The sequence below is a fragment of the Struthio camelus genome, chromosome 15 (genome assembly GCF_040807025.1).
Source record: "Struthio camelus isolate bStrCam1 chromosome 15, bStrCam1.hap1, whole genome shotgun sequence".
Taxonomy (NCBI): Eukaryota; Metazoa; Chordata; class Aves; order Struthioniformes; family Struthionidae; genus Struthio; species Struthio camelus.
The window spans coordinates 21113849-21255578 of NC_090956.1; the positions used below are offsets into that span (position 1 = coordinate 21113849).

The 141730-nt window shown below is 46.9% G+C and overlaps 4 protein-coding genes and 1 non-coding gene across 15 annotated transcripts; 2 read left to right on the forward strand and 3 right to left on the reverse strand.

The window, feature by feature from the left end:
- Positions 1–2719: 2719 nt before the first annotated feature.
- TRNAG-CCC (transfer RNA glycine (anticodon CCC)) lies at positions 2720–2790 on the forward strand. The gene has a single exon. It is a non-coding gene; the product is annotated as a tRNA-Gly (tRNA).
- A 352-nt stretch (positions 2791–3142) lies between these two features.
- On the forward strand, positions 3143–10416 carry METTL26 (methyltransferase like 26). 4 transcript variants are annotated; one of them, XM_068907766.1, is made up of 6 exons: positions 3143–3375; positions 6950–7112; positions 7782–7841; positions 8447–8514; positions 8852–8930; positions 9024–10416. In XM_068907766.1, exons 1-6 carry the CDS (start codon positions 3185–3187, stop codon positions 9069–9071), a joined length of 609 nt encoding a protein of 202 aa, XP_068763867.1. In that variant the 5' UTR covers positions 3143–3184; the 3' UTR covers positions 9072–10416. The 4 variants fall into 4 exon arrangements, with proteins under 4 accessions (XP_068763867.1, XP_068763869.1, XP_068763870.1 ...); XM_068907768.1 differs by having other exon boundaries at positions 3144–3375; positions 8431–8514; XM_068907769.1 differs by having other exon boundaries at positions 3144–3375; positions 7782–7821.
- Positions 10243–14750, reverse strand: WFIKKN1 (WAP, follistatin/kazal, immunoglobulin, kunitz and netrin domain containing 1). Its single transcript, XM_009672088.2, has 2 exons — positions 13818–14750; positions 10243–12025 (listed from the first exon to the last, which is right to left on the reverse strand). The coding sequence occupies exons 1-2, from the start codon at positions 14052–14054 to the stop codon at positions 10532–10534; spliced, it is 1731 nt and encodes a 576-aa protein (XP_009670383.1). The 5' UTR covers positions 14055–14750; the 3' UTR covers positions 10243–10531.
- A 5604-nt stretch (positions 14751–20354) lies between these two features.
- On the reverse strand, positions 20355–65237 carry RAB40C (RAB40C, member RAS oncogene family). 3 transcript variants are annotated; one of them, XM_068908522.1, is made up of 8 exons: positions 65017–65235; positions 64148–64523; positions 61445–61474; positions 42008–42068; positions 39717–39777; positions 26058–26135; positions 25356–25578; positions 20355–23575 (listed from the first exon to the last, which is right to left on the reverse strand). In XM_068908522.1, the coding sequence occupies exons 2-8, from the start codon at positions 64299–64301 to the stop codon at positions 23295–23297; spliced, it is 888 nt and encodes a 295-aa protein (XP_068764623.1). In that variant the 5' UTR covers positions 64302–64523; positions 65017–65235; the 3' UTR covers positions 20355–23294. The 3 variants fall into 3 exon arrangements, with proteins under 3 accessions (XP_068764623.1, XP_009670380.1, XP_068764624.1); XM_009672085.2 differs by lacking the exon at positions 65017–65235 and adding an exon at positions 64645–64710; XM_068908523.1 differs by lacking the exon at positions 61445–61474 and having other exon boundaries at positions 65017–65237.
- Positions 65238–81749: 16512 nt separating this feature from the next.
- Positions 81750–118610, reverse strand: PIGQ (phosphatidylinositol glycan anchor biosynthesis class Q). Of its 6 annotated transcripts, none has more exons than XM_068908340.1 (12): positions 118196–118588; positions 113526–114819; positions 107248–107379; positions 105558–105678; positions 99796–99922; positions 98603–98756; positions 95610–95721; positions 93864–93965; positions 93500–93580; positions 92399–92513; positions 88438–88499; positions 81750–84117 (listed from the first exon to the last, which is right to left on the reverse strand). In XM_068908340.1, the coding sequence occupies exons 2-12, from the start codon at positions 114200–114202 to the stop codon at positions 83965–83967; spliced, it is 1836 nt and encodes a 611-aa protein (XP_068764441.1). In that variant the 5' UTR covers positions 114203–114819; positions 118196–118588; the 3' UTR covers positions 81750–83964. The 6 variants fall into 6 exon arrangements, with proteins under 6 accessions (XP_068764441.1, XP_068764442.1, XP_068764443.1 ...); XM_068908341.1 differs by having other exon boundaries at positions 118201–118334; XM_068908342.1 differs by lacking the exon at positions 93864–93965 and having other exon boundaries at positions 118196–118610.
- Between the last annotated feature and the right edge of the window lie 23120 nt (positions 118611–141730).

Sequence of the window (141730 nt, forward strand, 5' to 3'; positions counted from 1 at the left end):
GGAGCTCTTCCCCTCAAAGGCCAAAGATGAGACCCCAGAAAGGAGACCGCGTGAGCCAGTAGCCCAGCTCCCCAGGCTGGCTGCACCTGGTGGGTTAGCCCTGGGGCACGGCCTCAGGGATGTTCACTTTGGCATGCAGACAGGGTGAAGATGACAGGAGGCTCGGTGGGACGATAGACTTTAGGAGAGAAGCTGGGCGATGTAGTGAGACAAGTTTTTGCGGGATGCTGAAGAGGTGCGCTCAAGCATTCCTCCAGGACTGGAAAGCTACCTCACACCTTTGTGAGCCATAGACAAAACGTGTATAAAGGCATTTTAGGGTTTTGAGCTTTAGAAAAAGTAGAAGCGCGAGGGAAGTTGGAAGGAAAATGTGCTCCTTAGGAGGGTTAGCCTGTAAGTTTTCCACCTGAAGACTTTTTTGTGAGTCTGGCTGTGGTCAGAGGAAGGACCAGGAGGATTTGGGCTGATTGAACCCAGCCACTGTTGGGTTCAAAACTGCTCCCCATTTCTGCCAGAGGGGCCATCTCCTGCTTCTGTCCGTCTGTGGGGACCTGCTCCCGGCACAGGTATGGAGAGGGCCATGGCAGCACCTGGAGATGTCCCCATGGACACAGGGCACTACCCACTGCCATGTAGACTAAAACAGTCCAAGGAGGACTTTGCTGCCTCCTATGACAGCCCTTTCAGTGTGTGAGAGCTGCTGGCCTTGGGCAGATGCTGCTGGCCCTGGCTTTAGCTGGCGCCAAATTGATATGCCCCAGCACAGCAAACGTGGAGAAGCGTGCCACAAAGTGAAAGGGCACTTCTCCACTCCCCATCCATTTCTAGGAAGCAGCTTCAATGCTCATCTTTTCCTTTCCTGGTGGTGGAGAAGGGATGAAGACATGGAAGGGTCAAAGGATTTGCCTGAGGTTGAACAAAGAATCTGTAGCAGATCTGTGCCTCATCCACCTGGAGCCATGGCTCTAACCACTAGGGAAGGCTGCTGGGACTCATCATCGCCTCCATCCCTGGAGTCATGTAGTCCAAATCTTCATATGGCAGCTGGCATTTCTCAGGCCTGGGCATGATTTGGCTTCCACCCGGCAAGGTCCCAGCATTGAGAAGGTGCTTAGTCACTGCCCTTTGGTCAGGAATCGCCCAGGCTCAGGGTGACCTTGGAAATTTCCGCTTCACCAGCCAGGCCGCTGTGAAGGTGCAGCCCTGCCGAACTGGGAGGGTTTTCCAGGGGAAGGCATGCTGCACCCTGCTCACGGCTGCCCTCTCGCAGAGCCAACGCACAGGCAGTGTGGCCAGGACCCCGTCACCCTGTCCATGCCCTTTGGTCCAACCCCACTCCAGAGCTCCCTCCAGAAGGACATCCTCCAAAGCAGATGGAGGTTGTCGCCTGGGGAGCAATGCCCAGTCCTGTGGCGTCCTGGGCACCCTTGGCTCAGCTCACAAGGGAGCAGCGAGCAGCCCTCAGCCCCCACATGGTTGACCCCAGCCCCTACAGGATCAAGCCCTTGTATGGCACATGTTAATGTACTTAAATATGACTGTGACCCTGCAGGCCAAGGGACCTCTGAGTTCTCATGCTGTCACCAACTGCTTGTCTGGCCTAGTGGGTTTGTGCCTCAGTTTCCCCATCTGAGGTGAATGCAGATTTTATAGGGCACCTATGTACACATTGGACCACTCCCAATGCAGGGCCTTCCCATGCTTTACTGTACAAAAGCTCTAAAAACCCCAGAATATTGGGCTTGGAACTGGAATGCTACAAACATCTGTTGTTATTGGGAGTCCTTGCAAAAGGGGTTCCAAGGGTCATTCTGCAGAACCACCACATGTGCGCAAGGAGCATCTGCAGGGGATTAGCTGTGTCTCGCCGGAGCTGAGCGGTGTTTGCTGAGGAATTACCCCCATCTTGCTGGTCTGGCAAATTGCTGGGGCTTCCCAATCCTGTTGCCAGTTTCCCAAAGCCAGGGCCATATTATATTGTAGTAACTTTGTCAAGGCATGTCAGAGAGAAAGTTAACCTGATCACGTGATAGCAGGGTGGGAAATCCTTCAGGGGCCAGGCCTACCCTGTGCATAGCAGGAGAGTTGCTGTGTAGCAGGCAATGGGGCTGGCGGGGCTCAACTTTCTGCACCCAGCAAACACAATCCCACAAGTCAGCGTGCCGAGCATGTGTGCAGGCTGGCCACTGTTGCAGTGCCACCAGCACCAAGTGCTGCCCTTGCCAAGCTGCTCCCCGCAGCCAGCTGCCCCATTCGGTGAGCGGAACCTGTCTGCAGGACTCCTCTCCCCTCCAGCCTCTGCTCTCCCTGCTTAGCTCTGTGTTTCTTGCACCCTGCACTGCAAAAACAGCTTTTGAGCCTCTCCTGCGAGTGCTGGTGGAAAAGCAGGGTTTGCCTCTCTCCATATTTCCACCTGGAGCATGTGGCCACCAGCTCCTGAAACTCCAAGCACCGTTGACACCTGGGGGATCCAGCCTCCCTGCACCCGTACAACTAGGGTGTGGTTCGGCCGCCAGTTGCCCCCAGCACCATGGGGTGAAGGGGGGATGGCCAGGCCCCGCTGCCTTCTTGGGCACTCGTGCCCTGGCCATGTGCCCTGTGCAGGGAGTCAGGCAGGTCCTACAGTCCCCCCGCAATACAGCCCACCCCACCGCAGGCAGCAGTGGGCAGGGTGCAAGCCGCCTCCCTCACCCACTGTGCCGCAGGTATTCGCGCAGCAGCGCCGCTGGTGTAGTGGTATCATGCAAGATTCCCATTCTTGCGACCCGGGTTCGATTCCCGGGCGGCGCACAAGCCCCATGCTTTTTTTTTTTTTAAAATTTCAATCGTTGCCGTCCCTCCCTCCTCGGCAGGGGCGGCCGAAGTTGCGGGGCAGGGGGTAGAGCAAGCCACGCCGCTGCTCCCGGGAAGCGGAGGTGCCGGGGCCGCTGGTGCCCGCCCCACGGCCGCGCACCGCGGCGACCCGCACGGCCGCGCTGCGCTCTCCCGAGTGGGGCGGGGATCCCGTTGGTCCATCCCATTGGACGGAGGGGGGGAGGTGCGTGCGGCTCTCCCCTGGTGCATGCTGGGAGCTGTAGTCCCTGGCTCGGACGTGTCGCGGCTGCCGGGCGGGCAGGACTACAGCCCCCGGTGTGCCGCGCGCGTGGCGGGGAGGGCGGGGCGGCCCGGCCAGGCCCGGTGCGCCATGCTGCGGGCGGCGGCGGCGGAGCGGAACAAGGGCCCTATCCTGGCGGTGCTGCGGGAATACGTGGGGCCTGGTGCCGTGCGAGTGCTGGAGGTGGGCGCCGGCTCGGGGCTGCACGCCGTGCACTGCGCCCGCGCCCTGCCTCATGTTCTCTGGCAGCCCTCCGACGTGGACCCGCGGGCCCTGCAGAGGTAAGTGGCTGCGGCCCGGCCCGGCCCGGCTTGACTCGCTGCCGCGGTTCCTGTGCCTTCGCCGCCGGTCCCGAAGCCGGGGCAGCGGCTGGAGCGCGGCGGACGAGGCGGGAGGGCCGGACAGCGGGGGGCCCCGCGGGGGCAGGTCGCGGCACAGCCCGGGTCAGGCCTACTGCAGCCCCGAGCTGCGGGGCTCCGCCCGGCTGCGGAGATCCGTGCAGGGGAGGCACTGCCAGCGGCCCCGGGACCTGGGACCGCGGGTGGAAATACCCAGAGGAGCGTGGAGGCGGGGTGCGGCTGCGGAGGCCGAGCCCCAGACTGAAGGGGACGATTAAGGCAGGCAGAGTCCCTCTTGGCGGGTGCACAGGGGTTGCTTCATGCCTGCTTTTGCCACTTCAAGGTGGCATCTCTTTATCTTGATCGATCCTGCCAGCTGCAGAGTGCAGATGGGAGAGCAGAGGTGCTGCCCTGGGCAGGTCAGCTGCGGTGAGTCTCCAACACGTCCTTTTTCAGGCTGTCTTGCCTAAGAGTGTCCAGGCTTGTGTACGGCCGTCATTTCAGGAGTACAAAATACGTGTTCACAGTTCACTCTAACTGCATTCACTTGCCCTCTTTCCAGTCTGGGCTCTGCTGAGATTATGGAACAGCTGAACTGCCTGGGCTTCCCACCTAATTGCTTTTTTTTTTCCAGAAAAGTCCTAATACTTAACTTGCAGCTAGTTGCTCAACTCACTGGTGAGTGATTCACTCTTGGCAGTTCTGAGACAAAACATCGGCTGCCCGGTGTCCAAAGCTGAACTGCAAAATGTAGGTTGCCCTCACTTGTTAACTGCATGAGTTAGAAAGGTTATAATGCCACCACAGAGAGGTTGCAGGACCTAATGGGTAATGTACAGTTGTGATCAAATGCCCATTCCAGGAATTGCAGTGCTGAGCTGACAAGAATAAGTTTCCATTGATGACGCAAAAATAAACACAGGCTCTTAAGGGGAGGAGAATTCCCAGACGAAAAACGAACCCCACTTGCAGTAGCCTGGCATGCAGCTGCAGAAATAGATGCATATCCAGGGGGGTCGGCAGCCTGCCTCCTTCCCAAGTAGAATTGCCTCTCCTGGAGATGCCAACAGGAAATGTCACCAAACAGAAACTTCCCTGTTTAAAAAATAATCTCTTGGGCTGTGACACAGGTTCAGACCTGGGAGCAATGGCTTAGGGAGGCTGTGTTTCTCTGCTCCCTACTTCCCTTTTTGGCCAGTTTGGGAACTGAAAAGCCAGTGGTAAATCACACTGTTGCCACTGGTTGGTTTCTTTCTCTGCAGGAGAGCTTTCTCACACCCCAGGAAAGAAACTGTCTTTGCAAATACTTCCTGTGGTGACATCTTGGCAGATCTGCTTGGAAGTCCTCAGCCAGGACTAGTGTCATGCCTGTGCCAAGGACAGGTGTCAGCTTCAAAGCCTGGCCAAGCCCAGAGACTGTCTGTCTCAAAACATCTTAGGGCTATTTGAAATGCATGCCCAGATTCCCCAAGTGCTCTATTGAAATGCAGAACCTGTCACAAGCAGAGTTACGAGTTGCCCCTTCCCTGGCTTGGGCATTTGCTGCAGAAGATCTCTCCACTGTGCCTGCCACTGAGTGCCTGCCAGCACTTCCTCCGCTGTGTGTTCCCCTTGGTTTCTAGACGCTGCAGTGGGATTTGGCAATTCCCAGCCTGTGCTGGAACAGCTAGAGAGACAGGGTGTGCATGTACGTGTGCTGTGTCCATTATCCCAGCAGGACACAAAGGCTCTGCACAGCTTCTGTCTCTCACTTTGTGGTGTGTTTCTGCCTCGTTCAGGCAGAGGTGGCTGAGCTGTGAGCAGAGAATTGGTTTATGGGATTTGCAGGCAGAAGGTGAGTGGGGAAACGTACTGACTGACTCCCCTGCAGCCTGGATCTGTGGGTGCTTGGCAGAACGGAGCACAGTTAACTCTCCCTCAGTCCTAGCTTTGCCCTCATGCTCCATCCTCCTTGTCGAAGTGCAATGATGAACTGGGATTTTTTTAGGTTCTGAGGTCTCTCAGTTCATTGAATATCAGTGTCTCAGCCAGGGCAGAGTAGAGCAGGACAACCCTATTCTTTTCACTAAGGCCTGATGAATGCAGTCATTCCCTCATTTTGATGTGAAACCTTCAAGGGTGCTTTGGCCTGCCCAAAGCCCTCCCCTGGCGTAGACAGTCTCTAGGCTGACGTGCTTGCTCAGTAGAGGGATTGGGCCCGATATGCCCCCATGTGATTGCAAGCAGAACCTTGAACCTTAAAGATCCCTTGTGCTGCTTTTTTTCTGTTCGGTGTCTGAACATCCAGTGCATCTCTATCTTGGCACCATATGGGACAACTAACTTTGATTGCATGCATGGCTCTTCTTGTGTGTACCACACCTAGCACAGCCAGTCCAGCTGCAGACCGAGGCTCCAGCTGCCCTCACAGGAGAGCTTAACTCCCATCCTCAGCAGCAGTGTTGGGACTTATTTCCCTTTTAAAGGGGTCTGTGCTCAAACCCCCATGGGATAAAGTTGGCTGAACATAGCAAGCTGAGGACCCATCTCTAGCTATGCGTTTAGGACTTTCAGACTTGACTTGACTTGACTTTCAGAGCCAGTACAAAAGGGTATGTGTTGCCAACCCTAAGCCCTTCTAGGGATAGGATGTTGGGGTGGAGAAAGGCGGTCCTAAGACCTGGGAGGGCTGTCTCTGGGGTGGGCTGTCATTTGGACTTCTAGCAGAAACTGTTTGCGCTGGCTGTGTATTGCATGTCCTTGAGGACCCGTAACACTTACCTGCTGTAAGCCAAATGCTGAGATTTTTCTGATCATGGCAGAAACGTGTCTCTACTGTGCCAGGATGTGGGAGAGGAGGTGGAAAGGTGATTCTGTTCAGCATCAGAAATGCTAAAAGTGCCAGTGAGGGCAGCCTACCACTCTCACTAGCAGGGTGAAAAGGGCTTCTTCAGTTCTGAATGGGGGGTTTAGGGTGCTGTTTTTAGAGCTGCTTTTCTCTGAGATTTCTAGAGCAATGTATTCTTAGTAACTTTTGGAAAATAACTTTTCGCTGAGGCTTTGGGAGGTCAACTGCCCCTGTGTTTGGGAGCCCTGTTGCACTTGGTGCTGCACAAACGGCCAGAGTGTGCCAGGTGCTGCTCCAAACTGAGGTGGGGTGGGAAACTCCCATGTTTTCCAAAACACCTCTCTGCTTTTAAGTTTGAAAGCAAGGCTTGTTTGACTGACCAGTCAATCTCCCCCTCAGTAACCCGTGAGCTCTTTGGCCTGTTGGAAGGCAAAGATCTCAAAGATACAAGATTCCTCATGGTTATGTGAAATACCCTGTGCAGAGACCCAAAAGCTAATGCCACTGCAAACATCTGTGTTGTAAGCACAGCCCTATTAGACATCTGAGGCTCCACCTGGGAGAAGCTGCTGGCAGGCAGGTTTGGGCTTTCCCTGCATTGGGGTGTCGCTGTGCAGTTACTAGAGCGGCAGGGACTTGTCAGGGCAGGCAGTGCCCAGGCTTGGGCTTATGCTTGGGTTCTGCCCACAGCATCACTGCCTTCACAGAAGCCTTGCAGGTGCACAATGTGCTGCCACCCATCTACCTGGATGCCTCGCAGAGCTGGGAGACATGGGGTGGCACCCAGCCTGGCACCCTGGACCTCGTCATCAACATCAACATGATGCACATCTCAGAGCTGCCGTGCACGGAGGTAAGCAGAACCCTGGGGCTGCCCAGTCTCTCCCTGCCTTGCCAGCCCTGGCTGCTGTGCCACTGAGCCTGTGGCTTGTGCCCAGCTGCCCCTTGGAGCTCTGAGGCCCTCCCAAGAGGGTTTTTCAGGCCAGCCTGGCTGGAGGGACTCTGATACTTCCCCATGCCTGGGCTGCATGTTTAGGAGGGCTCAAGGTGATGACTGCAGTGTTCTGGGTTGGGAACTCCGTTCAAAACCAGATCCCACCATGTCCCGTGTCCAAAGAGTCTCTGTCCTCATTGGGGCACATCAGTCCCAGGATGCTGGCTGGGCTGACAAGGGAAACTGAGGCTGGAAGACTGGTGTGGCCTGCCTTTGGTCTTGGCTCCCTGCCCCAGGCCTTACCTCAAACCTGTGTAAAACCATGGGCCATGGTGGATGGTGAGCCCTTGGGCTGGTTCCCTGCCAGCTGTGCTTCCATTCAGGCAGAGAAGGGAATTCCAGTCCAGGGCTGAGAACTGGGAGGGTTGGAGGGGAGATACTAGTTGCAGAGATGGATCCACTTTCATCCTCCACTCAATTTCTTGAGAAGTCCCTGTCTCCTGGTCTGGATTACCCAGGGCTGAGGAGAGGGGACCCTGATGGGATATCTCTGGCTGGCTGACCTGACCCATGCCTCTCTTTCCCCAGGGCCTGTTCAAGGGAGCAGGAGTGTTGCTGAAGCCCAGAGGTGTGCTGTTCACCTACGGGGTAATTGCCGGTCCTGCTGGTCAGCGGAGGCCCTCTTATTAGCACTCCGTGGCCATTGCTGGGAGCACCCAGCTGGGATGAGGAGCTGGCCCTGAGGGCATCAGAACTTGGCACTGCCTCTGCTCACGTGGCAGAGAAGGGAGGGCAGCACTGGGCACTGCTTGTGCCAGGGAAGGGGGTGTTGGGGGTGTGAGGGCAGGGAATAGAGCTTTGTGGGCATGCAGTCATCCGGGGATGGGGCTGGCTTGGCCGTTAGCCCGCCTGAGACACCCTGCCTGAAAGGGATGGCCCAAAATGCTGATCCTGGCCCCTCAGGACCATCGATCCCATCTCTCCCAAATGCTCTGCTGAGGCGTAGGCCAACTTTGTCTGCCAGGGGTGGCTGATGTTTTCAGGGTCTTGTATCCTGTCCCAGGCCCTGTCCTATCCTGCTTGACCACTGTGTGTCTGGAGGGCAGAGTGCCAGCACCCTGGTGGTTTGGGCTCTCCCTCACCCTCTTGTCTGGTGCATGAAGGACAGGCTGTGGTTTGCGGGAAGCATGGGTTGGAGGGACTGGCAGAGAGCTGTTGCTTGAACCCACTGCTCCAGCTTTGTGTCTCCTCAGCCATATGCCATTGGTGGGCGGATCAGCCCTCAGAGCAACGTGGACTTCGACTGCAGTCTGAGGCAGAGGTAGGAGAGGGGAGCAGGGCCCTGCATGGGAGGCTGTGGGCCCAAACAGTCTGCCCTGGGGCCTGCAGTGGGCATCGCCTGGCCCATCTTGCCCAGGCTGACCATTGGGCACAGGACGCCCCGTGCCCCTTGCTCTTGATGCCCAGCTTCAGAGAGCAACCAAGCATGTTCTTCTAAGAAGAGGCCTAAACTGGAGGCTGGGGGCAGCTCCACAACATCGGGGGGGCATCCAGTCCCATGGATGAGAGGGATGATTCGGAGAGAGCCTGAGGGTGAGGTCTGCTCCCTGGCAAGATGTTATATCTGTCTGTCTGACACATGGCTCTCTTTTTGATAGGAATCCGGCCTGGGGCCTTCGGGATACAGATCTGTTGCAGCAGCTGGCTGAAGCCAATGGGATGTGTCTGGAGAGGATGGTAAGTGTCCCTTATGGTCTGGAGAGGATGGGAGGGACGATATTTCTATTTGTGTGGTCCCCTATGACCTGACTCTGAGCTTTGTGCTTCCAGGTGGACATGCCTGCAAACAACAAATGTCTTATTTTCCGCAAGCAGTAACCTGCTGACCCTCTGCCTTTTGCTTCGCTGTGGCTCTAGCATCCCGCAGTCTCCAGGTGGAAGCTTTCCTACCTTTGTGGCACCCTCCGGGCAAGGCCAATCCTGCATTTCCATCTTTGATGCCTTCTTGATGGTTCAAACCGCCCACACCCTGTTCTTTTGGTGCCAGGCTGGAGCTTCCCTGGCAGCCCGGAGTTGGGCAGAAGCAGCAAAGGGACAGTGCCACAGTCACCCTGGGACCACGCTGGACTTGGTTGATATTCTCAGGGTCCATCTCCTGTTCCTCCCCGCAGAGCGGAGGAGACCAGCTCTGGAAGGGCAGGAGGTTGGCGAGGGGTTCAGCCAAAATGGGCTTGTGGACAAGGTAGGGTCTTCTCCCAGGGGCTTTAGGTGTGTATGGGGCTGATGGCCAGCTGATGGACTTGGAGCCCTCTCTTCCTTCCCATCTCAGAGTGTTCCCTCCTGCCAGCCATGATTCCAGGCTGGAGGGGGGGGGGGGACTTGAAAAGAAAAATAGAGCTCCCCTGGCCCTATCATTTTCTGGAGAAAGACAGATTTGTTCACTCCAGCCTGTGCCATTCCGCCTTTCCATCTCCAGCTATAGGTTCTCTTTTGCATCCCCTTTGCAAGGGAGATGCCCTTTTATGGGCCACAAAAGCCACCACCACTGCCACTGTGGCCTCTTAACATGGGCAGCACAGGCTAGGGGGGTAGAGCATAGCCTGTGCAAGGGAAACCTGTGGTGTTTGTGCCTCAGTTTCCCTCTCTGTACAACAGAGAGAAGCCGTGTGTGTCTGGGAAAGTGCTTTACCAAAGGTGCAAGGAATCTCTTCCCCTTTCTAACACTATGGAAGTTCACCAGATTCTGGCTTGAAGTCTAGCTGCAGCCCAGCTTCCCCAGGCCAGGCTACTGCAAGCTACCCCCTTCCACCTGGAGCCAGTTACTAGAAGGGCATCTCCCTCCATCTCCCCCTTTCCCAGCACTGAGGTTTGGGGGGCCCTTCAGCACCCTTGCCCTAATTACCCCCATCTGGTGCATTGCGTGGCCATGTTACAACATCGAGGGGAGGCAGAAGACTTGCTCCAGGAGAGCCTGGGTTGTATTACACTGGGCTTGGAAGCTTTAGTGCTGTGGGAAGGTTGTGGGGGGCTGGAAGACCTCCCACCCCTCTACAGCCTACCCCAATCTTTTATTGGTAGTGTCTGGGCTGGAAGGGTACGCGAGGAAGGCACGCAGACAGATAAATTACAAGGGAGTTGGGCTGGACCAGAGCTCAGCATAGGAGAGGGAATTACAAAATGATAATAATTACTAAATAAAAACATTGATCTGTGGGATCTGCCAGACTGCTTCCCCCCTCTTGAGGTCAAGTCTATAGCAGTGCATGTGGCTGGCCAGAGAGGGTGCCTGGGGTGACACCTGCCTTCATGTCTGTGTCCCTGCTGCCCCCTGCCCTCCCCTAGTCCTGGAACCTGTTCAGCAGATCACAGGTTTTCTTCTCAATCAACTCATAGATTTTTTTCACACGTTTGTCATTGGCTGCTCGGACATAGCTGCTGGGGTCCAGCATGGCCATACCATCGTGTACCTCGCCCATGATGATGAGTGGGCCATCATCCGTGGTCATGTTGGGGCAAGGGCAGTTCCAATCCATGTCAGTCAAGGTCACTTCCAGGTATTTGATGTTGAAGAACTTGAGGCCCATCTTCTCATCCTTGAGGACATCTTCGAGGGCAAAGCGGGCGATGCCAGAGTCCTGATCCTCGATGATCTCCATGAGCCGTCCTACGATGGCAAAGTCACTACGGCACAAACTCAGCACCATCTTGTTCTTCAGGCGGCAGGTCTTGCACTGCAGGTTCTTGGGGAAGGGGCAGACATCCTCACAGGTCTCCTTGCTGTCAAAGTTGTTGTTGTTGCCTTCGCAACCACCATAGACAAAGGAATGGCACTGCTTCATGAGATGGTTATAGGCCCAGCGGGCTTCCCAGTTCTTACAGGGGCCTTGCACCATAGGCAGAAGGCAGGTGTGGACAGCATTGCTCACGCAGGCTGATCGGCACTCCTCGTATGTCTCAAAGTGGTTCTGGTTGGCTCCACAGCCACCATAGCGAAAGGTGAGGCAGGAGCCTTTCTTGGCATCAAAATGCCAGCGCACCTCCTGGGCTTCGCAGTCACGCTTGTCGGGTTCCTTGAGGCACTCAGTGTTGGGGAAGGGCTGGGTGCTGCCCAGCCGTGGCTCCCCACTGCTGGGCTCCCGTTTGATGACAGAGAGAGGGAAGTCGGCTCGGAGGAGCCCAGCAGAGTTCCTTGCAGTGCAGGTGTAGATGCCAGAGTCCTCATACTGAGCATTGTAGATGACCAGCTGTCCGATGTTTGTCACCACCACGTTCCCATACATCTGATCCGGTCTCATGATGAAGTTCTCCGCGTGGTCACTCTGCTTCTCCCATGTGATGTCAGGCTGAGGCCGTCCGCTGACGTCACAGTGGAAGCTGACTGTGCCGCCCATGTAGACAGACTGGTGGAAGGGGTTGTTGTAGAGGGCAGGGGGAATGGGCACCTCAGGGCCAGCCCCTGGCGTGGGGCGAGCTGTGGTCTCCTGGGGCACGGGGCTGGTGTTGGGCCAGGTGAAAATGTATTTGCATGGCACCATGGTGAGGCTGATTCCCCGGATGCAGGCCTCGGCGTCCATGTAGCACTTGTTATAGTAGGTGAGGCCATCTGAGGCGCAGGTGAAATTGGGCTCCTTCTCGCACCGGTCCTTGCACTTGCAGATGGGCTGCCCATCCCAGATGTCACAGTCTGAGCCCTGCTGTGTGCACACAAAGCTCTCACAGGAGGCTTCTTGAGATAGCTCCAGCGGCGAGAGACTTCCATCAGCAAAGCGAGCTGCCACACAGCTCTGCAGCCCACAGACATTGGTGCAGCACTTCTCAAACCCCTCACAATCCTAGGGCAGGGAGAAAGGGGCACACAGCAGCAGGGTTACATCTGCTGCACCAGAACTATTAGCAACTGCTCCTACCTATTACCAGAGTACAGCTGCTTCGGGGTGGAATGTGGAAGCACAGCTTGCAGCTATGCTTCACTACAGCTTTAGAACAGGAAGCTGCTCCACACACTGCAGAGAGGATAGTGTTTGATTTTTGCCCCGGGTTAAGAGCTCGGCATTTGGGCAGAAGCTGCATGAAGCTTAGGAGACCCCCCCCTCCCCCCCCATACACACACACTTTTTACATTTCCTACGTACCCCACAACGTATGACTGGGAGGGAAAAGTGCCCCTGGTCAAATCCAGCACAGTGGCTCTCAGCACAAACAAGTTCTTTTGCCCCCTTGCCAGTCCTTGGCCTCACTTAGCTCTAGGTAAGAGCTGGACTATCCCAAAGAGGCTGTGCTAGTGCCAGTTTGAAGTTGGCCAGGTTTGGGCATTGACCACAAGCCTTTACTGACCATCACCGTTCCAGGATGGGTATGAGTGAATTGTAAGAGCTTGGGGCAAGGCTGTCCCATTTGCCTGCTGCAGACAGCCTTTTAGATTTCCCGAGATACAGTGCAAGCACAGCTGAGACCAGACTGCTGGACACATGAATCACCTCAGGAAGGACTTGGGGTGGGGGAGGGAGGGGAGTCATTCCAGTGACCGTGGTAGTGTTGGGCGGAAAAGCAGCACTGTCCACTGCTTCACCATATGTATGCTGACCTTCAAGGCAGGCTTGACTCAGGGAGTCAGCATATTCCCCACTGGCTCAGGGGGCAGCAGAGCTTATTGCAGAGATGAACAGCCAAGGAGCAGCTTTCTGGCTTTCATAATGGCTATCAGGGCAGAGAGGGGGCGCCCTACCCCTGCCTGTGGCTGTAGGTGGCCCAGAGCCTGGGCCACAGCGTGGTTCTGTGCCACTTCTCAGGCTCTTGCCTGCAGGGACAGCTGGAGCTATCCAAGTGGCGAAATTACTGCTCTGATTGGAGGAGCGTGTCCTAGCACACTCCTTCCTCTGGGGGAGGGGAGGGGAGGGCCCCCTCCACAGAAAGGCTTGGCCAGCTGGGTGGGAGCACCCGGGGTGGGGCTGGGGGGGGGGGTGCAGAGCTGGGGTGCCCTGGCCATACCTGGGCTTTACTCTCCATGTGGTGGTTGGTTGGGGGAGGGGGGGAATTGGAAATAAACTATTTATTTGCTTGCTGCAGGGAGTGCTAGCAGCCCCAGGGCACAGATCATGCATGCTAAGAGCACAGGCAAAGAAGGAAACCACAGCCCTAAAGCCATATGTGGTCTTAGACATCCCTCCCCTTACACCCCCCACCCCCGGCAAAGGTCCCAGCCATCCTGGGGTGGAGGGGGGAGGAGGGCTGAGCACTAGGTCCCACTGAGCTACCCTGGGACATGCCAGTGTGGCAGGGTCATACTGCACTCTCAGTGTACTCCAGCTCACTTGCTGAGCAGGCAACGCTTGGTCGTCTCTGCAAGCCTCAGCTGCTCTATTGCCCCATGTTGTTAAAGCAGTTCATCTGTGGGGCAGGGTTGGGGGAGGGGGGAATCAGGGAGAAGAGAGCATCTTTGGGCATCTCTGTAACCACCTCTGCATGCTGTGGGCACTCCTAAGTGCACTGCTTGCTGGACACACCCACCCCAGGGCAGTAGGTGACTGTCCTGCAGCACCCAAAATTGCAAGTAGCACCCAGGTCCTTGCTGGGTGCCCAGTGCCCTCCTGGGTCTGTGTGCAGCACCCGCAGCGCCCCACTCACCTGGTCAGTGTGGCACTCCCGCTCACAGGTGCTCTGGGCGTCCACCCACAGGTTGGGGTTGAGCTGGTTGGGGCACACTCCCAGGTGCCGCATCCTGAGTGGCTGCAGGCTCAGCCCTTCTGCCACGGTGGCCAGCAAAGGCAAGAAGAGCATGACTAGCATCAGGTCTGCCCTGTCCAGCTGTTGCCTGCTTGTTTGCTTTTTTAATCTCTGGCCGCTGAAACTCCTGAAAGACATCTGGCTGCCCTGGTGCCCTGTGGCACTGGCTGCCCACTCCCTGCTTGGCAGATCCTTGCCTGGCTTGGGTAGCTCACAAATCAAATCACATGCAGGATGGAAGCTGGGGTGGGGGGAGGAGGGAAAAAAAAAAAAAGGCAAGTGAGGGGACAAAGAGGAGGAGGAGACGAGGTCCAAACCTCTGTGGTCTAGCACATCCAGCGCATGCTATATCTCCAGAGATGATGCCCGGCGCCTCCATCCATTGCTGATGCTGAGCTTGGCCAGCAGAAACTCTCAAAGTACTTGAAACACCATTGTGGAGCAGTGATGTCCTCAGAGAGGTCCCCAGGCATGTGCCTCCAGGTTGGTGTGTGACAAGAGCAGTTCATCCACCCCCCCCCACACCCCGAGTTCCTCCAGGCGCTTGTGGAAAGACTCAGTCCACCCCAAGCACCTCAAACTTCAGCCAGCTGGTTTCCCAAACACCCAGCTCAGCGGTGAGGCTGGGCGAAGCAGGAAGGCAGGGTGCAACCATGCACGGCGCAGGGCACCAAGTGGGGGGTCACACAGCACTCCTTGGCTTGCGTCAGGCACCACCATGCGCCTGGTGGAGCAAGCAGGCAGTGGCGCAGAGCCGGGCTGGTGCGTGTCTGGGGCAGGGGGGTGGAAGAGGAGGACGGGAAGGTTGTAATCTGAATCCCCTCCCTTCTCACTGATGTTTCTGGGTATTTGGAATGGAAAAGGCGCTGACCTCAGACTCTAACCCTGTCTGAGCTGATCGACTGGGCAAACACAGGGGGAAGATCAAAGGCAGAATGCAGAAAGTCTCCAAAGGGGGGGGGGAGGGGGGGAGCCTGGCCCATGGAGCTGAATTCCTTCAGGATGAGAAAACAGCCAGAGGCTGTTGTCCCCTTGGAGCAGGCTTGGCTAGCCAGGCCTGGTGGCAGTGAGACAGGCTCTGCGCTCGTGCTTGCCCATCACAGCTTCTTTTGGGTTTGAAAAGCATTTTGGTTTAACTGCCAGTCCGTAGGGCTGGGCTGGAGGCAGCAAGCTCTGCAGGGAGCGATGCCAGAGTTCCTGGGGACAAGGCTGGCCTGGGAGGTGTTCCGCCCTACAACTCCGCCTTCTCCCCTTGGTACCAGGCTTGCAAAGCTCCCACTGCCTTCATGACCCTACAGCAAAGGCAGCCCCAGGGCTTGGAGCAAGCCACCTAGGAGCTTTCCCACCCTCCAGCTGAGGGAAGTTCACAGAAGCTGCTTGCCAGCTGTTCAGGAAGGGCACACTGGGAAGCAAAGCATCCATGGGAACGCTCTGCAGTCCCACTGCAGTTCAGCTGGATGCCTGAGCCCATGCCCGTCAGCCCACAGTGGTATCTCCTAGGTGCTTCAGCACAGGGCCTTGCCTCCTGGCAGCTTGCTGGCTCCAGCAACACAGCACAGTGGATATCCAGCACCCATGGAAGGTGCTAACTCAGCCTTGCACCAGCACCCAGGCCTCCCTCCCATGCTGGTGATACATGATGATAATTTACAGCCAAGCTTTTTAAACTCTCTGTTGTTCTGAGCTGCAGAGCTTCTGGAAAGCAGTGCCTGGCTGTGCCAGGCCCAAGCTGGGCTGCTCCGGCACGCCAGGGCCTGGGTTTCAATCACCCCTCTGCCTTGCAGCATACCTCCTGGAGCCAGCCCTAAGCTGGCAGGACCCAGCCCACACTCCCTGGGCAGATTTTCCTAATCCCCAGCAGAGACTGACCTGCAGCAGGCACTTTTTACAGCACTTCTGAGCAGCCTGGAGAGCATTAACTCTTCCAGCCCTGGTGTGACCCAAGTAGTTTCATCTTTGTATTGGCCTCAGCTCAAAGGTGGGCTTTGCAGCTCTTGAGAAACATCAAACCACCAAAAGGCAGTTCTGTTTGGATCAGAAGCAAACCCAGCTGTACCCCCCCCCCCCTCCACCCCCAACAGTTTCCCAGCACTTCTAAGGAGGCAGTGAGCCTGACGGCTGATACCTGCCAGCTGGGGCTCTGGTCCCATGGGAGCAGAGGGGCTGGAAACCTCCAAGGACATCTTAGCACTTTCAAGCTCCCTTCTGCAGCTCAGGGTTCAGGGGCCTTGGGTGGGGGGGCAGGGGGAAGAAACTGGGGAAGCCTTTTCTCGCCCTTGCAGGCATAGATGCTACAGCGAAATGTTGAGATGCAGCATGCCAAATGCGCAGTAGTTGGTGTCTTGTTGCAAGGGGTTTAGCATATGCTGCTGACCAGCTTTTGCTGGTAATGCCCCTGTCTGCAGGGTGCAAGCACTGCCAGCACAGCTGCCCATGCAGTGTTCAGGTGTGCAATGGAAGCCCCGCTCTGCCTTGGTTGTGTGTTTTCAGCAGGGGGAGACTTGGCATGGTCCTCTGCACCTGCCTCGCTGACATCAGCAGGGCATGGCCCACTGTGCCCTGGCACACTGACCTCCAAGCTGATGCCCCACTGACACAGCACCATGACCTCGACTCAGTTGCAGTGTGTGATTGCTGCCCTTTCTCTGCCCAAACAACCGGCTGGGCTGGAAAACTGCTGCTGCGCACTGAAACTTCATGCCACAGAGTTCACTAGCAGCACTCGCCACCAATGGAAGCATTATCCCAGGGACTTACCATGAGGTTTTTTTTTTTAAATCCTGCTGCAATGTCAGGCCTGACATCAGTCATACACTAGTCTCCTCCAAGCAGTTGCCCTGCACGCAGCTGTGGTTGCCCCAGCTGGCCACCCTGAATGGAAGCCACAAACACCGGTCTGTCACATTGAGGCAAAGTCAAATCAGAGTCAGTTACTGCTATATGCTTCTTGTTTTAGCAAGAAAGGCTGAGCTGTGTTGGGAGCAAGCTTGTGTTGGCCACGCCAAGTCTCCCTGTTCAGGGAGCTGCTGCACTGAGCTTGCTGGTTCAGCAGCTAAGTAGCCATCCGAGGGTTGAGTCAAGGTAACAAAGAGCAAAGCTCCCCATTTCCCCACTGCTTGCATGCCTCGCCCTTTGAGCAGCTTCCAGGTCCCATAGGACACATGCGGCTGTGACAGGGCACAAGAAGCCATTCAGGGCGAGCGAAGCAGCATGCAGAGAGCAGATGCCTCCTGCTGTCCTGGCATCTCCTTGTATCAGCCATGCTGCTTTGCCCAGGCTGCTCCCAGCGCTGCCAAAATGTGCTGAATATGGGTGAGGAAGGCAAATGAGGTTTGATGGGGAGGTTTGTTCAACCTCATCTTTACCCAGCCCGGGCAGACTCGGGGCTTGTGCTCTTTCAGGGTTGCACAGCAGCTCAGCGCTGGCTCCAGACCTCCTCAGCTGACCTGATATGCTGTCTGTCAGCTGGTCCCTGCCAGCACCAGGCTCCTTGCAGCAGAGTCACACATGGTTAAGCCGTGGTCCCCAACTCAACCTCACTCCTGAAAAGATGCAGCATCACAGGATGCATGGGCCTTGCTCACTGAGGACCCTGATGACTCAGAGTCTTTTAGAGCGTGCTGCTGCAGGACTGAAGAGAAGGTTACACCTCCTCACGAGCAGAGGGGGAGGCAAAATCTGCCTCTCAGCTTTTACCAGCATGCCCCATCCCCGTTCTGGCCAAAGGCCTTCACGCGCTTTTCCCTTGCCACCCAGCATCTGAGCCTTGCAGTGCTCTCAATTCATTTGCAGGCACCTTGGCGTGAGGTGCAGCCACTCCTGCAGGCAACACCACCACCCTTCTCACTGATAAGAGCGAGTCCCACTGGGGATGGCTGGACCTGTGACAGGAAGGCCACAGCAACACCAGTCCAGCTGCCAGTGGCTCTGGGGGACTCCATGAGCCTCATGGTTACTCTGCTCTCCCATGACACCACTGCGCCCATGGGACATCCTGCCTAGACAGTGGAGCAAGGAGGCCAACATTCCTGCAGCTACAGGCATATTTATGGAAATGTCTAGCTGCTGCCTTAGCCACTGACCCATACAGCCTCTCCTCAAGCTCCCTGTGGGCATCTTCCGTCCAGACTAAACTCCTATGCCTGAGTGTCTTCACAAGATAAATAAGCACCCCACCAGGGAGAGGAGATGGCTTCTGCCTCATCAAGAAGGAGGCATGTAGGGTCTAGACATACGGGTACAGCATCACAGTAATCTCAGATCCCTGGAGCTCAAGTTTGGATCAGATCCCACCCCAGTGGCCCCTTTCCTGAGTCAGGGATCTGACAGGAGAGTCACATCTCTTTCTGTGAGAGATGGCCTATGTTCCACAAGTGAGCCTGAGGTATCTCATCTCCATGCCCCCAACATCAAAAGTGGCGAGGCCTGGATAAAGGTCTGCTAGGGACCTTTGTTTTTGCACACATGAGGCTAGCTCAGGAGGGGCCTCCCGGATGCCATGCAGTTATTTCCTCTCATTTTTGATGGGAATGAGCTTGCTGACCTCTGCTGGGATCTTTTCACCCAGGAGACAGAAGCTCTCCCCGCTGCCATGGGCTTGCCTTGGCAGCCTCATCTGCTGTCTTTCTGCACAAATCGAAGCTGCTGAGGTTAACTGGCTTGGGCAAGAGGTTGAGGCTCCGAAGCAGCTGTGCAAGTCCAAGGAAGCTACCTTCGTTTCAGCAAAATAATTAAACCTCCTCAAAGCAAAGGGCTTGGCTCAGGGCTCTGCACGCATTCTCAAGTGGCAAGGCCAAGTCAGCACCTCTGGGATGGTGAATCATTAAACGCAGAACCTGCGTGAAGGGGAGAGCACCCCTTGGCCACTGGACGGACAGGCTGAAACTGCCCCACAGTGAAAAGCAGCCTCTCCAAATTCCCCACCTTACGTCTCCTGAAGCTTAGCAAATTTGCTAGCATCTTATTCTTACTTGTACCCATATTTCTAAGCCAGGATAGAAATCCTGTTCCCATCTCTTCACTGCCTCTGTGGTACAAAACTTCAGGAGATAGTAGGACTAAATGAGAAAACTCTTTGCTGGAAGTTGGGGTTCAAAGAAACTCACCCAACTATCAAAGACTCAGCAGCGTTGGTAAAACCAGCTCAGAACTACCTGCTTCCTCTTTCTCAAAGGAATAGTGAATTTTAAAGCTCTGCCAAGCTCTTCCCTCCTCCCCCCATTCACTGAAGCTGTGTGTTGCATTTTCTTGCCTTGCTCTTCCTGAGCAAAGACATCTGCAATGAAAGCAGATCATGCTGCTTCAGTGTAATCAGCTCCTGCTGTTGATTCTCCACCTGAAATCACACAGCGCCTTTGTTTAGGCTCCACTGGCAAGAAGGAACAGATACTTCCAGACTCTGCCTGAAAAACAAAAAAGCATTTGTGACTCTTCCCTGACCAGGGTTTTACCTTTGTTACAGGGTTTTTCCAGGCTGCAGACACTATCTGATTTCCCCCCACTCCTCCCTCCCATCCTCAGCAATTACTACTTAAGCTGTTAAAACAAGCGTGGCCAGTCTGGTACGAAGTGGAAAATATGATCCTAGGGAAATGAGCAGGCAGGGGAAAAGGGAGGTCAAGGGGAGGTGGGCTAGGAGCAAGAGAGAAAAGGATTAGGCAAGGAGAAGTTTCACTCTCCCATGAAAGCAAAGGCTCCCAGCCTGCTCAGGCCAATGCCTCTAACCTCCAACACCACCTACAGCTGTCCAGGCTCCTCTCTGACTGCCACTGCCACTGTTGCTCTGAGTTCCCTTCCTTCAACCTGGAAGATACAAAGTCTTTGCAAGCCAAATGAAGGATGAACAAGCTTGAGCTCACTGCAACATCCTCTCCATTTCAAATACATCTCCACATCAGGCTTTCAGCTTGTTCCAGTGTGGGAAGATTGGTTAAACAGTGCCATCATTTAGGCCACGATGAAGCCATGGTACTTGGCCCACTCCAAATTCAGCCAGATGCAGACCCTGAAGGCGGCACCTCTCCAGCCATTTAAGGCCTTAGCTGTACTTGCAAAATCCATTCCTGCACATCAGGGATCACTACACAACTGCACACAAGCTGATGTGAATGGTAGTTTCCCAGAACCATCTATCTTAAATGTGTTTCAGGATGTTTTGTTTTCTTAAAGCTTCATTACCCAAAGTAAGCGATTCTTTAAGAATCAAGCTTTTAATAAGAAAGGTTTAACTTCCGCATGGGAAGAAGGGGAAACCCCCTAAAGCCAGCAATTATGACTAAGACCTAAAATCCCCAAGTCTGAGATTAGTTATTTTGTTGCTGAATGATCTGGAAGTGTCAGCATGCATCTAAGCAGTCCCAAATCCACAATTCTGCTTTGAGCAGAACATTTCCATTTCAAACTTCCCAGTCCACATGACATTGATGTAACATTTCCGGCTTTTGAGTTCAAAACAAAAAAGGCTTTAATTTATATAAAACAAAATCATGTATAATCAGTTGAACAACATTGACTGTACAAAGGAATAAAAAGAAAATAAAAGGACAGTTTAAAAAAAAAACCCCACAATCCCATAGGAATGGTACAAGTGTTGGAGAGCAGCTAAAGACTAGTGTTGATATCAGACACAAGAACCTTTTTCTTTTAAATTACTAAAAAAAAGAAAAAAAAAAAACACCGAGCATGGGTCTTTCATTTCAATCCAGAGAGGATCTATTGAGATTTTATAGGGCAAAATCCACTGTGGGCAAAAGACATAGGAGGTGTCATTTGCTTCAGAGCAAAATCAAGCACAGGTAAATAAAGTTTTTTTTCCTAGACATGGAGTCTGGCTACTGTGGAGGCAGGTGGCCATGTGTGGCCCTGTGTTGCCCAGAAGTTTTTCAGGAGAAGTCGCCTTTTGCAGTGCTTGAGGGCATCACCTGTTGGCCATATATCCCTGGATTCCCGGGCTGCTGAGCCAGTGATTGTCTTCTGCTCCATGTTAAGTGATGGGAAACAGGTGCCAGTCAGCCCAGACAGGTTCTAGAAATCCCCCGGCCTCCACACCACCAAGCCAAAATTGGCTACAGCTTTGCTCTTAAGCCAAATCACTACTACAAAGGATTCCTCTCCTCCTTGCCTGCCCCCTCCCTTTGGGTTTAATTCCCTCCTCGCTCATTTGAGCTGAGCAATAAAGCACACTAGAGACAAGCTAAGAAGTCCACCCTTGGAATGCATTTTGTTTTAAAGAGCAGGGAAGGGAAAGGCTCCTTCATTTCCTAGGCTAGTTTAGAAGAAAGAGGAAGTGCCCTGCAGAGGGGATGTATCAGCCTAGGATGTGCCCCCTCCTGCCTGCTTGAACAAAACGGGTTGTCAGCCACGCAAGAACTGCTGCAGCTTCATTCTGCCCATGCCATGTAACAAGCTGTTTTTGAGGGGGGCAGAAAAGCAAGTCAAGGCCTTGAGGAATTGTTAGTAATGGGAGGAAGATGGCAGCACTGTACAGGTTGGTCTCCTCGGTAAAGAGGAGACTGGCCCAGCATAATGAAAAGCAGTTCACTGAGATCTGAAGGCCATGAAAGCTACTCACAAACTAACTGTCCTGACTGCCTACAAGAATCTGCCAACATAACTAGAGCCTGGCAGTGGGACCAAGCTATCTTCTGTAAAAAGGTCTAGATTTTTTTTTCCCCCTCAAGTTTCCAGGAGAATTTCCAGCACAAATCAACACCTTACTATGGGACTAAAGCGAGGGAAGCACATGCCCTTACATGACAGATCTTCCCCCACAACATGCATATATCTCAAGATCTTGTCACTGAGCATGCTTTGCTCTCTCAAATCCAGGAGCAGTACTACAGACAAAAGCAGTTTGCCCTTCCTGATTTCCTACCAGAGCCACATGAGAGCAGAATGCATTTGTCACTTAATGCAAGCCCACGGTTTGTGCAACTGCTCTTTTCCACACCAACTGTTTTCAGTTTTCTTATTCCAATAGGGGCTAGCTTTCCAGTCCCAATCACTGCCTGCTCCTTCACACTCCAGTAGGAAAAGCTGGTTCTCTGCTTTCCTCACTTTCATCTAAGAACAGGAGCCACAGCAACAATAGCTTAGGCATAAGGAAGAAGAAATAAGCCAGGATTCAGGGGCCTCTGTCTCCTGGGCTGGTGACCTTACGATCTGGAGAGCAGGGGGTGCACCCAGACAGCTGTATGGAGATGCAGGACTGCAGAAGCTGTGCAGCCATAGGGGATAGATTCCACACTTTTTCTCTGCTTTAGACTTGATGCTTCCACTCTGCTTCTCAATCCTTGATCAGCTGCACATCAGAAAATGTGAACACTGCATCAGTTGACTGTGTGAGTTCTAACCTCAGAGTTGCATCTCTCTCCTGCCTTACCATCCTCCCCCCAAATTCACATCCTTGGTCTCCACTCTGTCCTTCAATTGATTTAAACACCACCCCTGCCTACTTGCAATCTTTAGGGAACAATAACAATAAAGTAGCTTGGATTATTTAACACAAATTATTCTTTCCTTCTGCATATGTATTATTAAAAAAGTGGGACAACTGAAAGCATCTTAAAGCATTTGTATGTTTTCACCCTAAAATTCCTCACTTCTCCCCTTTTGCTAACACTGGAAAAGTTAATCCAATGCTTTTATTTACATGGCTTCATAAAATTTTCCCTGACTGCTTTTTAAAAAAAAAAAAACACCTTTAAAAAAAACAAGTTATATGTGTGTGTGTATGTGTGTATATATATATATATATATAAAAATATTTACATAAATAGTTGAAGGTGACAAGCAAACTGCTTCTTTCAGCTTTCCAATTGGCCAACTCTTGCTTTTTTTTTTTTTTTTTTTTTTTTTTTTTTGGCAACAGCATGTTGACATCCTGGTTGAAACTGTCATAAGTCCCCTGCCCCCATTTCTTTTTTTCCTACATCCAACAATCACTATTGCACCAGCTATCTGTTCAGGAGTCCAAGAGTTAAAGTTGCAGCACAGACTCTCTTTGCCTACTCCCTTAAGCCTCTCAATCTTCCATTAAATCCATTTCTCTACTGAGACTGGATGAGCTTTTTCCCTTTCCCTCCCACCCCAACCCAGCAGCTGTTGAATTTTCCACCCCAGGCTGAGAGGTAAAGCCTAAAGCATTCTTGGAGGGGCACTTGGCAGACTCCTCTCCCTGCCAGTCCAATGAGATCCAGCCGGCACCACACTTCATATAGAAAACCAAACATGAGCACGTTCCCAGTCTTGTGTGCACCGTTGGAAAAGCAACCAAGGCCTATCCGAAAGGATCCAGTTGAAAAGGGTTGTGTGTGCAAACATCTGTACATCGGTGGGTAGGTGTGGACATATTAAGAAGCTCATGGTGCATCCATCCTGCTAAGAAATCTTGCAGTTGTTGCGTGAGCAGTTCTGTGGGGGGCTCTGGGGTGGACGAATGGATTTGGATCTCTTCAAGCTGTTACCTTTGCTGCTGCTCCCACCCCCACTGCTGGCCAGAGAATATGACCGGCCATGCATCATCACTGCATTCATCCCATTTGCCATAGAGAAGGATTTCAGATGACTCTTGATGGTGACAGGCAATGGCAGCTTGTCAATGAGGTGAACTGGGGTGCAGGACACAATGGCTCGGCAGCACAGGTCCTGTAAGCTGAACACTGGTGAGAGAAAAGACAAGACGGTCAAGATTGCAAGGACAGGCTTCTTCCTACAACAATTCTTTATGCTGTGTAGTTCTTGTTTCTTAGAGAAGAAAAGCTAAGAGAAAAGCTAGGAGCCTTGAAGAGAGAACAGATTAGTTGGGAACCCTTTATTCCCAACTTTTTGTCCTAAATTCCAGGCAAGCTCAGCCTTTACAGCTTAGTGTTATTTGAGACTTCAGCTTTGGTGGCAGCACTGGGGTAGACACTACTGCCACTCCTCCTAGCACAGTGGACAGGATAGGTAGAGGCCTTGCTCACATTCCTGCCAGACACACTTTCTCAGGCTACCATTTGGCAACACTTTCTCAGGCTACCATTTGGCAACCCGAAGGAAAGGCCCACAGGAAGCAGGCAACAGGTTCTGTAAGCCCTGAGGCTGGACATATTCCCATTTTGGATTGGTTTGGCAAGAAGCAGCCAAGGAGCAGGCTCTATGCTGAGTGATTGCAGCAGCAAAGATCCCACAAAGCTAGAACAAGGCTCAGCCACTTGAGGCTTCCCAACGTCTTCTTAGCTCAGTACAAGACATGTGAATCTGCTCTGGGAAGTCTACTTGGATGGGATTTCCCAGCAACCGGCCACAGGAGGGCATGCTTTCACCTCCAGCCTGCAGAAGGCTGCAATCTGTAAAAGTCACTCTGCTATTCTAGAGCAGGCAGCGCAGGAAGCCATCAGTTAGAAATCCTGCCTCTGGAAAAGATTCAGGAGACATCTACAGCAAAGAGAATTTCACTTTCAAACCACATTGCTAGCTACCCACCTACACTAGCTCAACATAAGGCAAGCCTTCAGTGCAAAGCACGGTGTCACACAGCACCAAGGAACTTGCTGTCAGGATGCAACCCTCTACCTCTCGCATGAATGAGTGTCTGAATTGCAAATTCAGCCCAGATTGCTTCTCTCCTGCTCACCAGCCTTCCACAAGGAAGGAACAGTAGCATACCAACAAGGTCACGTGCAGTGATTTGGTGATGCAGGCTAGCTAATAGGATCTTCCCTTCCCCAATGAGCAGGAACTCAGGACCCATATGAAGGTAGACAACCCCACAGGTGGGCATATAAAACTCCTGCTGCTCAGTCTGTCAGTGGGGCACACTGCCACCTCCAGTCAGGAATGTGGGACCTAAAATTGTTTTACTTCAAATGGAACATGCTAAGAAACAGTATGGACTCAGCTCAATCCACCACACTGTGTGCATGACATGCTGGAACATTCCCCTGCACTGCTCCATGTCTGGAATAGGGATGCAATTTAGTCCCTTTCAACATCTTGTGCTGCCTTGGATTTGCTCAGCCTTCCTGTCTCTCTGAAGCAGGAAATACCAGCTCCAGCAAGGATGAGGACAGAGGTCCTTATGCTTGGATTCATCCCGCATAAACATTTGACTGAAGTACTTTTAAATTGTGAGCTTAATTACCCTCAGCCTCCACTAGAACAGAGAGAAGTGTAGGATGCTCCAGAGCAATTCAGAACCTAGATGTGCCACAATGCCCCCTGGAGCTGCCCATCCCTCACTGCTAGCTGCAGGGTTCCTGCAGTAATACAGGTAACATGGTGAAATGCCTCAAGCTAGACAAGCTGCACATGAGCCATAACATGTCAGGTGCTTTCAGATCCCACAGTTACTAGTAAACAAGCCTCCCACCTGGGGGGAGGCAGACAGCCATATCCCTCCATTTCAGCTCAGTCAGCTGTCATGCCTTCCCCACTCAGAGCATCTTCCCCACTACTGACCTCTGTTGGGTCTCCAGATCTTCTCCATGCCATGCCGCATGAGCACAATACGAGACAATTCTGTGAAGGATTCTATGACGTTGAAGTTGCACAGTGGGCTGACCTCAAAAAATGTCATGCAGTTCTTCTCCGCATAGGCCCGGGCCTGCTCTGTTGGTACTTGCCGCTTGAAGGCGAGGTGAAGCCTGTTTCCCACCAGGATCCGAGGGACACCCGGGGCATGCTTTAAACAAAAAAAACACAAAACACTTGCATCCAAGTATTCTGCTTATCTTCAAAAGCAGTGCAGGCGTAAGACATACAAGCTATTCTGTAATGATGAGTGACTGCCACACAAGCAGTACTAGATGAGAAAGTCTAAGTTATCCTCTCCAAAATCCATTTTAGAAGTAATTACCCTATGTTTCTTGGCTATTCCCAAGCTCTTTCATGCTACTCTGGATTTACATAGAAGTGGAGGGCAGGCACTTTTCCCCTTGCTTTGCTGATTAGTAGATTGCAGTGATTCTCCACTGCAGAGCCACTCCTATCCCCATCTCAAAGGTGCAACCTCCCAGGATTTTTAATCACAAACCACTGCACTCATGCATCAAGTTTATCTTCCCACACTACCATACACATTTACTCTTCACAGCCATAAGGGCCAGCAGCCCTAGCGAGTGAATGGTGCATTACCTACATATGTTCTTTCACTCAACTTACCTCATCTATTTCCTTTATCCATCGATCTATCCCATCAAACGACCAGCGATTAGTGATATCATACACCAAGAGAATTCCCTAGTAAAAGAAAACATGCAGTTAGGAAGTTGCATACTATGCAAACTAAAAGGGAGATGCATCTGAAAAGACAATTTCTATATTTAGAAACCAAAAGGCTAAGACACAGAAAGAACAATTCTCAATTTGCTCTATTAGCCCTAGCAAGAACACAAATATGCAGCAAGTCTGTACTAACTCGGATCCATTAGAGAGGGATTTACCCCCATTTCTAACAAATTAGCAGCTCTGGTAAAGGCAGCAATTCTGATTTGGGAGATGCTCAAGCAAAAACATTTCCAAAGCAGCAGAGTCTTTGCAAAGGAGGACCTGCCGCAGTGATTTTGTTTCAGATTTGTGACTAGACGAGTATATGTTTCGCACAACCTTGTTTCCTGCATCTGCATGCTAGTCCCATGTTGTTATTCCAAGCAGACGCAGGAAGCAAGGCTGTGCAAAATATACTCGTCCAGTCACAAATCCGAAACAAACTTACTGAGGCAGAAACAGGCTTTTTCCTTTCCCCTTATGCAGAACAGCTACCTTAAATAGCAGGATGGTAGCAGAATCTGACAAAGTTAATAAAGCACACCCATCTTCAGCACATTTTTCCTCTCCTCCACAACCTCTTTCATTTGGTGTTCCTTTTACTGTCAGGGAAGGAGTTGAGTGATTTCAGTACTCAAGGTTAACAAGAGTCTAAAGGATTAAGAACTCAGGACCAGGGTCTAAGCTAGACTGCTGAAGGCTGGCAATGCTGCTAATTGTCAGTGTTGCACTGGCAGAAAACAAACATAGCTACAGTGACTCTAGCAAATCAGGCAACGTAAGAGCCATAGCAGATCAGATCAAAGCTCTTCCAAGTGTACAGTCCTGTCACTGATGGAAACCAACTGCTGGTAGCTGCAGTGTTACCTGAACAGACCAGGTACAGGTCTGCTCCCCAGAACACTCTCCCAGCCCTCAGTTTGTGTGTCCATGTGCACGTGTGTGTGTGCACGCACATGAGAAAGAGGAGGAAGCCTGCCCTGTAGGAGACACAGCTCAAGATGATAGTCAGAACATGAATTGTAAAACTTTAAATGGTTAAAGATCATCCAGAAGAAAGATGCAGTGGTAAGCCACAGGCAGCCGAGCTGTAAAGGCCCCCTTGCCACCACCCACTGCCAAAGAAATCTGCCAGGTCCTCAGGAAAGGAAGCCGCTCAGGCATGCGGCTTACCCGTGGCCAGCCTGCCGCTAGTGGCTGCTTGACAGCCAACACAGCAACTCTGCTTTTAACTCCTATCAACTACCGGGAAGGGGCTAAAGCCTCCTTCTACCCTGTGTTGCAAGGTGGAATTTCCTCTTTCATTCTACTTAGCCAACGGTATAGTATTTTCCAATGTCTTTTTCCTTTTTTCTTTCTTCTAAGAAGAGATGTACCTACTGCACACTCAGGCCCACATTTATCTTCCCTAGGCACTAAGCATCTCTCTCAAGGTATAGCACAACAGTGTTGATGCCTGGGACAGGCACAAGTCAACACAGGGAAGTTTGAGTTTGCACCAGTGATAACACGCAGCAGCACCTCCGAGGGTGCTCCAAGTCTAGCTAACAGGCCACTCAGGCTCACAGCAACACCTACTGGGTAAGCTTTTTTTGATTCAAAGTATTTCTGAGGACAGCCACATGGAAACTAGGCTATGTCCGGCCTTACAGGTACACAAGTTGATGCATCAGGAGTTACCTCTTAGTATCAATGGTAAGGCACATAAAGGACTTGAATCAATTGTCTCAAGGAGCAGCTAGTGCTCCCATTGTTTTTCCAACCTGTCATTTCTCTTTTCTTTTATGATCAAGAACATTGCAAAATCATAATTGAAGATACCCAGAAATAGGAACTAGAGAAGAGATGAACTCACATTGCTGAGAACTCATATTGCAGCACAGCCAGGCACAACATAGAGCATCATATGGAAAATAACCCAGTAGCAACAAGACTGAGCTAAGGGCAAAACAAACCAGTTCAAGTTACAAGACTCCAGGGTGACAGATCATTTAGCAGCAAGTTTGGCAGAACCAGTCTTTTATTAATCTGAGGTGTCCTCCAGGAACAGTCATTCCTACAGCAAACCCCCAGTTCAATCAAAGTATATCTTAAGTTGGCAAAGGAATGTCTCATTTGACAGCCTAGTCTTCTCCAGCTGAGATACCTAGAAGTAGCTCAGTGAAGGAGGGAGGTGGTAACCTGCCTAACATTCATCCTGGTAGAAGTCAATGTCCCATCAAGTATCCTAATGTTCCAGTAAAGTTACTGCTTTATTCATTTAAGCAGAAGATCTACTACCCAGAAAAGAAACTCAATCCACTCAGTCCTCCTGTAACACAGCTTTAAATTATTTGCTGCTGCCAAAGCCCATGATGCACTGGGAAAACTGAGAAACTGTGTACAGAGATGTGATATAAGTTTATAAAAAATGATCATAAAAATGAGATTTGGAGTACACTGGAAAGAAATATCAGGGCATTTGAGCCCTCATAATAGTGTCATGTCTTAGGTTGGCACTTAACACTTTCCCACTGTTTAGGAAAACAGTCTTTCTTCAAGCTATACTGGCACACCCAGCATACATTATTTTGTTTCCTGTTTTTTCAGAACTTCTCTCAGAGCAAGTAGCTCTTACAAAGCCTGTCCACTTTCTATAGTTTCTTTTAATCTTTGTCAAAAAGAGTTCTGATTCTAGAGTGTTAGCTTCTTCCTTCTTGTACATCACTCCCCTCTATGCAGTTGCTTTCTAAGTGAAGCTTGGCCGTTTTGTCCTCATTTACCTTTCTAATATCTACTCATCTGCATTTTTGCCATTTGCAGAAAGGATAAAACATACTAAAAGAAGGGGAAAAGGTAAGAAAGGCAAGTCTTCCATGGTGGGTTGTTTTTCATTTTTGATAGCTCAACATAAAAAACAAGCACAAAGTTTTGGTTAAGGCTGTTTTGAGTGACCTGACAGTAAGTTTTCATACAAACAGTAAGCAAGTAGATTATGCATATGTGTATGTGGTGGGGGGAACAGACTGATCTTAAGCTTCTTCCAGGGAAAGCTTTGAGTTCATTCCTGTCCCATAATTTTTTTGGGCTGTCATTTCTAAAACAGTTAAAACAAGACTTCATACTCGAAAAGAATCAGAGGGCAAGGTTTTTTTTTTTTTTTTTTGCTTTTTGGAGGAAAGAGTTTTGGTTTCTTCTAGGTCTAGGTAGAGGAAAAAAGTAGAAAATAATTATCTTTTGTTAACAAAAAAAACTGCAAAACTAAAAACAGTACTTTTCAAGAACCCAATCATGAACTACCCACTACTAGGTTAGGGATGTTTTGAAAAAAATTGAGATTCTGAGCTTTATTTTTATTTTTGCTATATGAGTTTTGACCCCTAGCTTCCAGGGCTGCACATGTGCATGAAAAGCTTCAGTCTACTTGATGTTACTGAAAGAGTGCATGACAGCCAGGGAATGATAAAGTAGAAAGAGTTTGATGACCCTTTCCAAGGCATAAACAAATTGTGAACAAGTTAAATTAAATCTACTTTATTTCTGGACTGAGGTTCCTTTGGCCAACAGAAACACACCCAAGACCTAGTTTGTCAAGATCGCTTCTGCCAGAAATATGCTCTAGGAGAAGAGCGTCTTTAAGCATGCTGGCAGCTGCAGTCTAAGATCTCCTTAAAGAGGAATAAGGATAAAATACCAGAAAAATGCAACACTGAGTTCTCAGTAGCAAGGTGGAAATGAAGACGATACTTTCTAAGTGCATGAAAAGACACACCATTTCCCCAAGTTTATCCTCCAAAGTCAGAACACAGCTCCATGCACACACTTTAGAATCAAGAATCTCAAGTCAAACTTTCCAAAGATCAGGAAACATCAAGGCCAAGCTGTCTAAAATACTGATTCTGCCTCATCTTTCCCAGCAAGAGGGTATTAAGATCAGCTTTATATTTACTCAGCATGAGATGGATGAGGCAGCCTTAAAACCCCTCTCCAATGTGTGGCATTGCCAGATACCTTGTACTTCTTCCAAACAGTGCGGGTATGCTCCAGACACCACATTTCTTCTATATGACACATCCCAAATACACTCTGCCTTTACTACTTTCTCCTCTAGAGAGGAAAGTACACAGACAGGGGTGCAGACAGGGAATTGGCTCCATCTCTCCTGACAATTCCAACTAAGATCTTTTTTCCAGTTTAAAAAAAAAAAAGCGCTTGAAATTTTAATTAACCAGAAAAAAGAGCAGACTTCCATTTGCAACATAAATAGTTCTCTTTACAAAAGCCTAGATCACTGTGAACATCATAATTATCTCCATACCTCTCAAATAACATTTGATTTCACAAAACAACTTTGAAGCGTTACGCACCTCAACCTCCCCTAGTTTCCATAGCATAGGGAAGTGAAAAGCTCCAGCCAAACTCCACATGCAAGTTCTCAAATCTAGGTTATTCTAGAGCCCTCACCAATTCAACTCATCAACTACTCAAGCATCCTTTCCTCCTCTTCTCCTCAACCTGTTTACAAGCTTTGTGTTAGGAGACTGGACTCATCTCTAGACCTTTCTCAAGTCTTTTGACACCTCATTTTCAAAGTTTATTCTCACTCTGAATTGAATGCTAAATTTGTTCAATTTCATACCACTGCCTGTACATTAATACAAGCCTAAGCATACCAGCAACGGAAGTTTCCATATACTTGCTGCCTCACACAGCAAACAAAGAATACAAGAGATCATCTGTTATTGTGTGAAGCAGCACACGTGGACACTTACTTTGACAAAAGTTAAATTTGTATTCATCAGTAGCTTACAGAGAGATCTGTCTGCATAGCCAAAGGGGAAGTTGAATAATGTCTCTGAGACTGCTGTTAGCTTGCTGCAGGTGCCTAAATTGGACTTACAAGTAACAAGCTTTTGGAGGTGACAGAGCAGCAGCATGCTCACTCACCAATGAGAATTAGACTTCTCACAGAATCACAGAATGGTTGAGGTTAGAAGGGATCTCTGGAGATCAGCTAGTCCAACCCCCTCTGCTCAAGCAGGGTCCTCTAGAGCTAGGGTCACCTAGGACCTGTCCAGACAGCTTCTGAGCATCTTCAAGGATGGAGGCTCCACCAACCTCTCCGGGGAACCTGTTCCAGTGCTCCATCACCTTCACAGTCAAGAAGTTTCTCCTCAGGTTCAGATGGAACTTCCTGTGCTTCAGTTGGTGCCTGTTGCTTCTCATCCTTTCCCTGGACACCACGGAGAAGAGGCTGGCCTCATCCTCTTGACATCCCCCCTCACATATTTATACACAAAATAAGATTGATTAGATCCCCCCTCAGTCTTCTCTTCCCCAGGCTGAACAGGCCCAGCTCTCGCAGCCTTTCCTCAGAGGAGACATGCTTCAGTCCCCTCATCCTCTTTGTAGCCCTCCAACCAGACTCTCTCCAGCAGTGCCATGTCTCTCTTGTACTGGGGAGCCCAGAATTGCACACAGTACTCCAGATGTGGCCTCCCCAGGGCTGAGGAGAGGGGCAGGATCACCTCCCTCCACCTGCTGGCAACGCTCCGCCTAACGCGGCCCAGGAGACCCTTGGCCTTCTTGGCCACAAGGGCACATTGCTGCCTCATGCTCAACCTTGTTGTCCACCAGCACTCCCGGGAGTCCTCCTCTGCAGAGCTGCTTTCCAGCAGGTCAAGCCCCTAGCCTGTACTGTGGCATGGGGTTCTTCCTCCCCAGGTGCAGGACCTTGCACTTGCCTCTGTGGAATTTCATGAGGTTCCTCTCTGCCTAACTCTCCAGCCTGTCCAGGTCCCTCTGAATGGCAGCACAGTCCATTTCTCTCTGAAAAAGGCTTCTCAGATGCTTTATAAGAAACCATGAGCACTGGCTCTCCAGCCACTCAGACACAAGAATACAGAGAGAAAGAACAAAGCAAGGGCTCACACAATTGCCAAAGAGCTCAGCTTAGTGCACAGGGCTTAGAGTCATTCATTGAGGCATTCTTCATCAATGGAAAAAGCTGCTGCTGAAGAAGTCTGAAAGAGCAATCTAGATTTCTCTGGGCCACAGGACAAAAACAACCAAATACACACACCCACACACCCATAAACAGAAAACTCCAGCACTGAAGGTAACTGGAACACACTTGTCTCTCCTGCCTGCTCTTTCAGATCTACATTTAAGTCACAGCTGTCCAAGTGGCACACTGGACCTTGCTCATGGGGCATTTGCATCCTGCTGCCAGATAACTTCCTAACAGTATAACACATTGGGATGTTTGTTTATCATTAAGCTTTCAGTGAACAGCTTGACAGGCTGAGGCTGACTCTTCCAGCAGCTGGAAAAACCTCCATGGAAGTGACATGACACAGCTAAAGTGTTTGCAGCAACTGAAGAAGCTGTAAGGGGTACAGCAAAGACTACATCCCAGAGCTTCCTGAGTTGCCAAAAATGCCATTACCTTCCTGCACACTATGAAGCTTTGAACAGGATAAACAGCAACTTTTCATATCAGCTGCCTAAACAGAACTCAACAATATCTGTTACTCTGTTAGGGCGGCAGCTCTGGTATAAAACGGAAGAATTTTTGAATGCTGGTTATGACTCTCTGTAGATGGCCTGAAACAGTTCATGAAGGATTTAAGTTTCTGTATCCCACATTGACTGTGAAATGATGGCAGGCCATGTTTCAAGAAATGGTTTAAGTAACCAGCATGTGAGGACACCAGCAATGATTACCTCCAGAGTAGAGAGCACAGTCATGATCTTCCTCCTCCTCCTCTCCATAATGACTGCTGGAATAACTAGCATTTGTTCTTAGCAGCTGTAAAAGTCACAATTGCATGCAACAGTCGAGAGATCAGTGTACCAGCCCTGCTTGTAGGTATGACTGAGAAGTCATAACCAAGTAGAAAAGGCAAAAGAACAACAGTAAGAGAGCAAAACGAAAGATTTTTGAAGCACCTTTCAGCTCAACTAAATGAGCTTTCACCATATGCTACACTGCAACAATTAAGATCAACTCTTTCACAATATGGCAAGCCCCTGAAGTTTCAGCTATTTCTTTACTCTTGTAAAGATCAAGGACAAATGGCACTTCCCAACTAACATTTGAATTTCTAAGGGGTTGCTGATGTAGCATCCTGCCGTTCCTGCACACTAATGAAAGGGGATTAAAGCTTCCCAACTGTCTCAAGGCCCAGCATGTATTTCACAAAAGGGATATTGCAATGAGCTGCAGAGATGCAAATTCCAGTTCCTCAGTTTACAATAGCAAGAGACATTTGTTGCATGCTACCCATCAGAACCCTAAAAAGGAAGCCAGGTTAGCTTGCTCTTTATGCTGAAGAAAGCATTACTTTGAAAATGCTCTCCTGCCTCCCATTTGTATGGCAAATAAGCTGTCTGTGCTCTCTGGAAAGATATCAGCGTACTGAAGAAGTACTACCACTACTGCAAATTTAGAAATACAGAAGCTATGAGATGCTAAAACAGTTTGAAGTCTGCAGGACTACAGACTCCCCTAGTTTGTTTTGCAGGTAGCAATACTGCTGGATTTCCGTCTCTACCCTCTTCTGCCCCTAGAGTCAGGTTGATTTGGCCTCCATATTCTTCCTCCCACCCTCAGTGCCTAGAGGTCAGTGCTACTATCCCAGAACGCATTCCTCCTCCTCTGCCCTCCTGAAGCAACGATGCCAGGACCTACTGGCCCAACCCATTCCTAAAAGGGAGGGGATGACAGAAGCTGGTGTGCTAGAAGGGGGGAAACCTCAAACTCCAGGGAAGTGAGGGGAGTAAAGGAGGGAGGTCCCATTCGCATCAGTATGCGGCAAGCCTCCTCTTTCAGCCAAAGAGCTCACTGAATCCCTGAAGAAATCAAATCATTTCGGCATGGCAGGGAGGGAGAGCATAACAGATCTGTGATCCAAGTGACAGGCCCCTGAAACCCAAATGATACCCTGAAGTTCTACAAACCTGCTGAACTGCCTTATCTATAGCATAAAAGAGGCCCATACCCCGTACTAGCCCCTTACTAGAAGTATGCACTCACATAAGCAAGGCTTTTGACACTGTCTCCCATCACACCCTCCTAGGTAAGCTCAGGAAGCGTGGGCTAGACGAGTGGACAGTGAGGTGGATTGAGGACTGGCTGGATGGCCGAGCTCAGAGGGTTGTGGTCAGTGGCGCAGGGTCAAGTTGGAGGCCTGTGGTTTGCGGTGTCCCCCAGGGGTCAGTCCTGGGTCCAGTCTTGTTCAATATATTCATCGATGACCTGGAGGAAGGGACAGAGTGCACCCTCAGCAAGTTTGCTGAGGATACTAAACTGGGGGGAGTGGCTGACACACCAGAAGACTGTGCTTCCATTCAGAGGGACCTGGATAGGCTGGAGAGCTGGGCCGAGAGGAACCTCATCAAATTCCACAGAGGCAAGTGCAAGGTCCTGCACCTGGGGAGGAAGAACCCCATGCCACAGTACAGGCTGGGGGCTGACCTGCTGGAAAGCAGCTCTGCAGAGGAGGACTCCCGGGAGTGCTGGTGGACAACAAGGTTGAGCATGAGGCAGCAATGTGCCCTTGTGGCCAAGAAGGCCAAGGGTCTCCTGGGCCGCGTTAGGCGGAGCGTTGCCAGCAGGTCGAGGGGGGTGATCCTGCCCCTCTCCTCAGCCCTGGGGAGGCCTCACCTGGAGTACTGTGTGCAGTTCTGGGCTCTCCAGTCCAAGAGAGACATGGCACTACTGGAGAGAGTCTGGTTGGAGGGCTACAAAGAGGATGAGGGGACTGAAGCATGTCTCCTCTGAGGAAAGGCTGCGAGAGCTGGACCTGTTCAGCCTGGGGAAGAGAAGACTGAGAGGCGATTTCATCCCTGTGTACCAGTATCTGAAGGGGGGGAGTGTCAAGAGGATAGAGCTAGTCTCTTCTCTGTGGTGCCCAGCAACAGGACAAGAGGCAGCGGGCACCAACTGAACCACAGGAAGTGCCACCTAAACCTGAGAAAAAACTTCTTCACTGTGAGGGTGACTGAGCATTGGAACAGGTTGCCCAGAGAGGCGGTGGAGTCTCCTTCGCTGGAGATATTCAAAACCCGCCTGGATGTGATCCTGGGAAATATGCTCTAGAGGACCCTGCTGGAGCAGGGAGGTTGGACTAGATGATCTCCAGAGGTCCCTTCCAACCTAAACGATTCTGTGATTTTGGAAAATCTTTCCGTTAGTACTACAACATCAGTACTAACAAGGCAAGAATTGCACACTGCCAAGCAGAAAGTCACTCAAGGCCACATGAGATCACTACACACTTGCAAACTGTCCCCTTGCAGCTTTTGTCTGAAGAGCCTACAGACAAGATTATCTAAAGGACCTTACACTCTGATGGGATTCCTGGTCCTGCACCTCAAGTTCAAGATTTTGGTTTTGTCCTCAGTGTTTGCTAACAGTTCTGCGCTGTGCTCTCCAGTTACACATTTTAAAGTGAATCTTACTCTCCTCACTGAGGATCAAAAATACTAAGGCATTGTGATGCATAGCAAATATCTAAAAAGATAAATAGTTCTCAAGTGTTGAAATTTCAGAAGCAATGTCAAGTCATATTAGTATAGTCTGAAATCACACCCTAATTCAGTCAGGGAGTCAAATTTGCAGTTAATGCCTTCAGCAGCAGAAACAACTCAGTAGGAAGGAAACCCCAACTGACAAGACTCCATCAGCAACGTTTCCATGTGGGGAAGGTTTTGCTACCTTCCTCCTGTCCAAAGGAGGTGGGGCAGAAGCTGGTGGGGCTGGTTAGTAGGGCAGAGCTGCATAGCACAAAGGCTTGCAAGTTCTTCCTGAAGAGAGCAGAGTTTGCAGATGAGAAAAAAAGATGGTATCAAGGAGACAAGAAAGAGGAGACTACGAGGTGGGCACAGCCAGGGAATCTGGGACATCTTCCAGTTCGGTCAGGAAAAGCTTTGCTGCACAGCCAGAGTGTGGACTACGGGAAGGAAGACCTAGAAGGCAGGTATCAGGTTGTCTTTCCAGGTGTCCTAGTCCTCCATCAGAAGTGCTCTGCACAAGTGACAGCAAGTAATTTAGCTGTCAAATGCAGTTTTTCTGGAGCATTTCCCCCTCTTGATTTCCTGAAGCTTAAGCTGCACTGACAGTATCTGCTGGGAAGCTCTTTGCACAGCCTTCAAGAACACCCACCTACCACACAGCCTTCATTCAGCAGGACTATGTGTAAAGCAGGCTCTAGTCAGAGTACAGGCAAAGGCACTGAACAGGTACTTTCACTTGGACCTTTTCAGAGGGGCAAGACAAGCAAAAAGTCAAGTCAGGGCAGGGGGCTGACTTGCTGCTACCATGGTCTGTTTCTCTGAGAGATAATTCTTGGCAGAGTTAATACCAAACCTTAAGCATAAGCCCAGACTGAAATTTGTGTGCATTAGAGAGCTACACAAGGTCTGCACTTGTGAAAACACATAGCTATTTTCCCAGGGAAGCAATATGGAATTTGTTTAAAAAAAATTTGGGAAAGAATCAAGGTGCTCAAGGAAAGTCCTTTAACTTGGGAGGGAGTAGCCACAGACTGGGCAAAATATAAGACTGTGCTGTGGCGGAAAAGGAAAACTCCGGAGAAAGTCTGGTCCCTACTACAAGATAGTTTCTTCACTTGGCAATCTCTCCCATGTTTCCTTTACAGGATTCAATTCTTACCATTACACTTGAGAAACAATAAAGTGGGGAGGGGAGTCAGGCGTGCTTCCCTCAATTCAAGAGGCTCATCACACCATGCAGTTGCTTTTGTTATTTTCTTAAGCATCATATTCCTTACCCTATTCTCAACTCAACCCCTGTAAGGGCCCATCAGGTTACTGAGGCTGGGCCCTGGCTCTTGCAAGCAAGGCTGTGAAAGTCCTCTTTAGAAACTCAAAATTTTAATTCATTCTTAAAGCTCCTCCTTGTATTCCTTATGGGCAGTCCAGTTCACACAGTCTCAGTCCTCTACTTGGTAGGACACTTTTGCTAGTTTTCAGCTTAAAAGGTGTTCATGGCTAGTTTATACCAAGTTATTCTGGTACAAATATCACCCTGTACTTTAAATAGAGCTTTTCCCCTCCCTGGCACCTCTCTCTGCTCTATTTATTCTTCCTTACCCTTTGGCTTATTAGGGTTAAACAAACTGTTTCTCTTGTCTTCACCTGGATTTGTATCAGGCTTCCTACAGCAAAAGTCTTGAAGTCAGATGCTAACAAGATGGGAGAGAGGAAAGTTAACAGCCGAGACAAACAACAGTGGAACAGAGCATCAAAAATACCTTGAAGAAACAAACAAATCAGTAGCATTTAACCCCTTTTCTCCTGAGGCCACACTGGGCTTTACACTACTGATAAAAAAGGCTGTATCACAGACCTAGTAATTGGCAGCTTTCAATCAGAGGAAGGGCAGTATTGCCAAGCTAATGTTATGCCAGAAGTAGTTATTTTCAGCATCCAGAAAATAACTAAAGGCACTGACTGAAGTCCATCCAGTGCACATAGACAGTCCTCTTGCTTTGGTTAACCATTAGAGTTTTAATTAAGATACTTTCCTCTTTCATGAAAAGATGTGGAGAGAAAGTTAGATACAATATCTGTATTCCCACTAATATAGGAATATGAGTGTATTGCCACGTGGGAGCCAGATCATCTGATACCAAAACCAATCTAAGCTTTACTTCAAGTCACCTGGAGAAGACTGTACCTGTAACTAGCCTTCAAAAAGCACCTACTTTTCACTGTGCAATACTCATCTCAAGAATACTGAGTAGTGATTTTTCACTTGGGAACTCTCCACTCCTTCTACTGAGCAGGCTCACTGTTTAGGGCTATTTTATTGTTTTTGAGGATGAAGGTTAACTATTTTAGCAGACTGGGATTGAGGAATCACAAAACTTGTTTGGAGAAGGGATTTTTGACACAAGCAGAATGCTGGGACCTGGCAGGCTTGAGGAAAAGCTATACTTTACTGCAAAAGCGAACAACAGGTCTCTGGAAGGTCTTTGCATACCTTGGCATTCCATATTAAATTGTTCACCTCAGATCAAGTTGCCTGATTAGGTTTACTGTTAACATCTGTCTCTTACACAAATTCCTTGGGGGAGATAGGATGAACAAAGCAAGCTTTTCAGAGACTTTACAGTCAGACTTCCTAAAGCAACACTGATGAGTAGAATGGAAGGGCAAGATGTTGCCATCCCAAGTAAAGAAACTATCCAGAACCTCATCTCGAGGAAGAAAGATACAAGCAGTCCATTTCAAACTTTAGATCAGCCAGATGCGTGACACCTTCTGGCATCCAGCATCAATGTAGTATCAAGAGAGACAAGCTGTAGGAACCCAACGGAGGCCCTGTACGCAGTATAAAGGCCTTACAGCTCCATTTCAATTTCTAGACAGTTTGGATATATTGGATATATTTCAATATATCGGATATATTTCAACATATCCAATTTAAGTATTTTCATCACTATTCCTTTCACCTCTCATACCTGCCCTAATTCTTTGTATGGCGGCAGCAGCAGCTAGGAATTCTGGTATGTGGGTGTAGGTTCCACTGGGTTAAGTCTTACCAAGACACAGCACTTGCTCTGAGGCGCTCACAGTCTATATAAAGGGGAGAAAATCTTTTGTACAGCAATCCGGAAGAGCAGGTCATGCTGGAGACTGAAGTAAAAGGGGTCAGATGATATTACTAGACACGCTGCAGCTGGGAAGCCTCCCCTCTCTTCAGTTTCTATTCCCAGTTTGATTTGGGCATCTAACCACAGTGATTTCTCACTGACCAAAGCTAAAATATGAGGCCACCAGAAAAACACATTGACCAACTCTGTTCACTTAAAATCGATAAAAGATAGGGCATGGTCTCAAGTAAAGGGTTATATTAGGATTGAAGCTCTAGATTTTTCTGAAATATAGTATGGGCAGAGGGAAGTTTGTCTTTAAACTCATGCATTGAACTGAACACATAAGTTGGAGGCCCGTGTACCCACAGCGCACACGAACATTCCTGTGCCTTGCTCGGTTAAAAAGTTAAAATTTAATGCTTTATGCATGTTTTAAAGAATGCATTTTAAGATTCAACTCAGCTGCTCTAGTTTCAAATCTGCATCAAACATGCAGGTAGGAGGAGCCCTATTTTTGGAACTCACTTGAAGGCAACACAGACTGCAAGAATTCCATTGGGAAAGCTGCTGTCATATTTAAACAAATTTGACAAACCTCAGAAAGCATGAGTCCCCACATCCAAGCAAAGACAGAAAGGCAAAGGCAGAAAGGCAGATCTAGAGTGAGAATTGCCTTATCCTCTATAATCTCCATCTCCTCAGGCCCTAGCCTAGAAACTAACACTGAATTCAGTCTGTAATACACCTTTTCTGCAGCAGTTACTCTCCCTCCCTTCTCTATTTCATAAAAACAGAGTACTACGCAGCAAAGAAATACAGTGTTAACATAGTTCCCATCCTTCTGATGCTTGATGTGTTCTTCTTCAGAGCTCTTAACTACAGAGTGAAAGATTTCTACAGTCAGAAGAAAAAGCAAATATACCCATCAAAACACTGACAGCAAGCTTACCTGGGCTCCTCTAGAGTAGGATCTGAAAATGGTGCAAAATCTTCCTTGCCCTGATGTGTCCCTGTAAAAAAGAAAATTTAAGTTACAGCTATGAACTCCAAATACCATACCACATACCTCCTGTTGGAATAAAAACCAAACAATGCTGACCTCGATAGACCTTGGGAACATGCATGATACCAGAACTGCTCTGCAAGGTATATTCCTTGCAGAAGGAATCCCTGAAGATATTCCTTGGGTGCATTGCCACTTTTGGTTTAATCTGTTGCACCCCAGAGTTCCTCCCTGTCATCATATTTCCTGTGGAGCAGGCACAAAACAAGATCGCTCAGCCTCAGCACTACCTTAGGATGTACTAAGATGCAAGTTATTTTATTTCCTTGGACAAAGGATCTTCTCTAGTTCTCTATAGTCCACTGGCAGTTCAAAAAAATCAGTTCAAAAAAAAAAAAATTACAAGTCTTTCCTAGTCATAGTTAAATGCTAACCTATCATAAAGTGAACATAATAATTGAAGACGGGAAACAATTTTCTTGCGTTAGCTAGTTTCACTTGCTTTTCCAAACAAGTTTTAACTAAATACGAAGTGTCTTTATACCTAAACCTCCTTGGCAGACCTAGTCTAGCATACCCTACAGAGCTCAGGAGCAGTACTAGGGAAGTACTGCACACTGGGACAACAAGGAACTTTACAAAAACTAACCTTTGTCCTAACTGCCACTCTTGACACAGTATAAGTAAGCTTGATTACTTTACCAGCATTTCTCAGTGCCTGTGGGAACATCTGGGGCAGTAAGTCAGAGCACAGCGTACTGATCTGAGCAGTATACTGATATGTAATCCAAAGTCAGGTTAATCTGCGAAAGTGTTATGATGTTTGCTGTGTCCATTTGATTCTGGCCCAGTAAAGACGCGTTAATAGCCACTGAGAAGGTTGGTCAATCCTACAGACAGATTTGCATCAGCTATATGAAAAACACAGTGATCACAAGTTTCAGAATAGCCCTGCTTTCAGATCTAAAGTTTTCAATGGCCATATTATTTATTGGTCCTAAATTTCAATCTAACAGTCTGTGCTCATATCCTCTCTTCCCCCTAACAAAAAAGTAAAGCAACGTTAACAGAGTAATCATTAAGTAAAATGCAATCATTAAGGCACCGTAAAATGATGTCGTAAGCATTTCAGGGAAGGTTATGTGCAGGTTCTGCAACTTAAGTAATACAGTACAAAAAGAACAGGGCTTCAAGAGGGAAGCAAGAAGTGACTACCCACAGAGTTGAACCATTAAAATGGGCATCTTACAAGAGAAACAAAAGAATATGATAAGAACTACATAGAAAGATACAAGCTAGAAGAGGTAGATTAGCCATTTCTGTTATTTCATAATAAAAATGAGGACATTCAACTGAAAAAGTAGGGGTATAATTAAACCACGAGTCTGTACACTGCCGACATCAGTCACAGAGGCCAAGAACATGGTGTTCATTCACTGTTTAACAACTCATACAAATATTCCAGTTGATACTAGGGTTGAAGAGGAAATTTAACTTCATGTTCAAGGGCCTGTGTCACCCCCTACTAGATCAGGGTTAAATTTAGAATAGGATCCAGCTATCTCTCCTCTCTCATCTACAGGATTCTTGTGATAGGTTCTCAGCAGTTTAAACCACAGACAGAAAGCTGGACCAGAAGGACACTGGGTCTCCTGCATCTGCCAGCATGGGGAGGAGGAGTCAGCATTCACCTGAAGCATCTCCATCCCAGCATCAGGTCACTCCAGTAAATCCTGCTCTCCAGAGATTTACTGCAGTCTGTGACACTGTGAGGTCAATTCATTGCGCTGCTCATGTTAGATTTTTCTACTCAAGTCATTGAGAAATATCCAGGCTTCTGTAGGGACAAACAAATGGCTTCACACGCTTTTCTCCTCCTTTCCTATTCTCTGTTATATATTTCTCTTCCTAGGTGATAAGAGGAGTCCAGTACTACTGCCAGAACAGTACAGCTTCCCTAGTGATTGAGAGGTGTATGAGAATACAATCAGTTATAAGGGAGAAAGACTGAAATAGTACCATTTTGGCAAAGAGGGCAGCATGCCACTTGTGCTATTCATTAATAGAAGGTCTGATTTGCTAGAATAACTCACTGAGGGAAAAAAAGCTAATAAGCCTCACCACATGACCAGGGGATGCTCTGCGTTCTCCACAGTTCAGTACAGTATCACACTAGCAATACTCCTCTGATCACTGATGCTGGTCCTACATTGAATACAATTTAAAAACAAACTCACCAGAGTTCCAGCTTGACCCTTCTGCCATCCAGCAAGATGGTAGTGGTCTTGTAGTCAATTCCTGAAAGGAAACCAACAAAAAGCTGAGCAAACACTGAGAAGGTCTTCAGAGACTGACAAGAAATCGGCTTTGCCCACCTAGACCCACCATTAACGTTTACAGAAAACATGTTTTTCTCCCTCTTGCTCTACTGCAAGTTTCTAGAGAACTGATACAGAGTCTTGATAAAAGAGAAATAGAACTCTGCTTCGAAATAAAGACCACTCTTGTGGAGCTCTTTCCCTCTTCCATGAAAACATAATTAATCCCTAGATTGCCTCCTACTTTTCCAGTCTTGGATAAAGCCTGTTAAGACCCTATGTCTAGAAGGGTCACTGGTTTGTAGCACTATCCAAAGCGACAGCATTAAGTTACAGACTTTTGAGGGATTAGCTAGAGAGATGAAAAATGTAGAAATTTCTCTGATAAGTTAGTCTGCAAACCAAGCATCTTTGAATGAATATCACCTCCCGAAACATTCAAAGGACATTTTGAGAGGTGGTGACACTGAAAGCCTGCAGAGTATATGATTTCTTCTTTCCAACTATGGGACAGGAAAGAAAAGGAGAACTCTTACAAGGAATGCTCAACTGCTATACTTGTTAAGAGAAAACAAAAAACCACACACACCAAAAAAAAAAAAAAAAAAAAAATCAGGTTTACTTCACTAAAGAGATCCCAGACTTGGTGGTAAAGCAGCACAGATTCAAATTTCACTAAGTTTTAGAAGAACAATAGCTTCCTATATATCACATGCGCTAATTCTCTAGGATTCTGCAACACGTGACAACACGTACTGCAGAACTACACAGCCCGCTGTCAGCATGAGAATGAAGTTCCAAACAGCAGAGAGGAGTGAGCCCAGAAACTCCCTTTGCTATGTGCTCTATCAAGTCAGGGGCATGGTCCATTACCTCCCAGGTCATTTCTTTCCCTACAGAGGAAATTGTTTGAGGAATTTCACATCAGGGTCACAAACGTCTGAACAGTCAGGAAGCAAAGGCTGATGCAACTCAGCACTATGTTTTTACTTTTACAGCTGCAGATTAAAACTAGTGAAAGGTTCAAGCCTGTTAGAAGCCTCTTCTGTTTGGAGGTATGGGAAGGAAGGGCTGGGCAAAGGAGGAAGAAGAGTGGTATCCACACAGACCTTCAAGAAAAGTACATGCAAAAAAGTAAATATATGTATATTAGCTTGGTTTAAAAGATGGCATCATTCAGACTGCAACATGATTTCACTAGTTCTCTTTGTGCTTAAAGATCAGGGAAAGATTTGTTGTACTCAGTATACAACGGAGCCAGACACAGCCATGTAAACCATCAAGAACTTTCAAGTGACTCAATTATTAGTCCAAGATAAACCATCAGATGCATATCATACAGGAGTCAAACAAGGCAGTAAGCACTCCTCCTTTACCAGGAGCCGAGAAAGAAGCTTAGAACGCTGTTTTCTGTAGAGCCATAACAAGATAACAGCACAACCCTCCCCCTGCCCCAAACTGCAATATTAGGCTGTGTTGACAAGTGACTCATTTGCACAAAAGGTGTCCAATACCTTCAGATAAACAAGAAGTTTGTTAGATCCTGTCAACACGCTCACTTTCATATTCAGGGAGAGAAGAGTGAACATGCTGCTCACCCTCAGCCAAGGCACAGATATGAAAGAGCACAACTGCACCTCCAATACCCTTCCCCCCAAGCCTGGCTTAGAGAATAAGACAAGGAGCAGGCAGGTGGCCAGGTAAATCGTTCTCAGGGAGCTCGATTTAATAAGCGTACTGAAGTTGGTTAAACAAAGAAAAAACACCATTACTAGGCAGCCACTGGAAAGTATAAACTAATTTTTCAGTCTTTAATAAAGCAGAATGCCTTTCCTCCAATCAGATCAACTTTATTTTCTCCTCTCACCACTAGCTATCAAACCTTGAATTTATTTCAAAACCCCACCATTGCGTTACCAACCGTATTTCCCTTCTCTGACAAGGACAACATTGCCTCAGTAACCTAACAGACAAGTTTGTCAATAAAGCAAATGGATTTTTCTGAGTCATCAGCAGGAGCTTCCTGTTGGTGAAAAACAAATTGGATTTTAGCCTACACAGGGTGCTGTAAAAAGCAATAAAGATAATTATCTTGAATTCCAACCATTTCCAGTGCTTTATCACAGAAAATAGATAGTTTACGTTTTATCTTCCTCCAGAGACAATTGAATGATCTGTATTCATTTTCATACAGCTATAAATCTCCACTGTCCCGAGGGACAGCAAGCAGCACCACTGCATCAGTGGAAGCAAGCCTACTCCGCAACCAAGGGATGGACGCTCTGGGATGAAGAATTAAAAAAACAAAACAGAACACCCCACAAACAAATAAAAACAACCCTGAAACACCCACCAACTGCCCACTCCCCCCCCCAATTACTGCACAGCATGGGCTTTTAAGGAAAGGGCTAATTAAGCGCACTGTCTTATTCCAGATGAGAAGTCCCCAGAGACTCCGCTCTCTGCAGAACCATCCCATTATTATTATTATTATTATTATTTTTTTTTTTTTTTTTTTTTACACACAAGAGCTCTCTGCAGGCTGAAAGCACTCAGTGTTCTCTGCACTAGCAGCCCAAATGCACCAATGGAGCACTTGTGTGAAAGCACTAAGTCAAGCCAACTAAGAGGAGTAGCAACATAGTTTTCCGGGCACAAAGGCCACATGCTTCCAGAATGCAATTGTCAGGGTGAAACTAATCACTCATCCATTTTCTCTTAAAAAGGAGAGAAAAAGTTTAGCTGGACTAGGAAGACAAGAAAACTCCAGTTATTGCAAACAACAAAAATACAAACCCAGAAAGGCAGCTGTTAGCTTCCATATTCACAAACTGCCTACTCTATATGTTAGACACTCACAACATGTCCTCAACCTAGAGCTGTTGGTCTTTTGCAAATATACGCATGTTAGTCCCAAGGGTAATACTTTAAATACTGATTCTCTCCATTCTCACCTACAACTGCACCAAGTATCTGTGTTAATTTGAGTTAAGGTCTTTTGGGCAGAACAAATACCAACAATGGCTACAAGCAGGCAAACATGGGAATACCCCTTTCTGAACTCCCACTATAGTTGATCCCACCTCTGAAGATGCTTCAGGAAAAATAGTAGGCAAAGTCCTTCATCCCCATGTCTACGCTGAGAAGAGAAAATACGCAAGGTGGAGGGAGGGAAGCACAAGGTGCATTGTCACATTTGCCCCCACAGATATCCCTCTCCATGTGGGGCAGTCAGACAAGGATGGAAGCCAGGGCATTGCTTATATAAGAAATTAAAAGAGCTCAACATAATGGAGATACTCTGGCAGACTCTCCAAGCACCTGCTCCCCACTATACTTGACAGGCTTCTCTTTGGCATGTTTAAACACTCTATATTCTTAGATCCAAGCACAACACAGATCTAAACCTGTGCTCTGTGGAAGTACTGGCTTAAGCTGCCTCAGTATTTGCTGATGCACTGCCACTAGGGCAGTGCTAGCTGTTTACCCAAAATAGCAAACATCCTTGGCAACAATAAAGTAGCATTAGCCCAGCTTGTTCCACTTCGGACAAGTGATGGAACCCCACTTTGGGGCAACAGACACGTAATACTTAGAGTAGACAAGCAGATTGTGCAAAGAGCTAAAAGTTAAATTTCCAATGCCCTATCACAAGGGCAAAGAAAGCAAAGAACTAAATCTGTTTCTTCACATTTGCAGACAGCTATCAGTCAATTGTTGTTATTGTCTGGCCTCAAGGTAGCCCACATCTTCACACAGCATTTCTCTCCTTACTAAAGTGCTGGAAATAACGGGTAAATGTCTCTTTCCTGAGGATCATACCCTTGCAGCACTGGAATGAAAGTTAGCCTGAGGAATTCACATATACTCAAGTTAAAAGCAAAGATGTTCTGATTTTTTATTTTAAGCTACATTCCACATTTAAACACTATCTGGTAACATGACTTGGGAGAAAGTGAAACCCTTTGTAACTTGCATGCACCCAGATTTGGACTAGGGGTTAAATTTACAAAAAAACTTAAGCAAAGACTCCGTTTACAAGCTCATTGATAAGGACAAGTAAACTATGCAATGGCAACACTTTGGAGAAAGTATCAGCTACCCCCTGCTTCCATACTCATATAGCACATCAGGACAGCTCAAAGCAATTTACTTTAAAGCCTATCTGAAACATCTTTTGGTGTCTGTTTTGCAGTTGGTAAGGTACTCTGAGCAGGATGCAGATGACAATGCAATTCCAACATCCAGGCAGGAAAGAGGCACTTAGATAGCTGTGGAGGAACAGCAGTTGCCACAGGCAAATCCACAGCATCTCTAGTACTACCACATAAATCAATCACAGATGCACTTAAAATCATGAGATTCAACACAGCTGTTAGTAGCCCTCATTAGCAAGCGTACGACTAGATGCAGGTTATTCCTCTACCCCAGCTGCCATTTTGGAAAGGCTAGAGGACATAATTACTGCTTGACAGTGCTCCTGGGAACAGGGGAAGTTGCTAGTCTGCTAGTGGCAGCCTTATAGCAGATACCTTATTCTTCACAACTGCATAAAGGAGCAGAACAGTTCCAGGCTGCACACACCAAGGCCCTGCTCAACACACTTACTTGGATTTTTTCTGTTTTTTCCTTTCTGAAACCAACTGCAAGCAGAGAGCTCACACAATTGTGACCAGTGGCCATTCAAATCTAAGAGATATTACTTCTCTTCTCATCACATTAACAGATTCTTTAGCTGTAGCCCAGTATGTACTGCCTACCAGCTATTTAACACCCCCGCCCCCAACCTGTTTAGAGCATCAGTCTGTAGCAGACAGATAAGCCAAGTGGCCAAGCTCTCTTTACTGGACCTACCTTTAACAGTTCCACAGTTTAGCCCTGGCTGTTCTTTCGCCCCAGGGATTTCAGAGCAGAGTCAAAGCCCACCCATTTCATGTTCAGCAGCCACTAGATGCCACTATTGTACAGAAGCTTTTGGCAGTGTGACAGCCTCTCACCACTGCACTGCTTTTCCATCCTGCAAGGGCTGCTCTTTTGTCTTTTCATTTAAGGTCGTTCAGAAGTTGATGATTTCAGGGAAGTTTAAATTTAATTTCTGTAGCTGACAAGGGTTTTCCTCCCACCTGAATATTATCTCTGCTTGCAGCCAAGTATAGCTCATTTTAAAACGGATATTTCATCTCAGTCAGAATAAACTTTGATCCCCCAGAAAAGATGCACCGCTACACATCCTATGCTTGATACTCCTACAGCATCAGCAACATCAGCAAGCCAGGCAATTCACTGCCAGCAGCTGCTTTGGGAACCCTGCCTGGCCTGCAGGGCATGCAGTACTAAGAGGAAAAAGAAAACAGCCTTGTTTAAAGCTTATTTTATTTTATCAACTGATCTCTCTCTCTTGACCAATATCTAGCTTGATGAAACAAAATGAATGAAGCTTGGAAAACACGTCTGGGCTGTTCTCTCTAATTTAGCATTCAGTCCAACTCCTCTGCTATTTTTTCCAGTTCTGCTTTAGACTCCTACTTACACTGACACCTTCTCAACTTATTTTTTGAATAGTAAATCTACCTGGTATAGAGTACTATGTAAAGTGATCTGTTGTCACCATCCCTGAGGTCAGGCACTCAATTCCCCTTTGCACAGTTGGGTTCCACGTGAACTAGTACCATAATCATTCCCATCCCTAGAAAAATTCAAAAAATTTATTTCTTTTGACAATTGGTATAAGGAAAAAATCTAAGGAATCAAGCCATTTTTCCATGGGAATATGTAGCGTGTATTACAAGAATCTTTTATCTATTCCAAATTACTAATTTACAGCACCGGATACTTCATATCAATAGTTATATGAACTGAAAAAACCTTAAGATTATTTAAAATTTGGACTTCCACCTGAAAGACTCTACCTATGTTAACTGGGAAATAAAACTCCTTCAAGGATAACATCAATTTGGATCTCAAAAGGTGACAATTTTGCAGTTCCAAGACTCTCAAGCCTGACTCTGACCTAATGCCTGTAGAGGAGACAAGACGGACCTCCTTTTCTTAAGGAGGCAGTTTTTGAACAAAATTGTTTCAGCTCGTCTACACAACAGTAAGAAGAGCATGTGCACTTTTCCTCCTTAGGATTTCAAACAAGATTCTCAGTTAGTGATGGGACCAGAATAATAGCAGCTTTCAGAGAAGATGGACAGCAGCACTGCATTTGAGTTTTTAGTTTTAGTCCAAATCAACTGTCCTCCTCCAGAGAGCCTCTAATAAGCCAATCCCCCCAAATTAATGGCTCCACTGTACTTGTGTGTGTGTGTGTGTATGTATATATATATATATATATATATATATATATATATTTCTCAATATCAAAAGGTTGGATAGGAGGAGGAGGAGGAGCCCTATTACAGAGAGATGAAGTGGCTTGCCTAATGTTAGAATAAGCCATCAACAGGTTTTTCTGGAAGCTTTCTCAAAGTCTATGCTCAACCATGCTGGCAACAGTATCTCAAGTTTGCGTCTGCAGCGTCTTTGAGAAGAACACAATTTATCAACAAATCTGGGGTAGAAGACATTCTAGGTGACATTCAGAAACCTCTACAAAAAGAAAAGGCACTCCAGTGAGACACTGATGTATTTTTAAGGCAAGCTTGCTTTCCTTCCTAGAGATACTCTAGTTATCACTTCAAGTCATATACAATTTGTGTGAATCATAGGTTGACCAAAGTTGCTTTTGTCACTTCATTTCTTAAATGGATTGCTTTCTGTTCTTGGGAGCCCTGAAATCATTGCATTGCCTTCTTTTCTGTTAGTCTACCCACAAAAAAAACCCACTGATACACATCACGTGAACTTCATTAAAAATACAGTCAGCTTCCTCCAGCTTACAGATGTGCTCTGCATAATGCCAGCTCAGTTTTTTTTTTTTTTTTTAAATTAGACAGGGCTGAATTCATTTATACTTCAAGAGAGAGAAGTCATCCAACCCATTAAGTGTGATATTATATATGGTGAATAGCCAAAACTTCTGAGGTGTACAATAATGAACCAAGGCCAATCCTTTGCTCGATGCATTATATAAATAAGAAAATAAGGCAAGTTAAGTAACCCTATCCTCCTCATTCAGCCCTAGACTAGACGCTATCTTTTACTTTTTGGCTTTTTAAAAGCCTCCTAAGCACCAATTGAATTTAAGTACCTTTAGTGGGACAAAGCAGAGCTTGAGTGACTTAGCTTGGACATTCAAGAGAGCAACATTCACTTGTGCATGTTTGAGAGATGTAATCCACATCTTTGGTAGGAATGTTTGTTTGCATGCACTGCTGAAAATCCTATTTTTCCTCCACAAAGGACTTACACAAGCCTTTTAGCTGGATTAAAAATAAGTAAATAAGAAACAGAAATCCCAAACAAACTATGAATTTATGCGAAATAAGTACGATTACACCTCTGCTTATATAAACAGTCTACATAGCTGAAGTGTTCCTTTGCTCTGATAAGTTCAGCCTAAAGTAGTTAGTGCAGAACTTAATTCATCTGAAATGCCAGTTATTAGCTGAGAAGCATCCAAAGATAACTCTTCATTCCAACATCTGTAATGTCCAAGCTCTTGTTAACTAAAATATTCTTAGCCATGAGTGACACAGCTTACTTTTAAAATTCAAAACTCAGCCCCTTTGAGCAGCAGGTGATGAAGCAGGGAGACAAGGTAAGCTACCCTGCGAGGCTGAACGTGCCTCCTTCAGAAAGGAAGGGACCCCACAGCATGCCACTCACACAGGAGAGAGCTGCTAAAACAGCAGGCATCACGTTTACGCTACTCAACTACAGTTTTCCTTTAGGCAACTTTATGACCAAAAGCAATAACCATTTCCAACTGGACTACAGTACCTCGCCACACCTGACAGCTGCGCCAAAAGGCTGGTATACCAGCTGGCTTGCCACAAACAAGTTATTCAAATTACCCCCCCCACACACACCTCTCCCTACCGAAGGGGAAGGAAATAGAAGAAACAACAATCCAGCCAGGCCCATTCTCAATGAAAAACAAAAAAGAACAAGGTAAAGAAGCAACAGGAGATCACTGTAAGCCCAAAATTTGAGCCAAGAGGTAGGTACGGTAGCTCCATATCTGCAGTGTGACATGACAGCAGACCAGCTATAGAATAAAAGCACCATTTCCATTTCGAGGCATCTACGTGGGGTGGGGTGGGGGGACAGACAAGGACAAGACCACCAAAATAACAAACCACTTAAACCTCCCAAAACAACTATCAAAACATACTTACTAGCATAATTGATAGCAGCAATTTGGACAGCAACGAATCCAGGCACTTGACACATTGTCTAGTAACGCAATATAAACTGAGGTTTCTTTACTGGCACAAACCCTCCCAATCACTTTATTTCTGGGTAGAGCTGCCCCTATCTCCCCCCTCCCCCCCCCCCAAAAAAAAAACAAACAAAAAACCCCACCACACTCAACCACTTTGCATTATCAACAAGTTTTTCTAGTGCCTGGATGTACCAATAAATACATACAAGGTAAGGAAAAGAGGAACAGAGCTACGCAAGAAAAATATTTTCTTCTCAAGAACATGTCATTACCTTTTTTTTTGATACAGACAGCATCCATACAAAGTGATTGTCTTCTCCACAAAGTCTTTAGTCTGTTTTAGTTTGACTATCTGGGACTCATTTTCCTGCAGAATAGTTATTCCATAAAAGTTTTATATGCTTTCAAAAACATCCTGCACCTTTTCATTTAAGAAAGTTTATGGCCAATAAATAATCCATCTACAGTTACTGAATCCAGCAGCCAAGTTACTCCAAAAGCCATGGAACAGACAGAATATGAAATCAGGAGGCATGAAGAGCGTAGTTCAAAATGTCATACTTTTAGGCTTCTTCTAACTTGTGCTTTTGTGCCTTCTCTAAACTGAAGAAAGGGCAGTCAGTGCTGAAGACAGAATTGTCTGCTTGTGGATAAACAGCAATACTGAAATAGGTTGTCATTTCATTTCTAGTCAAATGAAGCAGGTAAGCACAAAAACGCAGCAGGTCAAAAGGCCTTTTTAAGCTGTTGAATATACATTCAAATAAATAGGTTAATAGTTTAAAGGTTTTACACTGTGGTATGAAACAACCAAATGAATTAGTCCAGCATCAACATTCTCTCCTTGCTAGAGAGGACAGCTGCTGAGGCCAGTAATGAGATAATGTGTTCAGCAGAGATGCAGATATTTACACTCTCTTCACTCAGGTAACTTAATGAACAGGCAGTAGTATCAGTATTAGAAGACAAAATTAGTGCATTAACTTCTACTACAATTCCTACTATTAACTTGGAGAATTAGCTGCTTTCTCCATTATCAGTAAGTGGGACTCAAGGTACAAGTACATAAACGTTAGCACTTAAAAAAAGCAAATTTGATCTATTTGAATAGATTAATAACTGATGAAGTTATCTGACCTTAAAGAGTGTGTACAACAATTCAGCTACTCAGCTCAAAGCTGTAAGACACAGAAAAAGCCTTCCAAACAACATATAAGCTCATTGATTAGTCATGCATTCAACTACCTAGTCTTTAGATAGACAGACAAGAAATTATCTTCATCAGCAGAGATCAACAGAACGTAGGTTTTCAAATAAAAATGGATTCACCTCAGCTCTGTGCTTTTCAGTGTTACCATTTACCTCAACAGTACTATTTCTATTTTAAGCATGATGACAGAGTTCCTAAATAGGATCACAATGAAACTACCCCAGTTAGTGCATAGAAAGCCCTAGCTGAGGAAAGAAAGAAGGGTGGGGGGGGAAGAGGAGGGAAGTGCACTCATTTTTACTAACCACTACACTACTATACTGCAACCTACTCAAGAAGCAACTTGGAGAACACCACCACAAAGGTCTCAGTTCTTACTTACTATCCAAGTGATCAACAATGCTCCCTCCTGGCACATCATACTAGCGTCTATCTTCTACCCAGTCTCTCCTGTGACCATCTGTCCTGATGGTCATCATTTCCTGCTCAGAGCAGCAAATACAAAATCCATTCTTGCTGCACATCTCAATGGGAAATAACAAGGAGCTTCAAATCATTTAACTGTTAAAAGAGTTCCACTAATGACCTGCACAGTGGTGAAGTTTGAACTCTTTCTTTTGAGTCTAAGAACACAGCCCTAGGTGCACACAGCCAGGCATGAATCCATGCTCCAAAAGGAAGCCCAGTGCCTCACACTGGCTCCTTCCAACAAAAGTTGTCTCAGTACTTGTTAGCTATGCAGGACTGAACAAGTTGCCAAGCACCTAGTACAAGGAGACATATTGAAACACAGTAAGAACAAGTACACATAATGACTTGAAATTACCCAAACTTGTGGATTTCTTTTGAAGAAATGTACTTTGTCTTCCATTCATAACCACCTCATTTCAGCTGTTTGTTTTAGACTAAAACTCTTGTATACAAAAGCTGTTTATTTTAGTATTAGTAGTAGATAATGCCTGGAACAAATGGCTGGGGGAGGGGGCCATTATACAAATAATTGCTTGTTTGGTTCTGTAAATAGCATAAATATATATATATTCAGAACCCTCCAAGAAGTTCAGATTTGCAGAATACTTCGTTTGTCAGCTGCCTGCTCCACAATTCAGCAGAGAGAACTTAAGCAGCCGTGGTCCTCACACACAGGGGAACTTTGTTCTCTGCTCAGTTAAGGATGACAACCGCATCTGAAAACAGTGTTTGGAGCCAGGAGCAAATCTGTTCCTAAAGCTCAAACAATTTCAGCAAACACCCAAGAAGCCACAGAAACAGTCAAGAGTCAGTCCAGAACTGGGAATGTTAAGTGGATTTATTCTTTAGAAGAAAATCAAGATTGATTTTATGTACAGTAGCTACTACAAACAAAAGAGTTTCTTCATGCTTTGCAGTTCAGATCTCCATAAAAAACTATACAGCTGCACTCAAAAACAAAGGCAGCCTATGGCGGGGGGAAACCATGGGGGGACCATAACAATCTTCACTGTTGCTGGATTACCATACAAACACAAAGCTCTACTTACACACTAAAAAAAAAAAAAATTCAGAAAGGTCTAAATAATTGTATAAAATACCTTCAGAATCCTAGCATTTCAGAATTTAACATTCCACATTTACATCTCTAAACACTCTACACTGGAAAACACTGGGTTTACAGAGTCAGAGCTTCACAGCATCAACATCAGCCTGATGTACATATCAGAATTTAACATCCTGCCTTGCTTTAGAAGCTTGCATCAGATGCATTTCAAATTCACAGATAAGGCTGCAGGCCTATTTTTGAATGCTGCAGTGGCTCAACACTTTCGGAACATGGAGGCAGTCTCCAATTACCTGACACATACGCAAGTTCACAGAGGTACTCCTACTGACCAAAAATCAGCTGCTGAAAGCCAGTCTGCATTTCCAAATTTTGACATTTAAATGGTCACATTCCAGCACCACACCACATATGCAAATAGCAAAAAAAGAGCCACCCTGAGTCCGACACGCTACACAAAACTCCCAGGAAAAGAGGCTGCAGTATTTTAGCTGGACTTAGAAGGGTTAAACGTTACGTGTCTAGTACACATACTCACAGCGCTCTTTGAACAGATACAGGGAGACTAGTCACCATGACAACTTCCCGAATACTGGAACCCCAAGTCTTCAATTCTATTCTCACAGCACCTATCGCGAGTCTCACAGTTGGAAAGGAATTACTCCAAGTTAGAAGCATGACGACTGATGCTAATTTCACATTTTGTGGAACTATTTTCACTGATGACAGCAGAGCTCAAGGGACTTAATCATCTACAATATACAGCTGCCTGCACTCAAATGAACAATTGCTGTTAGCAAAGCAAGTATCTTTCTATTCCCCCTTATGAAATACAAAGCTTTGCAGAAGCATCACAACAGTTCTTAATAGCCTTGATTCAAACTTCTAAACATTTTGTTCTCCATGAGAACTAAAGTCTCCTGAGGTCCTCCTTTTGACCTACAGTTGTTGCAGGACAGAGGATTCATTCCAGCTACCTTTGCTGGAAGGAAAATGAAACATACACAGCCTTGTTAGAAGAGCAGCACCGATAAACTAGAGAAGACTGTCTGAAGGGCAGAGGGTAAAGAAAAAAAAAAAAAAGGTAGTTTGCAGTGGTGAGAGTTCCAGCTTGAGACAATGGATATCTTATTACTAAACTGCAATTCTTAAACACTCCTGTTGCTGTTACCCGGAGAAAGCTAGCATTCTGTATTTTAAGAACAGACATAAAAAAATATAGTGGATTTTAACCCTGTACTACAGATCTATGAGAACATAAGTATGACTCAACCTAAGGAGGCACTTTACAGCAAAAGTACATTTGCTAGCATTTACAGAGAGCAAAGATGAGGCTTTCTGGTTAGGCACGATCAGCCCTCCATAATTTCATCTCCTTGTGTCTCAGCACAGAGACTACCTTCTAATTGTTTCCTGTAGGGATTTTAACAACAGGTTACTCAGCAGTTTCTCACTGTATAGAAAATAAGAACAGTTCTTGGGACTACAAAGAAATAATTTAAGATTAAGCAAACAGGACAGGCAAAATAGTTATTTCACATATTATATCTAGTTAAGTTTTCCTGTCCACACTACCTCCAAAACCACAGACAAAACAGACTACATCATTCTCCAGTTGAAAACCTGTAAAAAGCAAATACAAGACGGATTTCTCTGAACATTCCTGGGGAGCAGGGCGTGAGGGGCAAAAAGCAACCATTTGCAAAGACAAGCAAGTGGTACGATAAAAACCACAAAAATCAGCCAAGAAAATCAGAAGCTGGTGTAGAAAATAAGTCAAAATGATATCCCTTTAAAGCAAAGGCATTTTTTAAGATGAGTAAAGCATTATTCCAAAGATGCACAGCACCTTTCATTAAATTGTCAGTTAAATACAGCCTTTCAATATTTTCTTCTATCTGCCATTCTCCTTGCCATTGATGGCTTAAGAGCATATTTTGTTAGAATGACATGAGGATTTTTGTCTAAATTCAGTGCCTTATATTGAAATGGCTATAGCACTGCACAGCACATACAGGACATTAATCACTTTATTGGCTAAGTTTATAAGAGAACAGCTGCCCAAGTTTTAACGATAAAATACTATCCGATTTTCTAATGGGGTAATAGAGAAGAGGCAAAGAGAAAGTAGAATTGAGGGACAAAACCCAAGAAGTTAGGACTGTAAAAGTGTTCTCAATAAACAGAAACATCATATGAGCAGACTGAATTTCAGAATTCATTTATAACCTTATTACTACTAGAATTTTTGCAGGAATAAACAAACCTCTCAAGGGGAAGGGGCGGGCAGCAGAACAGAGGCTCAGTCCTCTGCGCCCCAAGGAAACTTTCTTTCACAATCTTAGCTTCAGATGAGTCCCAACTCACACCAAAATATTTAGCAAAATGGAACAGAAGGCTTGAAGGTTTTCACATCAGAGCTTCTTTCTTCTTCCTCAGCCTGAAATCAAATTAAAACCTGTATGACAGGATGCTTTTGTACCGCTGCTTATTTAGCGACAAGTCTAGGACGTCAGAGGAAGATGAGTGGTAGAGGTAAAGTTATCAGGGAAATAAAAAATGAGAAATGAGCAAGGTTATAGGATCTCAGCATTACATTCAAACCTAAGCTTTTATCACAGCTATTTGCCATTGCAACAGAAAGAGGCTCTGCACTTCACAGAGGAAGGAGACAGCTTGAGGAAAACATGCCAGGGAGCAGCTGGTAACAAAAGCTGATGGAGGGGGGGGGAGGAGGAGGAGGAGGAGACATTTTACATGGGCTTTCATACGCAGTTTATATACCGAAATCAACAGAAGTGGACAACATCATCTCAGGAGCTGGATAAAGCTAAACCTACTTGCTTTAAAACAAACAAACAAACAAACAAACAAACTTGAAAAATAAAGAGATGCTTTTAATTCCAGTTATTAGGAAAATATTTTACCCACTTCAGATTTATGGCACTCAGTCCACATTGCCTTCACGGACTTATGGCTCAGCTACATGTAAACAGTCATATAAAGGCAAAGTTACACTGGATTATTGCACTAGGCAAATCTTACCACCTCTACATAACATTAAAAATAACTCCCCAGCTTAAAAAACAAGAAACAACAAAACAAACTACAGTCACTTCTCCTGAAGTATTATACATGTGCAATAACCTAAGTTGCTGTCCAACCTTACAACTCACTGACTTGAGGGAGAGCTGAAGACATCAAGAACTGCTAGGTGCTCAGAATCCAGAAGGATTTAACCCCTAAATAAAACACCTTTAAGTATAAGCTGCAACTAGTAAGCCTCACATCAAGCACTGAAAAAGTTTCAATGTGGTATGTTAGGAACTATTTTTCATAGGAAGGAATAAGAAATAAACAAGGGAGAAATAAGAGATGCTGGAGTTATTTCCATCCCAAAACTTGCTCTGATTAGGTGAGAATTTTGTCTCCCTGATGACACAGAAGTAAACATCCCTGAAGTACCTGAAGCACACTGATGGGAGTGCTGGTAGACACAGGGAATTACTGTAACAACCATTCTCCTCTTTTCAAGCTATTGAAAGAGGAGATTTCTAGTAGCATGCTCAGCGTCACTTGGCTGAAGCATTCCCTGTAGATTAATTCTGCAACCACTAAGGGAGCCTGCTGGCAAGGCTTCATTTGGAACATTTTGCCTCAATGCACCCTGCATTAGAATACTAAAACCTTAAAATAAAACATTTTTCCAAATACTGCAGAGCCATGCCAGAAAACAAATAGCAGTTTCCAGGGCAGGCAGCATCTGAAAAAGGAGGCCTGCCCAATGAGACAGCTCACAACTGCAATCAATAGGGAAAATAATCACAGAGTGGCCGAGGTTGGAAGGGACCTCTGGAAATCATCTAGTCCAACCCCCCCTGTTCAAGCAGGGTCCTCTAGAGCATATTTCCCAGGATCACATCCAGGCGGGTTTTGAATATCTCCAGCAAAGGAGACTCCACTACCTCTCTGGGCAACCTGTTCCAGTGCTCCATCACCTTCACAGTCAAGAAGTTTCTCCTCAGGTTCAGATGGAACTTCCTGTGCTTCAGTTTGCGCCCGCTGCCTCCTGTCCTGTCGCTGGGCACCACGGAGAAGAGGCTGGCCTCATCCTCTCGACACCCTCTCCTTCAGATACTGGTACACATGGATGAAATCGCCTCTCAGTCTTCTCTTCTCCAGGCTGAACAGGCCCAGCTCTCGCAGCCTTTCCTCAGAGGAGACATGCTCCAGTCCCCTCATCCTCTTTGTAGCCCTCCACCGGACTCTCTCCAGTAGCGCCATGTCTCTCTTGGACTGGGGAGCCCAGAATTGCACACAGTACTCCAGATGTGGCCTCCCCAGGGCTGAGGAGAGGGGCAGGATCACCTCCCTCCACCTGCTGGCAACGCTCCGCCTAACGCGGCCCAGGAGACCCTTGGCCTTCTTGGCCACAAGGGCACATTGCTGCCTCATGCTCAACCTTGTTGTCCACCAGCACTCCCGGGTGTCCTCCTCTGCAGAGCTACTTTCCAGCAGGTCAGCCCCCAGCCTGTACTGCTGCATGGGATTATTCCTCCCCAGGTGCAGGACCTTGCACTTGCCTCTGTGGAATTTCATGAGGTTCCTCTCGGCCCAGCTCTCCAGCCTGTCCAGAAGTCTTCTGGTGTGTCAACCACTCCCCCCAGTTTAGTAGCAAGTTTGCTGATGATGAGCGTGCACTCTGTGCCTTCCTCCAGGTCATCGAGGAATACATTGAACAAGACTGGAGCCAGTACTGACCCTTGGGGAACAATGTTAGCTACAGGAAAAAAATAATCCTCTGTCAAGAAACCCTGAACACACCCAACAGCACACAGCCAGGCAAAGATGAGGAAGAAAGAGAGAGGCAGCATCAGGATCAATTTTCCCTCCCCTCTAATGCCAGAAAAAGCCTTGGTGTAGCACAGCAACAGAAGGGCGCGCTGTCATTAGGAGTCCAAAGGCTGTGCCGCAGTACTGCTGGACATTCACAGCTGTGCCTTGTCTGCCTAAACGGTGCCTCTACATCAGTTCTGCCCCAGAAGACCAGACTGAATACAGGTACACCCAGCAACTTTTTATTACATGCTTGAGAAGGGAAGGTTAGATGCTGTTGGGTATTTCCAAAGAAGACAGAAGTCCTTTCCTCACAAAATCAGCAGGTTTAAAATAAAACTGCTTGTTGACTTTTTTTTTTTTGAAAAATAAATTCATAAAAAAGGGAAGGCTTGGAGAAAGCAAATCAGTGATGGCAAAAACTGCAGCAGTGGCACCTCTAAAGTACAGCAGGAACTCTAGCCAAACACAGCAGCAAATTCAGAGCCAGTAGGTGAGGTGTCAAGAGGAGAAATTAGAGACTGCATCTCCCTGGTAGATCTTGGAAACGTGAGAGGCAAAGAACAGAAGTGCAGAAGATCAAGAGACTTCCCTCTCTTACTCCTTCCTTGTTAGTGAGGAAAAGGAAGGCAAGACAACAATCCCCCTTTTCTCTATCCTTGTGTGCAGCGGTTGTGGTAAAAGTAAGTCTCTTGGTTAGTGAGCGACTCACTAACTTGAAGACTACTACAAAGCAAAGCTAAACAGTTTCCCAGCTAACACCTCTGCATGCACACTGGTGACTGAGGGGTTAGACTGCACTCTAGAGAAGGAGGTGTAAGAGGACATGTGGAAACAGCCAGTAAAGGGAACTTCACATTTAAGGAAACTGCACAAAAACAGTCAGAGGAAAATACATCAGTCACTTGAGAGAACAATCTTATAATTAAAACAGCAGCTGCGAGGTCCCTAGGCAAACAGCACTGGCTGGGAGGGTCTGAGCAGTGTCTTCAACTGTTCTTTTAATGCTCTTTCTCACAGGCCTCTGACCAGGGAAAGGACACCAAGTTACATGGACCTAGATCTTGATTCTGGGAGCCAAGAGTTCTAGCTAAGCACAAACACCGAGGAGCACCGTTGTGCTAGAGAAGTGACAGAAATATGGGTCTGCAGAGAAGTATGTACAGCTCCTGCCCAAAAGCTGAATTCCTTGCATACTGGGAAGAGTATGCAGATATACTTGGGAAAGACTCAAACAGTTTTTATCTGAACAATAAAAACTGTGAGTAGCTATAATAAGTAAGCATTTAAGTTGTCTTTTACTCTATTATTAACTGATCCAAGGAAATGTTTAGAGAACTGAGAAACTGAGATTTTCTTCAGTGAGTGAATATAGTGTACCTAGCAGGGTAACAGAGCACCTAGGAATGATGCTTTAATAAAGATACTAAACCCCAGCTAAGGGATGATGTTGAAAATAGTTTTGAGAAGGTCACTGCAGAAGGGACAGTCAGCACACTATGCTGCAGCAGGACAACAACTTTCAGTTCAGCTTTCATATGCTCCTTGAGAAGCTAAAAGGAAGAGATCAGAGTGCAGATCTAAAACTTCCTCCTCATGATTCTCTTAACATAAGGTGAGGGTAGGAAAAAAAAAAAAGCTTTTATAAACTAATAAAACACCCTTCCAAACAAAGCTATTTGTTCAGAAACACTTTATATTTTTTCCTCAACACACGTTCCTCCTTTCTTATGGGAGCAGCAGTAGGTGAAGACCATTCCAGAAAAGAAAGCATTTAATCACGTGATAATCAGAACGAGAACATTACATTCACGTCCTCATAGTGAAAGCAGCCCAGACCCTATTTCTGGTGCATGCTGAGCACCTTATCATATGGCAGTAATGGCATTTGTGCCCGTCAAGCATTCTTATATAAGGAGGCCTCCACATGACTCATTCAGTAGTGATGCAGTACAGAACAAGACAGGTTTCTCAAGCAAGCCAAAAAAACAAGCTAAACAAGATTGTTTCAGGTGTAAGCATATGAATAATTAGATATTCAGAAGAGGATCTATGACACAGTATTGACAAAATGATAGATCCTTCTGTGGAGGACACAAGGTCGTTCCTCATGTGAGCACATACACAGCCCGTTTTCATGCGTAGCTCCACCATATCTACTTGTCCAAAAACCTGCAGAGCTTTTCAAGCAGAAGAATTTCTGTCCTGCTTCAGTATTTGGGAAAGGATAAGGACAAAATACAAGTGGGTAATTTAAGCAATTAAGTGGCAAGTGATCTGTGTAGTTGACTTGCAGCCATGAGTAAGGTGCACAGTTTTGCTTTGAGTCAGCTATTCCATCACAGCTCAAATTACAGGGGCTAGGATAACCTTCCACTGTACCTTGGGAGAAAGAGTGCATGCAGAGAAGAAAAAGCATTCTGGGGCCTCAAGGGAAAGGCAGGCTTTTTCATTCTCAGTGAAGCCCTCTAGTTGTAAAGAGTAATGGTGGTGCTCTGAAAGGAAATGGCAACCGGCCTCCTCAATAGCAGTTTTCAAGAGTGGGGAAGAAGGATGAAAGTTGGGAAGAAGGATGACACTGGAAGCCCTGAGGAAAAATGTTATAAAGCTGTTCCCAAACTCTGCACTTTTCCCAGAACATTAGTAAGAAGGTTTATTTGAGGGTCTTTCGAACCTGGCCAAAACAAAGCAAAACGCAAGTCAAACTTGGTTACAAACCCCTCTGGGGGCTGAGTTCTATGTGCTAACAACAGCTTCCATTACATCTCATGTAAAACTGGGGGTAGGAGAGCCAATGTCCAGTATCATGGCACAAACAACATTCCCAGGGAGTAGCTCTTGCTCTTCATAGGTAGCACACTTGGGGAGACTGATGCATTCATTAACTTGAATATGAACCTTATAAAAAAACACACAGGTGACAACTGGACCTCAAATGCTGAATCAAGCAGACATTTTAAAGTCACTAAGAAGGTCTGTATCCAAAGCTTTTGCAGTTCTCAATTTCTCTGCTTGCTTGGTCAAGTGTATCACTCCAAGCCACACACAGACCAACAATAGAGAGCTATCCAGAGCTGGCATTAAACATATTGACTCACATTGCAAAGGCCAATGGCATCCAGCGAGTAAAAACTCTCTCTGCTTATATAAACCAGATTTATCTTCTATAGTGATTTAAAAAAAAGGGACATTGCTAAGGTCTTACTATACCCAATAGGAACTGCCCTTTTAAGAAGCATTTAATTTACTATGATAGGCCAGAAAAGTGATGTTTCAGCTCAAGGATCCCAAATAATAATGGAAATAAACTACTATGATGCTTTGATAAAAGGAGAATAGAATATATTGCATCCAAAGCTTTCAGAAACTGGACATGTGCAAGCAGAGGCTGCCTTCTCTTTAGAGCTCACAAACAAGATGCTGATAGAGACAGGGTTTCCTTACCTCTCAGTTGTCCACTTTTCCCTGACAGATCTGCAGAAAAGAAAGAACCCCTCAAACTCTTTACTAGATGTCAGGTGTACAACAGCAGCAATAATACAGAGCTTACTTTATAAAGAGTTTCACTTCTAAAGTTAAGTCTTTCAGAAAAAAATAAGTTAGAGCTGAAAGGAGAATCTGTTTCATACTACATTTCAAAAACTTGTGTTAAAAGTTATCCTTGGCCAACACAGTAAAAACACTTTACCTCCAAAGAGGCAAAGTACTTGGGCACAATTACTCTATCCCTTCCCCTCCAGGAATTATGGACTAGGGAAACTGCTTGAAATGAGAGATGTCCCAACCACAAAATAAACCTAAAGCGTATTTCATTTTGCACTGATAATGGCAAGATCTGTTTTCTGGACAGATGGAAGAAGCAACGCATGATACAACATGCGTTTCAAATTAGGGCATGGGGGTGGGAGGGGATGATAAGAAGGGTGTACTTAGAAATATGAGATTTACAAAAGAGCTTCTACATAACACTCCTTTTTGTAGTTTTAGGACAGCATTAGGTACATATAAAAAAAAGACAGAGGGAATGAGAGGTTTTGGAACCTTGTAACAGAATATCAAGCCCTTCACCTCTCTGGATTACAGGTTCAAAGCCAGGCCATTAGAGAGCAGGACAGTTCTTTGGGTAGTACACACAGAGCCCTTAATAATCTTACTCCAGTTTGTAGCTGACAAGTGCTCACATCACAAGAAACTATAGTACCTCAGCCAGCTGCTTCAGCCAGGAGGCCAAGCATTAAATGTTCACAAAGTCCGTCCCTTGATATGAAGGTACTTGGTCTTGTCAAGGCACAGCTAAAGCATGCTGGCAGAGACACTTGCACTGTCAGTATTATATCCCAGCTATTTCAGAGACACAGGAAATTCGATTGCCAAGGCTGTCAAGAATATCAGCAGTATCAAATTCACTGAAACTGCAAAGCTGTTCAATCTGATTATCCAAAAAGCATGCAATTTAGCAGAAGCAACAGAATTAGAGACTACTAAAGCATATATTGTCAGGAAAAAAAAAAAACAAAAAAAACCCAGTATCTGACTGTATAAAATTCACTACATAAGAATGGGTTCCACTGCCTACAGAAGACAGGAGAAGGTTTTAAATACATTAGTGTACTGTTATTTCTTTTTTCTAGAAAAAGATGGCAGTATTGTCTTGCTATAAAATAGTGGGTACAGGGACAAAACTTTTTTAGTTATAGACAAAATTGGGGTTTTTTTTTGTTTTTGTACCATCACACACAGATGCTCCTTTCAATCATACCTATTATTCCACCACTTGTTTCTAAACAATGGTTAAAATCATTTATATTAGAAGACAATTCCAACTCAAAACAACAATCCCTGTTCTATTCTTCATCCATTTCTGTTTAGTAAATATTTATCCCAAGGAGCAGTTCTATAGCTCCCAACTGAGGCAGGTTCTTCAGAGATAAAATGTCTCTTCAGGGAAGCTTAGAAGTGTCAAGTAACTCCTCCAAGGTAAACCACAGAAGCTCAGCCAGACATCCAAACAGATGAATGATACCACAATCCTCTAGTTCCAGAATTTGCTACTCCAATTTCACAACCATTCTGACTTTTCTGAGTCACTGCTTCCCCATAAATATCTGCAGATCAGGTGTGCTCTTGCATCAGTTCTTAAAACGATGATACTAGTTCTGAGGACTATTATACAGTTAGGAATTGAGCCACACTGCTCCTTTAAACTCTAAATTCAGCCAGCTTCAGCCCAAAGCGTCCAGAAGCACCTGATTATCTCGGATGAAACTAAATACTAACTGTTCCAGCCCTCAGGTTGGTTCTGGTGAGGATGCAGGATCTGAATTAGATCGTTTCTGTCAAACCCTTGGGGCCACTGTTTTGCACTGAAGATGGTGAAATCTATGACAGATTGAAAATCACCCCAGGACCTGTACCATACCAGGCAGTGTTACGTTTTAACTGCAGTGAAGGGATGCAGGAAATAGCACAGCGTCACTCCTTGGCTCTTAATTATAATCTTGTGACACTATAGTTAATGGTCTGTCATGGGCTCCATCGTACACCCTGATGTTTGCAGGGGGCAGACAGATGAATCTGTACTCTCAACACCCAAGTACCAAGTCATAAATAGCTTTAGTCTGGAAATAACGTTACTGTTCTTTTGTTGCAGACCCCATAGTACTTCCTTTTAGTACCAATCAATCCTTGCATTAACCCCTGCTGTGATGATGGAAAATAGATTTGGCTGTTTAAGTAGGATATACAACCAGAGCTATGTTTGGTAACGGTCCAGTTATGCTTAAGGATTTGCATGTCTTGTGATTACATCTGACACCAACTTCTTTAGCATCTCTCTAGTCAGAATCTCCAGGAGACCTCTGTGATTTTAAGGAACAGTCAGCACCTTTCGACTACCATGAATGCAAACCCTAATAAACCGCATTATATTTTCAATTAAAAAAAAAAAAAAAAGAGCCCCTCCCTCCCCAAAATTGATTTTTCTATTAACAATGATATAATGCAGAGTTCCTTTTCTCTATACATTACAAGATTTCAGAGTTGCAGCTCAGTAAGAACTGTGAAAGCACAGATCATTCACCTTATCTAAAGCTACCTGTAATGTCACAGGACAGAGCTTTCGCCCACCACCCCTTCCAAAAGCCTTACCGTTGCTGTAGGCATAAGGGGATTCTGATGCTCCATCTTGAAGGCTCTCCAGGATTTCTCCTTTACCAACATCACTGTCTCCTACCAACAAGAACTTGAGCAGATAATCATAGCTCTTCACAGGGCTTCCCTGGGTTCCCATTCTCCCTCTCATTAGTGAAGAGGCACAAACCGCATACTAAACACACAGCCAGATTGAAGGGAGCTCCAGTTCCAGCCTCTGAGTTTTTAAAGATAAATGTATGAGAATGATTATCTCTCTCCCCCTTTCAAAGGGAGGCAGAAAAGGAAAGAGAAGAAGGAGGTGATCTCAGAACGAGCCCTCCATCTTCCCCATCTTGCATCTAATCTTCTCTGCCAAGATACGCTCAGACACCTGGGGGAAGGAGGGGAGAGAAGAAAAAAGAAGAAAAAAAAAATCTTAGTTCCTTCACCCGTGATTAGCATCTTATTAATTAAGCAAGCATTCCTCCCAGCTGCTGACAAAGAAATCGCACTTGATTCTCCTCAAGGCCACTGAAGTCGGAGCAACAGCTCCCAGCGCGGAGCCCATCACCCGCCGGCTCTGCGGAGAACACGGTGCGGCAGCGGCCCACCGCCCCGCCGGAGCCGCCCGCGAGCGGGGCCTCGCCGCGGCGCCCCAGAGTGCGGTCGGGGGCCCGGGCGCCAGGCGCCGCGAGCCTGCCCGCCCGGTGCGGCCCTGCCCGCCCCAGGCCTGGGCCCGCCGCCTCCCCCGACCGAGCTTCAGCCCTGCCAGCGGCGGCCGGGACCCAGCGCGCCCCCGCCTCTCCACGGAGCCCGGCCCAGCCCGCTGCCCCTCCCGCGGCCGAGGGAGGCCTGCAGTGGCAGGCTGCCGCCGGTGCACTCACCTCGCGGCCGGGCGTGCGCCCCGGGGCCGGGGCAGCTCCGCCGCCAGGACGGCCGCACCTCCGGCGCCACCAGCTCCGCCTGACGCCGCCGCGCAGCACCCGGGCCGGCCGACGGTGAGGCCGCAGCGAGCGCCCTGCTCGGCTCCCGGTCTCCATAGGCTTGCCGCCACGTCCGTCACCACTGCCACCACCCCACCACGCCTACTCCCACGTTTCTCCTCGCCCCTCCCGCGCTCTTCTGGCCTATCGGAAGCCACGTACGAAAGAGGGGGCGGGACTGCCAGGCTGCATCGACCGACCGTCTGTGGGAGGTGCTGAAGGGCGCAGACTACAGCTTCCGGCGTGCCTTGCGAGGCCTGGCCGCCGCCGCTGAGGACGCGCTCGAGCAGGGCATGCTGGGATTGGGAGTCGGGGAGCTCCCTGCGGGGCGGGGCGGGGCACATGTGGGCGGAGGAAGCGGCGGGGGGCGCAGGCCGGCTGTAGGGCAGGGGGAGGCCTTCAGGGGGGTAGGCCGGACGTGGGGCAAGGGGAGACTAGCAGGGGGCAGGCCGGCTGTAGGGCAGGAGCAGGGGGAGGCAGGCCAGGTGTGTGGCAGGGGGTGGCCATCGGGGGGCAGGACGGGTGTGGGGCAGGGGCAGGGGGAGGCTGGCAGGCAGGCAGGCAGGCATGGGGGCAGACCAGGTGTGGGTCGGGGGGAGGCTCGGTGTGAGGTAGGCTGGAGGGGGGCAGGCCGGTGGGGAGCCCAGCTGGTGGGGACCGCCAGGCTCCCGCGTGCTGCCGCGGCAGGGATCAGCCCCTGCAGCTCCAATGAGGGTGCCTGAAGTGCATCAGCACACCAGGCTGCAGCTTCCCTGTGGTATGTTGAAATGCCTTTGCAGAGAGGGTCATACAGAAGTCTGCCCCAGAGCAGAGTGTGGGAGAGAAGAAAGATCACAGGAATTTAACAGCTGGGCTCCCCAGGCCAGAGGGGAAAAGAAGAAAGCAGATTAATTCTTTGTCTTGGGCTCTGATTCACCTGGGCTCTTAAGGATGTGTTTAAAGTCAGGCATATCATTAAGTGCTTTACTGAATCAGGCTCTCAGTGCGAAGATGAGAGGAGAAACTAGCACAGAGCAAGTGTGATCCATCTCAGCCATATGTCGCTGAGGAGAGGGAGCCAGGTCAAGGTGGGAAGGACCATGTAGGGCCTGATTCAGGGCTGGCGGAGCCAGTGGGACTCTTCCCAGTGGCTGCCACAAGCTTTGGACTCGATACAGCTTTTCACACGCTGGACTCGTTCCAGCCTGTGCCACTTGCACCCACTGCCGGCTTGCATCCCACTGCACATCCCACTCACTTGCCCTGAGGGCTGCACAGGGCTGAGTCAGGCGATGCTGCAGGCCTGCAATGGCTTTAAGGAGAGATCTAGCCCTGCAGGCCAGCTTTCAAAGGTGGGCTAAGTCAGCAGGCTGATCCTGACAAACAGCCTGCCTGCCCTGTGGGCTGAGCAGCCTGAGAGACTTGGGATTAAAAGTCCATTGTGATGGAGAATAGCCTGGAAAGGAAATCAAATTGTTCTATTCCGATCCCCTAAGGCCGTACTATCAGTGATCTGGAGGGAAAGGAAGGATTCCTATGTTTGGAGAATGAGCTCAGTTCCAAGAGGAATTGCTTTAAGGCCCTAAACTTGGGGGGGGAACCACGTCTCACCGTTCTTACTGCTGTTCTTACTGCTCCAGCCTGCAGCTCATCCATCAGGCTGTTGGGCAGTCACCAGGCAAACCGCACCATTAACTGTGCTGTAGATATCTGAGGGAGTGAATTCGTCCTCCTAACCACCAGCAGGGATGGGAACATCCTGCAGCCCTGTTTCAAAGCCTCATTCTTTTCCTGTCTTTTCTTTCCTGGCTCATCTCATTTGCATTTCAATACCAGATAGTACCTCCAGGCTGTGGCCATCTCAGAGCAGCGCCGGTGTCTGCACTCAAACATCTTGACCATTGGGCACCCTGACAGCGCGGCACCCCAGCATCTGCTCAGCTCAGCTTGCTTTGCAAAGGAGACTTGCAGGAGTGGGTACCTAGCTTGTTCCTCTCCTTCTGGGGGGCCAGGGACTCCTTGGCTATCATACTGTAAGCACTCTGGGCTATGAGAGCCCTCTGACCCCCCCCAAGAAGTGGGGCACAGATGGGGTGCCACAGTGTTATTGCCTGCCCAGGCTGTGTGGGGCCACTGTGGTAGGAAGGAGGGCTGGAGGCTCTGGAAGATCCTGGGGTCTGGCTGAGTGAGGATCCTCTCTCTTGCAAGGCTCACTGAGGTAGCTGTGTGTTAAACAATGGATATTGGCTAATCTTTTTAGAGCCAGCCAGCCCACTAATTAGGTTCCCAGCCTGGCTGCCTTGCTGCATGTAACAATTAGTCCCATTTAAAATGACACTCTAACCCACCCCCAATTTCCTTACTCCTCAGGGATTGAGTGGGCCTTGAACTCGGCAAGCACCAGGGAAACTCATCTGTATTCCAAGGAGGCTGCTGGCTCCTTCCGCTCCAGCCCTGCAACCCACACATCCACCTCCTCCTTTGGGGAGTTTCCAGTGATTTTGAGTGCTGGAGATCTCCAGAAAACACTACTGCATTAAAACCGCCTCCTCCTTTGGGGCGTTTCCAGTGATTTTGAGTGCTGGAGATCTCCAGAAAACATTGCTGTATTAAATCAAATTAACATTTGGGGTCAAGCCTATAGATTTCCAGGAGCAGAGGGTAGGTTGAGATGTTGCAGTAAGGCCAGGACTGCATTTGGCTGATAACATATCCTGGCTATGGGTTGCAGATTCCTGGTGCCGCTGCAGGGTTACAGAGTCTGAGAGGTTTCTTCCCGATGCACACATGCACACACCTGTGCATATCAGTGGGGTCTGGCTGCCCACAGTCCAGAGCAGGGCTCAACAGCACCCAGTCAACATTAGCCCCTCTGACTCCCCTTTTCCCCCAAATCTCTTTTACCTCCATGGCTCTTTTCTAACCAAATGTGACAGCAAAGATGCTGTAAGAGGGGACATTCCTACCTTTTTCAAGAAAATCCATAATTCGAAGGAGGGGATAGAGCACATCTGTACCTCTGTTAAGGGTAAGGCATGAACTCAACTTTTATTAGTCTTCAGAGCATCAGCTCTCATTCCCACATCCTGCTAACCCTGTGAGTGCCACTGCTTATTTTCTGAGGCATGCTCACATTGATCTCTGAAATCCCCTTGGATGGTTGGGGTGGGGAGAGGGGGAGGAAGATGGGATGGTTGGGAGGCTGGGGATGGAGGGCTGGATGGCCATGGAGGAATGGCAGTTTGACTGCTGCCTCTGTGTAGGAGGATTCGGCAACAGGGAAAAGGGGACTGTGGCAGACATGGGGCAAGGTCCAGAACAGCCTGGTGCCCCTGTTAGCGCAAGCCCAACTGGCCCAGGGATGCTTGCAGTGAGCGGGCTGGGCAGAAGCTGCTGGCTTCCTGGGGCTGCCTGCATTGCTGTGGCTTCCTGGAATTATCTGAGAGGGATGGAGAGAGGAGGAAAAAAATCACCTGAACCTAAACACCAGAACAATCCACTTGCCGCAAGCCAGCTCTACTAGATATAGCCAGGCTGGTGCAGCAAAGCCTGTGTCTGACTCCTCACAGCTGCCTGTCTCCATTGCATGCCCTCCACCTGGGGCTGCAGCACCTCCCTGCCAGCCTGGCTAGGCTGTGAGAGTATCTTTAGAAATATGGAGACAAGGAGAGATTATATTTTATCAGACACCAGCAGGAGGGACTTTAAAGGTGGCCTGCAACTCAGCACACTGTTGAAGCAGGGCTTGGTTTTTTCCTCAGCACATGACAGATAGTGTGGTCCTTTACTATGAATTAGATGACCCTCCAGTGTTAGGCTCTTTCACTGGACCTGGGAAATGGTAGGACCTGGGCAGAGGAGGTCCTTCCAGAAGGGTAAAAGGTGGTCCTGTGCCCACAATGGGGCAACAGGTCCCTGCAAGCTCTCCTGACACTGGCGGTGATGGGAGACAGTTGCTGTGTCTGGATGCTTGGAGAGACTGAGAGCACTCACAAAGCTGCTGGCAGCACCTTAATTCCTGGATGGCCGAGCTCAGAGGGTTGTGGTGAATGGCGCAGAGTCAAGTTGGAGGCCTGTAGCTAGCGGTGTCCCCCAGGGGTCAGTCCTGGGTCCAGTCTTGTTCAATATATTCATCAGTGACCTGGAGGAAGGGACAGAGTGCACCCTCAGCAAGTTTGCTGAGGATACTAAACTGGGGGGAGTGGCTGACACACCAGAAGGCTGTGCTGCCATTCAGAGGGACCTGGACAGGCTGGAGAGCTGGGCCGAGAGGAACCTCAAGAAGTTCAACAAAGGCAAGTGCAAGGTGCTGCACCTAGGGGGAAATAATCCCATGCAGCAGTACAGGCTGGGGGTCGACCTGCTGGAAAGTAGCTCTGCAGAGGAGGACACCCGGGAGTGCTGGTGGACAACAAGGTTGAGCATGAGGCAGCAATGTGGGCCAAGGGTCTCCTGGGGTGCATTAGGCGGAGCGTTGCCAGCAGGTGGAGGGAGGTGATCCTGCCCCTCTCCTCAGCCCTGGGGAGGCCTCACCTGGAGTACTGTGTGCAATTCTGGGCTCCCCAGTACAAGAGAGACATGGCGCTACTGGAGAGAGTCCGGTGGAGGGCTACAAAGAGGATGAGGGGACTGGAGCATGTCTCCTCTGAGGAAAGGCTGCGAGAGCTGGGCCTGTTCAGCCTGGAGAAGAGAAGGCTGAGAGGCGATCTCATCCATGTGTACCAGTATCTGAAGAGAGGGTGTCAAGAGGATGGGGCCAGCCTCTTCTCCGTGGTGCCCAGCGACAGGACAGGAGGCAGCGGGCACAAACTGAAGCACAGGAAGTTCCATCTGAACCTGAGGAGAAACTTCTTGACTGCGAGGGTGACGGAGCACTGGAACAGGTTGCCCAGTGGAGTCTCCTTTGCTGGAGATATTCAAAACCTGCCTGGATGTGATCCTGGGCAATGTGCTCCAGATGACCCTGCTTGAGCAGGGGGGCTGGACTAGCAGATCTCCAGAGGTCCCTTCCAACCTTGGCCAGTCTGTGATTCTGTGATTCTGTAATTTTGGGCCTATGTGCCATCTCCCTCCTTGCTGACCCACACCATTCTCCCAGCAGGCAAGGAGAGCAGGGGAAGCATCACAGTCACAGATTAACATCCACAGAGGCACTCCAGGGGAAGGGGAAGATCCTCTTCACTGCTGGAAGCAGCTTTGGGCCACTGTTATTGCAGGTTCCAGGACAGGAAAGCCCTTAGGACTGATGTGGCATTACTACACCGTTAAAGATGGGCTCGCGTGTGTTCTCTTGACTTAGGCCCATGAGGTGATCCCTCCAGAGGGGCTGGAGAGCAGCTAGCTCTGGGGTGGAGCGCAGCCCCTGGCTCCCCAGCCATCGTTCGGCTCAAGCCTGGAAGGATGTGGAGTGCCCCACCCCCATGAGCTGCACCACTGCATGTGGCCTTGCACCTAGCAGAGCCAAGCTGAACTGTTGGCCTCACTGATGGGAGTCATCAGGGCTGCTGGGGTGCAGGCATGGTGACAGCCTGGCCAAGGGGATTTGGGGCTATGATTAGCTGCACTCTGTTCCTTTTCTGGGCTGTGGGGGGGGGGGGGAGTGGGGTCCTTCCTGCTGGGCTTGTGCAGGAGAGTTGTGGGAATCCAGCAAGTGGTTTAGCTCCATCCTTATGAAAAGAGTACCTCCACCCCTGCCCATGCATGGCCAGCTTGGGGCAAAAGGAGTTCTGGGCGACTGAGGTGACAGGAATGAGTGTGCAGAGCCTCAGTGACACCCACTACCCAGTCCTGTGGTGCTCCAGTGATCTTAGCCTTTGCTGTGTCCTTCTTTTAGCTTTTAGGGCCCCATGGGACGGAAGGCAGTCATGGTAGTGCAGCAGGGTGGCCTGTAGCCTCAGCAACCAAAGCTGGAGAGGAGCTGCAGACATGCAATTCAGAACCAGTAGAGCAGCATTTTCTACCAGTGGAGCATGAGGGAACATGTTTAAGCCTGTGAAAAGCTCTGGCTTGTTTTTGATGGCTACAGGTATGTTTACATTAGCCCATGTTGAAGCCAGAAGTGGTTGGGATGGAAAAGGTTTCGCTCTGCAGGCAAGAGGCCTTGGGAACTTGTGTGGGTCAGATCAGGCACATGAATCACCCTTCATTCGAGGGATGAGATGGAGCAAAGGGCCTTTCCTTGCATCCATCTTCCTCCATCTGAGACCCATCGGCCTCATGGGGGCACGCTCCAGCCCCAAATACCTGCTGTGGGAGGCTGGGAGTGAGGCCTGCTGGACTGACACAGTGAGCTGCCAACTCCCTTCTGCCCTGTTTTCCCCCAAGGACAGGCAGAGAACCTGTTCATGCTGACTGAGGGCTCCCCCGCTGCCAGTGCTTTGGTGTCATCTCTAGGCTGGTGCTCTGCTTGCTGGAGGAGTTGGGGAGCTGGCTGGGAAGGGTGAAGGCTTCAGAACAAGCTGGGTTTTTGCCTAAGGGTCAGGCCACTTCTAGGAAGATTTCTTGCCCCCATCAGCCCATACCCCCTGGCTGCTCAGCTTGAAAACCCAGAAGGCCCCAGTGGGGCTGAAGGGTTGAGCAGGCTCAGTAGGAAGCGAAGGTGAGAATCTGGGTTTTGTGATGCGTCTCACAAGGGGCATCAGTCAGTGATGCAGTGTGGATGATGAACTTACTGCCTGGCATGTCACTTCCCAAGCATTAAACAGGTATAACCTGGCTTGTCTAAAACTCATGAACTGCAAATGCTGCTGCACCTCAGACATACAGGTGCTTCCCATGACCCCCAGCCCCAAAAACAGAGGAGCTACCTTGCCCTACTTCCCTCCATCCTGCATCAGGGGCCAGCTTTGAATTCCTTCCCAGCTGCCTCCCACTGGGAGGACACCAGTATCCATCAGATCCTTCCATGCCCTGCTACAAAAATGCTCTCGTGTAGCCCTGGTAGCCAGAACCTCCGCCTGATCCTCCTGCATTTGACTCTGAAATCTTGCCTCCTCAGGCAGTGGGAGGACCTAGCAGCCTCTTCCCCAGCTCTTCTTTCTCTGCCCTTTCTATGAGGTTCAAAGCCTAATCCAGTGAGATCCTGAGATCCCTTTGTGTAACTGATGCTGAAGATGGCCTGCAGCTCTTCAGTGCAGGATCAAGGCTTCAAAACATGAGCAGTGACAGAAGGCAATGATTCCTGGCAGGTCAGATGGTGTCCTGAGAGCTTTCCTGCTGTTGTAATTCTTGCCTTGCCCAGTGGCATGGAAACACGTGACTGTTGGCTCAGTGGGGCCAAATGCAGCCCTCCCTTGGGCTGATGAGTCAGCTTCTCTGCTCTACTTTCTACCAGCCTCCATTCCTCCTTTTCTTGTCCTGCTCCCTTGCCCATGCTCCTGAAGTTGCAGCAGCCTCATGATGTTTTACTTGCATGAATTATTAATTGCTGCCCAAACCTGTCTTTTACTGCATGACTGATTCACTTTCCTCCCCTGGGGAGTGCGCTGCATTGAGGAGCAGAACAGGAACAAAAAAGGCAAAAAGGGACTCTCCATTTTGCTGATGCTGACTGTCACAGCCCCTCTGTTAGCCTGCAGGTGAGCACAGGCAATCTGGCAGGGTGAACCTCCCACCAGCTGCCCCATGCACAGGACCCCCTGCTGCCCAGGGCAGTCAGGATCCTGAGAGCCCAGGGCAAGGAGCCAGCAGGAACAGCTCAACTGCTCCATCCTTTCCCCATGAGCACGACGGTTGAGACAGATCTCATGGAGCCTGGGTAGCACTGTGGGCTGGCAGCAGCTCTGGGAAGCTGCTTCTCTTCCACCAACATGAGCAAATCTTGAGATGCCACACACATCACCACAGCCTCACTGCATAGCCACAGCATGGAGTCCCACAGGTTGTCCTTCCCCATCTGCTGCTGTCTATGCCTGCCTATCAGCAAGTGGCTGTGCAGAGGGCCACTGTCCCTTGCAGCCTATGCCTGTTTCCTGACATTGCTAATTTGCATTGGCAAGGCAAAATGAAGTCACTGAGCATTTTGAAGAGGTGCAGCATTGGAATGAGATTGCCTAGATTTTGTGGGGAAGCTGAGGCATTGCAGGGGCCCTTCCAACCTCTCCCTAGCACTCTGGGTTCATCCTGACCCTGAGAGACACACTATGACTCAGGCCACACGATGGGTTTTGCTTCAGCAGACAGGCCTGTCTGAGATGAGGTGGCTTGTACTCAAAATTCAGCAGGGATCAGAGAGCTGCAGACAGGGGCATGTGGCTAGCCCGTGTCATGGACTCCTTTGCCAGGAACTGCGGTCCAGCCATGAGGAAGTGCAAAACTCCCAATGGGGATAACAAAAGGGACTCTAAAATGAGCTGAAGGAGGGTGCACCAAAACTGCACAAATTGCAGCTAATGGAATCCAACAAGCCTAGTCCCACTGATCTGGCATTAGAAGAGGCCTTTTCACCCTAAGCAGCTGAAGGACTATTAACATGCAGCACTGTGGACTGGCCAGTGACGACTGCATCTGTCATCAGCTGACTGAGAGAGGAACTCTGGGCACCAAATTGCCTTAGCCAAGCCAAGGACTCCCTTCCCACCTTGTGCCAGCCTGCTAGAACAAGTGGCACAAATAGCTTTTGAGCTCACTCTGGCACACTCAGGGGCATGGTTAGCTCTCACCATCCTGAGACCCTGGCAAGTCCAAATGTCCAGGCTGAATGCTGTTACCGTGCGGGGGGGGGGGGGGGGGGGTGTCAGTCTCGATCTCACTGACCAGATTCTGAGACTCTGGGCTCCTCATCTAGCACCCAAACTGCACAGCATCTCTGGCCTGCCAGCGATGTGACAGACCCTTCCACTGCCTTGTAGCTCTCAGAGCAAGGGACCCTCCTTTGATCTGAAAAGCAACATTCAGGATCTGTTCCCCTTTGGTACCATGATTTATGTAAGCATGAGATGTTTCAAACCTACCCAGCCTGTGGTAGGCAAATTATACTGCCCTTCCCACCGTGGTCTTAGGAGGCAGAAGATAAACAGGGATCAACATATGCATAGAGTGCTCCATGCTTACTGCCCTTGTTCAAAAGATTTTACAGCCTGGCATGAGGCATCTCTGCAAAAGAGGTGTGAGGCAGGACGCCAGGTTTCCTGGCAGATCGACAATGCAATCCTTCATGCTAGAATGGATCCCTTTGGAGCACAGAGCAGCTAGCAGGAGATGGTAGAAATCTGGAGTGAGGGGGCAGGAGAGGAGCTGTCTGCTACTTTGATGCTCCCAGCCTGTCTCCCTCTCCACTCTTGTGATTTGTGGGCTTGAGCTCATTTGTTGCCTTGAAGTCACAGCATCTAAACATCTTTGGGTAAACTTGTTTTGACAAAGCTTTTGTGAAAATAACTTTCCTGCTATCACTGAAAATGGAACTTGGGGCTAAGAAGAAGCACAAAGTGGTCAGCTTTAAGCAATGGCCCTAATGTGCTCCATAAAGCAACATAAAATTATCCTACTGCTGCTGTGCCACAGAGGATGCTGGGCCCCGGAGATCATTACTAACAGTGCTTCTCAGCTTAGGTTATCTGTATGGTAGTGGTCAAATATAGTCACCACTTTCCCCTGCCCCCCACCTCCAAAACACTCCAGCTCATCCAGCATTTACAAAAGAAAAATCAACCAGCAGACGTCCTGCTGCCTTTTATCTGGACCTGCTGCTATTGTATTTTCCACCCCACCAGCTATTGCTAATAACCTTCTCTTGGGAGCAGTGGGACTGTAGACAAAAATCTCATGGAAGGCTAAAGGGGCAAGCATGACAAGAAAAGGGAAAACAGAGAGAGGAGATGGATCTGTGTGCATGCGTGGCAGGCAGTTTTCCAGAGAAGAAAAGAAAAGCCATTCTTATAATTATTCCCCCATCAGCCCACCTGATCCAAAGCTGCAGGATCTTCAGAACGAAGAGAAGGATGGGCAGGAATCACCTCGATTCTGTCTCTTTTCTTTTTTCTTTTCTTTTTCTCTCCTCTCTTGCCTTTCTTTCTTAATTCTGTCACTCCTCCCGGGCCAACCCCAGAGCCATGATTCATGGATATTCAAGTGAACTCTCATTTCCTTGGTGGATTGGTGGAAGACAAAACAGATCCCAGACTGATGATAAGCAACACGAAAAAGAAGTAGTGCAGAGAAAACAGGCCAGGGTAGTGGGGTTATTTAAAAAGCTCGCAACAGCATGTTGCACGAGGCACTAGACTCAGAGTTATGTAAATGTACAGGGGAGATCCCAGCAGAGACTTTCTCTGCAGTGTGGGCGTGTTGTCACATTGATGCATTCAACTGGTTACACTTGACACTAAGCAGGCCTGAAACAATGCAAATTTACAGCTGGGTTCCTGCAGCACAGCACATGGCAGCCCCAACAATGGCCAGATGTCAGCCCAAGCACTTGTAGCATTGACCTAGCAGAGCAGTGCTGGGGCTGAGTTTTCTCCTGATCATCAAGAACAGAGCTCTCCAGATGACCAGTCCTGTGAAAACAAAGCCACGGCTTACTGAAGGGCTCTGCCAATAACAGCACTATAACATGCACCTCTTCACTTGCCCTCACACTGCCTGAGGAATGGCAGTGTCCCTGTGCCTCCTCTTATTATGGCACTCTGAAAGAGAAGGTGGATGGACTGGACACTGCTAGCTGGGCAAGATGCAGCTATGTGCAAAATGCTCAGCTGAGTAAAAAAGAAAAAAAAAAAAAAAGATGAACTTAAGAGTGTTGACTGCTCTAATGTGAAAAGGAGCCACAAAGCAGAGGCGATCAGATCCTCTCACATGCCTGCATTCCCAGGCATGGCTTACATTCCTGCTCAGATTGCACCACTTACATGTTGCAGAGGCCTTGTGCCCCTGAGTCGTACCTCTCATGTTGAGTAGCAACATATTCCACAAACAGGGTCATCGAAAGCAAAGGAGCCACTCACTGAAGCATGGAAGAATATAGGGCTGGAGGGGGCATCACCTCAACCATCACCCTGAGGCAGGATCAGCTGGATCAGTGCTCCCCATTGCAAGGGTATCATGGTTTGGCCTTTGTACAATACTGCACAAATGGTGAAATACTTTGCGAGTGTGGAGAGCAGAGATTAAGGAAATGCTTGACTGGGCCTCAGGACTGGGAACAGCAGTTACTCTGACAACCAAGCAGAGTCTCCAGCGGACTCACCCCTTCACAGTCTCTCATGCTGGTGGCAGATGCTACTGCAGACAGCCACACAGGTGGTCATCAGGCAAGTTAAACAAGAAGGAAGATCTTGACCTTTATCCAAACATCTTTATCCTAGTGTAATCAAAATCCATTTAAATTCTAATTAAAAAGTTTAATTAACCAAAAAATCCACACCTGTCAGGAGAACAAAGATTCCCACCCCTAAACTGTCAAATACAAGCACGTGTGTCAGGTACATAAAAAAAACCCTGTCTGGTCCCAACTGTGCATGGACGCATTAGTACAAGCCTTGCTAGCACCTCCATTGCTCTGCCAGGCATTTCTGTTTGGATAAACTGTACTGTGATGAGAGTGAGGCAAATCTGTTTACTAAGCCAGGGTTTGTTCACTGGACAGTTAAGTCAGGCTGCTCCATTTTAAATCAGGGCTGAGTTAGGAAGGAAGTGACAGCTTCAAATGGCATAACAGTGGCATTTTAAAACAAACATTGTCTTTCTACTATTGCACTTTCTACTAAAGCACTTTGTCCCTGTTTAGCAATTGGTAATTTATGTGGATTCAGTGAGAAAAGGTATCAGTGCTTTTTAACTAGCCCTGCGCATCAAACCTCCTCCTCATCTTTTATGTTCACAAACATATCCACACATGTACACACAGTTCTAATTAAACTGCAAACATTCCAGCATTCTTTTTTACTATTTTATTTAAAAACAGAAGAGATTATAAGTAGGAGGTTCAATTGGAACAGCTGTTGTGAAGCTCTCATGCATTTTCCCAATGGCAGATGCTTCTTAAATAACACTATGGTTGCAAGATGTACCTACAGCCTCTCTCCACCCCTACTGAATGCAAACTGGGCAGTAGACCTGTTGCTTCCCAGGAAAAACCAAGCACAGGGCCTCCACTTGCTTTCTGAGCCACATCATAGTCCAGTTCAGAAATGAAGGGTTTACATTCTGTCGCCTTCGGCATTTATAACTACATGTATCCTCCTGATATGCAGCTGACTGAGATAAAAGATGGGGAGTCTGGGCATTCTTGGTTTGATGCCCGGACTCAACTGTGAATAAACATTGGAGATCAAGCTACAATCTGAATGAGAATTGAGATTCAAGGAGGCCAGACTCTTGCATGCAACTGTTCAGACCTCCTAACGCAAAATGACTGGCCAGATGGAAAGGTGATAGGCACACTAATCTCATCTAGGAAGGCAAATCAGCTGCTCACATAAGGTTTGGATTACCCAGAATCACAGAATCGTTTAGGTTGGAAGGGACCTCTGGAGATCATCTAGTCCAACCCCCCCTGTTCAAGCAGGGTCCTCTAGAGCATATTTCCCAGGATCACATCCAGGCGGGTTTTGAATATCTCCAGCAAAGGAGACTGTCTCCACTACCTCTCTGGGCAACCTGTTCCAGTGCTCCATCACCTTCACAGTCAAGAAGTTTCTCCTCAGGTTCAGATGGAACTTCCTGTGCTTCAGTTTGCGCCCGCTGCCTCCTGTCCTGTCGCTGGGCACCACGGAGAAGAGGCTGGCCCCATCCTCTTGACACCCTCTCTTCAGATACTGGTACACTTTGATGAGATCGCCTCTCAGCCTTCTCTTCTCCAGGCTGAACAGGCCCAGCTCTCGCAGCCTTTCTTCAGAGGAGACATGCTCCAGTCCCCTCATCCTCTTTGTAGCCCTCCAACCGACTCTCTCCAGTAGCGCCATGTCTCTCTTGTACTGGGGAGCCCAGAATTGCACACAGTACTCCAGATGTGGCCTCCCCAGGGCTGAGGAGAGGGGCAGGATCACCTCCCTCCACCTGCTGGCAACGCTCCGCCTAACGCGGCCCAGGAGACCCTTGGCCTTCTTGGCCACAAGGGCACACTGCTGCCTCATGCTCAACCTTGTTGTCCACCAGCACTCCCGGGTGTCCTCCTCTGCAGAGCTGCTTTCCAGCAGGTCAGCCCCCAGCCTGTACTGGTGCATGGGATTATTCCTCCCCAGGTGCAGGACCTTGCACTTGCCCTTGTTGAACTTCATGAGGTTCCTCTCGGCCCAGCTCTCCAGCCTGTCCAGGTCCCTCTGAATGGCAGCACAGTCTTCTGGTGTGTCAGCCACTCCCCCCAGTTTAGTATCCTCAGCAAACTTGCTGAGGGTGCACTCTGTCCCTTCCTCCAGGTCACTGATGAATGCATTGAACAAGACTGGACCCAGGACTGACCCCTGGGGGACACCCACCGCTAGCTACAGGCCTCCAACTTGACCCTGCGCCACTGACCACAACCCTCTGAGCTCGGCCATCCAGCCAGTCCTCAATCTACCTCACCGTCCACTCGTCCAACCCACACTTCCTGAGCTTACCTAGGAGGATGTGATGGGAGACAGTGCCCAAAGCCTGGCTGAAGTCCAGGGAGACAATATCCACTGCTCTCCCCTCGTCCACCCAGCCAGTCATTCCATCCTAGAAGGCTATCAGATTGGTCAAGCATGATTTCCCTTTGGTGAATCCATGCTGACTACTCCTGATCACCTTCTTGTCCTCCACATGCTTAGTGATGGCCTCCAGGATGAGCTCCTCCATCCTGGTGATGACCTCCAGGATTGTTCTCAGTATGTTTATCCTGCACAATGGAATACAACCTAAAAGCTAGCTACGGAACTAGTCGGTAAAACCTGTGCCCTTGTATCATGTGGCTGGATCAGCTGATATCCAGACGCATCCTATCTGTATTCATAGTGCACTGCCACAGATTAAGCACGCAGAGCTTAAGAGCACCACACAAAGGCAGCTCCCAGATCCAGACAGACTTGCATGCAGCCAGTTTGGGTGTTTCTGCCCCACATCCCTTAGTGTTTTCACTTCTAGTTTTAATGCAGGCAGAGTGAGCTTCGCTGGAGTGCAAACACTCTCTCAGCTACCAGATCGACAAACATTGGCAAAGAGCAGTTCAGGTGACTGCCTCTAATGAGCAGGCAACTTTCTGGAACTGCTGAGGGCTTAGATACTCCCCAAGAGAAAAGGGGGTCCCTAAATATCACTGCTCAGGAACAGAGGGAACATGGGACCAGCAAATCCTTCAGATTCACTGAAGAAATTTGAATTATGGTATCTCTTAGCTCAACATAACATGGTGGTGTAATCAGCAGGTTGAACCACAAAGAGTAAATCAGTAAGGGCTAGAGCATTTCAAAAGACAATCAAGCATGAAGCTGGTGTTGCTTCAGTATGATCAGGCAGCACATGGCATATGGAAAGCCACTCATTATCTGTGTGATGACAAAGCAGAAGATTTTCCTACCTGCTTTAAGGCAATGCTATTAGAAGAAAACTTCCTGCACTTGTGAATCCTCTGTGAAATTAGAGCTACTTGGAAGGACAGATGGACTGTCCTGTCCCTTAGATCCTATGATCTGGCTTACATTGGAGACCTTAGTCCTGGTGTGGCTACTACTGATGTAGCTACTACCATACTAAGCAAGGTGCTCTAGGCGGTAGCTTTTCAACGGAGCTGTAAGACTTACGTTCTCTCTGTGGTGGGTGCCTATTGTATAGCTCCACTGAGGTTGCTACAGCTTTATAGATGTCTTAACAGAGCTCACCTTTAATAGGATGAGAGCTGAAGGCAGCTCTCTGCATCTTCTTAATCTACAACTGGAGCTGGCAGGCACTGCAGTATATGACAGAGCCTCAGGGAACAAACTGTCTGGTAGGTGCTTTCAGCATGACTGTCCTGCTAAGACAGATCAGAAAAGTAGGCAGAACTGATTCCCTGCCCACCTCCTCTTCAATCCGCTCCCTGAGAGGATGGTGACTCGTGCAATACTTCTAAAGGTTTGGGGAATTTTCTTCGGTGCACTGCATACTCCTCCTTTCAAAATCACTACAGTGAGAGGGCCATGTGGGAAGTCCTCATGCATTCCACTCCTGTTTGCTTCAAGCACAGGTTTACACATGGAGGAACTAAGTATGTGCACTGAGGTGTTCCCTGTAAATTACCATCTGTACCACCACTGCTGAGAGCACTGGAGTATGTGCAGCAGAATGTAAGTCAACAAATGGATTATATATCTGTGCAATGCTCTTGCGCGTATGTGTAATCCATATGTGATTATTACTACTTTTTTCCTTCACAAAAATCGTGTCTATGTAAAGAGACATATAAAAATTTGTTCTAGAACTGGCAACCATAAGGCAGAAGAAATAATAATAAGGAGGTGCAGTATTAAAAAAAAGTCTGCAAGACTACAGTCTTCGAAGGATGGTTGACAAAGACTGCTTGTTGCCTGCTATAACAGGGTGTGTGGTAGGAATAAGAGAAGGCCGGAAAGTTTCAACAGCTTCTCATCCAAGGACTAGAGAGCTAGCTAATATGGATCTGAGGATAAATTAGTGCAATAACCACACTGGCAATCTCTTCCCAAAGTAAATGCCAGTGCTAGGCCACACAGTCTGCATTGCTGTGGAAGATGGTGCTGATCCTACCTTCTAATTAGAGAGATGACATAAAGTCAAATGTTCCTGAGTAGGATGTCTGCCAAGTTGTAAAGTCTCTGTGCAGAATCAGGGTAGGGGAAGACTACATTAGTGACTGAAAAAGATGAGGAGAGACACAGCAAACATGCAGCAGAAGAAATTCATAGGCTCAAATACTGTCATGGGCAAGAAGAATTCAGAGTATGAGTACCAATGAGAAGACAGCTCAGGCACTGGTTCTGCGTGACTCAGGAACAGGAGAATCACACCCACAAGAAGCTTATATTTCCTAGATGGGTTACTCAAAGTACTCTGTCTCACAAAGATTCAGGGTCGTGAGCTGATGGAGGAACTTTTTGTCAGTTTGATATTTTACCGTTCCCTGAGTTGGTACCAGTCTTTAGTAAACAGATTTAACACTGGAATATCTAATATGTTTGGCAGATTCCCAATAGGAAGGTTACATTTACCAGTTTTAATGGCTGTGTGCTGTCTCTGGGGCTTTCAGGTCATTTGATCCCAAAGGTCAGCCATGATTATGACCACTGTGAGCTGTTTTGTCTCATAAATTTTTAAAAGCCAGTAGGAATATTATTTTCACAAGACCCCCCTCGTCCCTCCAAAAAAGTTTTGCTCATCAGCTAGTAAACCAAACTACGCAGGCATGGGAGGAAATGGGGGGAATATCATTTAGCTACTACAGTGAAAACATGAGAGGGAGGTAAAGTGTAAATCTACTCTGATGAGTGGCCAGGTGAGGATGGCTCTCAAAGAGTCTGACTTAAGCTGAAGAGGAGACATCATTTACACCAGTCACCCTTTAAATGGATCACAATCTGGACTTACTCAAAACCTGGACTGGGGAGAAATACTTGCACATTGATATTCCAAAACAAGAAGACACTGTGTTTGTACATAAGTTTTAAGCAGTGATTGTTACAGAACACAGATCTCTCCACTGCTTACAGCCAGTGACAAGACAATGCTCCAGTCAAAGCCTGTGGTGGTGGTGGGGTTTTGCCACATTAGTTTATTTCAATGATACTCCCTTTTCCTCTGGATCAAAGAAATAGGAAATTTTCTTTTGGTAGCAGTGCCTGTGTAATATTACCTCCCCTCATGACATCCTTAAGAAAACTGTAAAAACCTCACAGTTTCTGCATTTGCCTGCTAAAGAACATCTGGATCAAAAACCTGCCTACAGAGCTTCATTTTGCTCTGACCAAGCTATGGCTGAAGAGGTAGCAGCTGTACCATGAGAGCCTGTTAGTAGCTACAGAAAAATACAATATATCTGATCAGGGATGTATTGAGGCAGCCTACATTCCTGGGACCATAAACCCCTTCCATCCTGTGTTAAGTTCAAGTACATGGATGAGTACATGGGACAGTGCAGAAGTCTCCTCCTCCAGTTATCCTGCCAGTGGAGGTGCTGACTGAAGGCTACTAAAGCCTCATATGTCCCTCTTACTGATGGCCTTTTGCTCCAGCAGATTAGCTGTGGCTTGCCTTGATCTAGTCACGCTGGAATACACAGGCAGCCCTCCAGAGAAGGGCTGAGCAATGCAGACATAACACACATACTCCTCGGTTTCCTTGGAGAGAGAGAGAGAGACAGAGAGAGAGAGACAGAGAGAGAGAGACAGAGAGAGAGAGAGAGCGCGCGAGCGCACTCTGGGGCAGAGGAAGAGGGGGCAGGATTCAGCATGGCTTTTCACCTGCCAATTAATGCAGTCACTTCAGGGGTGCAAAGTGGCAACAGGATGTAGAGATACAACATCACTGCTTAAGCCAGGGCAAGAGGAGCAAACAGAGCAGGGGAAAGTGTACTTCCAAGTTACAACTGTATGTAAATGTCTACACAGCAATAACATACACAGTGGAACAGTACACAAGTGCATAGGAGCACCCTCCCCAAGACAGAGAATAGAAGACACCCCTGAAGGAGGAAGAGACATCAAAATGAATATACAAGTAGAACGGGACACAGAAAAGCCAAGCACTGTTGTACTGCGGAGGTAGTATCTGAAGCAAGAAAATTCTCCTGAGAGAAATGTGTCTACATCTTCAGGGTAAGAAGTGGCTTCAAATGCTTCATCTGAGTAAACTTCAAAAGCTTCAGAAGGTGCAAAAGATGAGGCACCACACTGAAAGGCTCTTATCTGGGCCCTGAGAAATAGAGGGATGTGGTGACCCCATAAGGGAGTGCAGCACGCACTTCCCTGAGCTGGTCAACCCACATAACATGCAAGGTTGCTGCAGGCCTCTTGTACACACACCAGCTGGGGCTGGATTCACCAAAGCTGTGTTTGCCTTACATCACGACTAAGCAAAGAAGCCCTGAACCTTGGTAGGGCACAGAGCTCTTCAGCTGCCACCTACACCTGAGCTGTCTAGGGTTTGAGGCTGCACTCTCTGCATTTCCAGTTCTGGTGCTAGCTTAAGGCTCAGCTTTCCTCAAATCACTATTTGCTTTTGAAAATGTAGACAAGACCCTCTGTCTCTCATGTAGGCTCAGATGCACAGCATTCTGTGTTTCTGGGCCTCCAGTCCCTGTGGTTTCTATGCTCAGCACCTTGCTCTGCTCCTGCAACGGGGGTGAATCCAAGCCCAACCAGAGGCAAAAGAATAAATATCCTAGGAGCCCAGATAACCCAGCTGTACTGTTTTCAGTGTGTGGCTCTAAGAGCTGATTCTCCTTGCTGGTTTTGATCAGCTGGCTTGAATACTGAAGCACAAAAGATCCAAAATACCCAGAGGCATAACATGCCTCAACACTATGGCTTTGAACCACCCCAAGGGCTGTTTTAATATGGTCCTGTGAATTTACATGGAAAGATATATAAATTACCAAGCCATTCAGGAACTACTTCCTCGATTACACTAAATGCTGGTTCCACGAGGCACTGATGGGCTTAATCTTTCGCTTTAAAAATGATCATTGTTCCCTGATGCCAACAGGCAGACAGGTTATAATCTAGGGTGGAATATCACTGCATGAACAGGAAACTGCCTGGAAACCAAATCAGTTCAAACACAGTGTAGGGGAAGGAGAAAATTGAACAAGAATGTTTAAAAATACTTGCCTTTAAAAATTGAGCCCCTCCCACATGTTACTAAAATCTAATTAAAGGGATCCAGCAGCTGTGCTGGCTCTAAGCATTAGGATTCAGTATTTTTTTCTGGCCAAGTCTTTCAAGCTTGGCTCCTTTGCTTTCTTTAGTCTTGCTTCTCTCCTTTGTGCTTCCAAGGGTAGATCAGGTCTCCAAAGAACAGCTTCTTGCAGAGGGATGTCCAGGAGTCCTTGGGGTAATAGCTGTAAGTTGGCAGCCTGTATGTCTGTATCACGGTGCCATATGATAGAGGGTTGATCTACGAGGAGAAGGAAGAGGGATAGTAGCAATGAAAATATGTTGTAGTAAGAAGCAAAGACAAATGAGGAGGGTAAGTACAATTTTTGCATAGCATTAGCCTCTGTTAGAACATCCCTGCAATACTGCTGCTCACAAAGTCCCTCTCTAGCTATTTAAAGATGTAAACAGCTTTCTATAACATCCTGAAACATTAACAAATTGCGCTTGGCAAGGAGTATTATTAGACTCATTTTCAAGGAGAGAAGGAGAGGCAAGCACCAGCAGGATTTGAGAGTGCTCCTTGTTATAAGAGGGTGCTGAACTGTCACCTTGTTGCTTTAGTAAGTCGTAATGGTTAGGGAGATGGGGGCCGCCTATTGCAAACAGCTGCATATTCCTCTGGGGATGCAGTATGATTCTGATGAACTCCTCTACAATGTGCCAGCTAAGCTGTCTTTTTCACTGGCCTACTCCTTTAACGTGCAGAGCTCTGAGCCCACAACTATCCTTTAAGTTTAACCTGACATCACTTATTCAAAATCTGCTGTGATCAAGTCCTTGCAGATCAGGATGCATACTACAGTTTACTATGCAGGGCTGCTCATTACCATCTTAAATTAAGTCTCCTTGGCTGGGTTCATTTTTTCAATTTGATTTCAATCACCGTCCCTTGAATGATCATATCTGGAGTTTCTGCCTACATACAGCCCGTGGCCTCTGGTAATGGTGACAAAGTTGCTGTATTGTTCTTTTGGTAGATGAGGGAGTCAGAAGACGTGTTAGCTGGACAAGTGGCAACGGAAGCACATTAAGCTTGTTAGTTCTCATTCCAGTGGAGCACTTCAGGGCAGAGAGATAGCTGAAGTCCAGGGGATACAGTCTGGCCAAATTTGGATGCATGAAAAGCACACACAGCACTAGACTGTCCCCAGAAGAGCGAAGAGATCACATAGAATTGGTGGGTCTCAGAAAATAACCTGAGAGATGCCAAGGTGAGAGGACTTAACAGAGCTAGAGAAAGCTTGGACAGTGGAAAGAAATGGAAGGTCATACTCCTCTAGCAAAAGGGTCCAGCTACGTTGGAACCAACCAGGCAGCTGCACAGAAAAATAAAGACCCCATAATTCACAGTAGAAAATCCAAGTACAAAAAGGAAAGAAAGGCAGCAAAAAACATACAGACAATCATTACTTTGTCAAAAGCGGACTATTTTGCCCCCTGAAGAGTTTTCTGAGAGTTTGCTTATACTACCAGTTTGCTTCAGCTATCTGGTGTTCATGGAGAAGGGAAGGATGACTGCAAGAGTGCTTAAAAAGATAAGAGCTTTGGGAAAGGGTCGAAGGCATTAGAAGTGGTCCTGAAGACCTTCGCCAAATTAGTTTCAAGGCACAACTTTGTTAAACAGAAGGAGAAAATGCTTGTGCCCAGCAGCATCCCTAAGAAGTTAAGGAAAAAGCCAGGGCAGCAGCTCACACAGGCTGAGGGAAGCCAAAGAACAACTAGATCCAGCATGGCCTGGCTGTGGGACAATGACTCACTGGCAGATATTAAGTGAGTCCCGGACAGATTTACAGGAAGCTAGTTTTGAATGTAATCAAAATGAACATTGGTATCAGAAAAGTAAGAGCTGAGCTCATACCACCTGAGGTACATCTAATCCAAACTAATGCAGCTCATGTTTCAAATGCAGTCTACAATCTAAAGGTCAAGAATTAACCACAGCATTTACTGGACATTATTTCTGAATACAACCAATCTAATCCCATTGTGGCCATAAACAGTTTGCCAACTACCCCCTGCTTCAAAAACCCCAGCAATAAAACTTGAGTAACTGTTTCTGCCTATTTCCTCAGCTCTGTGCAGAGCAGTATGTTTGTGGTGAAAACAAGTTTATTCAGAGGGGACAGGAACTGCAGCTATACAATGGAGATACACAGTGTATATTCCTTTGACTATTAACTATGTGGGTTGGATGATTTGGATGATATTTGGACACAATATTTCTGGTTGAAATCCATCCCCATGCAGAGTGATGGTGCTGAGGGGCAGTATTTGCCTACTTAGAAATAACAAGAGATGATTTTAAATCTAGCACAATATACATTTCTACCTCTTCTATAATAAAAGGAAAGAAACAAGCAAACACAAACCAACCGTTTTATTGGGGAAGTGGCAATATGAGTTCCTTTTATGCAATTTCTGTAGTTCAAAGCTATAATATACCCTGATATAATATACACATCCTTTGTTTCATAATGCAACTGTTCCCTTTTCCCTTCCTCTGTTGCTTAACCTTTTTCAAAGCAGTTGCTGTGAAAAGATGACATTTCTAGAAGAAGGTATGCAGATGAATCAAACTCAGTATGTCCTCCTGCTAGGTTACCAGTCAGCTGACCCATACTGCCAGAAATATTTATTGTGTACCAAAATAAATGATTTTAAGCCCTTATGAAAATACTATGTAAGACTTCCTGGAAAAATTTAAGCAGCATTTGGAAAGGAAATATTATCCCCCCTCCTCCATCTGCCTGTGTCTGGACTTTGCACTGCAATGACAGTATCTAAATAATAATCACTTGGCTGAACCACAAGCTGAATACGGATTCTCAAAATCAGTACAACTGATTTCTAATCCATTACTAGTGCTCAAAAGGATAGATGTGAACATTTCAGTCACCTATTGCTTAAATTATTTTAGCCACAGTTATACTAAAATACAGCCTTGCTTTCCTCAGGTACAGATCCAAAGGGAGACAAATAGGGAGGGGACAAGAGGCAAAGCCATTGTGAAATTTTTAGAAAAAAGCTATCATCGTGTACCATGAAAAAGAATTCTAGGCTTTTTAGGTCTTCCTATGGAAAGACCTGTCAGAAAGCGGTATACTCAGCAGGAGTTCTGAAACAAGCCTGTATTTTCATTTCTCCCAGCAAGAGTGCCCTTACCAACTCTCTGCTCATTATTATTTGAGTAGAAGGCCAAAAGAGACATCTACTAAAGCACTTCCACCTCTTGAGCTCATGACTCATGCTATATTCTAGATAGCATAAGGACTTTTCTGCAATGGTCCAAGGAATACTGATCACATTAATATGATTCACTGCCTCATGATTCACTCCATCTAAATCCTGATCCTTTTCCTTTGGAGAAGCTACCCACCTTTTCTCACACACTAGTGCCAAACTCTCTGCTCCTCTTAACTGTTTCTGTACCTCACCATTGGTACCTACAGCTTCCTTTTTATCGAGTCTTCTGGGCATGGGGAATGACAGACTTTGGTCTTTACCCCACTACCCTACCTAAGCACAGGAAGAAGAAAGACAGCATGCTTAGACCATGCTATAGTTTTGCTCTAGAAGACACCTGATGATTAGATTCCTTCTGAAATTGCTGCTAGCTGATGTGCCAGTTCCATGCTTAACTAACCTCTGCTGAAATGGGGCTGGACTAGGGATAAAAAAAAGCAAGAGAGTTGGGAAACTGTATTTAATTCCTTCACAGACATTCTTCCAGTGTCCAAATATTCTTTATACAAATCTATATACTGACTCACAGGATGCAAAGAGCAAGAAAAGCAACTGTCTGATATGGCAAGACTGTTGCAAAGTCAGGAAATGGAATTTTTTCAATCACTCCTGAAAGGATAATGAGAACTTCACTGCTACTATCAGATCATTTCTTTTCAAAAAAATTTCCTTCTATTATCTCTGGCAACAGAGCATAGAAATGTAAAGTTACAAAAGCACATGCAACCTTTTGCTATATACCTTGCCAGTGCAACCTAGGAGAATATACAAGGAGGCCCTTCCTTCTCTTCTCTCACCCACACTCTCATCCTGACTGCATCATGAAATAGCTAAAGCTTTATAATACTTCTGGAAGGGAATTTTTTTTTTTTAGCACATAACTATTTCATTAATGACATTTTAGTTTCCTTCTTTTGCTTCTCTCACTATTCTGCAATTATTAAGGCACAGCTCCATATAGCCAGGAAGTGAGGTGACAATGACATTAATTTTTAATTACAGAAGTAACAGAGCTTCATGTTTCTTATATCTATTCATATTTCTTTTCATGCCATATAGGATACTGCATTTTCTCTAAGCTGAGGAGTCAAGCAGAGCATTAAAAAGTGCAGAAAACAGCAGTCATTGCAATGTGAAGCATATTTCCCTTGTTTCAGCATTGCACGGCTGAAATTTTTTAAGTGGGGCCTTTATAAAAAGATATCAAGTCATGGGACCAGTTTCAGAACTGCTATTGAAGAGAAAAGAATCTTAGAGACAATCCAAGGGGAAGTCTCTAGTAGAAAATGTAAATGAAGACACAAAAGTGGCTTACCTGCATAAGGAGTCGAAGAGGTTTTCTATGCTTCTGTTCGAGAACTCTGAACTTTACACCAGCTGAAAATAAGCAGAATAGGGAAACCAAATTTACGCTGGAGAAAAACACCTGCTATTTACTTTTCAGGTCTGTTGGCTGAGCACCAATTTTCTAGAGATGAGGTTTTAAATCTTCTCGGATTTGTGAACCCCGAAAAAGTTTCAACCGGAAGCACAGATTCTCTCAGTAATGATTTTAAATTTAATGGCAAGAGGTGCATTTTTCTCAGCTTCATTAAAAGTAGCCCTCAACTTCCAGGTTGAAAATGCAGTCCTAGAGAAAGCACAAAACCTAGAAATCAAAAAGAAAGAACTGATCATGACAGAGGGGCTGCAATAATCTTTATCTGTTCCCAAACCTCAAACGGAACGGGAACTCCATGTTAATAAGAGACAGAGGACTCTCCTTTAATTTGTCCTAATGTGGATACAAGCACATGTGCAAATCTCTCGTCCTTTCAGACTATGAGAGGAAAGTGGCTGGCCCAGAGGCTTTAAAAATATTTCAAAGCAGTCACTGCCTATTAATCCTAGCATTTGTATGTTTTTAACACACTACCCACTCTATCAAACCTGTTACTTTTATATTCCCTCTTGGACTTGCTACATTCCCAGTACTTTAAAGATAAATAGAAAAGATATTAGATTCCAAGGGTGACATACTGCACATGAATGTTTAATGTAATGTTTCAAAGAAAGATTACAATTAGGACTAAAGAGCCTAAAGAACCTTTAAAAAAAAAAAGAAAGAAAAAATGATCTCAAACCACTTCACAGAAATAAAACCAATCCATCTTCAGCATATCTGTAACAATCAAGTGTGCTCTGTTATTCCTTTCTACGGGTGAGAAGATAAGGCAAGAGAAATGATCTGCCACAGATCAAACAATGACTCAGAAGTAGAAACAGTAATAAAACTGTTCATTTGTGTTCGCGCCACTGATATAGTATCTATGTGTCTTTTACACACTTAAAGGAGCAAAATATTTTCTCTTTTTTCTTAAGCTTTGAATTAATTCTAATTCTACAGTTTATTCTTTCTTCTGGGAGGGAACTCTCTTGTCAGGCAGAGTGCTCTAATTTAAACTATGTCTCCCAAAATCATAAGGCCTTTTCTGTGCAGGACAGGAAGGAATGATCTGCCTTTTGCTGGGTTATATTGAAACACGGCTTCCCCAATGGCTTCAAAAGATGTTGAAGTCTTCTGGGTCTTGACAAGCAAATGTGCTCAAAGGGAACAATTGCTCAGAGTGACTCTGAGTTTTGGCTAAGAGGAAATGTCTGAGTCATTCCAGGAACTTCTCTTTAGGAGAGCAAATCTGTCAGAGGTAGACACAGACAAGCGAACACTGGAGTTTCAGGTATATGGTCTAGTACTCTGGAGCCTTATTTGGGGAACAGTCTGTTAACCAGCAAGTACTGTTTCTGTAGGTCATGGCCATACACTCCCCTTCTACAGCAGCAAGCTAACAGTCTCTTAATTAGACTATTTAATTGTTCAAGAGTCTTAAATGTCTAAGAAAATATATGCACAGAATGTTTACAAATTAATTTATTTTGGAATGACCTATAGATTACTATAATGCTTAGAACCCTCGGAGCAATTCACTTCACAGAAAAAGCAAGAATGTTCAGTCTATTCCAGATCATTACAGGAGAGAAGAACCCTAAATTATCTTCTGTAATTACCAGCCAACTCTAGAGTCTAGGGTTTTGTATATTATGTACACAATTATCATCAATGGCACAAAAGAAGTCAGTACATGAACCCATTTGTTTTGTTTCACATGACAGTACTTTAAAGAAAGCTCATTGCTTACTTGTTTTCCACTAACCACAGAGGCACCAACACGACAGGACCTATGCATTGAGACTGACAGTCTCATGCATTGAGACTGACAAACCTTGTCCCAAAGTTTGTAAGGTGAAGAGGTAAGAGGGCAATTGGGCAAGAGGGAAAGAGAAGTACAGAGAAATGAACTGACTTGTCCAAGATCATACAGCACATCAGTAGCTTAGGTGAGCGCAGAATCCCAGACTCCTGAACCTCACTGGTAGGCCTTAGCACTTTAAATCAAAATCATAGTGTACCCATCCTGACCAAGGTGGCACCCGTTTAGCTAATGCTGGGTAGACAGAATTCTTGCATAGAGGACATCAGCTTTGACGCATTTTCAGAAGGCTTTTTAAAGTCCAAAGTCTTTCACTTCAGATGTGTGGAAAGGCAATATGTATTTCTGACATTTGGATGGATCATTACTCACCTATCCTGGCCCAGGCTTCATCAATAATAATTGTTTTGTCTATTCAGAAGCTGAGCCAAAGAACTTGGAGGCCAGGTGCCAGGACTGAACTGAGCTGAACTTTAAACACTGCACTCAAACCTTGCTGACAGGAAAAGCTATCCATCCATGTTCGCAGAACCATCCCGATGATGCTTGTAAAACCAGCTGCCATAACATATGCCAAAAGATATCTTATCCAAGTTCTGAAGCAGAAAAGGGAGGCAAAAACTAAGCAGTATGGACATCAGGTGAAGCGTACTCTCTAAAGTCCTTTGAATTTTTGATTCAACTGCTCCTTCTGTTGCCATACCAATAAAATGTTTTTATTTTGTGCCAGGAACATAGGCCAGAGAAATTTTCAAAGATGCCTCTTCATTTAGCAGGCATAGTATTGCTGTCTTCTCTTTTTAAATGTTCAAGACGATCAAACAAACAGTCAACAAAGAAAGTAAGTCAGGTAACAAACTCAACTCAGCAGACAACTCTCTGCCTACACTGAGGCTTTCTATCCTGCAGAGGGTGGCCAGCTGAGGAAAACTGAGGAGTAAGCCAAGACTGACTGGAATATATGGCCTTATATCTCTCAACGGCAACAAAATTTCCTTCTGCCCTTTGACTTGATGTTTACTGTGTCAGTTTTCTTCAGCAGTATTTCCTGTTCTCCAAAGATAGTCTTGAAGGGTTAAGAAGTTTCTGCCAGGAAATTCATAGGAGCCCGCTGAAGGCATACATGGAAAAGCAACAGACTGGGTAACACTGTTCAGCTCTACCTTCCCAGAACCAAGTTTGGCACTGCTCCAGTGCAGGCAAAGCTGTTATCAGTTGTCTTGGGCTTCCTTTGCATTTGATGACTGGCCTTGGTTTGGTAATGACCAAACTCTTTCTTACATTTAATGTTTCCTGCTGCATGCTCTTTAAATGGATGGGAGATGATGATTTAGATCTGCTCGATTTTAACTGGGTTAACCATAATTGTTTTCAGTTAAATCCATTTCAAAATGACCTTCTACTCTGCTCCTAATCAAGTTACTAAAAGTGGATAAAAAATGAGTAGTTTCAAAATGGTGATAGGTTAATCCCAAAAAGCGAATGGATTATATGAATACCCAGAGCTCTGAGATTAAACTGAACACCTCAGTTCAGGTCTATAATCAGTCAAGTCAGCACAGGACTGAAGGAGCTGCATTGCTTTATACCCACTGCAGATCCAGCCCTTTGAAAGTGCTGATCCTCCAAATATGTTTGTAAACTGCTTCACAGCCAAAAATCCCAAGCTTAACGGCTTGTTTAACTCTCAGAATTTTTACCAGACCTAGTACACTAGAACTGGAATAAAACCCTGAACTTATTAAAAAGGTGCCTGTTTGGGTGTCACTTTTAGTTACCACTGGCTTTATAAATGTGCTTCTGATTCTGTTTCAGCATCAAATTTCTTCCATTGACATCCTTATCCTGTTCTTTGGGGTGACCAGTTAACAGTATGGACAACTTCAGGACTGGAGTTCTGCACTTGGGACCTCAGTTCTTCTCTGGCCTCCTGCATCTTTCTATTCACAAGCCACCCCCGCATCAGTTCAAGGAAATGCATAATGCAAAATCTCTGAATTTCTGCCTGAGCAGTCCTGAAGAACTTACCTGCAAGCCTGTAGGATCTGCAGAGCCGAAGGATGATTGAATAAAGAGGCAGAGAGTCAATGAGATCGACTAGCAAGTGTATCAGGCCTTGCACAACCACCACCAGCAAACGGAGCTATAGAGAAATATTTTAACAGGCAAGTCTCAGAGAAATAGTAGGACCAACATTTGCAACTTCACAAGTTGATCTGCAGTCTGACATTTTTGTGTGCTAAAGTAAAGCCTCCCAAAGTGGGTTTGATGTGTGGAAGTGCTGGGCATCCAGCCACTGCATGAGCTTCCTTGACAAACTTAGCCTAAGGTTGTAGCCATAATGAAGCACCTACTGTTTCAGAGGCTATGACCTCTAAAAACATGACAACTATTCTACTTTCATTGGTCACAGTCTAAAAAGGGGGAATTCAGGCTTCCATTTCTAGTAAATTCTATCACTGTACTGGTAAATATAAATTCCGCTCTCTCCAACAATGGAGCACCCTATTTCTGACTGAAGAAACCCCATGTAGAGCATTTAAGCAAGAGCAAAGGAGTGAGAAATAGGCTTCCTGCTTCGTGTTTTACATCCCCCGATTAGAGCACCTCCTTTTGTCAGAATGTATTTATTTTTGCTGTCAAACTCATCTGAAAAGAGATGGTTCAAAAGAGATGTTGAAATCATGTAGAGGCTACCGCCTGGGGAAAATTTTGCTTCAGGCCTCAAATCGGACTGGTCATACTGGAGGTAGAAAAGAAAAAAGTCCAAACCTCTTAGCAAAGCCTGTCCGAGAACATTTAACACAGTAGGTTAATTTTCAGAAAGAAAAGTTCTGGATCTGGCCATTATGCCAGATGTGGGAGGGAAAGATTAAAAATGACTTTTAAGTGAAAGACAGTGGAACAGCTTGTCCTGCTGACTTTGACTTGCTGGAAACTCCCTTTGGAGAAACACAAATATGTATCCTTAATTCCACTTACTTGGACTATGAAAGCTGTGTGACAACCCTTCTTGGGACACTCAGACAAATATTATATTTTCTTTGTGGATGACAGTAAATGACTAGGAAACCCTTTTTAAATATCTCAGAAGATCGTATGTGACTGGCTTTAAGGGTTAAATCTTACCAGGGTAAACACCAAATAATACAGTGCAGTTGTAGGCAGAAGGAACAGCAGGATTGTAAATAGCAAAGTGCCAATAAATAACTAAGGGGAAAAAAACAAACAATCATTAGCCGCGCAATGGCAAAATAAAACAAAATAGAAATAAAAGAATAGGAAACAGTGAGACAATGAGAGTTTGCAAGATTGTTAACAAACTGTTTTGGAAGGATAAATAATATAGATCCCGACAGCATTTTTTCCTTTATAGACAATACTCAAGATTTCCTATTTTAGGCTGGCTTCCTTAGGAAACAAGACTTAGGTGATCATGCTGTCTGTCCATTCTCTGCCCCCATAAGTTTTAAAACCATTGGCCAGTTTTTACCTGAAAAAGATGGAAGGGTAGAAAGAAGTAGAAATTTGGTAGGCAATTCTGCAGCAATTTGAAAAGTGTTTTTGTTCCTCCATGTTTTACCAGAACTGGCAGCTGGGGAAAGGCAAGAGACCCGATTAATGTCTCCTTTTAGGGAAAAGCTGACAGAAGTTGGTTAGTAAACATTCCCACTGGCAGCAGCCAGCTGGCTGGTCAGCATGTCTGCAGCTCCAGTGCAGGCCCAGAACTTCTGCCTCTTGCTCAGCGGGGCTGTCACAGGAAACAGGGCAAAAGGGAGAAAGAAGCTGGGGTTACTGGGGCAAAGAGGAGCAATATTTAGGGGATAAAGGAGAAAAATCCATAGGAAAGCAGGTATCACTAGTTCCTCTGCCCACAGAGCAAGTTATTTTTATTTCGGGCCAGTCCAATTGGCCGAAATCAAACTAATTCCAACTGGAATCAATGGAGAAATGCAGACTTGTGACAGATGAGGATCTGACTCTTCAATTTTCAGTCATAACTTCCAGAACAGAGAAGATATAAAAACACAAGGCACTGCCATTTCTTGAGAAAGAGAATATGGCCATGGTATCTTATGAAAGAAAACACCCAGACAGTCCTGTCCCAGAGGCAGATCGACATCCTAGCTTTAAGTGTATAACTAGAAATAGATTATAACCCAGCCCTGGCTCACTTCTCTTCGTAACAGTTGTCTCTCCCCTCCTCCATCACTCCACTGCCGTTGCTTAGCATCTCAGTAAGTCTTTTAAGGCCTATTTTGAATGTCTCTTCCCATCCAAGCCAATGACAAAACTCCCACTGGCTCCATAGCAGCAGGATGAAGCTTGAAGTGCCAAACTAATCATTGTCAAAGTACACAGGGACAGAGCACTGACGTAAATTACCTTCCTGACACAGAGACTCTTACTTTTCCATCACTACAGAAAAAGAAAAATAGCTCTTCCATTGTGATGTAAGAGGCTTAAGCCTGTATGCTGCAACTGAGGGAGAAGCTCTGGCCCTGGAAGTTACCAAACAGCACTGCAACAGAGATTGCAAAGAAGGCTGCAGAGAGATGAGCCAGCCTCTCCATATATTTATCATGATATCTACAATTCCCAGCAAAAAGCACCCAGAGCTGTAAAATGCTGACTTGTGGTAAAGAATAAAACAGATATTACTATCATTATGATTTTTTTTACTCAGAGACATCGTAGTCATGTTTGCAGGCAGAGAGCAGGCAGCACCTGCTGAACTTCTATCTGGAATTTCAGATTTTAAAAAGAGGATGCACTGTTTCACAAAAAAACTGCATTTATTGTTCCAGTGAAAATGTGTGGGCCAGGCTCCAAAGCAACACGAATTAAACAGGGCCTTTTAATAGAAACTATAGGAAGTCTGTTACTATGGCAACACTCCTGAGCACCACTTCTTAAATTGCCTCCCTCCCCTATAATCACTCCCCCACCCATGCTCAGAGAGGTTGTGAGCATCTGCAGCACCCACTGAAATTCACAAGGGTGAACTGCACCCTGCAGGTGCTCATCACCTCCTAGAATTAGGTCCTGTGAGCATGCAGAGAAGTGAAGGGGTGCTGTAAGGCAGCAGTGTCCAAGGATGCAAAGTGCGAAGACGTGCACTTTTTTGGCGCACTACAAAGCCTCCTTTGGTTTGTATCTCAATACTAAACAGAGCAGAATAGGGTCATGTTGCCTGCAAGCAGTGTTCTGCAGCACGTCCCCAGCATTGTAGCACTACCTGGTCCAAGTCATAGGAGCAGGAATCTACCCGTTGTCTGAGGACGTTCCACTTCTTCCCACGGAACAAGCGCCAGAGAGACGACAGGCCATAAATTTTCAAGCAGTAGAGCCTGAGCAAAAAGACGACACTGTGAATTAGAGCTGTGAGCTCCTGACCTTCAACACAAAGCAGCTGTCATCATCACACTCATGCACCCACTGACTCCACAGAACTCGAGGAGGCAAAAGAAATCAACACAAGTATGATGCAGATAAAATACTAACTGCTCAGTCATCTGTACGTGCGCTGCCCCTTGGGCAAAGCAGGCTACTGCTGAAAGCTATGGATCAGTGGAGGGTAACAGCCATGCCTATGCCCCTGGCTATGACAGAGCTCTTGATTGTAGGATTTCTGCTACTGTTGATGGTGGAGTTGGTGTATGGGGAAGAGCAAGTTCTGCTGGAGGGAGGACACTATGAGCAGCAGCAATCACCAGTCTCCTGCCTTTCCACCTCTCTCCACCTTCACTGTAGCAAAATAAGCAGCAAGCTTACTCCCCAGAGCTCACCTTGGTCTCTCCTGTTTATATCCACCCCATTCCCCTCACTTCACACCCTTTCTATGGCAGCAGCAGCCAAAGCTTTGCCCCTCTCATCTGAGTCAATACAATTCAATTTTGCCTACATAGCACAGAGAGGCAAAGGAGTAAATAGGAGAAGACTAGAGTCTCTGGCAACTGCTTTAGAAAACCACAGTTTCAAACATCTGGAAAAGTGGGAAGAGAGCAACTAAATGGATGGTGGCACCCCCATCACATCCTTTCATCATCAGGCTTTAGCAAGTTGGTACTACAATACTCGAAGCTACTTGCCTCCCAGGAAAATGGCAACAGTGGGAGAAGCTTGGGGTAATAAAAGGTGAGAAATAAAGACACCTCCAGAATAACTTGATAGAGCAGAAAAGAGCGCCTGGAATGGAGAGGAGGCAAAACAAACCCTGGGCAGCAGTCTCCAACATAAATGGATGTAAAGAAGGGGGACACAGCCAATCTGTGGGACAGAACAGAGCTTGAGAGTCTGATCTACTAAAGGTAGCCTGGTTAACTAGCCTAGATAAAGTGCAACAGTTGCTCAAACTTCAAGACAGCACTGTGAAAGCAGTGGCAAGGAGTCTTATCCAAAAGAGTAATCTGGTTTGAGGAACACTAACTGCTTCAAGGAACTGGCAGGGTGCCCCCAAAGGGCTGGCAGGCACAGCTCAGTGCACTAATCTCTAGGTAAAAGGGTGCCCAGGACAACTCCTTCATGTTGCTGGTGCACACCTGCCTTGTGGCTCTGACTAAGGCTGCACCTGCCTTCTCCCCTGTGCACCATGACATAATACAAGCATGTGTATCTCATTTAGCACCTGCCCCACCTTTGCGGGCTACCTGCACACACATGCCCACTTTCATTTCATTGTGTGGTTAGTTTCAGAAGAGGATCTTAGACTTCACCATCACCTGAACCAGCAAACTCTTCTGCCAGCTGCACAAACACAAGGTGTTGTGATGATTTTGTGGAAGTGGGTGACTGGTATCGCTTCTACAAGGGACACCAGGCACAGCAGGGGCGGTTTGCTGCCAGCTTCAAGACAAAGAGCTGCAGCAGCTTTACTTCTAACAGAGAGAGCTGAGGCTGGCAGACTGGCTCCCTGCAGCTCATACAGGAAAAGCAATCAGCAGGGAAAATGCTTTTCCTATTTCCACTCACTGCACAGTTATGAGGGACCAAAGCCTCATATCCACTCCTCATAGCCCAAGAAAGAAATTCCACTAAATGGAGGTGCTGGGAAGAGACTCCGCATAGAGATTACTGATCTCAGGTGTAAGCCCTATGCTCACAACAGAACTGATTCTTAAATCATATCTCAATATTTCTAACTATCCTCCACACTACCTATTACTAAAGTTCTACTATTTCTTCTTTTGTTCGCAAAGTACAGCCCTCTACTCTCATCCTGGGAAGGAATGATGCTAATTCTGTACTTTTTAGGCTTATTTATTACCTTGTCTCCTCTCCTTGAGAGGAACAGATATTCTCCAGTGCTCTCTGTGATGCCCAGTGGCCACGCATGTCAATGGAGAGCACGAAGAGAGCATGTTGGTTTGCACTCTTTGCATAGTAACCCCAACGTGCCCAGCAAACCCAGAATGTGCCCCAAAGCCCCTCACTCCCCTCCCTCATAGCTTCTCCCTGGCTACCAGGCCATGAGGCCCTTCAGTACGTCTGGACAATGATGGAGGGATGATGTCACAGCCATGCTGCAACACAAAACCTGCCAGCTGGGCTCCATGAGCAGACAGGCCCTCTAAAGCAGGGCACAGTCAGGGACTGGGCTTCTCCAGAAGTACAAGGGTTTCCCTTTCCTCCTCCTCTCCTCCAATTTTCCTCAAAACTACTGGGTAGGGTACAGCTAAAAAGAGGGAATCAAAGGGATGGCAAGAACTGCTTTATCGCACTCCACCTCTTATGTAGTTTTATTTTTTCCAGGTCACTACCTCAATAAGTAAATATTAAATGCAAGAGAATTGAAAGATAGGCTGCTTGTACTGCTGTGGCCATCGCTTCTACACGCATAAAAGAAGGCAATAAATTAATTTTCAGCTTAAACTGTGAATTTAAAAGAGCTACACCAGGAATGACCGTACCCAGTATGATACCTAGGTCTGGGATAAATGATTGAATATCCCACAGATTTGACATACGAAGGTTTAGGTTTTGTGGCTTCTTTGGCGAGGAATCAAGCCACTGTGGCCCAGGTATCCTGGATACCTGCTTTTCGCTAGCGCTTCTGTATGATGAGGGTCCATCTAGTTTAGCAAGAGGCTTTGACAGCATCAGCAGTAAACATCTGCCACAGCAGAGAGCTGTTAGCTGCAGTACTCCACAAATTAAAGACATGCCCTGTGTGCATGCATTCACCCTTCTCTCCAAATGTACTTAAGATACAAATAAAAGAGATCAACTCACCTGGCTCCGTAGACATAGAAGCAGTAGATGTGGAAGGTCAGAAGTGCAATGATGTCAGAGAGGATGCAAAGAGCCACAGTCAGGCCCAGACAAGCTGACAGACCAACATGCCAGAGGATCATCTCGATGAATGGAGACATCAGGTGAATGTAGCCTAGTGGACATCACAGAGCGTTAGAGTAAGAAAAGGACATTTGACGGAAACATCTTCTTTTCCAAAAGACCCTGTCCTAGAACATTGCTCCAGAAATCATAGATAAGACCACATGGAAGTAAAACTAGGAAATTTCTTCAGATGGCCATCTTCTATTTAGGAGGGCCTGCAGAAATTCTCTTTCCTCCTAGGTCTCCATCCAGGCGTGGCAGCTCTGTGAGAAAGGGGGGCACATGCCCAACTTGAACATAGGAGTCACCGTACTCCACATGCAATTTATTTTTCTGGATTTGTGTCCAGGTTCCTAATTACATTTTAACTGCACACGTCAACCTTCACTGAAACAATTTCCCTTATACTTCCTATTCCCATAAAAGCTATCCAAAAATAATTTTATAAAACAAAACAACCCATGAAAGGCACACAGTCTAGAGGCACACAGTCTCTTTCATCATAAAAATCGAGCAAAACCACAGAAATGAGAGTATACTTGATAGGTGAGCAGAAGTAGTCCAAATAAGTAAGGAACTCATGACCATCACGACTATTTCCCTTCATCAATATACTTATCAAGGATAACAGGGATGCATTATTTCAAGGAGGGAATATATACACAGAAAGCTCCAAAGTACTATGCACTAAGCAGAAGTCAGTGACAGGATAGGGTCTGCATTTATGTCCTAAGATAACACTTCTCATCCCTATCCTATCAACTACCTCTTACAGGGCAAAGACTACAAAAGCCTACATAAGAACTAAAAATTTCCCTTGGACGTTAACCGTCAACAGCACCAAAAAATAAGTTCTGCTGTGACTTGCATTATTTGCAAAGCATCAGGATAAGCACTTTATTTAATATGCACGACTTTCTTGTGTGGGAATCCAACTTTGGCTTGAGTTCCCAGAGCAGAAAGACTCACAGACGAGTATGCGCTTGCAGTAGTGCACTTTGATTCGTTATTTACCTCTAGGCAAACATTAAACATTTGGGAGGGAAGAGATGAAAGGGCAGGCTGAGAAGTTAAACAGTTGTACTTACTAATCCAAAGATGGATGTGGTAAAGGAAGAAACGACCCAAAACCTGATCCAAAGCTCGGTTCATTTTCAGTCCAGCTGGTGCTCCCATTAGCCACTGGAGCAGGTCCTGGAGCTCTTTAGCTATGTGCTACAAACAAAGAAATGAGGCACCTGAGATAAAAGACTATTACTATATTGAATAGGTCCAGTGTACTGAACCTGCTCCCCCCATCATACAAAGTATTCTCACTACACCCTAAAAACAATGGGGAAAAAAAAGCATGCAAGCAAAGAAATATTTTGTAGACAACTAGTTAAATCAGAAATGCAGCTTTATGAGCAAATAACTAAACATAACAGCACAAGAGGAAGCTGATCTGTTTAAATGGTCTCAGTGCTGGAAACATGAACCTAGTGTTTGTTTCTGGCCATCTCTGGTAGCCTTGCACAGTATGACTTCTTGATGTACTGAGACTTCTTGTGGGAGATGGGCAAATACAAGCGCACAAACCAACTTCATTATACAGACAACTGAACGGTCAGAACAGAGAGAGCAATCTAACTACAGAGAAGGCTATCAGGATTTTTAAAGGGCAAGAGGGTGGTGCACCCCTGGACAGGAAAGGTGAATTTTTACACCAGATAACCTGCGTGTTTACAGCAGGGTAGAAAATATAATTATATAAGCATACTTTACATATAGACAGACTTTGTTTATACTCGGAGGTATATTAGGCAAGATTAACTGTGGTGTATAGCACTGATCTTGTTCAGCTTATCTTACTGCTTATCACAGTAGCACTCTCACTATCTTGTCTCTATTGCAGGTTTCTGGGAGAGATACCTATCACATTCCAGTGGAAAAGAAGCCCTCTGAATCACTGAGAACAAAGCTTGAGTGAGTTCACTACCCAAGTCACTGAAAGCTTTGACTCACAATCCCTGGTGATTTAATCCTAGGCTGATTTTATTTACTGATTTTAATTCTCCATCCCATCCCATTCCTCTGCCCCCTTCTTGCAGTAGGCAGGGTGGAAGAGGGTGGCTCTGCTCCTCAGCTGTAGCAGTTCAGCTTGACCTCTTCAGGTAAGCTGAAATCAATGGTGAAGCCCATTCACCAGACTGTTAGTCGAGGTAGCTGAGAGTGGTAGCCTCCAGCAAACAGGTGGGGAACATACATGGGAGAAGTGACCTCTAACACTTTCCTGCAAGTGTTTGAGATTGAGTGAAAGCCTCTGAAAATCCCAGTCATAATCAAGACCATGCATGTGAGTTTCAGTGAAAACTATGCGTGTGCAGAAGAATCATGATAACAAGAATCAAGACCTGAAACTAATGCACTGTAGCCTACTTTCCCCAACGTTCACATGCATAATTTCCCTGTAGGCAAATGATTTCCAAAGAATGATTCAATTTTATTTATTAACCAACACAATCATTATAAAATGAGTTTGTAAACATGTACTTTTAATGTAGTGGCAAAGTTTTGAGCTCCATCTTCAGCTTAATCAAAAACTCACTTAACAAGAGGGTTCCCTTTGTGTTTCATTCATTTTCCCTCTACCTCAACAATCCTTAAAATATCTCACTGCAAATCAGAACTGGCTTGAACTCATGGATCTTACCTTTGCTGCTGAAAAAAGAAGTGTTAGCTACTTTATAAATAGACTGCTTTTAATATTTTAAAGTGTTGGAGATGTAAGTTAGAAAAAGTATTTTGGGATTTTAATGAAATATTTAAAGGCTTGAAAGCACTTCTTCAGCAAGGCTGTTTTCCAGCACTGAATATTTCTGAGAGTTACAATTCCAGAGATGCCTCTAAAATCTGACAGGGCATTGCAGCTTTGACAAGGTGCCCTAACTTGTTGTTACTTAGCTGGTTAAAGCCTTTCAAAATAAGGTCATAAGTCATAACATTGCAGGATGTTTTCCTATTATATATTTTAGGACTGATCAATAGCAAGCAGATTCAGAAAAGGTGACTAGGAAGTCCAATCCTCTTGTTGCAGTCATGAATACTGAATGTACCTAGTACTAATAAATGAAATACAGTGTATTACATGGAAGTTGTTTCATTAAGGGGCTGTAGGGACATTACTAACCTGGAGACTGAAACTAATGTGGTTTAGATTAGATCACTGCGGAAATATTTTCTTTTTCAGTCATGATCTACTTGCTAGACTTCATATACAGAGGCTCTGGTGGTGATGGGGCATCAACAGAGAAAGACATACAGGTCTACCACTCTAAATTATCTGTTTTATTCTGTTTATCACTTGGGTTTTTCTATAGTCTCTTAAAGAAAGGTTGCTTCACATTGGTTTTATGCAGCTTAGCTCTATCTATCGCAATATAAGGGAACAGAATATTTATGCATATGCTCTAGTGAAGGTCAGAGAAAGCAAAGCCCTTCTTACCATACACATTTGCCCTGTGCCTGTTGCAGGGGTTTGGGGCTCTAAGTGTCACTATTTTATAACTGACATCTAAGCATGCTTTCTAGGAGGTGTTCTCTCTGCTTGGTTTACAGATTAGCAGAACGTGACTGAATAGGAGCTTACATTCAATTATCACTAAGGCCCAGTAACATTTTGGGAGGTATGATCTATGACACTGCTCCAAAGATATTACAGCTTAAGGAGATGAGAACACAGCTAGGATGGAAGAGGTGAAAGAAAAAAGATGGTTTATAAGCAGTTTCTTCTTTACAAAACAGAAAAATGCAGCACTTTCAATTGGTTGATTTTTTTTTTAAAAGGCTGTATCAAGGAAAGCAAAAACCACAACTGCCATTGGGGAGCCTGGTATGAGCAGGAAGAAAAAGGGTAGGAGTTGTGAGGGCACCTACAGTTTATTCACATTTTCCATGCTTGGTTTTGAAAGCCTGCTCAATAATCCATCCTTCATATTGCAGACAGCTGCTCCCCAGGTGTCTCTGAATCACATCTGCTTCATATACTGACAAAAGCAATTTGCTATTACAGTCAGCACAGCTCATCAAGCAGTGAAAGTGGGAACTGCAGTCCGTGATGTCTTGTGCATAATCAACAATTGCCAGCTAAGTGCTGATTTGAGAACCATTATATCAGGGGATGATGAATGACAGCCAAGGAATATGGCTTGATCCCCACGTAAGCAAGCTGAGCTTGTGACCCTGGCAGCTGGCAAGGGTTAAAATAACTTACCTGCTCCTGTTTCTTTCCAGAGAGATGTTTGATTGGGGAGGGTGGGGCAGGGGGGGAAGCCACAGCAAAAGAAGTCTAAGCTACAGTTTGGCAGCTGGATTTCAATTAACATAAAATATTAAAAAATAAAAAAACAGAGAGGGGCAGACAACAGGACTTCTGGGAGTGATAGGTTGGAACTGCCAGAAGAAGGCAGAAAAAGTATGTACTGTATCCAGCTCCCACAAACGTAAAAGTTTGTCAATATAAAAAAAAAAAACAAGCAAATCAATATGGTTTTATATATATAATATTTTATTTACTACCTGATACACTGATGAAAGAAGGTTAATGCCATCATCAGATCTGGGGCACTTATCAGAAACAGAATAGCAAGGAGAACTAGGGAAGGAAAAGTCATTCATCCTGCACATAGGAAAGTCTATATTACCGAATTTGGCAACACATAAGCACTCGAGAAAGTTCAAAGTGATGGGAATAATGTGTACCAGATGGAGACTCAGCAGCAAAGTGGAAACCTACTATTGAATGGCTAAGAGGAGATTTTGCTGTCATACTGGAAAACAAAGTTATGCTGGCTTGCACACCACATGCTGAAGTCATTGGCATATTTTGGGATCACTCAGTTCTGTATTTTTTAAGGCCTGAAATGCACAAGAATCAGTGCCCACTGAAGGCAGTAAAAGGACTCCAAATGACTTTTTGTCCACAATCTAATACTCTTAAAAGAAGAAAGCAAGGCTGGAAAGTAAGAGGAACTGTAAGTGGCTTGAACCAATAAGCTTGGAGATACTGCAGAAAAGAAAGAGGCACAAACTGAATACCATGCTACCCATAGCAGTGGGAGTTAATGCTTCCAGAAAGTAAGTGAACAGTTCTTGGTGATCCTGAAGTCTGCCTACTTAGGAGACCTGGTGGAAATAAATGACACTGTGATGTGCAAGCAGATTGACAGATGAGTTAAATTATTGAAAGAGGAATGAACGAGCTCTCACAAGCAAGCCCATCCAGGACAGGTGCTGTGATCAGATACACCTTGAACATAGAGATCATCCATCTGCCAAAGACACTGGGCAGATGGCATGCTTCTTGGAGCCAACTGTGAAAACAGGATCACAGCCAAAAGCCACTTCCTTGCGGATTTTTTAAGAAATCAGATTTCTGAGAGCTAGACACTTACCTGAGGAAGAGCTCTAGAGAACTTTCCCAGCTGAAATATCTGTAAGGGAAAAGACTGTTTTCTAAGTCTTACCAAAAGATTTTTAGTTTTTAGCTCAAAAACTACAAGATCAAATGTATTCCAAGAATTGCGATCTTTTCTACTACCACATCGCTGCTGCTGAAGAGAATGTGAAACATGCCACCCTTAGAAGTTTCACTAGAAAAGATAACAAAAATAGTAATAATGATGATCCACAGCCATGCTGGCTACACACTTTCTGAAAGCAGAGTATGTGCAAGAATTATTAGAGACATGTGGCTTGTGACGCTGCAAATCTTAGACATGGACCAAGCAGATCATCAGCAGGGGAACAGCTCCTGAGCTCTTCCCAAGGACAATAAGATGAGTAGGAGAAAATATACTGTTGCTGGAATTCTCTAATCAGAATAAAATTTCTCCCAACTAAGAAACTGGAGAAAGAGTAAACAGAGGACCTCCAGCTGCTAGAAAGAAACCAATGGAAAGATCCACCTTATCTCCCAGCAATGAAAGGCAAGTGGGCAAAGAAGGGATTAGGCTGTGCAGGGTCATGTCAGTGCTCAACACTGGTTGCACACATATTCCCAAGACAAAGAAGCTCTTAAAATGGAGCTAACTTCAGATTAATGGTCTGGTCTCCAGCCTCTGAAGTACATTATATGTTCCTTATTACAATTAAACAGATATATTGGAGTGATACACTTAAAATGTGTCACCAGAAAATGAGGATATTATGAGTCATACTTATTCTTCATGAATTTATGCTGATACTGAGGGTTCTCAGTGGGCAAGAAGAGTTGATGTTTGAGAAAAGCATAGGACACAGCAAGTTTCCCCTGTCTACCACCTGCACACCAGAGTTTTTAGAAAGGATTTCAGCGTTTTGTATCCTGACTAGCTAAGGCCTTTAGACTTTCCCATGAAATTCTTCTTCACAAGAATAGCTGCACTGCTTGTCAAGTTTGGTTTTCCAGCAGTTTATCAGACTCAACCGAGGCTATTGTTTTCCTCTTCCAAATGCTCCATGTAACAACTTGAGGACACTTGCTGTCAACTCCAGAACAAAAGTACTCTGGTTTGATAATGACTCCAATCTGCTGCTACAGAGCTGTGCCAAAGACATTCTTGTTGCTTTGGGAGCTGGAATAGCCCTTCAGTACATTTCTAATTACCATTCACTACACATTCAGAGCAGAGCTGTGTTCCTTTTGGGCAGCCACAGTAGGCTTGATCTGAGGATTTCACTGTTTCTGAGAGTCCTAATTTGCCTGACTTGAGATAGGGCTCTCTCTGAAGTACCTCTACAGAAGGCACTGCCTCCTTAAAACTACCTCAGGCACCAAGATCTGGTCACCACACATGGCAGGAAAAAGAAGAAAGGTTCTGTTGAGACTCACATCAGCCACAGGGATAAGAGCATCAGCAAGGTGGCCAATCCGATTCTTTCTGTACAGCCAGGACATTAGCAGTATCCCCAGAGCCACATCAATCAGCAGTGAGACAAAGATGTTGGCTTTCCTGCATGCAGGATAAAGAGAAACAATGTTAAAGAAAAAGGACAGTGCTTAATGTTTCAATAACAACAACTATCAGCTTCACTTACATAACCTATTTTATCTCCCAGGGACAAAAGAACAATTTACTTAAGAGGTGCATTGTAGAGGTCTTTTGACTTTCACTGATGGCTGCTACTTCTGTGGCCAAACACTGGCCTACTTGGAGCCTGCTACAATAAAGTATCATTTTAGCAGGGGGAGTGAATAGTGGTACTGAAGCTACAAAGAGGAATGTTAGACAAAGTATAAATACTCAGTGAGGATTTAGTAATACTAAGGGCATTGTGCATCTCAAGATGCACTTCACATTGAGATCCGATGGCTCTCCAAGAAATATAGTTTTGTTGAACCACTAGCCAATGTAATAAATAGTGTTTCTGGGTAAATAGGGTTGATGAACTGCCCCCTCACTGCTAGAGTTTCTGAATGGAAGTCCATGAGCTGAGTTATGTAGGATATCAGATTAAACAATCACAGTTACTTTTGGCCTTAAAATGTACTAATCTGTTTTAAGTATTCCTTGGGAATCTATTACTACAGGATTAGAGAACCACACAGAACAAAACTCACTGTGTAAGGGCCACAGGGCATTCGATATTTGTCTCTGATCTCTGACTCTCCCTCTTCTACTCACTGTGCTGCACATCTGCTTTTTCTGTTACACTAATTTTGTGACTAATGTTGGAATCTCTGGTCTTCAGTTACTGGCAGAAAGACTCCCCAGGAGAGCAGGCAAAGGAAGGGAGCATGTAAACCTTATAGAAAATGCCACTAAATATTGATTACGTTTTTGGCTAACAGTGGCAACATCTGTGAAAGCACTGAGCTTGTGGGAGTAGTGATTGCAATGCATTACACACACAGGTACAGTACAAGCTTTCCCTGGGCAATCTGAGCAATATCCCAGTCTTGTTTCCCAGGCTAGGGCAGTATCTGGCAAAAGGCATATCTGTAATATAAAACAGCTTGTAGGACAAAGATCTGCAAACTAGCACGGAGATGAGCAAGCAAGTCAACACAACACAGCACAATGAAGACCCTGTACTGTTGTTGTGCTAGCCAGGCCACTTGTGGAGCCTTGTAGTGGGCACAGCATCCATGGTTTGGGTTCCCTGAACCTCCACCTCCAGAAGGAGCCACCTCAGCTCTGTCTGGACATGCCACTAGAGAGAGGTAGGTGCCTGAGGCTTCTGAGTGGAAAGAAAGGAGATTAGCAACACAAAACAGAGGCCAGAGCTCAGTAAGCAACTCAGGGTAGGAGCAGGGGTGTTCTGCAGAACAAGTACAGGGAACATATCAGGAACAAACTGAGACAGAAAATATCTCAAGCCACTATATGGTGATAATCGCAATACAAAGGAAGAGCAAATTAGACATCCAGAACAGAAAAACAATGAGATGACAGCTCTAGGATGACACCCTAGCCATGGAAGTAAATTTTTTGGCAGCTAGAGCAGAAATTAGTTGGTGCACAGATGATGAAGGCTCCAGAAGGAGATAGGTTTAGAGCAATGATGTGTGTACTCCATACCTCATTAGTTGGATCTGGTTTTGAGCCTTCTTGTTGCTGCTGATGACCTGGAGGTGCTGCAGCCGATGTCCCAACTGCTCTGAAGTTGAGAGTTTACTCCATAAGAAAGATAAAGGCCAAAACTTCAGCATTCTGCAGAAAAACAATGAGAATCTTCCCGTGTTTGTACAAACTCCCACACAAAATGTTCAGTGTAAAGTTAAGGTTGTGCAACCAGAGAGGGTGACAACATAGATTGATTACAGAATATTAGATATTAATAACTCTCTTAGAGGTTAATAGAATTTGGGCAGCCTTTCCAAACCAAGATGTCCAAAGCAGACAACCCAACCTCTTACTTCCATCTGTAATCCTGTAAAACATAGTGCCTATCTCTTCCAAAGAAGTCAGAACGCAATATTGATTCCAGCCTGTGTTTTGGGATGTATCACTAGGAGGGCATACGGCTTTATGTCTCCAAGAGATTGAAGTCAAGGCAATTCTGTATACAGAGCAAGGACACAATACAGCTTTGAATTAACAACTGGATTTTCGGACTGGAATGCTACTGAAGATCACTGAGGATCTTGCCTCTTACTGTTGCACCTGATTCACAAATCCAAATATTAGTAGAAACAATTTTCTAATCACCTAGTTGTTTCTATCGGGAGCTGAGTATAACAAACAGCTATTTTCTCCTGCAGTTCCCTTTTTCTTCTTTCCTTTGTCTTCTGCTTATCTTTTTCTCCATTTTTCTTCATTACTTCCACATTCCTTTCTCAGGGTCTTCATTCCTATCTTCTTCCCATCCCCTTGGCAATGGTGACCAGCACACGACACTTAAGAGTTTAATTAGGTCACAGGGTTAACATCCATATTAAGCTTGTGGGGGGGGGACTATTCACACAATTCTTTTTTATGACTCGGAAGAAAAGTACTGAAAAATGCCCAGTTATCTTTGGGCGTTACTTTTACTACTATACAACCCAGAAAGCAGGGAGCAATGATGATCTTGTGTAGTCCAAAATGAAGCCACTGAAGGTAGGTTGGTGAAAGAATACATAATAGTGGTACACCATATTTGATCTGGGGAATACATTTGGACATTGACATAACTGGGATCACTTCTTCCCTGTAGACAATAGTCATTTCTCTCATTAACGGTGCAGGAATCCATGGTCACTTTTCGTTATTTTTTCACCTACTCGCTTTTAGTGCTTTGGCACTTCAGTTTGCATTCATTCCAAATGCTGAATCCATTTCTGGCATCCCACTTTGCTTTTGAATTTGTATAGCTGTTTGGATCATTAGTGAATTTGTCCTGGAGACTTCCATGAAAAGTGTACAAGCTTTCACCAGATTTCATCTGGTAGAATTTAGCCTATGGTCTAGTAGCAGGGTAAGTTTCAGTGGACAATATAAAATGCAGACTGGGGCTCTGGCTGTTATTTATATGATATTCCAGCCTCACAAGTGAATCCACAAACGGCAACTATATGGCTAGTTCAAAATCACGCTTGATTCACTGGGGTTGCTCTCTCTTTCCTTCCCCCATCCCTCTAAGCCCTTTCAACCATACTTAATGCAAGGCTTTTCAGTTTAAAATCAGAGTCCTTAATTCCCCTTCCCCCTCTCCATTAAAATTTCAGATACATTGGTTTTGAAATCCATGTAATGTACTGTGAATCATTCTCCTTAATTTGAGGCCTCTGAGTTACTCAGCTCTTCACTACAGCCACCCACCTCAGAGACAAATGAATGTACTGTTATTCAGTTGACTTGTCAGGAGGCAATATCTAAAGTGACAGAGGAAAGAGCACAGTGGGGGGGGGGGGGAGGGAGACACAGTGGATAATCATGCTGGCCACTGATCTCAAAGACCCGGGTTTCGTAGATTCACTAAGGCACAAGTGCAGATGAGTTTTCTCTTCCAATTATATTCTAGACCAGTAGTTCCAAATTCTGACCTGGAAAGCAGAGAATTGCACTTGCAGAGAAATGCTCTCTCTTCTAGAGAGGTTATGTCCAGAAGGCTAAGGATAAAAATTCAAGTAGAAAGTAATGGCTCTGGGGCCCTGTGCTAAATGCTCACAGGGCTGACCTCCTCCCCACCCTCTCCAAGCAATGTGTTTCTTTTACCATTCTGGCTGCTCCAGGACTCCAAAAGCAAGAGGCAACTAGCTTGGGAGTCACCCACTGACCGGATACCTCTGGTCTCCTGTGTTATAGGGAAGGAGAGGCTGTTGCTCTGTTCTGCTGGTGAAGAGCGTGTCACATAGGTGATAATCATTATCAAAGGACCCTTGTCCTTAGAAGCACATCCTCCACATGGCTACCCACTCCAATGTTTTCCAATGGGCAAACATATCCCCTTGAACGCAACAGGCCATGAGGCTGTCTCACATATTGGAAAAGATACATAAAAGGTCTGTGCTTGTCTATATTATGGCTAACTCTTTCACTTTTCTTTCCACAAAACATCAATTAAACCAACCTCTACTTCACTCTTAACCAAAATAAAGTATATAAACACAGACATTTAAATGAAGACATACAACAAAAAACTCAATAAAATAGTTGCAAGATGAGCTATGAAAACTTCCATCTGTAAGAGTACTGAGGAAGAAAGCCAAAAATGCTTCTTGTATGGTCTCCTATCCCCTGCATTACCACAAATGCTCCCACTTGTTTATCACACTTACAGTATATATGGAATGATTTTTAGAAGTATAATGCAAAACTAACCTAATAAAAAAAAAAGATTGCAGTTATATCGTTGCATTACTTAAAAAGCATACAGCAGGAGATGTTTGAGGTACTTCCAAAGGGACTCTAGCAATGAATTAACATAGCCTGCATGAGTAAATCTTGAGTTTCCAATTCAAATTCTTTCCAAGAGCAAGAGTGGACTCTTCAAACACTGGATAAAAAGCAGTATCTTTGAATCTGGATCACACACAAATGTTAAAGCTCCATTAACCAGACCCCCTGGCTGCCTTGCTGCTCTTTGCTAGAAACTGCAGGAACAACGCCTGCCTTCAGGATGAGGTAGCAGACGTCACACAGTGTTAGGAAAATGCTATTAAACAGCTTTTTTTTTTTTTTCCTCTCTCCAAAAGGAGCGCACATAGTTTATTGCTCCAATACTAAATCATTCTAATGTTCCCAATAACACACTAGAGACCTTTCAGCGGTAATGGAAATTCGCACACAAGTCCCTCTGAAGAATTGCAATGACCACCACTTAGCACAGGGTGGTGCTGAAGAAATGCCTTAATTTGACACAAGTAAGACTTGTACAGGACTTAAGGGTACTTAAAAGCTTGCATCAATGTTAGTGCCTAAAGAAACTCACTTTCTGATATTTCTAAATATATCGGTCTGTTTCCTCAGCACAAATATGCAACAGTGACATACACAAATGATGAAAGAAACATGCAAAAACCCTCAAGCCTCCACAGTCTGAGTGGTCATTAATGTATTTCTTTAGCTTCTCAAAGCTTACTACCCTTTAATATCATAAAAACTTAGGAAAGAAAGAAGCCTTGCAGTATGTGTTAACAGAGAGAAAGGTGTCAATTCAAAGGGAATAAGCAAATTTCAGAATTGATAATCTCTCACTGAAAACTGTTCACGGAAAGGACCTTTTCCTTACACGAGAGAAGAGTTAGCTCATATTCCTCAGTGACCTCCCTAAAAGGCATCACATAGAAATTTGCGTACCCAATGTACACTATTTAAGCTAGACAAGGACTAAACGACATAAAATTTTTCAATTAAAAACTAGCACCTAGAAAGTCTCCTTGGAGAGTGGCTCCATTATCACCTGGTTTGATTTCAGCAAACCCTTTTCGGCCTCTGAGTGGTGCTTAAAGTTTGGACAAGACGACATCCTTATCTCCCTCTCCCTACAGAATTCCATCCCCACAGAAACCAAGGAAACTAATAAAAGGAACTACCCTAGAGTAATGAATCTTCAAGAAGCATCTCTGATTCAGGTTGTATAAAAAGTGCTACACTACTGTCTTCCCTTTGAGACTGGGAGAGCGTGCCACAGTGTGGGGATAGAGACTTGATGGCATGTGTAGGGATGTGGAAGGGTACAAAACCAGGGGGTTCAGTTCCAGCCGGGCCTCGCTCCTCCTTCTTTTGTCTGTCCTCTGATCAGACCTGGTAGATCTCATTTTATGCTTGGTATGTCCTGTCCCAGCACAGGGAATAGGAGACTGTAAGGACACTGATCTTTGACTACCTTGAACCTTCTCTGCGTTGTGTGCACCAGCAAAAAGGAAGTTGTACCCTGCATAACATGGTAAATTGAACTGAATTGCATTAAATGACTTAAAAGGTCAGGCAGAAAGTTTGCCATAAAACCAGGTATCTCTTTTCTCCCAGACTGATGTTTTAAAACACCCATAAAATAGATAAATATGCTGACACTACAGGTGAATAAAACAAAGCAGGAGGAAATTTGTATCTATTCCCCAAGATTAAGAACAGATTCAACCTAGGTTTAAGCACAGCAAGCCTCACATTCTGCATGCTGGTATACACAGCTGGCTGCTAGCCTGGCTGCTGCTCTGGCTCAAAGCAGCCATACTGGGTTTAGGAAAAGCTGAAATCAGAAGAGCTGCTGATAAAATGGGCAACAGCTATCTGTGCCTGACCTGCCAGACCACATGTTATGAGCCTCAGCTCCCAAGTCATGCCTGGACCCTTGCCTTCTGAAGACCTGTGAGGCTTGGGCTAAACTTGAACGTAAGCCTCATCTGAATGCCAGCACTGATCGAGGTGAGAAGCCTGACCTTGAGAACAAGTGCCTATGCAGAAAAAAATTCAACTTCTTTGTTAGTGATCACATGCAGTCCATGGAAAAGGATTTCAAGGGCCAGGAAAAGGATTTCAACACTGACTCCCAACCTTCTACCTAACTACAAATTTCTGACTTCATTACCATTGGCAGCCAAATGCATAGCCAGTGTCTACAGAGCCATCCCATGAATCAATGGTCCCTGATTATATCAGATCTGAGTTTGACCCTGAATCTATTTCATTTGAACAGTCCCTTCTATATCAAAGCAAGTAATCCAACTGTTCAGCAAACCTTTGTATATGAAGAGTTTCACTGTAATTTTTCATGACAGTATCATACAATTGGAAACGTGGTAAAAGACTCCATTTCCCATACCCTTAGGCTATACTTGAGAAAATTTACCCATGAATACAGTAGTAAATTTGATTAATCAAAGTGTCCTCTTGCAGCTTGGAACCTGAACTCCAGCCCCCTTTCTGGCAATCCAACACAACCTAACTGGGCAGATTGCCAAGACTTGTTTTTAAGCTTTATACAAAGAAGCTTTTCCCTTTCAAATCTGCTCAGAATTTCTCTTTAGTGCATGCACTTACCACACACTACATTTGAAGCATCCTGTTCACAACAGTGAAATTCCATTGCAGTCAAGGATAGACAATAGGATTTAATCAAAGAGTCAAGTAGACCAGTATTCCTTGTAACCTCCTGCTATAAGGTCCCAAGGTTGCAACACTACTGTCTGTTAGAGAGATGATGGGTTTAGACACACTTTTTAGATCTTTCACAGCCATGGAAGGATTTATAGCAAATAGAGATTAGGGAGTGACAGCCATCATGCCATTAAGAAGGACCCTCATATCATTCTGCCAGCCATGCTAGAGCTGGAAAACCCACATTTCAACTATGATGAAGTTAAAGTGGTGCTGAGCTACCCCTGTTGCAAATGGGGAAGAGCTCAGTGCCTCTCCAGAAATACCTCCCAGCTCCTCCAAGAACTCCATCATGTTTGAGAGAGCCTTTAGCCTTGTGCTTAACCACGAAACTCCTCAAACTTTAATAGCAGGTCCATTGCAACCTGTCTGGAAAAGATGGTTTGTCCAGGAGCTTCTCTACCTTATGTTGCCCATGGAATCTAACATATCACTGGTTTATGCCGCATTGGCCTGTGAATGTAGTGAGACTGGCATAAACAGCAGCCCTTTCCCCTTCCCTTCTCACAGCTGAGACTTATCAACTGGTTCCCACATTTCACCTCCTTGCAGTTGGATCTGCACTTCTGTAGCCCACCACTGTGTCCTCTCCTTACCAGTCACATAAGATAGGTCAGTCTGATCTACAGTCTGCTGGACTGTGCTTGCTGGGGTTAAAATGCATGAGAGGGGATGCACTGCAGTTGGGAAATGCCATCTACCATGGTCCTGGAAAGGGCTAAGCATGAATTTCATTTCCATGCAGAATGTAAACTGGCCAACGTCACATTGCTTACCTGCTCTTACAGATCACAGAGATAAGCGAAAGCAGGAAAGTCAACAGCATGCATGCAGGCACAGAGGCCTGCTTTATTAGCTCCACAATGATGCTAGCTTCAACTCCATCTGACTGCCAGTGGGTCAGCTTGATGGGCCCATCATCATATCTGTCTGTCATGAACAGTATCTTGCTGTTTGCAACTGTGTCAAATATGGCAGCGAGCTTGGAAGCATTATCTGCCTTATGGTCAGTGGAGGTAGTTGTGTCTACTGGGGGATGTAGATGGGAAAGCATGACTTTGCGTTGGTCATAATATACTAAGACGACTTCTTCTTCCTCCTTAGGACTGTTAGACTGTTTCTGAAGGGTAGAACAACTCCAAAACGTGCTGTCTCTCTCTTTGCTTATCTGAATCCATGGCTCATGGGGAAATATTGTCCCAAGGTCTCCTAAGAACTCACTTAGACTCTCTTCTTTCTCCTGTTTGCTGTTGCTCCATGAGCCAAGCACAGAAACATTGATCTTCGTCACCTGCTGGACTTCACTGAGATATTGCTTCACCTGGGCAGGAATAAAAGGGAAATGGACCACTGCAAGGATAACAGCAGAGTTCTGTTCTGAGATCCAACGGCCGATCAAAATGCCACTTTCTGCTGAGGAGCAGCACAAAGGAAAGAAGACCTTAAGCACCATGACAACGATCCTTAAAGAATGGTACACCTGCCAATAAACAGATATAAAATTTGGGGTTGGCAATTACAGGCAAAGAAATCTGAGCTGACCAAAGTCATTGGTGAGGAGGCCCAGTCAAGTTTTAAAATACAAAGTCCAACCACTTGGCTTTGTATTGAAATTAGATACTGTCCTTAGTGACAGCCAATAGGCATTTCAAATCAGAGAAGTATTTAGCAGGCTCCTGATAAACTCCATCCTTTGAAATGATGGGTGGCGAGACTGGAAAGGCCCAGCAAAGTCATTTTCCCAGATCTGGAACAATCTTTCATGACAGTACACTGAGAAGCACACACACTGTTGGACTGGCCAAGATCAGGAATCTATCTAGTCTTGGATCTTGGTTCTGACACTGGATACTCCAGAAAACTCCATAGAGAAGGGCGTAGATAGTCACACACTGTGATGCCTCTGGGGAATATTTCTTCCTTTACTCACAATCAAATATTGGTTTATTCCATGAAGCAAGACAATTTCAGAGTCTTCTTTATTTTCTAGGAATTGGGAGCAGTGCTCTGTAACAAGCTTTAGTCAGATCAGCCTTGGTCAGATCACTCTTCTTGTTTCACTCCTCTCATCTGGAAATAGAGATGATAACTTTGAATTATGTTGCAAAGAGACTATGATGAGTAACTGACTAAAGTTTATATAGTAGTTTTAATTTATTAGATGCAAGATCCTAAAAAAGAAAAGTATCTTTACTTTATCAGTATTCTTTATTTATTTATTTTTCTTCATGCCATTATGAAAACATTTCAATGGCTTTATAGCACCTTTACAAAAAGGAGCATTAAAGCAGTTGACAATGTCCCTTTAAATAAGATTGAGGTTTCTAACAGAAATATAATTGCAATAAGGAGTGCACTGGTACAGAACAATCAACATCCGGTGCCTGTTGTCCTTTTCTGTCCTTTAGTGCTTTATTAGAGATGTGAAAATTCTACAAGCCCCTGAGGCTGGCTCCTATACAAGGGACCCAGTCAATTGGGAAGAGAAACAGGGAGTATATTTATAACACATAGATAGGATGCACAACGTGGAAGTCCCTGGCATTTTGTTCTTCTCTCTATTTAATATAGGACAACTGATCTACTAAATCTTGGCATCTGGCGATTTGGTAAGGTATGGAGTAGGCAGCGGGGAAGCAACAAAGGCAAGTGATTGACCTCGTCTCAGAGCCCCAGCCCTATCAAACACAGGCAGCAAGAAACCTCTGCTCATGAATGAGTTGTCAGCCCCTTGAGGCAAAAGGTGAAGTTTCCTTGGCATCTATCTCACTCATGCCAGAGGGAAAAGCATCACAATTGCAAGGACTAATGTTTTTCTGGGCCTGAGTTTCCCCTTCTACTGCAAAACTGCAAAGCACATCACAACACCTCCCTTCAAATAGGTGTAAGAGTGCTTGTGAGAGATTTTGTGTTTGCAGTATGCTGCTGAAAGCAGATGGTGTTCTCATCCTGAGGGGAGTGAGCACTTGACCTCGCTACCTGGCAGACCCCTTTGGCTCACTGCAAGAGCAGCATTTGGAGACCACAGAGGGAGTTACAACTTCCCCTCTTTGGCCTCCAGCAAAAGGGAAAAAGGAAGTGGAAACTTGTATCAAAAGAAGGGTAGAAAGAGAAAATAGCACATGTGACATCTTAGCACTGTAAAGATACACAACACCAGGTGCGGAAAATGAGACAGACCTGCAGTACAACTGAAAGACTTAGTCTTTCACCAGACAAAGCTTAATATCTATTAGATCCACATAGAATGACAAATAAGACACCAAAACTCATTTCCCACTTCCATTGAAATAGAAGGTAGCTACTGAATCAAGGCAGCTTTTCGGGGAAAGATCATGAAGAAGATAAAGTACACATTTCCTATATAGAAGAGTCTTTCCCAAAACGGACAGGAAACTTTGATGAAAATCAGCTAATAGACACAACTAATTAAACTGATCCTTGAAATTTTGAAATGAAACCTATCCCCTATATTTCATTTTTCCCTTCTTTAGAGGGACACTGCGGTTTGTCCAAGCATATTAGCCAAAATAGCCTTCCCTGCACCGCCTCTCCTTCCTGCATACCTTACTCAGATTGTTAAAGAAACACTACTAGGTGAGATGAGATTTGGTTCAGAATTTAGCCTTAGGTTTGAAAAGCATTTTCCTTTTTTTTGCTAAGACTTACACACATACTCTCAGGAAAAAGAAAATAAATAATATGTTAATACAGAAACTCAGAAAGAAAAAAAATAGATGGAACATGTCAGGAATGTACATATATACATATGCTCAGAAATTACTCAAAATAATATAAATTTAACTAGAGGGATAAAATTATAGCTATACTGTAGTACCAAAAACTTACAAGTGAAGTTTACTACCAACTGAATACTTTAACAACTGAAATTGAGTTGGCCATTTTAAAGGATCTAGAGAAAAATGAAGAAACAACCCTACTTGAAAGGGATTTTTTAGTATTTCTGTTTTATTTAGGAAAGCTACCACCAGTAATATTGAAAAGATAAGCCTTTATCTTTTTAAAGTTGATTCTTATTTTTCCTCCCGAGGTGTTGCCGTTGTTTGATAATATCACTACAAGAGATCTCCGGTGTCCCTACATGGCTCTCCTTCCTAAAAGCGTGCCCACACAGCAGACATTTCGGAGAATTACTGACTCACTCTTTAATTCAAACTCTTATTTTTCACTTACATTTTTTTTTTAAAATACCCATATAAATGGTAGCTACATAAAAGGAGGGTGCCTTCCCCAACCTTTTAAATCAACTTATTTTTATTTGGCTTACTAGCATGGCTATAGCTCAGTTTGAACAATAACATAGGACAACTTCATCTGTCCTTTGGCGGCTGCATATATTGCTGAGAAGGCTCTGATGTAATTTTCAACAAGTATAAAATACCTCTACAATTGAAAACAGACCACGTCCTATTCATATGTTAATTTGGCATATTCTTGTAATCAGAGAACAGGTCTGGGAGCTCAGGAAGAAGCAGAGCTTGTACTCTCAACTCTATGGCTTGTTGTGTATACGTGACAAGTGTATACCTTATTCATTTTCATAGGCTATTTGAAATCTAAAGTTGACATTTTAAATGTCACTACAGCCATCTATTCCACTATTTCTAATTTTAACAAAAATATCCTAATAAGCTTACTCCATGCTCCCCAGCAGATGCCCAGAACTGCCCACTGTTTTCAAGCCAAAACTCCCAGCTTTTCCCCAAGCAGCCATACAAAACAAGAATAAAAAAAGAGAAAAAGAAGATACAGCATAAAATTAATTAACTTGCTATTTAAATCAAACAAATGAATACAGGGCTACAGAACTGGTTCATAATTTTAAATACAAAAGCCTGGCAACTTGGGGTGGCCCAAGTCTCATCAAATAGGCTGCCACATCAGCATAGACTACACTAAGGAGTGCTAATGGAAAGGTAGCAGCCTTCATAGGCTTTGGTAAATCTCTGCTTGAGAATTCAGAAGTCCTTCTGCAGGGTTTAAGGTCACCAGGCCAGGAAACACTGAAAGCACTGAAAAACTGATTATGCCTATCCCTTGGGAACAGCTGTAGGACTGTGTCTCCCAGTAAAGTCTTCCAACTTTTTGCTCAAATCTGATTAACTTTTTGCTTTCAAATTTGACCTTTGTTCAAGGGCAGGGGGGAGGCAAAAGGGGGGAAGGGAGAGGAGGTTGGAGGAAGGAAGACCTGAGGTGCCTCTTTGCGATGCCCAAACCTGCGGGACCCACGGCACAGCAAGGTAGGCCTCGACGCCCTGGGCTGAGGGGCGGGCAGGGCACCGCCTCCGGGGAGACGGAGGAAAAAGCGACCCCTCCTCCCGCAGGCCAGGCAGGGAGAGGGCAATGGTCGGAAGGCCTCGCTGCTGCTCCCGCCCCCCCCATCCCCCTCCCCCTCCCCAGCTCCCCGAGCCCGCTGCCCTCCTACCGCACCGCCCGCTCCTGCCATCTGAGCCACTTCCGGGGGCTGCCGCACGGTTGCTAGGAGACGCCGTCCCGCCAGAGCCAGTGCTCCTGTGGAGGTCCGGCCGGCGCCCTGGGAACGGGTTTCAAGGTTCCGCCGCTGCAGAATGGTGGGGAGGGGAGCCGCGCGCCGGCTGGCGAGCGGGGGCCCTGCGGCTGCGCAGGGGCGAGGGGCCGCGGGAGGAGGCGCGGGGCGGCGCGGGGCTTCTGCTGCGGGCGCTCTCGGCCTGCGCGCCTGACAGGCTCACAGGAAAGTCCCGTGACACCCCGTGGCCGGCCGGCAGGCTCCCTCGGGGCCGGGCCGGGAGCGGGGAAGCAGGGACGTGCTGGCGGCGAGGGCAGGGAGCGGCAGCGCGGAGGCGCCCGGCTTTTCCGGGAGGAACGCTGCGGCGAAAATGGCCACCGCTTCCGTTTGTGGCCCCATGGTGTCCTTGCCGTGCTGCGTTCAAATAAACAAAACGCGCCCAGTTTGTTTCTACGCTGTACTTGCATGATTTCGCAGCCAAGTTAAAAAAGGAGGTGGGGGGGGTGTCTGTGTGAGGAGATGTGTGAACTTTCAGAGTTTTAAGACAGTCCCTTTTAAACTTCTACCAACCAAACCCATCAATTTTCCATGTGACATTAGCTCTCAGCCTGTCCGGGATTTTGCCCTGACACCCCAGCAGTTTACTTTGTAAGCCTCTGCTGCAACCCTTCCTACCCAACCGGGCTGTGGAGAGCCAGTGCCAGCCTTGGCATCCCCTGCATGGGGAATGGTCCCTGGAAAGGACCAAGAGCAGCTCCTTCTCCCTGGAGTCTGGTCTTGTCTACTGAAGCTAGGGTCTACCACTAACTCCCCACAGCACAGGATTCTCCCTTCTGCCCGTCTCAAAAACCTGTCCATCTCCTTATCCTGCTAATAAGGAAAGTCAGCTTTGTACTAACTCTTCAAACACTGGTATTGATCGGTGCCATGACATCTAGGTCAAAAGAAAAGCCAGGGACTCACGTGCCATCATGACACCCTGTTTTCCCCCTCCCCATGGCTTCAGTGAGCCCCTGTGACCTCTCTTTCTTAACAGTCAATGGAGAGTAACACTCAGTAGTAACGCTGTTCAGGAGTTTTACTGCCGTCATATTCCTCTGTTTCGTATGTACATTCGTGTGTACACATGCACACACAACTAGCTCGTTTTTGGAGACTGCTGTTGTGCAAGCCTGTACAGTGAATTAGCGTAGCAAGGATGCTAGACTCCGGGAGGACTTTGAACAAGGTGAGCATGTCCTAGCTAGAAAGGGAAACTGACTACAGAGCTGGGGAACGCCGGTCTCACGGTTTCAGAACCCAAGGATGGCAAAGAAGAGGATTTTGGGGGGTTCCACACAACTGGAAAGAAGGTGGAGAAAGATTGGTTTTCCCACATGAAGGGAGGGGATGGGACAGAACTATCTCTGTTCCTCTGATCCACACAGCTCCTCTCTCTTGCTGGGCTCTCCCTCTGCTCCCTTGCTCTGCCAGTGATAGAGAGGGTCTTGGAAAGCACCACAGTATGTCCAGCATCTTCAGAGTGTATTCCAGGGTTAGGAAGGAGAAAGGGTCCTCTCTGGGGTTCGTTTGGGGATTGAAAGATAATGACTGGACTGATAATTCCAATGACTGGAATTGGGTAGACTTTTGGGACCAATCTCTACTGTGATATTAAACAAAGGGAAAATCTTATATGACACCTTTCTAGTGCTGAGCACAGCCAGGTCAAGTGCCATGTGTATCCAGAGGTCTCAAATATCTGCAGAGGCTAAGGAAGTTGTGCAACGCACTTTACCCATGCTGACACCTTGGAGATGGAAAAGAAAACACCCTTCCTTCCTCCACCACACTCCACCTGCCTGCTTTAGTATTAGTCTCTGCTGATAAGGAAATTGCTGTGGTTCCCAGAACCCTGCTGCCCAGGGGCAGACCACTTCTCCAGATGCAGGTGGGAACAGAACAGCAGGGCAGACTGAGTCCTAGTGCACGTGTTTATGTGAGCATTTACATGTGCATATTTACAATTTACTTCATGCAATAGGTATTGCTTCTCTGTAGAGGCCAGGAATGAAGCAAGAAATCTATTACCTTTATTTAAACCTCCTCCTGAACTTTATTCCAAACTAAATGTGCCAGACAATGGCTACCAGTTCTGAGCTCGCCATATCCCTCCATTCACACTCTGCCCATTGGCATCAGGAAGCTGGAAGCCTGGCCACATAAATTGGTGTGTAGGGAAGAGAAATAATTCTATTAGTTTTGCAAAGACACACAAGGATGGAGGGAATGGTAACAAGATTGTCAAGGCACCAATGCATAGCCAATTTTGAGTAGTTGGGTCCTTCTTCAATTACTCTGAAGTAGCTGATGGATCCAAGAATCTGAGAGCTAGTCCTTGTTTGATCTAGTCCTTGCTTCTGCCATCTGGAGGCTGGAAGGCAATAAGCTAGTTAAGTCTGGGGACAATGCAGAGCTATGGGAGCAGATGAATTCACTACCTGACAGCAGAACCAAAGCTCAGCAGAGTTGGAACCAACCACACTCTGTGCCTAGATGTTAGGTTGGAGTTGTCACAAGACGCCCAAAGGTTGCCAGGGTTCTAAGGGGGTCCTCACACAGTCCTTAAGACTTTGACACAATTCTCCCTTGTGTCCGCAACAGAGAGCTGCCCGAAGAAGGAACAAGCTACACCTGTGGGCTTCCTCAGGCCTGCAAACAGCAGGCACCCCCACTCTCTGGGAATAAGCGGACTGTGTGACACTGCTCATCTGCTACTGGGATGTTGCCTTCCACATCAGCACAGACCCCAGCTAGATTGCCAAACCAATGTCTATATTTGTTTCTGAGAGAGCACACAAGCTTACTGCTGCTTGTGAACAGCTTGACTTCTCTGCATTCTGCACTTAGAAGAAAGCCTCCTTTGAGAGCTGAACTGACATAGCAAGGTCCCCACAAGTTGGGGTCTTAGTGGATATTCAGTGTCTTGAAGGCAGGGTTGAACCCAAATCTGTGGACTTGGCTTTGGACATGGTCTGCTACCAACACCTTGCTCTATGGAGTCTACTCCAATCCTTCTGGGGGAACTGACCTTTCTGATCTTTATCCATTCCCCTGTGGAGGGACTGGAATGATGGTTAAAGACCCAGATGGCTCCGTTCATCGAGTCAGCTACAGCCACCATTCTTGTTCGAATCACAGTCACATCTTCTGGCAAGAAAGCACTGCTTTCCTGCCCCTCTTCTGGGCAGAGCAGAGACTGCAGCATTTGGCCAGAGCTGCTGAGGAGATGGACCCCAGGGAGCACTCTTGGCTGTCAAGTAGATGGAGCCATCCAAGGAGCAATGGATTCCACTTATTCTCCTGTGGGAAACATTCCCACCCATGGCTGCTGGTAGGGCTGGGCATCTGCTGGACCAGGTCATCCTGACGATGGTGAAGGCGGTTTTAATGTTGTCCACTTCTCTGCGTAGACTTTTGGCCTTGTCTGCCAGTTGGTGGACTTGGTGCTGTGTCACCAAGCCTCTTTCCTGTTGGTTACTCAGCAGTGGGCTGGCCTTCTGGAACATGATATTCAACTTCAGCTAGAGGATGTGCATGGATTTCAGAAGTTTCTCCTGCTGCCTGGTCTCCACAGTATAGTCCATGACAAGTCTCTCTCCGTGTTTGGAGTAAATGGTAGAACCATAGTAATAGTCCCTGCCTGCTGTTGTCTTTAGGGGCATGCTATGATCTCAGATGCTTGCTGTCTATCCAGGATCAAAGTAATGGTGCTAATCTGGATTAATTTCTACATGACAGAGATCAGATTCTAGCCCATCTTGCTAATTAGGTGCTCAGAATATAAAGACAAACAGGAACTGTGGCACCAAAATTGAGACAGCGAGCTGGATCTGCAGCCAGAGGAACCAACTAAAAAGGCCCATTGGCTTCAATGGCAGCTTGACTGGTGGGGAACCTTGCTCAAGGATTTGTGTGTAAAGGAGAGCACTGTGTGTGACTGTGCTGGATGGGTTCTCCACCTCTCCAGCTGTCGCTTTTAAGATTAGTGTCTTCTCTCAGGCCTCTAACACTTAAGCCTATTTTCTGTATGCTGCATCTCTCTAAATCTTGCTCAGTCTCAGGCTAACACTTGAAAGACTGAGGATAACTATTCCTCCACTCCCTAGCAGGGTTGCTTTCACACTTGCCCAGTGCACGTCTTTACTAAGGATCCTTCCCACCCAAATAAATAAATCAATATGTGAAGAGTAAGGATGTGAGGTATACACAGGACATATTTGTTTTCCAGTGCTGTGGTGCAGCATCCTTGCTCATTTCAGCATCAGGGGTTCAAGATGGCATGATGCACTCCTATGTCGCACTAACACAGGGAGGCCAGCTATCACCCTCCAGTGCATAGACCACAGGCGATGCTTTATGGAAAGTATACAAAAGCTATGACAGCAGGGAATGAAGTTATTCCATGAAACAGCCCCGGCACATGCCTTGGTGGCAAGAGAAACAGAGATACTGCCCTAAGGGACACATTCAACCAACACAAACAATTCAGAAACAGATTACACTTTATTTCAAACACGAGAGCCGCCATGGGAATCACAATTTCTCTTTTGCCCCCTCTCCCACTGTTTTAAAACCATAAGCATTAAGAAATGAGCCCCTCAAAAGGCGAAGATCAAAGCTCTGCTCTGCTGTGTGTGCTCCAGGGGCTGGCTGGAGCTGAGTTCATAGCATAGAGCCAGGAGTTGGTAAGAGAAACATAACCTCATTAAAGTTCTTGCAGATTCAGAAATTAACTTTGCTTTAAATGTTATTATATTTATTATTATAATGGATGATTCAGCTGTTTTGAGTTGTTTGCAAGCCATTGCTCCACAGTGATTGTACTGTCTCCCATGATTACCTAGCATCATGTGGTCTTTGCCTCTTGGAAAAGTAACTCTTCACCAGACTATAGCTAAGGAAGCTGTGTTAGGCTAAGACACACTTAGTGCAAGCTGGCCTTGCCCATGTGAAAATACAAGCATTGTCTGAAAAATCATGCACAGATATCCAATGCAAAAACATAGGTATCTGTGGATAATGAGTGAAAATATGAAAGGAATCTAATTTCTCTTGGGATTTGGGGCTTGGGAATAGCTTTGCCACCTCTCTCCCATAACTCCAAGCACTGTGGATGTGTGTTACCCTCTCCAGCTGCAGTGAGACATGCCCTGTGGAAGCAAGCCCTCTGCTGCCCCTCTGCAACTGCTACAGCCATGAAGCATTGGGGTCCTCTTTCAGAAAATAAGACTTCATCATCGAAGAAACTGGATTGTACAGATGGGGAAACGGAGTTACCAGCCATGGAACGAACTTGCTAGTCATCATACACCCAAAGCTTGAAGTGTCCACTTTGCTTCCATAACACTGGGCACCCAAAATTACCATCAGACCCCTGGCAATGTATCCTGAACCAAACCCAGGTTGCTCGTTTACAGGTCTAAGTCCAGAAAAAGGGCCCTGACTCCCTGCTCCCAGCGTAGCTCTGACCAATGACCACATGTGTGACCTTGAGCACAGCCCAATAGAGGTCATACCTCTGTCTTAACATCGTGGGGGCTGCTTGCCCTTCCATGGTAGTGCTGCTCTCATGCTGGCTCGGTCCTGTCCTTTGCCTGGCTCTGGGCAGCAGGGTGGAGAGATGGCGTGTTGTTAGTGATGGGTGATTGCTCTTGGGCCTTGGTAAACAGAAAAGCTCCTGTGCTAATAAGGAGCAGTGAGACAAGGGCTAATATGTACAGTTTTTATTCCCTGCTGGTCCTGAACCCGGAGAAAAGGTTCAATACCTTTCCTCCAGGATCAGGGCCATATGCTTGCTGTCCACCTGCTCCTGCTAGTGACAGAAGATGGGCCAAGGTGCCCAGTAGCAGTGACAATTTGGGTTTTTTGCTTAAACAACCAGGGAAAGAAGATGATATACTACTCCTGACCCTTAGCATGAGACACAACTTTTGGGGTGGGACAGGGGCATTGTCACACCTTGCAGGCAGGACTCTTGGCTTCACTCACTGCTTGTTTTGCTGGCAAAAAGTAACAAAAAGTACAAAAGTAACTTGATATGACAAGCACCAGGGCCATTCCATCTGAGCCCAGGCAAGATAGTAGGCAGCTTCAAAAAAACATCTCCCAGGGCAACAGAGTTTGACCTTTTGTTTCACTGTTGTGTGCTCCCTCACCAGAATAAACAAACGTGGTCTGGCCCTTGGGCTCCAATTCACCTTTTCAGGACTGTGGCTTTGTCAAAACCTGCTTGAAAACCACCCCCAAACCCCACCAGATACATGTATCATGACAGGGTCCTGGCAGAGCCAAGAGCCCCACCCTACCCGTGCCCATACAGACAGGAGGGGCTGCAGGGTACAAAAGACAGGGGTATTGTTTGGCTACCATCTCTACAGATGGACCAAGGGGAAAAGAGTTTGGGCCCAGTTCAGGCTTGCCTGGAGCACGTTACTTGCAGGCATTAGCAGTGAGCTTCCTGTGCAGTTTTTCCTTCCCTGAACCCTGAGGAGGTGAGCTCAGCCTCAGTATCCTGGAGGCTTCTGTAGGGCTCTGTGCCAGCTCTAAGCAAAGCGCCAAGCTCATAGCAGGCTGTGCTGTGGGGCTCCATGCCACACTGTGTGTCCCCTCCCAATGTTTCCTGAAGCCCACCTTGACTCCATGCTGGTAGGATTTATGTGAGGAAAACCACACAGACAGGGGAGTGCAAGCCCTGCGTCTCTGCCAGTCCACATGCACCAAGGCATGGCACCCACCTGGCATTGTGCATGCCTGCAAGGAGCCAGAGGGAGATTCGATGGGACTAGCTGAATTGCGAGGTCTGTGATTTCATTGTTACCTAGTCACAGAGTTGTGGGAAAAAACCCAGACTTCTCCTTTTAAAATATTTGCCCATCTAGATCATGCCTCAGCAACCAGGGAGATGACCATGGGGCAGGTAGACAATGTGGATGAGTGAGCATATCCCCAGCCACGATTTCACAGGATCATGGGAATGCCAATGCTCATGACATTTGTCGATAGGTAATTGCTGCATTGCAATGAAGGCCCCCTATTGCCTGTTTCTGTAGCTCAGATTCATGTTGGGACTCCTGGATGCTCCAGTCTGGAGGGTCGCACAGTCCCTGGCATGCCAGCACCAGACTGCTGCTGGCAGTGGGAAGATTTTGGCAGAGATCTGTGATTATTTGCTGAGAAACCCGATACGGACCATCACCAGGACAAAACGCAGCTGCGCTGGAGCCGAATTTAGGCTTGTTGTTTCTTTGCCTAGACACTAGGCGGCTCTGTCTGTCCCAATAACCAAGAGAAAGATAATTGGCTGTGATTAAAAAAAAAAAATCAAGCCCACCGTGTGTGTGTGTGTGTGTGTGTGTGTGTATGCGTGCGCGCGCACGGTGTCCCAGGGCTGTATGTGAGAGCTTTAGGTGAGAACCCTGAGCACCTGACTGCACAACTAGCCTTAGAAAATCTTGCTTCTGGCCTGAGCATCCTCTTCCCAGCTTCAGGAGACAGAGCACCCTCATTTGTTGTCCCACTGCCATGCCCTGTGCTCTCAGACAACTACTGTGCTTCACCTTCCTTAAAGGGTCCTGTGGCAGAGTAAGGAACAGCCCCCAGCTGGTGTTAGAGGAGGGTTTAAGTGCATCTTTGGGGTGTGCAGGGGCTGGGAAACAGGGGCTTTTGGAGCCAGGTTCCTAAGGTGGGTTGCAGTTGGGGTAGACAGAATTTTAAAACCCAGCTAAAGGAAGGAGAGGGCAAGAATTCAACTCCACTTCAAACATCACAGAGTCCCCTCCAGAAAGGAAAATTGTAACTACCCCAGTCCCTGCTAAAACTACCTTGGCCCCAACTTCAGTCAATGTGGACACCTTATGAGACATCAGAGAGTGCTGACAGCAGATCCGCCTTACTTGCAAAGAAGATTCTCTAGTGTCTGATAAGAGCTGAGCTGATACCTTAGCCTCTCCCTTGGCAGGGCAATAATAAAGCTCTCTTCCTTCTCTGTGGCTTCCCCTTCTTGTAACACTCACAAGAGGATTAAGTAGTCAATCCTCTTTGAGACATCAAGCTCCCTGTTGAATTTGACCAAATGGGTCGAAAGCTGTGAAACATAGATGAAGCAACAGCACAAAGCCCCTTTCCTGCAGGAAACAACCTTAAGATTGAGACATTACTGATCCTGGAAGCAGCCTCCTCATTGCTTCCTTCCCCATTCACCCCTAAACACCACTCTGAGCTAACTCCCTGCCCTCTGTCTCTGGCTGGGCTCCTGTTACAGCCTGTCCACGCTTGGCTTTTGCCTCCAGGTGAATGGTGGGAGGAAAGTGAAGCATCCTTATGGCCTGGCTGGAGACAGAGCTTTGAGGCTGTTCAGGATATGGGAGAGAGAATAGAGGCTTTCCCCAAATGCAGCCAGTGCTCTTCATGGTGGAGAGGACTCCTGGGGGGGGTCCAGGGACAGTGCTGTAGCCTCAGAGGCATATGGATTAATGGAGCAAAGCTATGTACCAGAAACATCCTCTTTTCACACAGTATTGGACCATTTTAGTTTCTAGGAAGGACTGCTCTGGCTCTGGGTGAGGAAGTGTGTGGCAGGCTGGTGGGCGCCTGCTGCGGCCAAGCAAGGAAGCAACTGCACTTCCCACCCAAAATGCAAACTGTCTAAATCTTGGGTGTCCCACACCTAAAATTAGGGAAGAAATAACAACAGCTTTGGAGATTTGGCTCCCTGCAGCCCCAGATCCAGGAGGACGACGTGGGCATTCTGACTCTGCAGCAGTCCCTGCCTCGGCAGGGAGGAGGCAGATGGGGCTGCTCCAGTCACCCTCCCTGGCCTGTGCAGTTGCTCCCATGTCTTCAAGCAGCTTTTGCCTCTGCAGAAGCAGTTCTTCCTTCCTGCTCAGCTGTTCTGCTCTCAGGCCTTGCATCTTCCCTCTGCACTCCTCAGCAAACAGAGGGAAGCCCCAGTATGGCTCTGAACATCCAGCCCTGGTGCCTCTGTGGTACCTCAGCATCTTCCTTATCACCTGGACCCCAGCCAAGCATGGGCTTCCTTGCATGCACCCATTGGGCAGGGGAGAGGGAAGGCAAGGGAGGAGCTGATAAAACATTGCAGTCAGTTGGAATCTCACCCTGCTGGAGCCTGCAGTGCCCAAAGGAAACTTGCTTTCCACTATTCTTGGCCAGCGCTAGTGAGAGCCAGGAAAATGCTGTTCTTGCCCTCCCCACTCCCAACAACCCTTTTAGGTGTTTAACCCTCTCTATTTCACTCTGTTGGCCTTTGATCCAAATCCAAAGTCAGGATGGTTCTGCGCTTGGCAAATACCCGGGGAAATGATCCATTCAGAGGCATCCAAGAGCAGGGAAAGGAAACCTCTAATTGGAATAACAGATGGGCAGGGAAAAAACACAGCAGAGAAACTTTTGTAGTCTTTTGTATTCCTTTTCCTCACATAAAACTTGGTAGATGAGGTAGCTCCCCCTCCTTGCTTGCTCACTCTGGTATCACACGATGGGGGAATGGAGAATGCAATCATTATCCGAACAACTAAGGACCATCAGTTCCAGGACTCCCATGCAATTTAGTGTTCATTAGCACATGCCAGCGGTTAAGATGTGGCTTAAGGGTTCATACTAGGACTGGCTGGTGTGGCTGCCATGCGGGAGGAGGCAGGGCAAGTTGAACCCCTGCAACATTATCCCCACAGAGCCAGGAGACAGTTGCTAGGCTCGATGCAGTGATGCCACCGAGGTGGTTGCAATACCAAGAGCTGCAGCAAGCAGCAGTGTTGCTGCAACAATCAGATGGGATTAGGAGAGCCAAGATCAATGGAAGGTACTGTGCAGAGTGCCTTCTCCTGGGCTGTCTGATCTCTGGTTCTTTTTTTCTTCTGGAGAGAAGGTCCCAGGAGGATGAAAAGGATTCTCTGGTTTCTCTACAAGTGCCCCAAGTGGATAAGAGAACGGACTGTGTCTGGAAGATGCTGTGTCTGGCTATAAGTTCATATAACTGCATTTCCTTTGCATTTCAGTCCTCCGCCAGGTCTCAGCAGATCTGGACTGCTTCTACATTACTCACTGGCTTGTCACCAGCCCTGGGGACATTTCTGCCTCCAGGGGAGTCTGTAGCCTGCCCTGGTTTCTCCTCTTCTTCCTTGGTTTCTTCTAAGCAAGGGGAGGGATGAGGCTGAGAAGAGGCCCAAGGAAGAGCACAGAGGAAAATCTTTTCTGGTCTAGGATAATCTTTTCTTCTAGGACACTTTGCTCAAGGCTTCTGAAAACACCACTGCTCTTTATTTAAGATCATGGAAAAGACTTCCCAGCATGCATGAATTTAACAGAAGGAAAACTTTGCATGTCTTTCCCTGCCTTCTTTTCCCTATACAGAAAACACAAGGTGTGCTGGGACAGGTTCCTGGAGATGACTGGGACCCTTTTGGGCAATTCATGATTTTTCTTCCCAGCATTTTTCGTCCTCTTCACCTGGTTCACAGATAAAGAACGTGCATTGCATTCAGTCTCCCTGTCACTACAAAGCCAGTTCATTACTTCTCTCCTGCTTGAGACAGAGCAATTCTGCTCCAGGTTGTCTTTGCACCTTCACACATCTGCTCAGAAATCTCCTTACCGACCTTGTCCCTTCTTCAGGCCATGTTTGGTAACTTTCCACTGCTCTGCACTCTGGCCTCCCTGCTTTGAGGTAAGAGAAAACTGGTTGTGCTGGGCAAGAACCACTTCTTGTCCTGAGCTGGTTCCACCTCACAGCCCACCGTTACGAGTGAGCAACCAGCTCTGGGCCCTGCCTGGGGAGGGTCAGGGGAGAAATTCCTGGAGGTGGACAAGATACATCACCATTGCTAGCCTGACAAAGGCAGAGCAAATAAGATCACCTCAATGCTCGCCTTCCCTGAGTCATTCCAGTCATTCTAGATTTGCATGGTCCCAAATCAGTTCGATACCACCCATCCAGCTACTGATCAACGTGCAAAGGGTTAATTCACCTTGGCTTCAAACTTTCTCCAGGGCCAATTTCTTGCTGTCTGGGAGGCATTGCGAACGCCCTTCTAGCACAGCTTTTCTTGGCAGTACCCTTTTCCCCTGAAAACAGGAAATTCCTCCCCAGCAGTTTCTACTCCTTCTTTTACCCAAGGGCAAAAATGCATGTGTTTCCAACTCAGTCCCCGGGACTGTGGTTTCTCCTGTTATGTTGGAGCTTGGCAGGAGGATGCATTGCCTGCAGCAGCCCCTCTGCCCGCCTCACCTGCCAGCCCAGCACTCTTCCGTAGAGCTCTGTCTCATGCAGCCTGGGAGCTGCTCATCTGCAAGTGAGTGCGGCAGTGATTGTCCTGTTCCCAGCATGGGATTGTTCTCCCCCTTTCCTAATTTGCCACTGGAACTTTGCCAGCTAAGTCAAGGGAATTTCAGTGGGGTCTGCGGGATGTTCTCATGTCATGCTTGCGCCTACCCTTCTCATGTGAAGCCATCTGATGTGATTTCCTACCACTCTGTCCTACAAACCGTGGTCTTCTCCCTGGTCCCCTACCTGGGTCACTGGGGAGCCCCTGTGCTGTCTCACCCTCTGCTGCCTTAGCTGCACACAAAGCTGACAGTCACGGCCAAGACAGCTAACATGGCACCCAGCCCACAGTGTGCTTTGTGGGGAGGTTGGAAAACTTGTTTGGGATGCAGCAAACCCACCCTCAGTATCCCAGTTTCATTCTCAGTTTCCCCTGGGGCCACGTCCTCTTCTTCTACAAGGAACCTTGAAATCTGTTCCTTCCACTGCCTTGCTTGAGATAAGCCTTCCCTGGGTGTTTGTTAATTAGGAAACTTTCTCCCTCTTGTAAACTCTTGAGCTGTCTGTTGCTCTTGAATCCAGAGAAGGAATACATGAGCGGGAGCAGCTGTACCCACCTCGGGTTAAAAACTCATAAAATTTGTGAAGCTCCGTTGACCATGAGTTGCTGGGCTCTGAGCTGAGCTGTGCTGGGGACCTGCAGTGAACCCGTGTCTCCTCTGTCCTGGGAGAAGGGGGTTATTGCTGCCTCAGTAGGGCAAGTGAGGAATTTTGCCTCACTCAGCTGGGTCCTCCAGCTAGTGTTTGGAACTGGCCTTTGATTGGTAGGAAACTGAGGGGGAAATGAAGTGGGGGGACTTTGGTCAACCGTGACCAAGTAAGATGGCTATCAGGTGGGCCTGCCATAAAAGCCAGGTAATGGCTAGCTATCAGATGCCTTTAGGGTGACCAAATAGCTGTGTAATGGGCCCTGTGCTGGAGTGGGCTGAGGGCCCTGAGGGGGCAGATTGCAGGCTGGATAAACCACCCCAGTAGTTCAATTCCCGTCCATTATTTAAATGCAAAGGTAAATGCTTCCACCTTTTGAACTAGAATGGTGCCATGGGCTCTGCCACCCCCTGAAGGTCCCTATCCTCCCGGAGGGCCATGCTGCAGGTGTTCTGCAGGCAGGAGTTACTGGGCAAGGGTGTGGCAGGGCAGAAAGGCTGTGGCAGGGCAGAAAGGGGAGCCATACCCTCCTGCAAGGCCCTCCGTGGGGGTGCCACCAGCACTCCTGGGGACAGGGGGCAGAGCTTGAGTGTTAGGGCATCACTGGGGACATGATACTTGAACCAGCACCCTCCTCTTTGCTCTTTCCTGCACCAGGATAATAGGCTCCCAGACACTGCAGCTCCACGTTTGCTCCAGCCAGCTGCATTCAGAACAGGGAGATGGAGGGTGAGAGACCCTGAAGCCAAACTGCAAGCATATGGGCAGCTCTGAGGATAGGGACAGCCATGCTTGCCTTTTCCCAGAGCAGGATATGTGGCAGGAGAGCAAGACCTGCCCGCTCCCATTGGCACGCTCACACCACTTATCCATGCCATACCTCAGTTTCCTCAGCTATTGAATGAGAAAGATGATGTCTTTTGCAAAGTTCTTTTGCAAAACTTTGATGAAATCTATTGATGAAAAGTGCTTGACAAGAGTTTGGGGTGATATTATTAGTGTTTTATAACCCATTATCTTTTCAGTACACTTGCACCTCAGAAGAGGACAGGAGAATTGGGCACGCCACTAGGTGTTTTGTTGCAAGCCATTTCAATCCCCAGCTGTGTGCCCCAGAGGAGTTGCTTGGCTGAATAAGCAATGGCAGAAACAAACTCTCAGTGCCTGCAGGGAATGGGTGCTACTGCCCGTCCTTACCAAGCATCTCTGTGAGATATCACAGAGAGTTCTCTGCCTGGAACTGCAAGTCCATTTCCCAGGCTCTGCCCCAGCAGGGAGCTGGGGTACAGCTGCACAGGGCTGAGAGAATGAGCGTTGCATTTGCCCTATTTTCAAAGAAAGGGGCACACTTTTAATTCCCAATGCTGGATAGCTTGTCAAGGAAGCTGGACTATCTGTTCTTGACAGGAGAAAGTGCTGTCTTTCTCTGAATTTGTGCAGGGAATTGTGCTATAGGAATTAGGACAAGCCCTCATTACTCTGTCTTTAAACATAGTGAACTGCTCCCCTTCCCACCAAAGGCCAAGGGGGTAGGGTCCCAGTGCTGATCCAACAGAAGAAAGCAGTCAAAAAACATACACGTAAATACTCGCCATGTGCACCCAGTGTCAAAATCTGACTGCATCCCACTGGTGGCTAACTCTGAACCTATGAAAACCTGGAAGTATCTCTGTAATGGAGATCTATCAAGTGGGGCTTTTGGGGAGTCTGGCCAGAGTGTGTAGAGTGCCAAAGAAAGGAAAACATGCTTGGAATGGCTGAGGGAGGGGACTTATTCCCAGCTCTGGTTGTTCAAAGAAGGTGCCTGCCCTTCCAAAGGACACCTTGCCAAATGGTTGTTCAGCTCGCAGGCTTAGCACTGGCCTGGAGCACCTGGACTTGTACTTGGGATGTGAACAAAGGCAGGCAACAGCAACTCCTGCTTGGAGGTCTTCTGTTTAATGGTTTGATTTTGTTTTGTACATTCATAAAACTGTGAACAATAAATACTGTGATTGGCCTCTACCTCTTATTGGGCCCCCTCTCCTCCCTATCATTTTCTCTGTTGGCCCTCTGTAAGCAACATAGTGAGGACTGATGGCACTAGCTCCTCTTGCATCCCTGGACACTACCTCGCAGGAGAGGCCCTCAGGTCCCTGGGCATCAGTGAGCAGTGTCTGCATCCCAGTTTGCGGGGGGCAGGATGAACTGAGGGGATGGGAAGGGAGTGGCTACTTATGTTCAAGCAGTATATCAGATAAAGTCATGATTATCTAGTGATCTGAGCCTGAAGCTTAGGTCCACTGATCTCCTGCTTAAGTCCAACTGCAGGATCCAACTACCTCTCTGGTGTCTAGCACCCCCCAAGTGCCCAAGTTCAGCCAGGGATCTGCTAGTAAAAACAACGCAGTGCTTGGGAGTGGGAGGAGGTTGTACACCAGGATGGGTGGAGGGCCCCAGGAGTCCTGATGCTCCTCAGAGAAGGAAAAGACCAGGTGGGCAGGGGAGGATGTCACAGGAAAAATGGATCTCCAGCTTCTTAGTTGTCTCTACGCCCTATTCTATATTGGGCCAAGGGAGTCTTGGTGTAAAGGGGGAAGAGATTCACAGAGAAGCTGATAATGGATGTGCCAGAGGTGCAGCGGATGATAGAAGAAGGTGGAGAAGGACTGATGAGCTGCTAGGAGTGGTTAATGTGAACAAGGTGCTCAGTTTGGAAAGTCTGCTGCATTGATGATGTTATAGCATGCAAAGACCACATCACTCTTGAAATTCAGAAAAAAAGGACCAACCCCACCTCCTCTGAGCTCCAGGACTTAGGGCTCCGCACCCAACCTCTGGGACTTGTGCTAGTGAGGTTTCATTAGCTTCAACAGCCTAGTGGGATGAGGGCCATTGTGGGAAGCAGCAGGACATGGCCCATCAGGAGCCTCTGGAGCTAATTCTTCCCTGACACCCTTCTAAGGGACATGGTGTTGAGCAGAGTGTCTCCCTTTTTGAATGCCTCTCCCCCTCTCCTCACCACTGCGCTTGCTTCTCCAGAGAGTAGGGATCAATAACTGCATAGAACTGTGTGCCCTGAACAAAGTCCTTGAGGAAGAAATAAACCTCTGTGATGAAGTGGAAGCTTTGTTCAGAGAGCAATCAGGCAAGAAGAGTCAACTTTTCCTGTTGCCTGGGTGCATCAAAGTACCTGGGATTCCCAGGTGTCATCCAGGGACCTGCCTTCTTCATTTGCTTGTGGTAGCAATGTCCACTTTCTGGCCAGAGAAGAGCTACTGTCTAAAGCTCCCTTGCTGTGCTGCGTAAGTCCTTTATTTGTGGATTTGTTTCTTGATCTCTTCGTCCTGCTTCCTTCGCACCCCTTTCCCCTCCCCCCTTTTTTTTCTCAGTACAAAGAACAAACTGGGCAGGTCAAGTCAATGAAGGCCCTTGGCACTTACAGAAGACCCCATCATCTCTTGAATGGAGAGTGTGGATGGGAAAGGAAAGTGTACTTGGCTTTTCTGGGTAGAGGAGAGTACATTATACCTTCCACACCAAGAAGAAGTAGTCCCAAGAAATCCTGGCCCAAGTGTGGGGACTTCCTGAGCCAAATTAGATAATGCTCAGCCAGGTGGTAAGATACTGGGAGGTGCAATTGCCCAGCAGTAGGTACCAGACTGCCCAACAGAGGCAAGATCACCCAGCAAGCATGAGAGGAAGGTGGTGTTTCAGGTAGGCCAACACACACCCAACAGAGGGAAGCCAGCAGGCACTTCCCCAGCTGGCTAGCTCCCCAGCTGTTCACTTTGCCATCTTCTCTGGCTGCGGAAGGGCTGTTCAGCATTATTACAGGTAGTCCAGCTCAGGACAGGCCAGGTAGCTTCATAACCCAAAGTGCCTTTCCAGTCTTTGTTAGGTTATTTGCCCCTCAAACAGTGCCATTTGTGGCAGCATTGTCTCACCTGTTTTGCTGTCCTATTTTATCATCATTTAGGGGATTAGGACAATTGGGCAGGAGCTCAAGGAAGTGGCATTCTGCAGGTATACAGGTCTTCATGAGGAACGTGCATGGGGAGAGACTGTGGGGCAGAGGGAGGGAAGGTTGTTTCTGTGTAAAGGCAAAAGAAATAGCTGGACACCAGAAGAACAGTGGGCAAGAACATGTCCCCACAGCCCAGCGGTCTCCACATGTGGCAGGTCCCTTTTCCAGGAAGGCTTAGCATCCAGGTGTGGAACTGTGGTCTGAGGCAAGGAGGCTCCCATGTCATCTCCCATTAGGCTGGGAGAGGCTCCCATTATGGCTGGGAGAATGCTCTTGTCTCCACAGTGTGGAAACTGCTTGGCCTCTGAGTCAGTCTGTACAGGCAGCCAATCATCTGCTGTGACCCTGAAGCTGCCACAGGGTCCCTGGCTTTGCGCTGTACAAGGTGACAGCCACAGTCTGTTTGAGTACCACCATAGCTGGAACCAGGCCTTGGCCTTTCAGATACCCCATTTGTGGTTCCTCCCCTGTCCGCAAGTTGTGGGAGCTGGGTTGCAAAAGTCCCTGAGTGCCTCCGATGAGAGGATGCTGCTGCGGGGGTTGGCTGAGCCTCCTGCTGAAAGCTTTGTACTTTTAACAGTTTTCTTTACTTGCTTGCCAGTGACTTCCCTTTTGAAAGGAACTCCAGGCTCAGTGAGCTGAGCCTGCTGAGCATGCACAACCTAGGAGTGCTGTTCTTGGCGGTGGAGAAAAACACAAGAGGGGAACTGGTTTCTTACACCTTCTGGAGTCAGTCACAAGAAGTTAGGTGGAGCACAGTGTTACATGGCCTCAGATTCAGACAGTGATTAAGCTTTCATGTGTGGGGAAGAGGGGGGCAGAGACTGGGAAGGTTGCACATGAGGTGATTAGTGACATCCAGGAGCTTCTGAGTAAGGTGGACTTACGGGTCTGCATGCAAAGAGCTGTGGAGACACATTGTGTCTGTCTCACCGGAAAGGCTGCAGGACAGTGAGCGCTGCGTGGCCCGGCAGCTTAGGGGCCCATCTTCAGTGGCTGGGAGCTGAGGGCCCTGGGTGGTGTTGGATCTGCCATCTGAGCAGAGCAGGACACTAGAGTCTGCCTCACACTTGGTGGTACGGCTGTAGTAAGGCTCCATCACATGCCGAAGCTCCAGCGGCATGTTGAGAGGCATGACTTCAGCTTTGATCACAGCTCCTAGGTGGGCCTCAGAGGAAGATGCTCGGAGGCTCTCTGACCGGCTCATCTTGATCAGCAGGTCGATGGTTTTGTTTTCAGTCTCAAGGAGGCAATTTGGCAGCCCTTCCCCATCTCCAACTTCTCCAGGAACTGTATATTTGTTGAGGACCCCTTGGTCTTTGCTGTGGATCTTCTCACTTCCTAGGTTCACATTGCAGGGTTCTTTCTTGGCCTGCTGGCCCTTCTCCAGGCTTTCAGAGGATCTCTTTACTGAGAGGTCCAGGGGCCCCTCATGGGGTTTGGTGGATTTCTCCAGTGCTTGGTGGATATGGTAGAGTTCCCTTCGGATTTTGACCAGCTGCTCCCTCAGCTCTTTTTGCCCAGGGGTGTCTTCCTTTGCCAAGTCAGACAGTTTCTTCTCCACCTCTTGGTACTCCTCCAAAGTTTTGGACAGGTCCCCAATAAGCATTGTGGTGGCCTCAGGGTCCATCGTGGTGGCACAAGTCTCTTGTGCTCTGGTCTTCTTACAGAGACTGTGGTCAGAGGCAGCACCTGCAGCGGGCAGGACTTCAGAGCTGTTGGTGTTCTCTGCCTCCTCAGGCTGGCCTGCCAGGACATCCATGTGCCAGTGATCCAGGGCCTGGTGGAGGTGGCCAGAGTTGGCCCTTGAACCACTGCACAGAAGAAATGGATATAATCAATAGGGAAAGCAAAAGGAAGATCCTTGGACATATGTCCAGGACCAGCGTTTCCAGATTCATCCAGGGTTCCTCTGCTGCCTGCTTCCCTGTGTGAGGTCTTCCCAAGGAAGACTTTAGTCTCAGCATCCACAGCTCCAGCTGGACCTGCTCCTGACTTTGTTCTACCAGGAGGTAGATGGAAGAGAAGAGAAGACCCCCCCCACCCCAAACAGGCTGTTTTGTGACTCTCCCCAACAAAGAAAGATACTGGTCTGGCTTTGGAGAATAGTGCTAGTGAGTGATCCCTCCTCAGCTTGCCAAATCTAGTTACTCTTTCACTTTGCAGGGCTGGGGACAGTTAGACACCTGTGTTGATGGAAATGACCCTCTCATAGGCCTGAAGGCCCAGTCAGAGAGGCCAGCTAGCCTGAGAACAGGGAAGGGGGAGGTGAATATAGAAGAACATGGAGAGCTTCTCCAAAGAAAGCTTCTCCAGGTGCCAAAGGCTGTGGTTTTTACAGTGACATTTTTCTTAGAGCTACAGCTGGACTTGCATGATCAGGGGAGGAACTGAAACTTCGTTAAAAAGAGCTGTATGCATTTCTAGTCCCACGTAAAAGGAAATGTTTGGAAATGTGACCTTCCCTCTGGGCTTTGAAACCAGAAGGCAAATCAAAGGAATGCACACGTATAATTTAAAAAATAGGTAATGATTCTTCCAGGAACTGTGGTATATTTGGGGACCCAAGAGGAGATTCCCCAATGCTTGGGGAGAGCAGGACCGCACCACACAAACACTACATCATTTTTTGATCTGTATAAAGAAGGGAAACTGAGGCATAGCAAGTGGTGATACACCAGGCCAGGCCAGGCACTTGGACACCTGAAGGCTATTCACAGTGTGATGTGAGGATGAGGCAGGTATCGGGACATGGCTGCAGCAAGGAAGGGACAACACTGGACACTGGGCTCCTCCTAGCACACCAGGACCTCTGGTTTGCCAGAGGCCTTTGGTTGCAGGGGATCTCTGAGTCACTAAAGTCAGCACAATGTTGCCTGACCGTGGGACGAATAAGCTGTGAGAGGCTCAGGTTCTGGCCCAGAGTTAACATACCCAGGTACATGATGCAGATCCCGGTTCCTGAAAGGCAGTTGCAAGAGTTTGGGTCTGCCCAGAGGCAAGGGGACCATGAGAACTGATGTACCTCAGAGTTCATTTCGACTCGGGAAGAGCTCCCTGACCCTAGTTTTTTCAATTAACATTATTGGCTAGGGCAACAGGGAAGCTCCCAACTACTTCAGGGAAAATCAAGGCCCAAGAGAACTCTTGTTTTTTGTCCCCAGCCAGCAGAAAGCCCTATTCTGGTTGGTGCTGGGTGTTTGGGGGTAAGGACCACAAGCCTGGACTGTGCTGGTCCCTTTGAGCCTCATCTGTCCAGGCTCTGTGAGGGAGTGAGCCATGCCCATGCTATCATTGCAGTGGTGCCATGTTCTGCATGTTCTGCAGTGGCCAGAGTTTGGCTCTTCTCTTAGTGCTCCTAAAGGGACCCCAGAACCATCTAGAAACCAGTAAGTGCAGCCCACCTGCCATTTCTATTTTATTTGGGGAGCTGGAGCATGGTTTAGAGGCAAGTGAGTGGATCAGGGATATGACAAGGTAAGAAAATGATGTTTAGGAACATCCATATTTGAGAAGAGGCAGATAGATCAGAGACTTTACCTGGTCTGATAGCTGAGTTTTCCAGGGATCAGTGTTTCAGATCCCATCAAATCCAGTCCATTGGCAGGGAACTTCCTCTTCAGGGAGTTGACCGGAGGGCTGGTGGTCTCCAGACAGGTCACCACTGGTAACTCAGCCTTCCGGATGCTGTTGAGGGGAAAAGTGCCATCTTTGATCCCCACTAGATTTTGGTAAATGTCAGTAGCTGGCTTTTTGTGCAGGTTGTTGAGGCCCAAAGTTGGGACGCTCTCCTTCTCCTGGGACAGCCATTTCTCCTCTCCTTCCTGCCCCAGCATGGCATTATGGCTGAGCTCAGAGGATGGCTCCTCTCGCACACCTTTTGACCAAGGAAAACTTGTTTTCGGAACAGGTACCTTCAGCAGCCCTGGTTTTGTTGGCTCACTGGAGGTTTTGGCTTGGGGAGGCGTGGGCATGACAGAGCATACTGCTTGCTGGGCCTCTGGCTTGCTGGTGGACATCTTGTTCTCCGTGGAGCCAAAGGTGTGCTCAAAGAGCAAGGGGTAGTAGAAGCGAGGGAGGAAAGCTGAGCGCTCGGGACTCTGGAGGGGCTGGAAGTGGGAGGCATGTGGGTGCATCAGCTGGGCTGTGGAGGCCAGGAAGGGCAGCTGAGCCAAGTGGGGGTGAGTTGTAGCACTGTTGGCCATGGTGGGGCTCAGGTAGGAGAAGAGACTGGGGCTCAATGGATAGTTAATACCCAGCAGTGAGAGGTTGAGGCCCTGAGGTTCATGGTAGTCACTGTAGGCTGGAGGGGGGTAGCAAGGGATGATGTTGCCCTCGGTACAAGGTGGGGAGACCTCGGGGGCATTCCTTCTTTGCCCATTTGCCACCAGCTTCCACTGCTCCATGAGGATCCCACTGCTAGCCAGGCTTTTTTTTGGCACTTTGCAATGCTTTGGCTTGGCTTCTAGGTCTGGTGAGGTCATTTCCCTGCTCTTCATGACGTGGTTCTTGAGGGAGAAGACATCTGTGATGATGAAGTCAGGCTCCACCTCTTTGCAAGGCTTGTCCCTCTTGTTCTTGAAACCGAAGACCAAAGTGTTCATTTCTGGTTCAGCTGGGTCACCCTGGCAAACTGCCTCTTCAATTTTCTCCTTCTCCCCCGCCTCCATCTCCCTCAACAGGCCGGCAACATCTTCCTCCTCCTCTTGGAATTGCCTGCTTTCTTCACCAGCCCCTTCAGCAGGCAGGATCTCCACTCCTCGTGTTGCCTTGTTCTCATGGCTCTCCCTGCTGGAGGCCTGCTTGGTGCTCCCTGATGCTTCTGACACAGCTGATGAGTCACAAGTCCCCTGCTCATCCCGCCGCCCACGTAGGCATGAGGCCTCTGCTGTGTGCAGGAGGCGCAGCTCAGGGTGGAGCAGATTCCCCTTCTTGTAGGGCCAGTCTGACTCAATGAGGAGGGAGAGGGAATTCTTGCACAGGCTGTATTTCATGTGGTTGTAGAGGTGGGACTTCTCCATGCAAGTGAAGGGGCACTGAAAACATTTGTAGTTGTATGGCTTTCCCCATGGCCTTGGGATGTAGTGGGGCTTTTTCGGCTTCCTCTCCTTGTGCTTGTATACTGAGGTCAGCTTGCAGCCCACATCATCCTTGGACATGGTGGTGGGTGGCTGGAGATTGCTCCCAGTAAGATTGAAGGGGAATGCTGTGAACTTGGCTCCAGAGGTTAATGTTCTGGCAACATCACCAGGAATCACTGTGTACCCTAGAACAAGGACAACAACATGAGATGGTGAGTTGTGGCTGCTGTTTTCTCAAGGGAGATGGCTCTGCTCCATGGGTACTTTGTACATCCAGGGAGTACCATTGCTTGGAACCTCAATATGGAGCTCCCTCAATAATTAAAATTGTCCAGGGAGTCCAGGGATGAATTTTTTGCTCAAACTCCTTCCTACTCACTAGAGGTTAATATGCGTTCTCTGAGCTGTAGGTGTACCTGTAAACACTGTCTCCATAATTAGCCGTCTTCTAACAAAACAACTCCAGTGAAAAAGGAAAACAAGTGCTATTTAAGGCATTGAGGCTAAACCACCTCAAGCTGACATTGAAACACTCAGCCAAACTTCTCATGTACCATGAAATCAACCTGTGGCAGTTTCAGCAAAGCCAAGGGAGGCTATATGGCCTAACAATTTCAGTGCCAATGGTAGAGGACAGGAGAAATCCACCTGCAACCCAATGTGTTGTGCTGGGCATGGGCCTGCACAGCTTTGCCGTGTCCCCAAGTTCAGCAGCATCACTACCCAACTTGCCAGTTCAGGCTGAAGGAAGGGGCTCCATGGGCCCATCTGTCTCCCTTTGAGGGTCTGAAAAGGCGGTCTACCCCACCAGGAAATGCAAAACCAAACTGGACGATACAAGCAACCAGATCAGTTGCTGGGTAGTCTACATTAGAAAGTGCTCCCTGCCCTGCAGTGGGGAGCTTCCTCATCCTATTGGTCTTCAGAACCGCAGAGCTGCGGTCCCTGTGGAGATGGAGCTGCCTGGACTGAGACATGTTCCCAAGCTCATTCGCAAAAGCTGCTGCAGAGCTGACTTAAATACAGAGACCTCAGAGAGAGGCATGATTTTGGTTTTATTGCCCATGTGAATGGCTGGAGATGTCACATCTCTCTGCTGACAGTGGCGATGGAGGGGGCTAAATCTAATGAGCTCGTGGCTTAGTGGCATTACTGGCTGCAAGGGTCAGAGAGCAAAGTCATGGGGAGGATCCATGCTGCATCCTGGCAGCCCCAGTGCTCCTGCTGGGTCCATATACGAATGTGTGGTTGTGGTTCAGAGACGAAGATCTGATGGACAGACTTGCCGGGGGAGGCTGCAGTCAGACTGACCTTAAATTGACATTGCAGCTGAAAGGACAGTCCTCACTGCCCTTGGCGTCTTCAGTAGGTCCCCTGCTGTGTATCCCCTTCCTTGTGCCAGGACAGGGAACTGGGAAAATCTGACCTGGAAAAAGCAATCAAGGCTAAAACTAACCTCCCTGGTCCTGGGTTTCTTCAGCTAGATTGAAATGGCTGGGAAATGTCAGCCTCTCACAGCCTGCTTGCATGCCCCCTCCCCCCTCCAATGCAGGGCTGGCCCTTTTATGCTTCCACACTTCAATGTCTCCCAGCTTCAGGACCCTGCAAACCAGGGTCTGCTGGATTGTGTTATGCTACTTGTGGAGCCAGCTGACCAGTCCTGCAGCCCATCTGCCCACCTGGCCTGGTGAGGCACTGCTGTTTGCCCTGGGAACACAGGCAGGGGAGAGGGCTGGCGCATGGGCTTCTTGTATCTCATATCTGCAGAGACATCAGAGACTCCATAATTAGGAAATCAAGCTCAACAGATGGCCAAGAAGCAAATTGTCGAAATTACAGGTCATCATGACACCAAAACACACATCTCCAAACAGTCTGCTGCTACCTCTCAAGACATCAGCTTTCTCCTGGGAGATATATGGACTCACAGGGCTTTTCCCCTGATTAGAACAAAAACTTGCATTTCTTCTGGGGAAGGCAATGAAGTCAAGGACTCATTCTGGCAAGGACGGGGTTCATATCTCAGGGCTGAATCCTTCCCACAGTCCTTGCTACAGGCACATCTGGCAGATCCCAGGGCAGAGCTCTCCCAGAAGGGGCCACAGCCTTTAGGAGCCAGCAGGCTATGAAGCCTGGCTGGCAGTAAATCAGGCACGATGCTGTCAAGACAGCTCCGCTGAGGGAAGGGGACAGTCCTGGAAGGGAGGAACAAGGGAAAGTAGCATCTCCAGCTGCTTACGGGCAGCCGGAGCCATTAGGACAAACAATTTGCTCCTCTTCTCTTTGCTAACAATGCAGGTGCCCGCCAGGGAGAGGAGACAAGTTTTGCAGAATTAGAAGAGGAAAAAGCTCAGTTTCTC

What these genes read in the sequence shown, in the direction of transcription:
- METTL26 (XM_068907766.1), top strand. Translation starts at nt 3,185, where the DNA reads ATGCTGCGGGCGGCGGCGGCGGAGCGGAACAAGGGCCCTATCCTGGCG. An exon ending in GACCCGCGGGCCCTGCAGAG is followed by an intron (nt 3,376 to 6,949) that starts GTAAGTGGCTGC and finishes TTCTGCCCACAG; the next exon opens with CATCACTGCCTTCACAGAAG. An exon ending in GACTGCAGTCTGAGGCAGAG is followed by an intron (nt 8,515 to 8,851) that starts GTAGGAGAGGGG and finishes TCTTTTTGATAG; the next exon opens with GAATCCGGCCTGGGGCCTTC.
- WFIKKN1 (XM_009672088.2), bottom strand. Translation starts at nt 14,054, where the DNA reads ATGTCTTTCAGGAGTTTCAGCGGCCAGAGATTAAAAAAGCAAACAAGC. An exon ending in GGGAGTGCCACACTGACCAG is followed by an intron (nt 12,026 to 13,817) that starts GTGAGTGGGGCG and finishes TCCCTGCCCTAG; the next exon opens with GATTGTGAGGGGTTTGAGAA.
- RAB40C (XM_068908522.1), bottom strand. Translation starts at nt 64,301, where the DNA reads ATGAGAGGGAGAATGGGAACCCAGGGAAGCCCTGTGAAGAGCTATGAT. An exon ending in GAAAAGTGGACAACTGAGAG is followed by an intron (nt 42,069 to 61,444) that starts GTAAGGAAACCC and finishes GTTTCCTTTCAG; the next exon opens with GAATTGACTACAAGACCACT. An exon ending in AGGGTCAAGCTGGAACTCTG is followed by an intron (nt 39,778 to 42,007) that starts GTGAGTTTGTTT and finishes TCTTTTTTACAG; the next exon opens with GGACACATCAGGGCAAGGAA.
- PIGQ (XM_068908340.1), bottom strand. Translation starts at nt 114,202, where the DNA reads ATGGTGCTTAAGGTCTTCTTTCCTTTGTGCTGCTCCTCAGCAGAAAGT. An exon ending in TACCCTTCCATCTTTTTCAG is followed by an intron (nt 93,581 to 93,863) that starts GTAAAAACTGGC and finishes TTTTCCCCTTAG; the next exon opens with TTATTTATTGGCACTTTGCT. An exon ending in ATTATTTGGTGTTTACCCTG is followed by an intron (nt 92,514 to 93,499) that starts GTAAGATTTAAC and finishes ATTTCTCTATAG; the next exon opens with CTCCGTTTGCTGGTGGTGGT.